This window comes from Diadema antillarum, unplaced genomic scaffold (genome assembly GCF_040938485.1).
Source record: "Diadema antillarum isolate AM-2024a unplaced genomic scaffold, OU_Dant_1.0 seq00000569_RagTag, whole genome shotgun sequence".
NCBI lineage: Eukaryota > Metazoa > Echinodermata > Echinoidea > Diadematoida > Diadematidae > Diadema > Diadema antillarum.
In genome coordinates, this window is record NW_027271507.1 from 675,813 (window position 1) to 797,507 (window position 121,695).

General features: G+C 37.8%; 3 protein-coding genes across 3 annotated transcripts; 1 reads left to right on the plus strand and 2 right to left on the minus strand.

Annotated features, from left to right (window-relative positions):
- Positions 1–13,736: 13,736 nt before the first annotated feature.
- On the minus strand, positions 13,737–36,186 carry LOC139735285 (uncharacterized). Its single transcript, XM_071646041.1, has 9 exons — positions 36,163–36,186; positions 35,494–35,526; positions 34,860–34,889; positions 32,361–32,390; positions 30,567–30,917; positions 26,577–26,591; positions 21,949–22,131; positions 19,212–19,433; positions 13,737–17,186 (listed from the first exon to the last, which is right to left on the minus strand). Exons 1-9 carry the CDS (start codon positions 36,176–36,178, stop codon positions 17,110–17,112), a joined length of 957 nt encoding a protein of 318 aa, XP_071502142.1. The 5' UTR covers positions 36,179–36,186; the 3' UTR covers positions 13,737–17,109.
- Positions 36,187–49,809: 13,623 nt separating this feature from the next.
- LOC139735263 (signal recognition particle subunit SRP72-like) lies at positions 49,810–89,583 on the minus strand. Its single transcript, XM_071646019.1, has 17 exons — positions 89,443–89,583; positions 87,737–87,854; positions 79,611–79,731; positions 78,798–78,863; positions 78,203–78,280; positions 77,430–77,570; positions 76,574–76,686; positions 76,053–76,110; positions 74,755–74,886; positions 73,640–73,768; positions 72,892–72,964; positions 72,221–72,381; positions 71,003–71,106; positions 70,596–70,673; positions 52,647–52,831; positions 51,751–51,907; positions 49,810–50,590 (listed from the first exon to the last, which is right to left on the minus strand). The coding sequence occupies exons 1-17, from the start codon at positions 89,555–89,557 to the stop codon at positions 50,425–50,427; spliced, it is 1,995 nt and encodes a 664-aa protein (XP_071502120.1). The 5' UTR covers positions 89,558–89,583; the 3' UTR covers positions 49,810–50,424.
- Positions 89,584–96,565: 6,982 nt separating this feature from the next.
- LOC139735305 (angiopoietin-4-like) lies at positions 96,566–97,483 on the plus strand. Its single transcript, XM_071646062.1, has 2 exons — positions 96,566–96,827; positions 97,152–97,483. Exons 1-2 carry the CDS (start codon positions 96,566–96,568, stop codon positions 97,481–97,483), a joined length of 594 nt encoding a protein of 197 aa, XP_071502163.1.
- Positions 97,484–121,695: the final 24,212 nt, after the last annotated feature.

Consider the following 121,695-nt stretch of genomic DNA (forward strand, 5'->3'; position numbering starts at 1 on the left):
AGTCCAAATTCGCCACATTTTTCTTTTCAACATGACTTTACTCAGGCTATTCCACATTTATTTTTTTTTTTCAGCTCTAACTTAGTGATGTCGGCATGCTGTCTCCTAATTCCCCGTCTGCCTGGAGAGGACATGCTGTATGTCTGTGACAAAGTAAGTGCTGCACTTTTATTTTTTTATGGGAGACGGGAATTCCATCTGCTTTGTGACTAGAAATATAAGAGGAATATTTCTTCGCAACATTATCATGTTTTACTTATATGACAAAGAGTGAACTAAATCTATCCGACCGGATTTGTTTAGAAACCAATATCAAAGCTTAAAGGGATGGTATAGTATTGGTGGAGGTGAGGATTTGGGCTTTTAACTTTTTGTGATATACCAAGAACCTACTTATGAAATAATAGAGAGTATGCCATTCTAAGAGGAATTCTAAAGATTATTTGATGAAAATTGGTTTTGAAATGGATGAGCCATCCAAAAACAAAATAAAACGCAGCGATCGTGATAAAAAGTGAGTCCTATATTATATTATTATTGCTCTGTTTTGGATATCGCAGCTATTTCAAAACCATTTCTCATTATTTCAGCAAAAGACGTTAGAAACCTGAAGTAGATCTATGCAATCAATTTAATTTTCCATTTTCTGGTCAATGGTCATAGTTGCAACCTGTTAGTTTATGTAAGCAACAAAACCGCCTATAGTGTAAACGACCTATTTCCTTCGAAATTTTATTCAGTCATTATTTATTCATGCCAAAATCTCTTTCAGAACCTGGCAGGACTAAATCCCACAATCTTCACTGTGAATGCTGCGCACTATTTGGCTGGATGGTTGTGAAATCTGCCCGAATTCCTGTATACAATCGTGTCTTCCTTCGCTACAATGTTTCCGGCCTGCTGTGCTCTGTGGCTTTCAGTATCCCAGACAAGGCAGAAACACCCGATGCATACTTCAGCAGTACATTGCAAGCCTTGATCTGAACAGGCAACTATCACGAAGAAAAACCTATGGCATTTCATTAACAATATTGTTCAATAATTGTCTTGATATAGTTTACCAGCCTAAAGTTTTCATGGTGTATACTTTTTCAACACTGCAAAAAGTCCGGTGTTAAATAGTGAACACCGAGCTGGTGTTAAATTTTCGGTGCTCATTTATGGTGTTAAATTAACACCTACGGGTGTCATTTCCAAATTTTAAACTGTTTTTTGAAGAGTTTCTTAGTAACTGCACTTCTTGTTGATTTTTAATTCAAACAAGACGATCAAGAATTTTACATTAAAATACTAGATTTTTGAAAAAATGTGAAAATAAATTTACACCAAAGTAACACCAGCTGGTGTGGTCCCTTATTGAAGCTGGACGGGTGTTAAACCATTGATATTAACACCAGCAAATATCAAATCAACACCATGTGGTGTCATTTTTGAATTAACACCAGTACAGTGTCAAAATAACACCAGGTACAGTGTCAAATTAACACCACGAAGTGTCAGGTGAACACTTTTCAACACCATCACAGTGCATTTTTAACACCTGTGGGTGTGGTCCTTTATTGAAGTTTGATCGGTTTTAGATTTAACACCCGTGGTGTTAAATCTAACACCGATGTTTTTACAGTGAAGGAATTGTCACCAGAGAAATGATGTTGTTCAGCTTGTCCCTCCGTTCGTACATCAGTCTGTTATCGATTATGGCAACGTTGTATCACGAAGGGAAATGAAACGAAAAGTACAAGTGGACAAGTTAATGCAGGGAGATTACTTTAGCAGTTGAACACATCGTCACAAATTGAGGAATATCGGAAAATCCGTTGAAGAGCTATATATACACATATATTTAGAGTTTCAGTGCCGCCATTACGAAATGAGAAAGCTACATCTTTGACGTCAACCATGGAAAATTATATAAAGAAATGTAAAGAAAATAGGCATAATTTCACATTTCTAGCATTACAAAAGGAGCACTTGATTTACTTCTTCCAGAAGGGGGTTGGGGTAATATTACCCTTAACATTATGGCAACGACAAATAAGTGGAGGCAATTTGTACTTTTCATTTAGAATCAGATTTTATGGAATTCCCTTGATATTTTCGTCATATACGTTTCCATACATGAAAGTGACACTGAAACTTTAAAAAATGCATAACTTCCACTGGATCATACGATTTTCCATGTTCACTTATGTGTTCTTATGATATTGCTCCAATCCACGGGTACATTTGGGTTTCATTCCCCTTTAAGTACTGTTTGAGGTATCCAAATGAAACTTTGCATATGTATGTACGATTGGATGAAGTTACTTCTACCACCTTGTGGGTGCCAGCGTTCAAGGTCAAATATTGTAGGTCATTGTCAAATTCTACAATGTCATTTTGTGCTCTTTCTTTGTATCTCACCTTGTAAGCACTGTCGACATAGTATTGTGGTGTTCTTTTAATAACTTTCCACACTTTTGAGCTATATGACCACCAAATTCACTCCCCAGAACATCTAAAGATGGCTGTCAAGTGTTGATATTGGTGAAGTCCGACTCCGTCAACAGTCAAAAAGTCAATGAGCTTACATTTGAAAATCAGTGCAATCACAAATTCGATATGTGGGCAAGACATCACTTCACTTTTACCTTGTTAGATGGTGAATATTTGTGAAGCTTCCGTTTCTAATTCGTACAGCATCAGCATACCTTATGTCTGAGAATAGTGGTAAAGAAGATTAGATACTTTGGCAACAGCGTGTAAAATTCGCAAAATTTTATTTGGTGCCTTATTTGCTGAACAAACGTCGTAGGAGGACTACAACCTGCCAGGCAGTATGGCGGAACAATTACTCTATTATTAGCGTCATAGAATAAATGACAATGATGTAGTTCTGAAGCATGCTATTCATTAGATACTTTTGCAATGACTCCATGTATACTTTTAATCGAACTAGGTATATAATCATCAATGTCTTGTACTTGAATAACTACAGAATGATTTCGGTGAGGAAAGTTTTCTGTCACGTCATTTAGGAATAAGGGAACGTGTCAATATTATGCCATTTGTTCCATAGTTATTTCTGAAGTGGTTAAATGTATTTTCCTTTTAAAAAAATCATTTTATATATACATTGTACCTACGTTGCATCCAGATGCTTATTCGCTGAAAAATATGGGCAATGTATTCAAAGGACAAAGATCATACACTAATGGGCCTAGGGTATACAACATTTCACTCGTTGTTGTTGTTTTGCTTTGTTTTGTTTTGTTTTTTTTTGGGGGGGGAGGGGGGAGGGGGGAGGGGGGGGGGGGACACGGTTCAAAGTGTCCTGAAACCTTGTATAATACATGCATTTAGTCATGTATGATGCCAAACTGTTCCCGCTCATACAAATGCAGCCGTTTCAAGGAAATAACATAAGATTATTCCTATACTCCATGATTTGGTAATGCTTAAGTGGTTCATAAGAGTCCAGTGAAACTGTGTACAGAACAAAAAGTGGATTTGACAATGGTATACGATATCCGCAATTTACTCTTTGACGGGGTCTATCATCCGATTAATATGTATAAGCACGGTAGTCCCCTATTCGGAAACTACAAGTTAGATGAGCTGCAATCATTTTGCACGCGACCATGGCCTTATAGCCAAAGGTGATCTGCAAATCCCTGTGTGCCTACAGAGGATTGGAAAACGTAACAACTTTCTATAGAACAACGAAACAGAAACTGGTGCATGTATTATTCTCAGTCACTTTGTTAGTCATTATGATGATTTGCTCATTGCAGTTCCGGAATCTCAGCTCGAGGGACTCGAATTGATCACCCAAAACAAAATCTGAATACATAACCATGATAACTGCGATTCTGCCTAGTCTCCATTGGTAGCCCATAAGGGCTAGTATCAAGTTCGATTTTCATATTATAATTATACCTTGTATTTAGATGTTTTCATCGAAATGCCCGTATACCTGAATATGGTATGCGTATGTCAGTTAAGTATCTAAACCATAATAAATTGTAGTCGTAATCTAAGTGCCAAGAATCTCATGATTTGAATAAGTGTGAACACCAAGACATGTCGTGATAAGGACTTTAAGACAATTGGCATCGTCATTATAAAACAAACTCCTAATTGTAAGACATGTTTTAAATTTTAGATAAATTCATGTCTATGCTGGAAACATATCTTTTTGATGATTCATGATGACGTCACTGTTACATGAATATTGTACGCATGGAAATATGTAGGCCTATTCGTTTAAATGCATACAAACAACTTGTTAAATCCTCTTACATTTTTTTTTTTAGATATGGTGCATACTTTAGAAATGTACGTAGCATGCTTTTGTTTTTTGAGGCTTTGTGTACTGGCAAAAAGCATATCTTATTCTTATAGATTATGTGAATAAGTACGTATTCAAGTACGTTTTGAATAAAACGTATCCAGACAAATGTATATCATATTTTTACCTCTTCCTTCATGCAGATGTATGCTCTTGCCTAGAGGGTTTGTTTGATAGATAGTGATAGTGCTCACCTCATTGGAAAGGTAATTGGGTAAATATTTGGTTTTAGTATGTCATTCAAACACAACTATAAGTTAACTTCTACATTAACATTTCAAAACTCACAAATTCCACGCACACATTTCATGATTCACAGGATCCAAATTACACCAATCTTATTTACTTTGCAGAGTGCAACAACAGCATAAGTTTGATATACTGAGCAAACAGGCTTGCATTAGTTCGCACTATTCAAGGTTTAAAGTAGTTAAGTAACCAAATTGTACCTTGTTATGTGATGCTAAGTATATTTACCTTATAGGTATAATGTTGCAAATATGTGGTGCTTATTTCATCCATAACTGCTGCAAAATTGCTTCTTTAAAGGAGCCAATCAGTGTCTCTTCCTGTTCCTCTAGAGACGCAATATTGCCCAGTAATCTCAAGGTTCACTTGAGGTTATACTGGGCAACATTGCGCCTCTAAAGGCGTAGACAGTGACACTGACTGGCTCCTTTAAAGAAGCAATTTTGCCGCAGTCATGGATCAAATAAGCACCACATAGGTGCAACATTATACCTATATATATGGCACAAAATCGCACCCTCAAAAGAGGCTACAATCTTGGAACTTAGGGTGCTTCTTTGCACCCTCACGAAAGGTGTAAAGTTGCACCAAAAGTAGAGGCAAGAGAGGGTGCAAAGTTGCGCCGAAAATTAAAGGGAGAAAGATCGCACCCTCAAGAGAGGTGCATCTCAGCACCAATTAGTGTGGGTGGAAAGATGCACCCTCAAGAAAAGGGTGCAACTTAGCACCACTTAGTGTGGGTGGAAATATGCACCCAAGGGAACCACTTCGCACCCTCAATAAAGGGTGCAATGTTGCACCTTCTTTGGCGGTGCAAAGGTGCACCCACAGGTTGCAAGGTTATACCTTTGCGCAAGGTACCACTTTTGCACCCATTTCTCGAAGGTGCAAGATAACACCCATAGGGAGCCACCAGTGTGACATCACTTTGCACCCTTAAAAGGTGCAAAAATGAATCATTTTTTCTTAGTGTGTAGACATACTCTGGTTGCTACTGACATAACTAACATTCGTGAAATTATGTGGAATTTCATAATTCCTGAAATATCTCATCGTATGTTGAATTTTGATGAAACCATTCTGTTTCTTTTGATTTCCCTTAATTCATTTGCGCCGACTTGGAACTTCATTTCAGTGGCAAATAGGTCACAAATAACCACAGATTCACAAACACTGGAAGTGGATCTAAAGGTGCAGAGAAAGTGTTCCCTATACAGGAACGCCATAGTGGATGGTGTTACAAAGTAGAGATTTTGAGCAGTGATACGGTGAAGCTGATATGTTGCTTTAACTCTGCTGTTTATCTTGCCCACATTTAGAGTTGGAGACTTTTGGAGTAGCTTCCCATTCAAGCGAGTGAAAGTAGTGCGACGGTATACGGAAGACCCATCGCAGGTTTGTGATGACAATTACATATCAAAACACCAATTCGGCTGCAAGAGCTGCAACAATTTTATAGCCGGAAGTGAACACCGGAAGTCTGAGGAGGAAATTGTCAGTACACGTGCGGGGCTGTGCGGTGAAACTTACCTGCTACAGAGCCGTCTCGAGTATATAGGCATGGAAAGTTCCATGGCAACAGAGTGTAAATAATCCAAACAACGCTTTATTGATGTACCAGTTCCTATCAAGTAGACAGGGCATCAAATGGCGAGTGGAGAGGGTAAAAATCAACCCCAAAACTCATCGAGGCATAACAAAGGTGTTCTTCCGACTCTTATAACATAAACTTACACAGAATCAAGACAGATATAAAGAAGAGTATAAGGTGCAAAAGTTTGAAAAAATAATAGACCCACAAAAACATAGTACGTATATTGTGTGTGTGTGTGTGTGTGTGTGTGTGTGTGTGTTTACAATGTTACCCAGCTTTTAGATTGAGGTCATTTCGCCCATGAGAAGAAACTATTCCTGTTTCGACAATTTTTAACGAGTGGAAAAAAAATATTGCTCGAATATCAAATGTAAATATTTCAATATGAAGAGTTTTGGGTGGGAAGAACACCATTTAATGCAAATTAAGGCCGATTTATTTCATAACAATGATACCACTACTTCTACTACTACTACTATTACTACTACGACTACTACTACTACTACTACTACGACGACGACGACGACTACTACTACTACTACTACTACTACTATTACTACTACTACTACTACTACTACTACTACTACTAATAATAATAATAATAATAATAAGTAATGATAATAATAATAATAAGGTCTTCTTTGTCCCTGGTAGCCCTTTCAGTGTTGCCATTGCTCTACCAGAGGGCCCTGCCATTATTACTATACCCTTGCATTGCCAGGTACCCATTTATAACCTGGGTCGAGAGGGACATGGTGCTATGGGTAAAAACATCTCGTCCAAGGAAGTAACCACTGCAAGGGAATCGAACTCGGGTCCTTCGATTGGGAATCGGGAGTCTTATCGACTATGCCACAACGCCCCCTCGATCGTCTCGTTCTCGTGTTATTTATCGCGTCCTTTCTTTTCTTCTTTCGGTCTTCTCTTTCCCTCACGTCTTCCCTTAATGTCTATTTTCATCTCCTTCGACTCCTTCTTCTTTCATTAGAAGAATATTTTCATGAGGAAACCGGGTGTCGGGGCGGGACAACAAACTTTCTACAAAGTCCCTCTTTATACCAAATAAGATGTATCGTCAACCATATAATATCGTCTATCTATACACATTACTCTTTTGCTTTAAAAAAAGAAGAAATATATTATGTTATGTTCTGTGAATGAAATGCAAAATGAAAGCAAATTTGAATTGAAACATTCAAAGTGCTCGCAACATTAAGTTTGAATCAAAAAGTTGCGAGTGAAGCGACTTATTAATTTAATCATATTCCTGCTCAGAGCACAATTCTACATGTATATCATGTTCATGTTGGCTTATATAAATAAGATCAGCTTTAACAGAGACTATAAGCTTCAATTACAACGTAAATCGAACCCCAAATAGGAATAGTTGTGCAACGTTGAACTTTCGCCAATTTTTCACTGACTATATAAGGCCTAAGTTACTTCAAAATATGTATTTTGGAGGTCACTTTGTTGTTAATACCATGGCAACTGTTATACATTTTTGGTCCTTGTTGTCTAGATTGGTTAATCTATGAAGAATAGACTGAAACATAGATATGGAATGGCAATCATGCACAGGTTCGAGAAGAGAAGTCATGTCCATGACTTGAGAATGACCTTTCACGTTCGTTTTTCGTCTTCGCTGCACACAACTATTCACGACTCTTTATAGACTACCCGCGGCGCTATTAATGTCATCGCAAAACTGCAGGCCACAATTCTTCCTTTGGAAATAACTTGAGTTTCAACGGAGTTGTGGTTTAACGTAGGTCCTATATAGCAGAGAGCAGACGACATCATCTCGAATAAACTTTGGTAGAACATCATAGTTCGCGCAGGCATCATTCTACAGTTTTTTTAGAAATTACATCTTTCCAAATCTATTTTGAAAATTATTATATGCCGCCTTCTATCAATTGTCCAGGAAGAGACCCATAAACATTCTTGTGAAATTCATCGTTTTAACTTGGTAGGATTAGAGCAAAACACCTAATTCTTCATTTTTACTTGCCAGGAAATCCAACATTCTCAGGAGCATAATAGATAGAATCAAACGCAAGTGGGTGAACTAAGTGCACCCTGAGGAAGACTTATCGAACACTATAGGCCTACACATGGACAGGAAAGCCACCTATCTTCTTGATACGAGGTAGTGCATTTTCTGCTCTTCAAACCTATCATCGTAAACGAAAGACAATTAGTATATCGTTTCAAACGCCCATGACGACAAAGCAATAGTCGTCATACACTGTACAGGAATTCCTCTTTTTGGGGTGTCTTGGTACTGCCTTTAGACACGATGACATGATTGTGACTTCTAGAATAGGGTCGATGACCCCCATCCACCTGCTCTTACCATACCAGGGGTACCTATCTCTTTCTCGATTTCCCTTCATATTACATAATGAGTTGACGATACTCACACCGACCCATGACATTGGATGGCAGTTTCCTATCATTATAGCATTAGACGACTGGCTTGGAAAGACTAGCCACCCTTATCGCATTAAATGGCATACCAATGTTATCATCACTATCACTGTTCAGATTCACATTGCATGGCTACTATGCCTTCATCTAATGTTATCAACGTGATTTATCAATCATAGTCGGGGCATGGTTGAGTCGAGTTCATTGTTTGGTGCAGGTGTAAGTGATATCACCATCGTGCATGGTGATATTAAATTGTGAAACTTTTTTTCCCCAATATGAGACGTTGCATAAGTGAAATAACGCTCAGGAAATGCATAGAAATGCCAAGGTTTTAATTACTTCCTATTGCAAATCGTGTACACAGTACGCCCTTAGACAATAAAACTGTATAACTGTATGTATACTGCGACAAAAAAAAAATACATGTATATCAATTGCTATAGATTAATACACCTGCTATTAACAGAGTAGCTGCATTACCCTCCGCAGAGAATCACACCCTCTAACCATCCCCATACGTTGTAGTGCAAGGAGGGAACTCTTTCAGATATAACATGACATTAAAAAAGATGCAAGTTCTCTTCCGCATGCACTGGCCCAGGGTACAAGAACGAGGATCTAACCATGACCATCGAAGCCCTCTTATCACAAAATGACACATCAGATAGATGAGATTATGTAGTACATCTGCAATAAACAGTAGCAAGGAGACTGTCGTAATCGACATAACACTCCGTAGGCCTACTACCAAACGTACCTGTTAGATAAGAAAAAGAGGTAAATATGATAATCCTCCCAGAATAATAGATTTAAATATAAACTTTATTTTTGGGTGCTGATATTCATCACCTATCATTTGATGCCCAGATCCATTTTACACCGTTATCAATATGGCAATCAATCCCAAGTATTTAAAGAAAAAAAAATTTACTATATAAGTGTCTTATTTGACTGGCTTGGCTTCCCGGATTTTAGGGCCAAGAATGAGTATTTGTCAATCTTCAGAGCTCGCCCAGCGTCAATTGACTAACATGCTTCCATCAGTTTAATTGGGCTATTACAACTACCCTATTCTCTCGGCGTCCGTCACACGGCGACAAATATTCACAGTTCAAATCGTGTAAATCCAAGGAGTTCATTTACCTTGGCAAATCTTGCATACTTATAAAAGATATCTTACATCGAGTGCAATCTATACCCGCATACGAACGGACAGATGAGGGTCGGTATATTCTGCTTACGTCTGCACTCGCTGTTTTAGTAGTGATATTGCGACAAACCCCACTGATGTACATGCGGTACGGTCTGTCAGCCCGGTGCTGCACCACATCGAGTTTGCTAAAACTGGGTCTTCCTTCTGTAAAATGTCACTAAAAGTTCATCGAAACAGCAAGCGGCTACAAGAGAGGGAGGGAGAGGCAGTATAAGCTATTCTCGACCCAAAAGCAAATGGTATACTTACTGGAGTGGTTCTCCTAGTTTAGCTCTCCGGTGCGGGCAGGTATACAGGTTATATAGCGAAACAAGCGTGGTACACTGGGTGCTCAGATATGCCAAGGTCCTACACAGCTCTATCCGTGCTTTCCGGACTGTCTTACCCGACGTGCTGCCGAAAAGTGACTACTTTTTATCTGAAACTAAATGAAAGTCAGCGAACACTGTCACGTAGCACTCGTGTACCGCAGTGGTACCTTGTAATTGCAGGAATTCGGCCAGCCCACACTTGTTTCGTAAATGGCCTCGTGGAAAAAGAGGGGAAAAAAACAACAAAAACGAGAAGAACGAAAAAGACCGAACGTTCAGTCCTTGCTGTATCTTTGCACGTTGCGCGACTTTACCCTACTTGCCAAAGATCTACCGCACTAATTATTGAACGTTATCAACAGCATGTCTTTGCAAGGGCAGATCATATATAAATTATTCCTAAACCAAGAGATGAAGCATTGCTTCAAAGTTCAAGCTTTTCCCAAAGCAAACTATGAGAGCCGTAAATGAATGAGCGAGTTTTCTTCCGGGGAATAGAACGTATGATTGTGAAAAGGAATCGTGTCCTTCTGCAAAGCTAAACGAATCTATAAAATGTCTTCCGTAACTCGTTGAAAGTTATATAAGAGAGTTCGTTCCTGCATGTGTGTAGACATGTGACTAAATAACTCACTGGCTTGTCTCAGGAGATTTGTATTTTTATAACAATTTGTCTAGAAAGGAGGGGCCAACGTCATCTACAGACACGATCTTATTTGTTTGGTCAGAGGTCATCATTTGCACTCAACCCCCCCCCCCTTTTTATAGAAATATACTATGTTCGGCGTTGCAAATGATATTCATAAGATATAATATATGTAATTTGCAAATTCCTAAATCTGCAAATTCCAAAGTAATAATCCTTCCTTTGATTGGTGGAAGTTACAACATATTGCAATTCAAATGGATATCGAATTGATACTTCTGCCTCTTCATCATCTTTTTTTAAGGGGGAGGGTGGGGTTTTTAAAAATCTTTTTCTTTGTTTTTATATACTAATCGTTAGTCAATAGTAACTACTACCTATAGTAGTAGTACATGTGTGTCAGGGTATTGTTTTAACAACCTGAAGTTAAAGGGATGGTAGAGCTTTGGTTGAGACCTAATTTTAGGTTTCTAACATTTTTTGGTGAGATAATGAGAAACCTCTTATGAAATATGAAAGAGCATGTAATTTCATGAGGAATTCAATGTTTATTTGATGAAAATTGGTTTTGAAATGGCTGAGATATCCAAAACAGAGCGATTCTAATAAGTGTGGGACCCACAATTTATTACGATCGCTTTGTTTTACTTTGTTTTTGGATGTTTCAGTCATTCCAAACCCGATTTTCTTCAAATAAACTTTGAATTCCTTTTAAATTGATATGCTCTGTACTATTTCAGAAGTGTTTTCTTGGTATCTCGCAAAAAGTTAAAAGCCCAATTCTCATCTCCACCAGTACTGTACCATCCCTTTAATCGTGACCAAGTTTGACAAACTTTTGGTTACCCATGTTCATGTTCTCTAAGATTATTCGATTTTTCATACTTACTTTTGTGATTTGTGGGTTTTTTAACCAATAAAAAGACTGGGATATGAATTTGATGCTGAGAGGAATGAGACAAAATTTGTCAGTTCTGGCTTTAAAAGTTTTAAAGAGACTTTGTTTGAATCCTCTTTTGATATAAAAAGGGGTCTGTACCACGGGGTAGAAACTCTTCTTAAACCATGTCAATGGATCTGATGTTAAATGTCAGAGGATGTAAACAGCTTATTTAGTATTACGTCACCATGAAAAATATGATCTCCATATTTCACATTCACGCACACACACACACACACACACACACACACACACACACACGGTGCAAACACAAAGACAAGCACACATACACATCTGACAAAAACAAACAAATAAACATACATAATGATAAACACAGAAATACGCTCACACAACGGATATACAATTTTGTACTAAATATTATTATCTGATTATAGGGACATCGAAATTGCGACATTGCTATATCTAACTTTCTTCTTCTCTTTTTTTTCTTGTGTTTTTTGGGGTGGAAGATGAGGCTCCTGGCAAGTCTTCGGAGACATAAAAGCAAGTGGATCAACCCGCACGTATTTCTCAATCCTCTGTCACCCCTAGGGATCCACCGGAAACTTTCGTCAATTGTCAACAAGCAAAGAGGTCAGCCGAACTTGACATTGTACAAATCCGTGTCGGTTTCCGTCAATTATCGCCATTGCCCTGCGACACACCGGTAGCCTGGCCCGTTGCTTCGCTCTCCCACCCCGTTCACTTCCCCTCAGCTGATAATATAGGAAATAGCTTTAGATAGATACGTATGCCCTACAGCTGCGTCTTACTTGACATAATTTTAGTTTTCGAGCAAGTTTATAGTGGCGCTGTTTGAATAAAATACTGGAGAGAAAGAAAAGAAAAAGAAGAGTAAGAAAAAGAATAAAAGAAATAATATGAAGCAACAGTTGAAAAAGCGAAAGGAAGAAGGATGAAGAGGAGGAGGAAGAAGAGGAGAAGGAGGAAAGACAATGCGGATTTGCGTGAAAGGAAGAAGATGAACCGATTGGAAGAAAAATTGATAGTTATACCAGGGCTCGACATTAGCGGTAAATTTGGTGGCCCGATCGGGCAACTAGGATTTATATTGGATTGTCACTTTTGCTTTTATTTCGGGAAACCAAAATGTCAGATTTAAGGATTTTAGTGCCCTGAACGAGCCACCAGACAAAAAAGTAAATGTCGAGCCCTGGGTACATATAAAGTCAGTAAACATTCGAATCATCTCTCTCTCTCTCCCTCCCTCCCTCCCTCCCTCCCTCCCTCCCTGTCTGTCTGTCTATCTAGATATCCATCTATATTGTATCTATCTATCTATCTTCTTTTCTATCTATATATATCATAGTTATATACATGTACGTAATCTTATTATGTATTCGTATATTGGGAAGTGTGTGAGCTTGTCTTTATGTTGGCAACTTCTGTAAAACAGCATTATATATAATAAAGTGTCATATTGTGCTCATTATGATAATTATCATGATTATGAATGTAAACGATGATGATAATCAAGACACCTATAATGATGTATATAATTATCTAAACGTAGTGCATTTGCTCTCTATTCTCGGTGCATTTAACCTGCCGGGAATTATGTATTCAAAGAATAGATCCCAAGTATAGTTACGAGACCCACAAATTGGTTTTCTTTCCCTATTTTATCAGTTGTTGTCGAACCGTAGATATAAGGCCATCGACTTTTAATCTTTGATACAGATGACATATAGCAACTGTATAATGTCTGTAAGCAATGCATCCTCACTTCCTGCGGCAGGGATTTTCAGCTCTTTGAATTTCAGTTTCTTGCATATAGACATTGCTATATCGTTTGAGGTTCACGAACAAAAATGTAAAACTCAACTCTCTTTTTTTTTTGTTTCTCGAATGATCGAATATTACATCAATACAATAAAGTGTGCATGCGGAACTTACAGCTCTTCATCTGCAATCGTGTTCTTTCATCCTTTCTTTCATTTTTTTCATTCCTCAGACTGAACAAAGATTCCACTCCAACACAATTATATGTTGATCATCAAAATATACCGATATTTAATCAAGAATGTACTGTAAAAATTCGATCAATCGCAAACACAACCAGGCAAATGTATAAGCAAGATGATATAACATTAATGAATGGAATTATTTCTTTTGATAGAGTTGCTTTATTGAAAGAAAGACAGAATTTTAATGAGTACTGATTTTTCGTCTGAATTTTCTACCACGAGAAAGTTATTTACAATGAAAGAGCTGTAATGAGAGTAGAGTTGAGACTCAAGAGTATCACTGAGTCGTATTGCTTGGAAGAAATAGAATAACAACAGCCAGTTCGTTATTAGCGCATGTGCACATTTCCCACTATCGTTTGAATATGTCCGTTGGGAGCTTCATGGTTTTTAAAGCAACATGATTGATAACTTTTCCGACTGAACAATGGATGGAGTTCATGTTCAAACAGAGAAAGAACTTGCGTAAAGCCAGGTGACCAGAATGGCCCGTCTATATTAACACTGTGAGAAGCATCCATTTCATTGTTTTGCGCTGAATACATTAACATTTTCTTCCCATAAAAACTGCATTCACAGTCACTAAGGTACTGTATACCGCGGGATTTCACGCGTTAAGTCGTAATCTGAATTCAAAATACATCACGAAATGCATCGAGAAACTGCGAACTGGCTTATCGTCTCTTTTGTGCCACAGTTACAATTAATACATGCACGAACGTTGAGGGCGGAGTATATATACCTGGACCAGACCTGGACCCAATGACCTGTGATGGGCCAATGGCATCCATAACGTAGATAACTCTGACCGAGCCAGTCATATTATTATTATAATACAGATGATCTGGCACTGACCTGGGCCCTGTTGCATAAAAAAGATGCAGTCAAACATAAGTCCGAAAATCAGAGGCAAGTCAGGTATCAGCCAATCAGAATTGAGAATTCAAAGATTTATGTCTGATTTTCTGGCTTATGACTATTTTCTGACTTATTTCTGACTCTGACTATTTTCTGACTTATGTCTGATCTCAAGTTTTATGCAACAGTGACCACTTATGGAGTAATTACACAAAGCGGATATGCCGGTGTACTCTAACCTACTGAATATTCACAATATACAACATAGTAGCGTGAAAAGAAGGAACACAAACTCACTCCCAAACATACAGCCGGAAAGAGAGAGAGAGAATCTCTCAAAGAGTAGAAAAAAAGCTTACGTAAGAAAACATTAATTTTCAACACTATGTATCGGTACTTATTCTCGTTAGAGTTTGCCTTTGATATGCACATTATTTACAATGCAGATGATTAAGCATGATATTGGACCACCGACTCGATAATTGACAAAATATTGCAGCTAAAACATTGAGGTGTGAATTGTCTTTAATTTGCTTCCCTATACAAATAAAATTTTAAAGATTCCAATTGCTCATCTATAATCAAAAAAAAAAAAAAAAATGTCGTAAAAATGGAACCACGGGACTCGGAACCTGTCATCTACTGCTTTTTTTCCCCGACATGTTTGTTAAATTATAGATCAGCTGCGATCTTACAAATTTCATTCGTAGAGGGAGACAACTGAAGAAAATTCACACCTCAACCTTCACCCCTCTATATTCTCTTGCTTTCATCTAAAATATTGTTTGTGACATAATAATTATTGAAAAAAGAGACAATCCTCAAAGTTACTACACACACTGCGGATTCTAAACCTGCTTACACTATTAAAAAAAAAAATTACCATAGGTATAGATACACCTTTCTTCATGAAGGAAATAGAGTTACATTCTTATATAGTATTCTAACAGCAAAGCCTAGTATTTCAGATCTAAAAAACGGCAAACGAATCAAGGAAAAGCAAATCATCATCTAAATTTAAAAGTGATTTTTTTTTTCAATCTTCGTTAGAGAAGAAGAGACAACTTCCAAGAAGCAGTTGGAAATAAATAATATCGGACGGACTGGATGAAAAAAAGGAAGGTAAATGAAAATACGAAGCAAGAAGAATAAAATCCTCCCGTCGGACAATAAGACCAAAAAAGATACATTTTCCACAATACAGATAGGGCAATTTCACTCTTTCGCAGAAGGAATTACCTTAAAGCTATTAGAAAGCAAATGATTTAATTCAAACTGCCGTATTTCACCGATGATGAATTTCTTTCTTTTCATGTATTTTAAAGAGACCAGACAAGATATCATACACACTAAAACGAAATCTCTCAATATTCCATCTCGCATGACCCATAATGATTTGATAATTCATATTGGCTAAACATTGCTCTTGCTCGTCATTCATTCATACATCTTTGATGAAAACGACCAATGATCGAGACCCAACCACATATACTAAAATATCAAGTACTAGTGATATCACTGTTCATAGTGTAATATTGACATAGACGTCAGAATTCTCAGTATAAGAGTTATATAACTCTTCCTAAGAATTACGGCGTCTTGTTGATATATTCTTCACTCAACTTGTTTCAATGTACTCAAAAAGTGATTCTAGAGTACTATAGAGTAGGTTTCTGTCAGCTTTGTTGAAGGATGATTAACCTAAAAAAGTTAGAACTAGTGAAATGACATTGTGTGTCGTATATGCAAATTAAGATAGGCACCAACAAAGTCACGTGATGCAGTATCTCGGTATGCCCACGTGACATTACATAATTTGTCACAGCGACATCCAAAAAATATCAGTCTTTACATACACATCCTATATTCGCTTTAATTTTTACTGGACAGCTGCTTCGTATTCCTTCTCTCTCTTTAGTTGTTGATGTTGAAAACATCCTTTTTCGGGGAAAATCATCCTTCAAAGCATCATTCGAAACACTCCCCGCCAAAATGGATACATTTTACGAGCTGCAACATTGAGATTAACTACGTATCCTCTCGGTAATCAACACACACTCAAACTGCACAAGCGATTGTCTGGATCTTGTCTAGTTGTGACCGTCAGTCTAGAAACAAGTGTAGTGCTATATGGTTCCAGTCTTAAGATGTTTATCGTCATAATATGTTTCGCAAAAGTCGGGTGAATTTGCGAATCAACCAAAACAGAAAATTACAAAAATAAACAAATATGGCCCAAACATTGCTAAAATACGATTAAAGTGAAAATTTTCAGTAGTTTGGAACACATCATTTCTTGGAAATTCCTTCATCGCCTTCATAAGCACATTTCGTTTTTGATTTCTGCTGTATATGTTTACCCCATTATCATAATGTAAAGAAACAGATTTCAAAGTCTGATGATTTGACAATTTCTCCAAAAACGCCCTTCGTATTTCTATTCATTATCATATTTTCATACGATTTCATCCCCCCCCCCCCCCATTACCTTTCTTATTCCGACCAAGTGCATTTTTGTTGAAGTACAGGTGAGGAAACACGTCATCAATAAACAGACCATCGCGAGATGAAAAGTGCGAGCGCCACCAAGAGGCAGGAGACAGACAGGGCGGAGGCAGCAGCTGTTCAAAGAGAGAGGCCATGATAATAAAGGAATAAAGATATTAGCATCGATTTTTAGAGTCATTTGACATACAGCAAACGAGACAATACCAATATATGAAGACAACACGAGCCAACTCAAACAGTCTCATGTAAGGTCCAATCTCCTCTATTGGCATGTTCCCATATAGAATATGATAGCTTCTCATTGTGCTATTATACAATCGTTTCAGGAATGAATTCGCCTTGTACCAGGATGTGATAATTACTATAGGAAATGCCATCCTCATAACATCTGACGAACCCCATTTACAATCAGTATATGCCTAACCCTAAATTCAGCATGTACATTTTTTTTGAATAGTATTGGAATAGGCTGTTGTTATCCTCCAACCGTAAAAGTGTTATGATACTGCAAACTTGTTGCAGTATATCATTTCATTTAATTTCATTTGCTTTACTTATCATTTCCAACAAAATCATTAATAGCCACAAAACGCAGTATAAGTATATGAATGCGATATATTTCAAATATTTACATCTGTAAGTGATTGTTTGATAAATCTAATAAAATTGAAACTAAATCGAATGGAATCAAGTTAGCTTGTATCATAAAGAGGAAGTTGGAAATGGAGGGAACTGAAAAAAAAAGCTTAGCTTGTACACAATTGCAGTCCTGTCAGAAAAAAAAAAAACCACTGTAAGCAAACACAATTCTATGGCAAGATATTACAAATTGGCTGGAAACATGCAGAAAATAATTATAGAGAAAGCAGTTGATTGGGTGCGCTATAATGATAATGATGACAGTAACACGGACTAGCTCTTGCATGATGGGCGCGTTACAATCCGTAATTTAAAGGGAATTCCAGACGATTTTCATAATTTCACATCATGTAGTACATATATCAACAGCTCCATGTATAGATTTGTGGAATTTGTGGCCCTTGAGCAGAGCAATCAATACTCTGAAAAACCCAAAACAAATTACACTGAATAAAGACGATGACATACCGCCTCACATATTTCAGAAATGTAGCAATGTAATTCTATTACAATACCAGTTGCTAAACAAGTTAACCTGTGTAGAATTTATGCATGCCTTCTCCTTTGTTCTGCTTCCTTGAGCCCAAACTCATGCATTCTTGTTGTGAGGCTGCCATGTCATCATCCTTGTTCATTGTGATTTGCTATAAACTTTGAAAACATTCCTTTTCGTCATCCCAATCACTACAATTTCTGAAACTCTGCACCCAGTGTAACCAATTTATTGTTGTTCATATGTAAAAGTCTGAAAATGATCCGGAGGTCTCCTTTAAGAACATGACGAATTGTCCTTCAGGTGTCAAATTTGTTTGCTTCTTTGCTTTTGAAATCATTGTGTCGTGTCGATCAGAAGTATTTAGATTACGTAGTGATGTAAACAAAATAACATTAATAACAACCACGTTTGTATACTATGAAAAGTAAAATAGTTATTGATTATACAAATGCATCCTTTATTGTGATTAACTTCCCACAAATTTTCCATCTCAATCCAAAGGCATCATGAAATAGCGCCGATAAAAAAAAATGCGGTCTAAAAAGAAATCAACAAAATAAAATATTAACTTGAAACTATAAAACAATAACAACAGAAATGTTACATACAACAGAAAACTTAAAACTGAAAAAAAAAATGATACGAATTATTCAGATTATAATTGCAACAGTATTAAAAAAAATAATGATAGCAACTGAAAACAGGAATAATGTGATGATGGTGACAATAATAATGATCAATACAACTGTGATAATGATGAAAACAGTAATGATTATGAAATAATAAAAAAAAATGACAATAATGATAACAACGACAATCATGACGATAACACAGAACAACACTAAAAAGTTAAGAGAAGAAGAGAAGAGAAATTATCACAACAATGATTGTAATAAAAAATGAATTCCGGAGGATAAAATAACAACAAACAAACAAACAAACAAATAGATAAACAAACAAAAACCACGAAAACGTGAAGATGGCGATAACGAAGTTGACTCACATTCGCATGTAATGGTGTCACACTGAGTGTCCGTGCTGCCTTCGGACGACAACATCCACTCTGCGTCGTCGTGTGGCTCGACCCGGACGCAAACCTTGGTGAATTCGTTGCAAGTGACGTCTTCCAGGTTAAGGGTCACGTTCAGCATCGCGAAGTTGAACGATTCTCCTGTACCGAGTCCCTCCGATACATAGGACTCGGGCACTTCTGCTTCGATGGGAGCTATATCACGTGACAGGAAAAAAAAGAGTACACACATACACAATAAAAAAGAAGCGATATAGAATAGTAGTGCTAGTGTGAAATTATTGGATGTCTCCTAAAGATTACTTTAGACAAAAAATAACTTTAGTGTTAATGTAACTATTGTAGGAATTGCCAATGATGTCCTATGTAATATAAGGTTTTGGGGACAGGCAAATTATCGTCATGATAATTATCTATACATTACACGTGAAATACGGTAATAAATATATACAGTATTTCAATATGTTCAATTGTAATTTTTCCTAATTTCTGATACCTTCTGCTTAACTTCATCCTTAGTTCATTTGCAATGTAAACGGTGAAATAACAAAAACACAGACTGTAACGAGTTCCCTGTAAAATTGTGCTTTTGCATAATCAACCGTCATTAATTTCGCTTTGTTGAAAATAGATGTCCTAGAGGTTTAAACTCCCTTTGCGACATGACTACATTTCTGTCACATAGAGAATTCATTACTCATGTCGTTATCATAATGGCTGATCATAATATACTACCCATCATTCATTATGAAATATAAATCAATACCCGTTTAGATAAGCGGGGAGCTTTACCTCTTTTGGCAAGCCGTATTATGGCAAGCCTTATTATGTTAATGGCCCTAAATACATTGATGTTTGCTAGATACCTTTGGTCAATTTGTCTCCATTGTTTCAACCTGACAAACGCGTTGCATTATGGATGACAGTCTAAAGTCTGCCCATTTATCCCCTCAGCGATGCTAGTGTGGCTCCAATTCAAAATAAGTCAAAGTTTAAAGGGGCACATGAAACATATTCCCTATTTTTTTTTTTTTTGCTCGTGAACAGACTAAATTGAACTTCACGAGTGATATAGGCAAACCAAATGGATATCAGAGTTTTTCTCTGACCAACACTAGTCTCCGAGTATGTACTCTCTTATCTTATCCTGAAGTAATAAAGCACATTTAATGTTGACAAAGTACTGTCTCGGGTCCAACGGATTTGTCGCATTTGTTCGCGTGTTTGCGTCTGTCGGTGTACTTGAATGTGTGCACTTGCGTGCGTGTGCGTTTGTCAACACGCAAAGATTGTTGAACTTCAACGCGAACCCCCTCTACAGCTGCCAGTTTTATGCGTCTCCTTGTTTAAACACACGTCTGTTTGAGCTAAATTAAAGACAGTGCTAGCTAGAATTCGATTGATATAAACTGACATTTTAATTTATTTCAATATCTAATAAGTTGCAATGCGCAGAACTCTTTGTCTCATTATAAGATATTGAAAAGTGGATAAACGCTTTTCTTGCGCAGAAGTCAAACGGTATCAGCTGAGATTAAATTTTTAAAGGCAATTGAAAGAATAACCTATCAAGGGAAGTCTGTGTTTGATCCTTGAAAAGCATGCAGAAAAAAAAAAACAACAACCTAGGTTTGCATTCGTAAATCATCTGTACATCAATTATAATGATTGATGTATAAACCTCGAATAAGTGTTATGTTATGGTCTCCCTATGACTGCGACAGATTTCTAATTTGCATGTGACATGATGATTGATGCGGCGCCCAGCGATTTGTTTAACCAATTATTTGTGTAGTACTTCTCTTTTTCCGGTAACCGAAGCCTCTTTGAAGGCATTTCTTCAACTGATTTAAATGACACTGTACATAGAACAATGGAGGTGTCGTGTTGCGGTATAGCTGGCGTATTTCCTCGCATCATAAACACAGATGAAAACATAGCACACTGACACGATAATCTATCACATCTATAAAAGAGAGACGGCAAAACTTTCCCGCCTGCCGTCATGACGCTTAAAAGTATACAGATGGAGCTCCTGCGAGAAATATCCCCCTTTTTATAGAGCTATAGCAAACTGTAACCTCTACCAGATTTCCTCCTTATTTTATCAGTCACAATGGTAATTACCGTTTTTGATTAGTGCAATGGGGGCCTGTTTCATAAATACTGGTCATAAGATTGATTTTACCGCTATAGGATTCAAAAATGTTACGCTTGGTCTGCTATTAAATCTGTGTTTTAAATCAAGTGTTATTGAATGGGCCAGTTTTTCTCTATCCGTCTCGGATCATCAAAATACCTTCATAGTGCTAGTAAGAACACGTCGAAAACATTTCTGGCCGTGATGATCATCTTAAGTTTTATTTGGGCTCTTCTTAAGGACCCTGTCATTATTAACCCGCCATTGAAACTAAAGGTATATTGTTTAATAACACCAAGTTTTCACTACGCATTCCAGACTATTTTTACGATGCAGAGAGCTACTTGACGCACCGATTATAATACATGGGGGTGCCATTTTATTTTTTATAGGTTGCGTCCTCGTTTAATCTAAAGCTGCTTTCCAACAGGGACGTTCTCCTCGGGGAGAGAGGAGAACGTCCCACGCAATCGTCGTCTCAAACGTCCGCGTCGCAAATCTAAACCTCCTTAATGTCAAGTATGACATGACTTTCCAGTCGTTTTAAAACCGACCTTTCGTCATACTTACTGGCCAGCTCTGTGACGTCATCGTCGGCTGCGAAGACGAGAAACTTCCAGTTGCTCTCCCCATCGACGATGGTTCCGTTCACTACCGATACTGTCACCGATGACGTCACAAGAGCCCCGCCTCCGACCGTTATTTTCTTGTCGTCAGGGTACGTCACAGTTGAGCCAGTTACTTCTAAGGTAACTGTATATTTGCGAAGAGAGAAATACTGAGTATATAGGTTAGGTTTTCCCATCCATTTTCGCACTTTTGTCATTCAATTTCAAAGAATTGTTATTCAATTTCGTCCCGAGAAGAACGTGGAACGCAAATCCTAACTCCAATTTCGTCAATTGTCACTGTAATTCGTTTTTCGTCAAACATTTTCGAAGACATAGCATTCAAAATCGTCAATTGTCATTCAAATTCATCCCTCCCATTGACGGATCGCAGAATGTGAAGATCAAATTCGTTTTTGCTAACACAATTTAATGAATTTTTCATTCCAATTAGCCAGATGGTGTCGTATGCGAAACTGTACGTCTGTTTGTATAGGTTTTCCCATCCATTTTCGCACTTTTGTCATTCAGTTTCAAAGATTCATTATTCAATTTCGTCCCCGAGAAGTACGTGGAACGCAAATCCTAACTTCAATTTCGTCAATTGTCATTATTGTCATACGCATCGGGCTGATGTGAAAACGCCTAATGTAATTCGTTTTTCGTCAAACGTTTTCGAAGACATAGCATTCAAAATCGTCAATTGTCATTCAAATGCACCCCTCCCGCGGACGGATCGCCGAATGTGAAGATCAAATTCGTTTTTGTTCACACAATTTCATGAATCTTTCATTCAAATTAGCCAGATGTTGTCGTATGCGAGACGGTACGTCTGTTTGTATCAGGACACTTGTGTGTATGTTAACCCTAAATGTAAAATGTGAACGGTTACAGAAAAAAATACATGAATGACTGGGAAATCACACCGGATAGAGATATGAGACGAATATGACTGAAAATTTAACGAAAATGATTGACAAAAGACGAAATCGATCCTGCTGTTTTGAGTGCTGCGAGTGAGACTGACGAATTTGAACTGTAAATGACGAAAATGTATGCTAAATGACTAAATTGAATGGACTTTATTTGAAATGAACGACGAAAGATGAATTTAAAAGTAAGATTGGCCTATTCCCGACATCCCTCGACGAAATTGAAGTAAAAATTTGTCAAATTGAATGAAAAAAGTTTGAAAATGAATGGTAAAACTTATATATTATTAATTTTAATGATTATAATCATGATTACAATAATTTTTATGATTTTATCATTATAAAAATAAAACTGTTAATAATTGTTTTTATTACTGTCAATCAATTGCAAAGAGAAACATTGTGTAATAAAGTGAGATTCATATGCATATTTTTTACATTCATACGAATAGATTATGTATACAGTATTTATACATATTATATATAATTTTCTTCTTCATCAGTGTTGTTTAAGTAAAGAACATTATGTGAGACTTGTTACGTAGATTAATTTTTGCTCGATGTGACATTATATATTCTTCTTGTCGTGCACTAAATTTAGCTGCATTAGTGAACGGGTGATAGGGAATTTTAAATGCTTTTGACTATAATTAATGAAACACGCGATGTATGGCATATATTCTTCCTAGATTAAGTGCAATTCTGTTTTATTGGAGCGGAAGGCCGAGGCAAAACGCCATCGGCCTTTGGGCTGATACTCATGCATTTTATGTGCACATAATGTAGTACCTACATGTTTTAGTGCATTCAGAATCATGCATTATTGATATCATGCCCAAATACACGTGCAGACATGCATACGACTAGAGTATGTATATATATATATATATATATATATATATATATATATATATATATGTGTGTGTGTGTGTGTGTGTGTATGTGTGTGTGTTTGTGTGTGTGTGTGTGTGTGTGTGTGCTTGTGCGTATTAATGTATTCACACATAGAGACACACAAATACACGCACATGATACAAACAGAATGGACACGTCCCATCTGAGTATATGTCAAGTTTGGGAGCGTTACAAGAAAGTTGCAATCAATGATTGCAAATCCCCCAAATCAATTGCAAATCTTGCAATTGATTGCAACTCGACTTTCTTGCAACACCCACTCAGCCCTTAGCCCTTAGACATCACCTTCGTTTGATTTATTTATTTTTGGTGGGGGAGGAGGGGGACCGACTGCCATCTTCCATAAGAAATATCAGATTTTCTCTGCAGGGTTAGTAAGACATAGGCCCTAACACGCATATATGCACCCATACCTACCCATACCTACATTATACATACATACATACATACATACATACATACAAACACATATAGCATACACACCCACACCCACACCCACACCCACACACACACCACACACACACACACATAGCATGCACACATAAACACACCCACAAGTGTGTGCACACACATTCACACACAAACACAAAGTACACAATGCCACATCAACGACGCCATTCCCCAAAATAGCCCGAGACCGAACCAGCTGTTTCCATTATTGATTGTTAAAGCTTGTTCTGCTGGGTATGAGGGTTGGCATATTAATCACACGTGACAGGTGAGAAAACATCAGACCTTCCATCATAATCTTCAATTTCTAAAGTTGTGAGGGACTAACATTTAATGGCAGTGAAGCTGTTTAAACGGCCATTGCTTTCCTTTAAACATCGCATCAAAAAGCGTCGTAGAAAACTAAACATTCTAGTATTTTTTGATACTATGCTGTCATTATTATCTTGCAGGAAACCTAGGGGTAAAAATATTTTCTTATATATTTGGAGAAATTGTTGATTTTTGCTCTACAAGGGACCCATATGCATACGAAATGTGTGACATGACGCTGTGATAACACGATTTCAGTTGGGTAACGATGAAAATGCGAAATATTAGCCAAAAGGTACACCGACAGCATTGCAATCTCAGAGTCTGATTGTGGTTGCTGGTTTATAATGTTTCATAATCTATTATGAATTGAGCCATAGTTGTAGTCATCGATCTTCCGTGCGAGAGTTCCTCTGTGGTTCGTTTGAATAATAAAATGATTCCAGTTGAAGGGAAATCAATTTATAATGAAAATGTGCTGTTGACAAAAAAAACAAAAATGTCTGGACTGGAGCATATAAGACTTGATATGAAAGGGGATTTAAAACCGGTGGCTTATTTTCATGTTAGAAATATGAACTATTGATAACACTTGAGTATTGAAAATGAAATGTGAAGCATGCACTGTCCCTATGGGCGGAAAAGGAAGACAGAGCGTTCAGAGTCAGATAAAGATATAAGTGATGATGAAGTGATTTTTATGGAAAATAGGAGGAAGACCTCTTTACATAAGACTACTTCCAAAGGCGTCTACTTTACATTAGTGAAGAAAATAAGTGTTCATTTACCAGCGAAAGCAAAAGTGAAAAAGCTATATTTTCGTGAGCTTTCCTGAAAAAAAATATCTTCAGTATAAGACATGAAAGAAGCACTTTGAGTTCCACTTTGAGAGATTTTCAATTCAGATTACTGCTTATAAAGCTTATAAATAATAATTTACCTTATGTCATAAAGAGGTAGAGACCAGCAACATATATTTTATACGTTTGAATTTGTTAGGGACGTACAGGAAAGGTGCGGTACTTTTTTATTATGTTAATTTACAAAATTTAAGCCAGGAAGATATTCAAGTTGGAATTGATTTAACCAGATTAAGGAAAGTTTCGATTAGCTTATCATTGTATTAATACTGGTGAAAATTCTTCTTCTTGTTTCTACCTTACATTCGATTAGAGGCCATAGATCAAGACAGGTCCGATGAAAAAAAAACACATTGGAATAATTCGTTGCTGCTTCACTAACAAAAAAAAAAGGAGAATTGAACAGCGATTTCTTTAAAAATGTTTTTCTAGTGTGTTGCGGTGAGTGATGTGACTGCTGGGTATGTAGAAATATGTGCATGAAAAAATATGCGTCTGTAAATGTGGAATATAATGTCTGGGCAGGTTTCGAAAGCTTATATGAGATTATTTTGTTTTACTTAGTATATATGAAATGATTTGTAACGCAAAGTAAACCATATTATGTATTTTCAGAGGCCGTCATAAAAATCAAGCTTCTGCTGATGACGGTGTCCTTCATAAGTTCCTAATAATTTGATTGAATAACTAACCATCCATTTGTCATGTTTATAACCACAATTTACGTATAATTAATATGTTTTATGATTGACATGTATGCATGATAATACATACATTGTCCAATATAACTATGATTAATTTTGTAAACTTGTTTGTCGAAATGATATTTTTTTGGCAGTTTGAAAAGCTATAGTAAAGTGTCCCTACTACTCACCCGTGCTGAAAAGTATAAGCTTGTGACATTTCTCTTTGGAAAACTTAAGTATCTGACTAGGTAGTTTACGTGAGTGAGTGTGTGTGTGTGTGTGGGGGGGGTAGGGAAAATGTAAGGCAAGTTCATAATGTGGGAGTGGAAGGTGGGATGAATATGTTTCTAATTTTTGAAATTTGATTGCAAATATGCAGAATGAATATGTGTTAACATGCATGCAGATTCCGAACATTAAAACAAAGGTACTTACCCTCATCCAAAACAACTATTATGTTTATTGGAAATAGAAAAAATAAACAAACAAAAAGGTATGAAGATACTCATTACCAAGCGCTAACATCACTGTACAGTTTATCATATATTTTTATGTCCTCCTTTTTCTTTCGTGTTCTCTCTCTCTCTCTCTCTCTCTATATATATATATATATATATACATATGTGTGTGTGAATATATATACATATATATATATATATATATATATATATATGTATGATTTGTAGGAAAACAAGACTATTTACAAAAGGATCGCTGCGAGTTATTTCATCGCAGTATATGCCTTACTTCAAAAGATTCAAAGGGATGATATAATTTTAGTTGAGCTGGAGCTTCAGGTTTCTAACTTTTTTGTGAGATAGTGAGAAATTTCTTTAGAAATATGAAAGAGGAAATAATTCTAGGAGGATTTCAAAGTTTATTCAATGAAAATCGGTTTTGAAATTGCTTAGATATCCCCAAACCAAGAGGTCCTAAAGAAAGGTGGGACCCACCTTTTATTAGGACCACTTTGTGTTAGTTTGTTTTCGTACATCTCAGGCATTTCGAAACAAATTTCCATCGATTAAACTTTGAAATCCCCTTAGCTCTTAGTATGCTTACCTCTTAGCCCCTTAGTATGCTCTTTGATATTTCAAATGTGGTTTCTATTTATCTCCCAAAAAGTAAAAATCTGAATCCCCATTTCTCAACCAAAATTATACCATTCCTTTAAGCTTTCATTTCTGTGACCGTTGTAATATGACTTGCCAACTTTGATAAAAACTAAAATTTTGTAATTTCTGGTTTTATCCTTTTTCATTGCTATCTTGATTTCTATCTTTTTGAACGAAGATAAAACTCTGTCACTTTCAAGTAAATTTTGTGCATCATTACAAATGCAATTCGCAGGTGCCAGAAAAAGGAAAGTACATAAGACATATCGCGGCGCTATCGTCTTTATGTTGATCTGATTACAGTGACTGCAATTGTTTGCATGAACTTTACCTGAGTTAAACACGTAGTATTTAATCTGATGTTTATGGGCGCTGGCAAACATGTTTCTCAGAGAAACCGAAGGCTGGCTAGCAAATATGTCTCTCGAGGAAACCAAGAGAAACGCGTTCGCTTCTCGTCGCCAGCGGATACGGACAACAAATCTTAAACCTCTCATCGAAAAATCAACATTGACATCATCTTATTATTTGACTGACCCCACCCCAGAAGTGGGTTATACTGATTGACAGTGACTTGAAAGAATTACACGTGTTGATTCCAAGTAAACTTAAGGAAGATCTCTCTCTCTCTCTCCCATATATATATATATATATATATATATATATATATATATATATATCCCTCTCTTTCTCCCTCTCATTCTCTTGTCCTTCCATCTACCTTTTTTATGTCACATTTTTCTACTCCGTCAAAGATAAACTATTTTTCAATACATAGACGATCAACAGACAGATGGATATATTCAGACAGATTGATCAATCTATTGACCAGTATGTCACTGTTTATATATAAACAAGAAAAGAGATGGATGGATGAATGAATATACGAAGGGATAGATGGAAAAAGAGAGTAGGATGTTAATGAGATATGAGTCCTTGCTCCGCTTCCCTCTGCAATCGTCAATCGCTTTTGGTGGTGTATGTCATGTCCAACTGATATCCGAACCTCTACGTCAGCAAATACATAATTGAATAACTGTGCCTTCAAAATATCGACTGGCGGTGGCTGAGGGATGATCGTTCTAGAGAGGAGATAACTGAACATAGGGGCCCTGAGGTGAAAATCTTTTCTAGATTCAGGGGAAGAGGGCTGAGACTGGCGGTGTTGACATCGGATATAAACGTGACAATTTAATTCGTTGGGGATTTACGTTGTATGTGTGTGCGCATCAGAGAACGTCGCAAAAAGGTTTCTTTTGATGATTTCTTCCTTTTTAAACAAAGTGTTAATGATTTTTCCCTTTTTGTATGGGGGGGGGGGGGTGGTGAGATTAAAGTGGTCAATGCCTACAATCATGATATGGTTTCTTCTTATCCTAAGCTGAATTATTCAAAAAGTTTTAGACAATGCTTGACACCTCCTTTGAGGACCCTTTTTGTTTTATCAAAATGATACACACATGTCTAGACAGATAGAGTAGATTTCCATTGATCAATTATTATTGTACAATACTAAATGTACAGTATAGTATGAGCAGTTGTGAGAACAAAAACAGACAGGTCTGCATTACATTAAGTGTATCAGGTAAGGGTGGCCTTTGGTAATTTTGGCTTGTTGATAGGCAAACCTGATCACCGTAGTAACACAACACTCTATACCAATTCTTTCACGACAAGAGTGCCGAGTAATTCCTATGCAAAATGAACCTGTGATATCAGGCTCGCCTTTGGACTAAAATATAGATACGTGTTTTCTCAGCCAAAAGAAATACAGTTTGCTGGAAATATCCTTATCTGTGACCAAACTGTCCGAACCCTTATTTTCATGCAAAATTGTCTTCACAATGGAAAAAATGCTGATGTTTTTCCTCTCGCACCTCGAACTTCTTGTTCTCATTTCCTGTTTCATTTTTCTTCTTTCCCTTCATGTCGTCTCATCATTCCTTATCTCTTTCCTTTTTCATTTTCCCTACCAAATTATCACAATCATCTTATTATGAAATATCACACTTTTCCATAGCTTAAACTCCTCAGAAGTAAACCCTTAAATTGGCGAATCTAATGCCCGACACCATTTGGGCAAACGACAGCACAAAGAGGTAAACCGCGAACTCTTGAGCAAGTACGAGGTTAAAACGCCCCGATATGAAATAAGGTGTAGACAAATAAAAAACATTCGCGTTATTGACCGTTGCTACGGCAACAACAGATGTCGATGCGACAAGGATATTTATTCTTTCCCCTCTTACAAGCATTGAGTGACGTTTTAGACCAGTCGGCAAACTCCTTCAGACACACAACACAGAAGCACTCCACCATGAGAAAAGGGCGGAAATAACTCTTACGGTAACCAAGAGAGCATTCGAATCGACGATTAGAAAGATTGGTGGAGAAGACGGAGAGGAAGAAGAGGAAGGAGGAGGAGAAGGAAATCAGGAAAAAGAAAGAGAAAAAGATAGAATGAGCAGAAGGAATAAGAGAAAAACAATGCCGACAATAAATGAAAAAAAATCTTTATTCCCTAGAGCCGATGGATTAACACAGAAGTAGGGCCTACATCCCAAACAGGTGTAACATTATACACAACCAGACTGTAGTAGCGTGGCTATAGCATTTATATGACTGAAATGGTAACGCTTAGTCAGAGGATCGTTCATTCAATCCAGTGCAGGATTAAATGAGACTTTAAGAACATGAAAATTACAAGGATAAGGGTCCATCTCGCCATTCAAAGGGGGAAAAAATCCAGCAACAATGGGAGTGTATGATATTCCTGAAAATTCGCATTTCTATTACATGTGGCGTCTAGTGTGTTGACGTCAATCTACCGAACCTTCCAGATTAGGAGATACTGAACATGCTGAGTGTTTATCATCTGCTTAATTCACTTTATCTTGTAGAATTGATGTTACAAGAAGAATATACCGAAAAGGTAGGTGTTTAAATTTGTATGACCCTATTTTGTGTAGTAGATAAGACTATGCTAAACAATATATATATATATATATATATATATATATATATATATATATATATATATATTGAGCACGTTAGCTATGTGGAATTGGCGCATTATAAGTACCCTGTATTGTTGTTATTATTATCATTATTATTATTATTATTATATACATATATATATATATATATATATATTTATTTATTTATATCGTTTTCATTTCCAAATGGATCTTTCAAATAACATCACACGACACTTGACGTTACTATTGTTTACTACCACTACTACTGCTGCTACCACTAAATTACTACTAAAACGGTTCTAGTTCCACTGCTACTACTACTCGCGACTTACCCTCTTCCGTTGTCATGACTACGGTTGGGATTTCCGTTCCCGGTGTTCCCGGTGTTTCTGTGGTTCCTGGCTCTTCCGTTGCTGCCGTTGCATCCGGGTCATTCGTTGCTCCCGGATCTTCCGTCGCTTCCGGATCTTCTGTTGCTCCTGGTGTTTCTGTCGCTTCCGCTGCTTCTGTAGTTGCTCCCGGTGTTCCCGGTGTACCCGTTGTTCCCGTCTCTCCACCACTGGTGGTAGCAGCATCCGTGATCCCTGCTCCTGGAGTCCCGGTAGTTCCCGTACCAGTTTCATCCGTTCCTGTGGTACCGTCGGCGTCAGTTGTTGACGTGGCAGGGTCGTCAGTGTTTGAGTCTGTCGTTATGTAAATGGTGTATAGAGGCAGTGACCAGTTTTATCATACAAAGTAAACTTTTTCAGTAGTTGATAGCTTATAAAATGTGATCAAATGACATGAAATGAAACAGCATTAATATGATCTCTCAATATCATTGTTTTACATGATGAGTAAATCTGACATTACAGCATGTTGAAGTTTAGGTAAACCTAATTGTGACATATTGTTTGGTTGACATGTATACGGTATAGAGAGATATTTTCAGTATTCCCGCAAAATGACCCGAGGTCCGAGCAGAGTTGTTCCGCCCTCTCTTTCGCCTCGTTGTAAAATAAAGTACGATCCTCACACGATCGTTTGTCAAAGTGTACTTTTTACTTATACACGTTAAAACTCATGTAGATCAACCATTGACCTACCACGTGCTACCTTCTCAATTTGATACTGGGTCAAATAGCAAGATAGGTAATTGGAGGTGAGGATTCTCTGTTTCATACATTTCCTTAAAGGACAAGTTCACCTTCATAAACATAAGGATTGAGAGAATGTAGCAATATTAGTAGAACACATCATTGAAAGTTTGAGGAAAATCAGACAATCCGTTCAAAAGTTATAAATTTTGAAGTTTTTGTGCAGTAACCGCTGGATGAGAAGACTACTCCAGTGTATGAATAACTTAGATGTCACATGCGTACAACAATATAAGGAAAATATAAAGAGAATTTCACAAAATGCCATCTTTTGAAAAAAGTACACATTTCCCTGACTCGTTACCGACAAATGTTATGGGTAATATTATTCCCCCTGCCTTTAGAAAGAGGCAAGTCAAGAGCTCTTTTATTATGCGAAAAAAGTGAAAATATGTTGAATTTTCTTTTACATTTTCTTTATACTGTTGTACGCATATGACTCACAAGCTGTAGTAGTCTCCTCATCCAGCGGTTCCAACACAAAAATTTTAAAAATTCATAACTTTTGCATCGATTGTCCAATTTTCCTCAAACTTTCACTGATGTGTTCTACTAATATTGTTGCATTTTCTCAATCCTTATGTTTATGAAGGTGAACTTGTCCTTTAAGCAGTTTCAAATTTGTTAACTACTATGATTATATTGGTCATGCAATATCAGATATTACTAGCTTATCATATCATATCATAATATCATATCATATCATAATTATATCATATCATGTCATGTCATGTCATGTCATGTCATATCATATCATATCATATCATATCATATCATATCATATCATATCATATCATATCATATCATATCATATCATATCATATCACATCATATCATATCATATCATATCATATCATATCATAATCATAATCGTATCATTAGAAAGCATATCATTTCATGCAATACGATACATTTTATCACAATGAAAAACAACGCGTGAAGGTAGACAACTAAAGAAAGTGGCAGGTGCGAGTAGGGAGTGATAAATACCTGGAGTAACTGTATTTGCAGGTGCAGTAGCTAGTAAGTGAGACACAAAAACAATCAATTAACGAAGCGAAAAACAGAAATGGTATAATCATCTTTTAATACCTTGCTGCTGTTTTTGCAAATAATCGCTGTTAAATCAAGAAAAAAAATACCGTCAACAAAAGACGCGAAACCAGCTTATGAATATAATAGACACAACATAAATGCACAAAACGCTGCCAACATTATGAGACAACTAATCTGATTAGAGAAATTAAAGCCTTCCAAACAAAAAACAATAATTGGGAATGCATCCTACTTAATAAATTCATTGTAAATAAGTTCGTTAGTAGTTATATCAACTGACTGCTTCGTCGGGGGTATCACATATTCTTTCGTGTGATATATCTTAAAGAGTTTAATAAAAGGGAGAATGTGGTAATTGGAGAGGAATTACATTAATATCACTTCCAAGAATTATATTTGGTGGAGTGATAAGTGACAAGGAATGGAGTGAATAACATGTTGAGGGATGAACAAGCTGGATTCAGAAGAGAGCGAAATATAAGTAAACAGAAAGTTACATTTCGTAACATGATGGAGGAAGCTGCAGAATGGCAGTTTACTTTACAGCATGTTACAATTTTGGACTTTGAGATGGCGTTTGACTAAGTGCATCAAGATGGAAAAGGGGCGCGACACCCACGAGTTATGCAGCCCACGAGTTTGACATTGGAAAAAAAAAAGGTCTATGAGTCATACAGCCCGAGCGCGTCACTTATACGCAGAAAGGCCCATCCCTCGACAGCAGCTACATAAGGCCCATGAGTCTGACCCTAGACAAACAAGGCTCACGAGTCCGAAACTAGGCCAAAAAGGCTCACGAGATCGACGCTGCGAACATAAGCCCATACAGTGATGTAATGTCGGACTCGTGAGCCTTCTTTGCCAAGTGTCGGACTCGTGAGTCTTGTTGACCTAGTGTCGGACGCATGGGTGGTCGTGGGCCTATTTTGCTTGATGTCGAGCTCATGGGCCTTGTTCATTAGTGTACAGCTGGTGGGCTGCATAACTCGTGGGCTGTACTATTACTCATGGGTTGTATAACCCGTGGCCCGTATGCCATGGTGAAGGATTCATGATTTGCACCTGTGGAATGTAATGGCCAGGTTTTGAATTCCATCAAAAATTATCCAAATGATACAGATTTTGTATGAAGACAGGGAATGAACTGTATTAGGAGAAGGAGAGGATTCTGTATGGCTCAAGGTAAAAATAGGAGTGACGCAAGGTGACGTCACCTCTGGTTTTATCTCTCCGATAGTAGTGAACAGGACTGTGGATACTACAAAGTTCAAAGTAAATAACACAGGGATCTGGTGGAAATTTGTTACAAAATAAGAAGATTTGGAATTTGCCGATGACATTGCATTTTTTCACCAAACATTCAACATATTATGCAGTTAAATGTATCGGAACTAAATGAGTTTGCAGGTAAAACTGGGCTCACATCGAGATACATACCGAGAAAATAGAAGTATACTGAGAGGAAAAAATGAATCCAACAGTAGACAGGCAGAATAGATACCAGTAGTCGATAATCATACGAAGACGATCATTTTACTTACTATGAAGCGCCAAAGTAAGCAAACAAGGCAGAGGAGATGATCTTTTACAAACAGCAGAATTCAAATAATAATGATGATGATGATGATAATAATAATAATGATAATAGTAATAAGAAGAAGAATATTGATAATAACAATAATTGTTAATGTAATAACAACATTAATGATAATAATAATTATAATCATAATAATGATGATGGTAACTAATAATAATGATAATAATGATAATAATAACAATAATAACAAAATGGGAAATTATAATGGCCTTTACTACTCAGTGTGAGTGCTCAAAGTCATGAAAAAAATTAAAGATCAATTATGTTTGTCATCAAACTCAAGAAACTGGATTTCCTTGAGATTCGCTCTAAAAACCAAGAAAAGACTATTGAAATCACTCGGGCCTACCAGTCTTACCATATGGATGAGAGAGATGGAGAATTTAATGAAACTGATAGCAAAAAGCTGGACATATTTGAATTTATATGTTTGTTATACATATATGTTATATGACATATCCAATGATGACACACTTTAGAAAACCTACATGTCAAGTATCAGTGATAAAGTCAAAGGCAGGACATAGAAATGGATGACTGACGGTCACTGCATGACAGCCCTCACATGGGTACCAGAAGGTAGAAGAAAAGTATAGGGCGCCCTATAGGACAACATGGAGACGAATGATAGAGAAGGAAAAGTAATGAAGTCAATGGGATGGACATTATGGAACGCAGCCAAGTCATTTTTCTGTTGTTGTTGTAAAGACAGGATACACTGAAGAGATAACTTTGTAGCCTTATCATGGGCCACATCAGGTCCAGAGAGGATCGATAGATATATATGAAATAATTATGTATGTGAATATATGAAATACAAAGAGTGGTAGGTATACCTCCTGCACCTGTGGTCATAAGTTCTGTGACTATAAGTAGTAATAAAAGCACAAACATGCACATACAAAAAAAAATGTATCAATAAAAGAAACGAAAATTGACGACCGTTGAATTATTTTCTGTAATAGCCTTTCTTCCCTAATGCTCTTTGACGAGCTGGAGCTAAGACTTCGTTCTGCTACTGTGAAGTATACTGCCTAGGGGAAAAATCACCCAACAACGATAAAGACTGCACAAAACAAATAAAAATGAACATTATAAAGTATAATAACATAAACAAAACAAAAGGAAACAAAACAAACACGCAAGAGTCTACGAGTATTTTGCACAGAATATCAACGATTTTCAAACCTTGCGCATATTTCAGGAAATACAAAACAAAACATGACACAAAGCCAACAAACCAGATCGACAACTACAAGACGAAAAAATGCATTTTTGTAAATTAGTACCCAAGATTGCATTCACGAGAAGAAACAAGAAAAACAAACGAAACATTAACACTTGCATTTTATTCCTTTTCATTGCGTTGCAATTTAAACGCATAGTATATGAGGGCAAGTGGAAAGATTTCATGGCAAAAATTTTAAAGAAACAGTTACTTTTAATTTAAAAAAAATTCATGAGATTTACCTGTCGAATCGTCTGTTGTACCTCCCATTGTGCCTATTGATATAAAGATATAAACATGATAAATAAATGAATGGCAAAACTCACGCAAATAATTACGTAAAGGAGCATTTTCTGAAATGGACTGTATTTCTCGTGGCGTTTTTGACCACTTTTTACATGCATAAATTCTTGCTTCTGAGTTACCATTAAGTTCCATGTTGGTAAATGACAAAAGCCAAACAACTTGGAATCGTTCGACAGAGGATATTGATCAACGTACAAATATCAGTTTACGTAACTTACGATTATAAATGCACTCCTATATAAACGGAGCAGAACATGCCAATAAGAAAATATCTTAAAGACGCCAGCAAGTATTAATAAATGTTGATTATTCTAATTCATAGGGTAGCTAAATTTGTTAAAATGAAGAAAATTAAGGGAAGAAAATAAAATGAAAAACTAATAAAGAAATGAACAGTCATCAATTATTATTTCGACAATTATGTTTATAGAATACACACAAAGTTGAACTTGTTTTATTATTGCCATTTTTAAGTAATTTTTTTTTCCATCGCCAATGTGGTCGTTGTGGTTTGTTCGAATTCTTGGTATAGTGGTCTTCAAAATGAAGTTATGTTTAAAGTTCTCCCTGGTAAAAAAAAAAGGAAAGAAAAGAAAAAGACTGACCAGTATTTGACGTCATTTGTGTTGTTGCGGTGCCGTCGGCTAGTCATCAAACACAGAAACAAATAGTCATCACAGGCAAACAAATAAATAAATAAAATTATACACTGCAACACACACATATACGTAAACGGAAGCAACGGACGTGAATGGAAAACAATAATACATAGCAGCATCAGAATAATCCTCTCGTACGATGGAGAAAAATAAGTATGGACCCTGAAAATCCTGGCAATTTCTCCTTTGTCGTGTTTGTGAAAAGTGTGAACACAAATCAATACAAATTGCGCTGATTTCATTGGAAGAGATATACCGAGCACATCATTTCATAGAAGTTTGCAGAATAAAGTTTCATTGAAATCTTTGTTTGGAAATACCAACTTATTCACAGTTTAGTCATACGTACTTGTCGCAGTGGCGGGAGTGCTGTCGGTAGCTAATGACAAAAAAACACAAAAATGAAGACGAATCAGGGGGACACACATACACAACAATATCATATGAAACACCAATGTAGATTGTAGAAGAACGCATATACTTTATGGAACAGAAATAGCTATCTTTTTTGACAAGTTTTTTTGGTTGTATGTTTTTTTATTGAGAGAGAATTGGAATCATTAAATTAAAATCTGCTTGGTGAAATGAAAAAAATGAAAATGAAAAGAAGCTGAATTACACATATATAAAAATAAAATTACAAAAAAGGTAAAACAACCCTTCGCAGCTGGGACAGATTTAGATGGAGTTTATAGTTTTATATTCCATACTGATAAGGATGATGATGATAATGATGATGATAATGATAACAAGCGTGAACCTGTAGTGCACAATTACTGCAGAAAAGATATGTGCATTGTCGCAACGTAAGAATATCATCAGCGAGAAAAATATTACGTAGAAGATTGCCGAAAGAAATTCGTTTTCAGAAATGTTTGAAACTGCTATTGAATAACTCTAGGCAATATCCATTCCGTCTGATGGCATTTCAGAGATTATTCCAAAGCGTTAAATTGTGCAGCAAACAACAATACTCGGGCAGTAAAGGCATAATTTACCATTGTTTTTTTTTGTAGACGAAATAAAAACCCATCATTAGTGCTTCAAAACAGTTCTAAAAAAGTGAGTTAGGGCTAGAAAAAAAAAAACAATATAAAATTTTGAATTAGTATAATCAATGATAAGTATTATATACAAAATGTGAACAATGGCTATAATAAAAATGTTTCCAAACTTAACCGTCTGCAGTTACGGTTTATTGAGAAAAGTAGTGATATCTCCTTATATTTTAGGTTTTATCGCAAAATTCTAATATGATTGGATGTTTTGTATTACAACTGACCTACACATATGCATCAAATGTGATTTCTTGAACATTTTTCAAATCACTGCTCCCAATAGTAAATAGGACCTTTAAGTATTTCACCTATTTCAGTTCAGCTGATAACGTTCTCATAATGGACACTACATTTGAAATGTTTATCTTTTTTATGGGTTTGCGTGTGTGTTTGTGTGTGTGTGTGTGTGTGTGTGTGTGTGTGTGTACTATATTCAAAATTCGCCACCACTTCTCCCAAATTTACCATGACGTTCAAAAAGTTTTGATGCATTAAACGCTTTCCATGGGAGAGTTTTTGTTACACAAGCGACAATCAGTACCTAAATATTTCATTTTTAAAGGACAAGTTCACCTTCATAAACATAAGGATTTAGAAAATGCAACAATATTAGTAGAACACATCAGTGAAAGTTTGAGGAAAATTGGACAATCGATGCAAAAGTTATGAATTTTTTAAATTTTTGTGTTGGAACCGCTGGATGAGGAGACTACTACATCTTGTGAGTCATATGCGTACAACAGTATAAAGAAAATGCAAAAGAAAATTCAACATATTTTCACTTTTTTCGCATAATAAAAGAGCACTTGACTTGCCTCTTTCTAAAGGCAGGGGGAATAATATTACCCATAACATTTGTCGGTAACGAGTCAGGGGAATATGTACTTTTTTCAAAAGATGGAATTTTGTGAAATTCTCTTTATATTTTCCTTATATTGTTGTACGCATGTGACATCTAAGTTATTTATACACTGCAGTAGTCTTCTGATCCAGCGGGTCCTGCACAAAAACTTCAAAAATTCATAACTTTTGAACGGATTGTCTGATTTTCCTCAAACTTTCAATGATGTGTTTTACTAATATTGCTACATTCTCTCAATCCTTATGTTTATGAAGGTGAACTTGTCCTTTAATAAAAATCAACCGTCTTCATGAATAGTGTATCGACGTCACTGAAACGGAGCACGACGGATGTCGTAGCCACGTATTTAGATTGATATTAGAATTTCGTACTTAATCCTTTCTGTGACACTGACTTTGGACAGTGTGTATAATACTATGGGGTTTTCTGTGCCAATCAGCACTCAGAGCACACTGAGGGTTAGTTCGGTCTGAGGCTAAATAAGTGAATGAGCAAGTCATATATGCAATTAATGCCATCAGCCAAAATCATACTTTATGAATAAGTATGAAGAGCGACGATTAAATATTTACTGCTACGTTCAATTTTCCCCCTGCATCATGGTCAGAAATTATCTTCAATTTCAAATACTCGCAAGTTACTGCAGTCCATGACTGAATTTAGTTCCAGAGCTATATATCTGCAGCGAAATTAAAGCAATGAGAGAGTGTGAGGGAGGGTGTGTGTGGGAGGGGGGCTATATCAAGTTCTTTGTTTCTAGATTCTATTGCTATAACTGCTGGAAATGACTGCAAATGCCTTGATGTGCTAGACTAATTTATCTTTCGACTATATAGATTAGGCCACCGGAGCCATCAGATTTCCACTGGAAGGCGTATCTACTGTATTCTGATGACATTTTTGGATAAAAGAGTTCCAAAACAGGTACAATTTTTACACCAAATACTAAATATACCTTTTTGTGTAGAGTCATCATAAGAATAATAACTTTTTTGAAGAGCCACTGAATAGAAAATATATAATTCGCTTAACCAAAATGTCAAACTTGACCACTTGTCATCTGCAACATCACGTTTGGTCAGAAGAAAACTAAACCAAGTACAAATCTTGAAATGCAGTTAAAATCGTATATTTAGCGAAGTGAGAAATTAATCGCTCTTCACAAACAAGACGAGTTAAGCTGCCTGACGGCGCCCCACATATGGGCATCCCTTGCCTGCAGCGATGGTAGCTAGCTCATGAAGGACTAATTCATTCCAGTTCCATCTACCGACTCACTAATACTCACTTTGGGACAAAACAACAGGCAGCACTGCAAATATCAGTAGCAATATTCTAAAGAGCTCCATTTCTCCGTTTTGTTTTAAAGTCCTCCCGCGTAGACCGTTCCTGATGAATATTAATCCAACTGAAAAACCCTTGTAGTTTCTTGCGTGGCAGCTTGGCGTGGTGGTTCTGAAGACCAGATAGGTACGATCAACCGATCACGATGATCGCTCTAGATGTTCAAGCGACAAAATATCGGATCGTGACACGAAATCAATGCGCCACATTAAGCGGGGTGTTCCCATAGTAACAATCATTGCGGAGCTGCATACATGACATTGGTTCGACGGGTGTCTCTCCCCCCACCCCCCCCCCCTTCTGATAAGCACTATTTTTTTCTAGATCGAGAGATATGTTGACTAAGCCCTGGCGTGCATATTCTATTTGTTGTTGTTTTTTCCTTCTTCGTCGACATTGGACTTGATCAAATTTGTTCAAATTCAGGCGGAGGGAGGCTGTCGGGGTAATTGGAACTGAGACAAGCGTGTAAGACAGCATATTTGAGCTGAGGTCCTCGCATCACCGTGGTGATAACGTGGCAACTACGAGGGATCTTACATGCTTGGTCCCCGTAATTAGGTTTGTTTCGATCAAAATACATAATTATCATGCAGCCAACTCTGACAGGTGATTTTAAGTTCTCAGCTATGCAAGATGAGATTCACATTAACATGAACTTCACTATTTAGCTTTGGCAGGTTTTTTTTTTCTTTCTGTCTGTCTTATTTTGTTTCTTTTTTTTTTGTAAATATGAAAACAATTAACGTAGGATTGCGAGGAATGCAGTAACAACTAGCAGGCATCGTCAAAACAAATGCGTTACTCTTTTTAGTATGCAGTATTTATAATATGAGAGACGAGTTTAGCTTGTGTATGATCATACATGTTTTCTTAAGTTGAAACTCGGGAAAGTGATTAGGTGGAATATTTGCAGGTTTTACCTAAAACACAGTGAATAAATGTGTAACTGAAAGTTTATCTACTGAACAAAATGCAATGAAAAACTGCAAAATCACGAAAATAGACGGGAGAGTATCTTGTCAAAAGGCGAGAAAGAGATAATCTCATTAAAAATGATACAGGGAGAAAAAGATGGCTAAGACTTATAGTTTACAGAGCGGATACAGTTCTGTTTTGCATTTCTCTTTTTCCACATCCTTTCATTATGTAATTAGAGAGCTGTACAAATGTGACATTGAGTCATGCTTTACCAATAAACATGTTCATGGATACTTCAGAAAAAAAAATCGAGCGATAACGATGCAGGGATGAATTAATTTGTGTGCTCGTGCATTACAGGCATTCCAATACAGGACATTCTTCAAATAGGATCTTTCAGATTCCTGCTTCCCAATCATTGGATATCACCTTGAATAAAATTAATGAGGTACGATGAACATAGAGATGCTATACGCAAAAGTCGACATTGATAATTAAAAAGGGAACGACAAGTTTTCCCTCATTTCTGATTACTCCCAACTTTACGGAAAGAAATCCATGCAAGGATGATGATGATGATGGGGAGGAGGAGGAGGAGGAGGAAGAGGAGGAGGAGGAGGAGGGGGAAGGAGGAGGACGAGGAGGAGGACGACGACGACGAGGAGGAGAAAGAAGAAGAAAAAAAAAGAAGAAGAAGAGGAGGAGGAAGAGGAGGAGGAATTACCCTGTTGTAATGTCCTGTGGTACTGTCCTGTGGTACTATCCTGTGGTAATGTCCCAAACTACCACAGGACAATTCCTGTTGTACTGTCCTGTGGTACTGTCCTAAAATACCACAGGTCAGTTCCTGTGGTACTGTCCTGTGGCACTGGTCATGTGTACTGTCCTGTGGTAATGCTGTGTGGTACTGCCCTGTGGTAATGATATGGGGTACTGTCCTGTGGTACTGGTCCTGTGGTACTGTCCTGTGGTAATGTCCCAAAATACCACAGGACAGTTCTTATGGTACTGTCCTGTAGTACTGGACCTGTGGTACTGTCCTGTGGTAATGTCCTGTGGTTATGTCCTGTGGTACTTTCCTGTGGTAATGTCCTGTGGTAATATCTTGTGGTACTGTCCTGTGGTCATGTCCCAAAATACTACAGGACAGTTCCTGTGGTAATGTCCTGTGGTACTGTCCTGTGGTACTATCCTGTGGTACTGTCCTGTGGTACTGTCCTGTACCACACATCAGTGCCTGTGCTGACATATGTTTGTGTTGTACATGTGTGGTACTGAAAAGTACCACAGGGAGTACCACACGAGCCTGTGACACAGTACCACACAGTTCCTGTGGTAACATATATTTGTGTGGTACATTGTGTGGTACCGACAAGTACTACAGGGAGTACCCTACAAGCCTATGGTACAGTACCACACAGTTCCTGTGGTAACATTGTTTGTGTGTGGTACATTGTGTGGTATCGACAAGTACCACAGGGAGTACCACAGGACTTTTTTTTTTTGTTAGGGAAGGGAAAGGGGGAAAGGGAAAGAGGTGACGAATAAAATAGGAATTGAGAGAAGGGAGGGAATGTTTAAGGGGCCAGGAAATAGGGCATGAGGAATGGAGGATGAGAAAAAGAAAGGTGAGGTTATTGGATGAGAAGAGGATGGGGGGGGGGGGGGGGAGGGGGAGAGAGAATGGGAGGAAAAGTGACATCGGGAATCAGACTTTCTACGCACGGGAAAGGAAAGGGGTGTAAGAGAATAGGGAAAAGGGCAAAAACAAAGTGAAAAGAAGGAGGGAGGGAAAAGAGAACGAGAATGGCAAGGACGACGGGAAGAGATGCGGGAACGGGAAAGGGAAAACAATTGAGGAGGGAAAAATAAAACAAAAGGGGAGAGCTGAAGACCGTGACGCCACGGGAGTGGAAAAGTCATTTCAGCCTATGCGTTTCAGACACGTGCATGAATAAATCGCACGACATAACAGGCACCAGAAGACAGGCGGGTTTATGTCTCTAGTGGGTTAGTGATATTAAGATACTCTATATACTGAATCACTTTTTACAACCTTGCTGTTGCATAGATACAGTGTTTATTTACCATCACAATTCGTGGTGGTATGTTGATTCATTCAGTGACGTAAAAGTGGTTCAGGTGCCTAGGCTATAAAGGCCACACAACTGGGCTTTGTAGGATCATAAACAGCTGATATTGATTTTGAAGCGTTACGTTTACGGTCTCCCTTTTGGTAAACAATGGATTCAAATTTTTGCAATCTTGCGATCTATTGTCGTTAATTCGTGTATATTATCAAATTGTTATTATGTTTTTTCTATAAAGCTATAGATCGGGAACCGCTAGCTGTTAATCTAGCTCTGATATGATGTTGTAAACGATTTGGCGATGCCTGGTATTCCTGTTTTACTGAGTCCTAACACATCACTATATACCGAGACCCCCACCCCCAGCGTTTTCAAAGATTCCAAAGGGTGAAAAGTACGTGAGTGTGAGTCACGTGTGTGTGTGTGTGTGTGTGTGTGTGTGTGTGTGTGTCTGTGTGTGTGTATCACGTTTGTATACATGGAATGAATTTGCATAAGGTATTTCTCTGTATGCTAAAGGTATACTGTTTACCATCGCGAGCAGTGATTAAACAAGAATGTTTGAGTAATCACATTTAATGCATAATATAGTGAGTAGGTCAGTTGTATAAAAAAAAAATCCTACCATATAAAAAATTCGCAATAAATCCTAAAAAATAAAGATATATCACTAATTTTCTTAATAAAAATAATGATAGATAGTTTATTCTAGAAGCAATTTTATTATAACTATTGTTCACATTTTGTATATTTTACAATACTTAAATTGATTATACACGTACTGATTAAAATTTTTGCAATGATTGTTTCTATCCCTAACTTGCATTTAAGAACTATTTTGAAACACTAAAGCCGGGTTTTTGCCTAATCTGCAAATGGTAAATAATGCCGTTAAAGTGATTTAGCAAACAAGTGCGAATATAGCTGCAAAATTATGTTTATATTCGTTTCATTGTAAACATGACGCAGATATCTAACGTAATTGAAATAAAAAATATCATAAAATAAAAAGAAAGAAATACAATGTATGTGTGTTTTTAGTAAAAAGATTTCATTCATATTTGTTTCGCGTGCTCCTCGACAGGAGATATGGTATGTTTGCATATTTATTTTGTTTAGTAGAATATTTGCACATGTTCATCTGAACATTCAAGCAGAATGTTCAAGTGTAGGCCTACTCCTTGACAGGATATTTATTCCGTATGTTTATTTTGTCAATTTGAACATTCAAGTGGAATGTATAGCAAATGGATAATATCGAAATAAAATAAGGATAGTGAAAAATGTGTGCTCTTTGTGTGTATGTGTGTGAAAAAGTGCGTGTCGGAAACGCATGAGTATATGATAGGCGAAATAGACAGATATAATCATAATGTATCATGAATCTGCGAGTGACGCAAATCAAATATATATAATCGTCACCATGGGCACGATGAGTAATCTCAATACACGGATGTCTTTGCCAAGCATAGCTTACTTTCGGTATGCACGATTTTATTAGGGTACATTAAAATCGTGGATGGATGCTCGCACTGCAATATCCACTCAACAATGGGAGAATTACAGGACGCGTAGATGGGTTTGTGCCCCCCTTCAATCTTTGATAGATTTCGTCCTGTTCTTTTATTACTGCTTTTGTTGTTGTTGTTTTTTCTTTGTTTGGTCTTATCCAGTGAAAATCCCAATTAATTGATTTTTCCCAGTTTCAGTTTGGACCACAAATGAATTGGAGTGATGAATTGGCGATATCTCTGCGCCAGAGCGTCCAAGCTTAATAATATATGATTTTTTTTCTCTATCTCCTTTCTCCCTCTCCCTCTCCCCCCCCCCCCCCCCTCTCTCTCTCCCTCTCTGGCATTTTCTATCCCCTCCCCCTCCTCTCTGTTTGTTTCTGAGTTTTGCTGATTTGCACTACCAGCAGGTGTGACGAAATCAGAGTATGTGGACACCGTGCCAGCAATTCGATGTTGTTCTTCGCAACAACAAAAACACGAAACAAAGCAAAACGAATGATATCTATCCCAGGTAGCAACGGCAAGGCGGAACTAGCGACATAATGTATGCACCATCAGCCACAATGGCACGACATTGAAAACATGATAAATTCATGATAGGTGCAGCTGTTTTTTTTTTCTCTCGCAATTTATCCCCTTTCCGTAATCATGCTTTTTCTTTCATGTCCGGACGCGCACGACCGCCATTTCGTTGCTACCCAAACATTCTCTACGAATGATTGTAATGCAGTATATGATTGTAATGCAGTATACATAATTATATAGGTCTACTTCCTACTTCACAAGACATCAGCAATAACGTGGCCGAAGTCATGCGGGTTTGATAGGCACCGTCCTGTGTTTTTTCCTCCTTCGACCTCTAAATGAATCCGTCAGTCTTTTGTGTTGCGAAAAAAAAGAGAAGATTGACATTAACTTTTCAGTTCATGGACAAAATGTGCAAACACAGCTGTTGTAGCAGTGTGGATTTCATGCCATGTCATACCAGGAGGAATTTCAACAACGGAAAAGTAGTTCCTCTCTCATGTACTATAGATATATACCTGTTAATTACATCGGCTGTGATATCAGATTGTTTTGATAAGCTTCAAATTAATAATGTCACACATACATTCACAGTTATAATAATGTTACTACCTACATGTACATACCTATCTATCTATTTATCTATCTATCTATCTATCTATCTATCTATCTATCTATCTATCTATCTATCAGTGTGTCTGTCTATCTATACGTATGTATGCATGTATTCATGTATGTATGTATGAATGCATGTTTGTAAAGTTGCATGTATGTATGTATGTATGTATGTATGTATGTATGTATGTATGTACAGCTGTATGCATGCATGAAGATAGACGCGAAGCATACGCATTGCGAATCACGTACCTCACGATTAGAGGTTGAGCATAGTCTGTTCGCTTTTGTCCTTGTTGTTTGTATGTTCTCACTGAAGTTACAGTGGCTGTAATGACTCGTAACGTATGGTGAATTAATTTATGAGAAATGCTTTCACTGACAAGTTCTTTCATCAACATGCAGGCAGTATGTAATTCATCAAGGTTCGAATTCACTGCAAGCACTGATCAGGTCTATATAGGCTAACATGCTGGAGGTGTTCCATGCATTCCGCTGTTTTTCTTCTATTTCCAGTGGTCCATTTCATGAAATCATCACATAAAAGTCTTTACATAAATCTCAGAATGGCCGACGTCGCTCATATGTAGCTATGAGAGACTTTCAACGTAGACAAAAAAAAAGAGTAAAATCCATTTCAGGAAGTCTGTCGTAAGGCTAACATGTTGGAGGTGTTCCATGCATTCCGCTGTTTTTCTTCTATTTCCAGGGGTCCATTTCATTAAATCATCACATAAAAGTCTTTACATAAATCTCAGAATGGCCTCACTCATAATTCTGTAGTCACTCATAATTATGTAGCTAAGAGAAACTTTCAAAGAGAAGAAAAAATAATTTCATGAAGACTCTCATTATAGTGTTTTATGGGCAAAAACTGACCCCAGTTTAATTTGACACATTGGAAGCTAACATGTATACTCACTTCTCTTCGAATCAGCTCATTTTTTTTTTTTTATAGAAAAAATCTTTTCCAAGTATAGACATTTTTTTATTTACTTTCTCAGGAGTTGAATTTTTGCTCTGCTCACCTCACATTTTGTCAACACGTTGCAGATTCCATTTAGGGTCTTGCCATCGGGCTCTCTGAATTCATCATTAGCAATTCCACATTCTACTTCGTTTCCCTCTCTTCCTCTTTCCCTCTACCCCTCTCTAACCTTCTATGCAGAGCTTGACGGCAGGCACCAAATGGCTTAATAGTTGTACATGTTACTTTTTGTGTCTTACTGATCATATCCTGGTGAAAGTTTTAATGCAACAATAGTTCATAGTATATATACCAAAGTAGGCTGTATAATAATGATGGCTCGGTCACAGTAAGTTCATATTAATGTATAGTTTGTTTGTTTTTCTTCTTCTTCTTTTTCTTCTTCTTTTTTATTACATAAAATTTGGCAACCTTACATCATCATTCTGGTCTTATCTTCTATCCGTTCTCTGTTTCTTTTTCACAAACACTGATTACTCGGGGCTTACAGCCAAACAAGCTAGCTTTCATGTAGGTCCCGTTATACTTCTCCTTGATCAACCCCATTTCGATTTCGATTTTGACCAGTTATCATTACATGTAATTACTGTGTTATCACCATGTATATTGTTTGTTTTCTGCACATTGTTCACAAGGTAAAAGAACTTGTCTGGTTTCTGTTGTAATGTTCATAAATGAGAAGTATGAAAATAAATGAATTGAATTGAAATTCTGCTGGCCTCGAGAAATGAAGTGGCTTTAATGACATTAAGCCGACTTTATCAACCATTTCATTGCTGCACTATGTTGACAAACCATGGTTATTATTCTACTAAGTGACGTACGTTTGCTGCTGATTAATTTTCTGAGATTAAACAGCATGCTTACACAACCATACACACACACACCATGTTCTTAAATGTGCAGGTAGTATAATATAGTCACATACTACATGACACGCTCACGGTCATAAAGTTTACGGTGCGAGTATTCTCGTCCTGTTTTTAGAATAGCAGCACGTTGCCGTTGACACATTAAACCGAGGCGGTAGTACGCGAGTTCCATGTTTCAACTAGATTCGAGTCCAGAACAAAGCACAAACAAAGTGCAGGACTTATACTACATACAGCAGAAAGCAATAAAACGTGTATAAAGAGATCTCACCCGGCAAATATTTGATGTATCCAACATAAACAACATTTTTTTTTTCTGCTATCCAAGGGATTTTTCTTTTTCTTTTTCTAACAAAGACGACCTACATTATAACAAAGTCCTCAGACCCGGCAGTTTTCGTTCATTATGTCAGAATTTTGTTAAAGCTGAACAAACAATGCATACATGTATAAAATGTATAAAGATATAAACGCTGTATACACTGTATATAATCATGTTGGGATCTGAATCTTCATTTCCTTGCAATGAAATTTCGTTACAACCGTATTCTTTTTAATTGATATGCACTGTACATGCATGATAAAATACCAGTCATGACAAAAAAATTCCTGGATCATGTCATGGACTGTTGCATACAGTATGTCCACAGAAAAATTACAATCATTTCTGCATTGATAACTTTCCAAATGATGAAACAATCTGAATGCTATTTCAGGACATGAAACTACAATGTATAACTTCTTACCTACATCTTGCAGAAAACCCTATTCGATTTGGTGGAGTGGTCACAGAGAAATAGGGATCGTTGCAAAGCATGTCATGTGTCCGTTCTTCCAAGTTTAGGACTTGGATGTTCTTGCCATTTTGAAAGGTTTGAGAACAATAGACAACATTTAGAGGGCAGAGATTCCTGACATGCTCTACAAAGATCCCAATTTCTCTGTGACGATTGAAGCAAATTGAATGGGGTTTTCTGGAAGATGTACAGAATAAGTTATACATGTAGATTCACACGTTGAAATTGCATTTTTATTGATTCACCATTTTTGAAGTTATTATTGTAGAAAGTCTGATTGTAATTTTTTTTTTTTTTTTTTTTTTTTTTGGGGGGGGGGGGGGAGATATACGGTAGATCGCAAGTTTAAATACTGATAGCGGTTGTTCTGAGCAAATAACAAGAGACAGTGCTCCTATATACTGTGGTTTGTCATCATGTCTGGGACTGACGCTATTAGCTCGAGGGTCATTTCCGGATCCTGGAGCGTCAGTGACACTTGCACACACCAAAATTCGGTCTTCTCCAACATCAGGACTCAAATAACGCATAAACATAACAAACAAAATATCTTCATTTCCTGGAAACATTTGCCGTCATTTTATTGACTTATGACTACGACCAATTTTTTTTTTTAATTTCCCCCAACAGTGCATAATGATCTGACTGTGTGGTTTAACAAGTCACACTGAGTGGAGCGAGTGTAAACACAAATTACTTGAACGTATGATACTCTCTTTGGGGCAATGTAAATTGCACTACAGTTACACCTGACTTAGCAGGCACCCCTGTGTAGTAGCCACCTGCTATAAGACACCACCACAAACTTTGCAAGAGCTAGTGTTAAGCACCTGGTGGCAACCTTGTGTATTGCAACCACCTGTCTACAACGGCCACCTGCTATATGCAGCCAATGCAAACTCCCAAAAGAGAGAGAGTATGTGTAAAAGGCCTTGCATATAATGTTTACCATCTCACAATTCCAGTGGCCACCTACCAATTCTTGCATAGGCATTAAGTCCTCATGTACATGTTTGGTGGCTGCACACTGCAGGTTTGGACCTGTTTGAGCCACTGTGCTAATCACTATTTTTCCTGCCACAGCTTGTGTGTCTCAATTAACACCCATTTGGGATGAACCAACTCTCTACACTAACAAACACAAATGATATAGGTGACTCCTGTTGCGACAAAGTCCACGGGACCGGCAGAGTTTTTGTTATATAGAAATATCATTATAGCCAATCGGTTAAGTATATGAGATAATATATAGATGATAACTTTAGGACCTGAATTTTTACTTTGTTGTAATGAGGATTTTGTTACAACCATGTTCGTTTTATCTGACAAACGGGAGTTCACTGCACTCTTATGCACTTATTCATTTCTGAGATATGACAGGTTGTAACATCTTTACTGTGTCCTTTTTGCATTCATAAAACATACAGCAGAGACATGTGCTTGGTGTATATCATGGATTTCATTTGATCACATTAAATTGATCAGCCAGCTTGTCTGTTATAGTCACCTGTGTATAAAAGCCACAATTTATGTGTCCACTGATTGCAGTACACAGGCTGGACTATACTTGAATTTTATGCAGTTGGGCATTTTAACACTTGAAAATGCAAACATTTGCAAGACAGTTTTCCACCAAGATGACTCCGAATGTATGCTTGAATGGACGATAATGAGTTTAGTTTTACCGATGACATTCATACTATGTATTAAAATGAAAGCAAAAGCACAGCATAAAGAAACCCCCTTTTGCATATGTTTAAATAAAGCATCTTTCATGAGGCTTTTCATATGTATGAATTTAGTCAGTGGTTCCATGTTTTCTACATTTGATGCTGGCTGCTATGGGCTTTTTGGTGACTTGTGGTTTTTTACCATAAAATTAAACAGCACACAGATATTTCAGTGAATGATGTAAACCAGCTAAAGAAAGAGAACCCTGTAGTAATATGGATTTGACAGTTTGGCTTTTATAAACCCTGAAATATAATGGCAAAAAAAACAAAAAAAATGAGGCAAACAAATCGGATAAATCTCTCCACACCTATGCAACATTTGCAATTTTGTTGTGGCGCTATTAATTCATTAGACTCAGAAGTCACTGCCAAAAAAAGTGAGCTTAGTGTACCATATCATGATGACATGCAGTAAAACAGTTTGTATTGACACATAGGAAGGATACCAAAATATCTTTAAACAGGATATCCTTGCAGGGAAAAAGTCAGTTTCAAACTGTTTTAATCACTTGACATAACATGATTGACAATAACTTCTCTTCCAGTTTCTCCATGTCCCTAAATTAAAATATATTGGGAAAAGTCAAAACAAATAAAACAAATAAGACCAAGACCTGAAAGTCAAAAAGTGACCTCTTCCTTTATCCATAAATGATGTATCTTTATCAGTCAACATCTGCCTAAAATTTTGGACACTTGAAGAAAGTACAATAAAATCTCAGGAGAGGTACGGCTGTCATTAATCTCCAACAATTACTTTATGATGGCAATTTTCTGCTAATATTGAGAAATGGGAAAGAGTAAGTGAAGAGTAGACTTTAAAGATAAGAATATATTGATGGAATATATATCTGTAAGACCAGGATATGATGTGAGGAAAAAGGGATGACTACCACTTTCCTCCTTTCTTCTTTGGTTTCCTCTTCTTAGCACCAGAGGAGGAAGGCTTCTGTTGGCGAGGCGGTATGGCCGCTGAGGGTGACGCGGTTGTGCTGCTGTTGGCCTGGGAGCCAGGCCGGGGAGAATTGGGTACGCTGCTCGGTTTGCTGGCATCCCTAGTGGAGAGAAGTTGGAGGAAGCCATTAAAGAGATAAAGTGCACTCTCGTTATAACGAACACGATTATAACAAAATTCTTATTAAACAAGGTTAAAATTCGAGTCACAAAATCATAACTGATAAAAATCTTTGAATACTTCACTGCTTGGCTAATAAGAAATTTTGATATAACAAACGAAAAGTAGTGGTCTCCAGGACTTAATTTTTACTGGACTTGCCTGTATTTCAATGGAGCAACTATCCGTCATACTTTGATATGGAATCTACTAGTGACACATACATTTCTCCCCTTTCTGTTTTCATGAGTCACATGAATTAATGGCGTAAATCCTATCATTTAACTCAGCATGTGCCGGAGGAAAGATATATATATATTTTTTTTTTCTTTTTTCTTTCATAACATGTCCCCACCAATTTCACAAATACAAAGGATCAATCGTTTCAATTTCAACAGATGAAAATTTTGAATTAGGTAGCACTCATGTGCAAAAATACATAGATAGCCTACACTTGAATGCATTCTTTTTTCAGAAAAATTAAAATCATCTCTCATGACCATTACTTTAAGAGACTTATGTTTATGAGATTGTTTGAATCAATCTTCCTAAAAACAAATGCAAATACAAATCATGCTCTTCAGCTACTTGCAACATAACTTTTAGTTCGTTTCTGAAATGAATGAGACTCTGCAAATATGGTCCGAATCTTCAGTTTTTTATTCAACAATCACACTATAAAATAATATAACCAACAAATTGTTCCAATCCACCATATATATAATCTATATTTCGTTCCTGATTCCACCGAAAAAAAACCCTTAAACCATGTTGTACCTTTCTTAACTTCATTAACTTACTGTAAAACCCCAAATTTTTGCATGTATCAAACATATGCAAATCTTGCTAGGAGCAAAAGTTTGCAAAAGTAAAATGCACGCAACAGATTTTTGTGAAAGTATAACGCACACAAAGGATCGCATCAAAAGCCATTGGCAATGTGCAAAGTTTTTGTATCATGAAAAAGGTTGTCTGCTTAGACTTGTAAAAGATTTACGCCACTAATGTATCTGGTTTGACAGTATTGTCCACATGCAAAGAGCAAATCTCATGGGGGTCTGATGCAACCCATTGAAAGGGACAGTGAAATATGGGACTCACATCTCTCCTGCTCCTCCTGTGGCTCCCTGCGTGCCCTTCCCCACACCACCCTTCTTGTCTCGACGTCGCTTCCCCTTGAAGTACGACCTCTCCCTTATGGGCAGCCACCGCTCGGGGTCGGGGGTCACTGAAGGGTCAAAGTTCTTCGGCAAGTGGGCTGGAAAGAGCAGCAACATGAAAGTAGTGAAAAAAAAATGAAATGGCAAAAAAAATAGTTTGCTAATAGGAGCTGTCCACTGTAATTTCACGTGATGCAATAATCACAGCTCTACTTTCAAAGGTGCAAAACAAGGTAATTTTGGGGTAAAAATACTGCACGAAACGAGCAGTGATAAAAATGTCCTACTCACAGACTTACGAACACCATTGCCCAAATAATACATATGATTTATTAAAAAACTTGGAACTTTGCAGATTTCATTCTGTTCATGATACATTGGACGCCTAAGGAGTCCTTATAAAACTTTCACAAATGCAGCTTCCAATTATGTGCATGAATGTAATATGGACAAATCTTGAAAATTGCTTTTACAAACTCTGAAAATAATGCACACCTTTTTTTCACGAGCACCTTGCAAAAAATAAGCTTAGAGGAAAAAAGGACAATCGTCATGGTTACTACACATGCCCCTCAAATGATGCGAGCTTCCCCCCCCAAAAAAAAACAAACAAAAAAACTGACTGTTTGAGCCCACCCTGGAAACGATCTCAATTATTTTGAATTGTGTTCATAATCTTGGTTGCAATGCAGATATTATTTGGACAATAGCAACATCAAAATGGTGTGGATTAACCTGGTCTTGCTCCAATTCCATGTCAAAGTAATGCGAATGTCATCCGCACAATTGATTTTATGAAAGGGGCATCAATGATTGAAGGACACATTTCAAACTCACGCTTTCTCTTTCTTTTCCTCTTCTTGGTCACCTCCTGGAGTGAGGCTGCGGTCCCCGCCTTCTCTGCCTCCCCTTTCCCAGCCTTGCGGAGCTGCCGGGCGCTGAGAGAGAGGGGCGTACTCTCCAACACATCTACATCAACGTCTCCAGACAGCTGGGCTACTGATGGGAGCTCCAGGCTAAGTCTGATTAACGGCAAGTCTTGGGTTAAGGAAAAATCCCTTACAGCACTGCATCACTATTTTGTAAAGAAATTCAGAGTAGACCCTGAGTGTGTTGCACTGCAAACACTGAATGTTTTGCTGCATGGAAATGTTTGCAAATTCCATGCTATGCAGATTAATCACAAAAACAAATCTGATTACCGGGTATTTAGGAAATATTTACACATATCAACAAATGCTTTTGTCCGCAAAATTATAACCAAATGTACATGCAATCAACGAAATTGGCCTGGCATGGAAAGTCAGTCGAGTGGAATGTTTCCACTTTTACAGTGAAGAATTCAGAGTGTTGCATGGATGCCAACCTTGAAAATAGCTCTAGAGTATTCTGTATTTTCTATGCACTGTTCTGTAAATTGAAAGGGTATATAGAGATACTGAAAATAAAAGGGTACTGCCATATGAAAGGGTCTACAAAAGGGCTGGGAACGAAAGGGTTATAGAAACTGTTCTGCAATTTGAAAGGGTATACAGAGATACTGAGAATTAAAGGGTTATTGAAAGGGTACTGCCAAATGAAAGGGTCTACAAAAGGGCTGGGAACGAAAGGCTTATAGAAACTGTTCTGTAAAATGAAAGGGTAGAGAGAGGTACTGAGAATAAGAGGGTTAGTACAAGGGTACTGCCGAATGAAAGGGTCTACAAAAGAGCTGGGAATGAGAGGGTTATATAAACTGTTCTGCATATTGAAAAGGTGTACAGAGATACTGAGAATAAAAGGGTTATTGAAAGGGTACTGCCAAATGAAAGGGTCTACAAAAGAGCTGGGAATGAAAGGGTTATAGAAACTGTTCTGTAATTTGAATGGGTATACAGAGATAATGAGAATAAAAGGGTTATTGAAAGGGTACTGCCAAATGAAAGGGTTTACAAAAAAGCTGGGAACGAAAGGGTTATAGAAACTGTTCTGTAATTTGAAAGGGTATACAGAGATACTGAGAATTAAAGGATTATTGAAAGGGTACTGCCAAATGAAAGGGTTTACAAAAAAGCTGGGAACGTAAGGGTTATAGAAACTGTTCTGTAATTTGAAAGGGTATACAGAGATACTGAGAATAAAAGGGTTATTGAAAGGGTATTGCCAAATGAAAGGGTTTACAAAAAAGCTGGGAACGAAAGGGTTACAGAAACTGTTCTGTAATTTGAAAGGGTATACAGAGATACTGAGAATAAAAGGGCTATTGAAAGGGTACTGCCAAATGAAAGGGTCTATAAAAAAGCTGGGAACGAAAGGGTTATAGAAACTGCTCTGTAATTTGAATGGGTATACAGAAATAATGAGAATAAAAGGGTTATTGAAAGGGTACTGCCAAATAAAAGGGTCTGCAAAAGAGCTGGGAACGAAAAGGATATATAGAAAATGTTCAGCAAAATGAAAGGGTAGAGGAAGGTACTGAGAATAAGAGGGTTAGTACAAGGGTACTGCCAAATGAAAGGGTCTGCTAAAGAGCTGGGAATGAAAGGATTATAGAAGCTGTTCTGCATATTGAAAGGGTGTACATAGATACTGAGAATAAAAGGGATATTGAAAGGGTATTGCCAAATGAAAGGGTCTACAAAAGAGCTGGGAATGAAAGGGCAATAGAAAATGTCCAGGAAAATGAAAGGGTAGAGAAAGGTACTGAGAATAAGAGGGTTAATACAAGGGTACTGCCGAATGAAAGGGTCTACAAAAGAGCTGGGAATGAGAGGGATATATAAACTGTTCTGCATATTGAAAAGGTGTACAGAGATACTGAGAATAAAAGGGTTATTGAAAGGGTACTGTCAAATGAAAGGGTCTACAAAATAGCTGGGAATGAAAGGGTTATAGAAACTGTTCTGTAATTTGAATGGGTATAGAGAGATAATGAGAATAAAAGGGTTATTGAAAGGGTACTGCCAAATGAAAGGGTTTACAAAAAAGCTGGGAACGAAAGGGTTATAGAAACTGTTCTGCAATTTGAAAGGGTATACAGAGATACTGAGAATAAAAGGGTTATTGAAAGGGTACTGCCAAATGAAAGGGTTTACAAAAGAGCTGAAAATGAAAGGGTTATAGAAACTGTTCTTCAATTTGAAAGGGTATACAGAGATACTGAGAATAAAAGGGTTATTGAAAGGATACTGCCAAATGAAAGGGTCTACAAAAGAGCTGGGAATAACATGATTACACAAACTGTACTGCAAAATGTAAGGGTGTACAGAGGCACTGAGAATAAAAGGGTTAGTACAAGGGTACTGCCAAATCAAAGGGTCTGCAAAAGAGCTGGAAACGAAAAGGATATAGAAAATGTTCAGCAAAATGAAAGGGTAGAGAAAGGTACTGAGAATAAGAGGGTTAATACACGGGTACTGCCAAATGAAAGGGTGTGCTAAAGAGCTGGGAATGAAAGGATTATAGAAGCTGTTCTGCATATTGAAAGGGTGTACATAGATACTGAGAATGAAAGGGTTATTGAAAGGGTACTGCCAAATCAAAGGGTCTACAAAGAGCTGGGATTGAAAGGGCATTAGAAAATGTTCAGGAAAATGAAAGGGTAGAGAAAGGTACTGAGAATAAGAGGGTTAGTACAAGGGTACTGCCGAATGAAAGAGTTTACAAAAGAGCTGGGAATGAAAGGTATATAAAACTGTTCTGCATATTGAATGGTTGTACAGAGACACTGAGAATAAAGGGGTTATTGAAATGGTGCTGCCAAATGAAAGAGTCTACAAAAGAGCTGGGAATGAAAGGGTTATAGAAACTGGTTTAGAAATTGAAAGGGTGTACAGAGATACTGAGAATTAAAGGGTTATTGAAAGGGTACTGCCAAATAAAAGGGTCTATAAAAGAGCTGGGAATGAGAGGGTTATAGAAACTGTTCTGCAAAATGAAACGGTCTACAAAAGAGCTGGGAATGAGAGGATTATAGAAACTGTTCAGCAAAATGAAAGGGTGTACAGAGATACTGAGAATAAAAGCGCTATTGAAAGGGTACTGCCAAATGAAAGGGTCTACAAAAGTGCTGGGAATGAAAGGGTAATAGAAACTGTTCTGCAATTTGAAAGGGTATAAAAGGTGTAGAGAGGTACTGAGAATGAGACACTTATGAAACGGTACTGCAGATTGAACGGGTTTACAAAGGAGCTGGGAATGAAAGGGTTATCAAAGCTGGGTTATTGAAAGGGTACTGCCAAATGAAAGGGTCTACAAAAGAGCTGGGAACGAAAGGGTTATAGAAACTGTTCTGCAATTTGAATGGGTATAAAGAGATACTGAGAATTAAAGGGTTATTGAAAAGGTACTGCCTAATGAAAGGGTCTACAAAAGAGCTGGGAACGAAAGGGTTATAGAAACTGTTCTGTAATTCGAAAGGGTATACAGAGATACTGAGAATAAAAGGGTTATTGAAAGGGTACTGCCAAATGAAAGGGTTTACAAAAGAGCTGAAAATGAAAGGGTTATAGAAACTGTTCTTCAATTTGAAAGGGTATACAGAGATACTGAGAATAAAAGGGTTATTAAAAGGGTACTGCCAAATGAAAGGGTCTACAAAATAGCTGGGAATGAAAGGGTTATAGAAACTGTTCTGTAATTTGAATGGGTATAGAGAGATAATGAGAATAAAAGGGTTATTGAAAGGGTACTGCCAAATGAAAGGGTTTACAAAAAAGCTGGGAACGAAAGGGTTATAGAAACTGTTCTGCAATTTGAAAGGGTATACAGAGATACTGAGAATAAAAGGGTTATTGAAAGGGTACTGCCAAATGAAAGGGTTTACAAAAGAGCTGAAAATGAAAGGGTTATAGAAACTGTTCTTCAATTTGAAAGGGTATACAGAGATACTGAGAATAAAAGGGTTATTGAAAGGATACTGCCAAATGAAAGGGTCTACAAAAGAGCTGGGAATAACATGATTACACAAACTGTACTGCAAAATGTAAGGGTGTACAGAGGCACTGAGAATAAAAGGGTTAGTACAAGGGTACTGCCAAATCAAAGGGTCTGCAAAAGAGCTGGAAACGAAAAGGATATAGAAAATGTTCAGCAAAATGAAAGGGTAGAGAAAGGTACTGAGAATAAGAGGGTTAATACACGGGTACTGCCAAATGAAAGGGTGTGCTAAAGAGCTGGGAATGAAAGGATTATAGAAGCTGTTCTGCATATTGAAAGGGTGTACATAGATACTGAGAATGAAAGGGTTATTGAAAGGGTACTGCCAAATCAAAGGGTCTACAAAGAGCTGGGATTGAAAGGGCATTAGAAAATGTTCAGGAAAATGAAAGGGTAGAGAAAGGTACTGAGAATAAGAGGGTTAGTACAAGGGTACTGCCGAATGAAAGAGTTTACAAAAGAGCTGGGAATGAAAGGTATATAAAACTGTTCTGCATATTGAATGGTTGTACAGAGACACTGAGAATAAAGGGGTTATTGAAATGGTGCTGCCAAATGAAAGAGTCTACAAAAGAGCTGGGAATGAAAGGGTTATAGAAACTGGTTTAGAAATTGAAAGGGTGTACAGAGATACTGAGAATTAAAGGGTTATTGAAAGGGTACTGCCAAATAAAAGGGTCTATAAAAGAGCTGGGAATGAGAGGGTTATAGAAACTGTTCTGCAAAATGAAACGGTCTACAAAAGAGCTGGGAATGAGAGGATTATAGAAACTGTTCAGCAAAATGAAAGGGTGTACAGAGATACTGAGAATAAAAGGGCTATTGAAAGGGTACTGCCAAATGAAAGGGTCTACAAAAGTGCTGGGAATGAAAGGGTAATAGAAACTGTTCTGCAATTTGAAAGGGTATAAAAGGTGTAGAGAGGTACTGAGAATGAGACACTTATGAAACGGTACTGCAGATTGAACGGGTTTACAAAGGAGCTGGGAATGAAAGGGTTATCAAAGCTGGGTTATTGAAAGGGTACTGCCAAATGAAAGGGTCTACAAAAGAGCTGGGAACGAAAGGGTTATAGAAACTGTTCTGCAATTTGAATGGGTATAAAGAGATACTGAGAATTAAAGGGATATTGAAAAGGTACTGCCTAATGAAAGGGTCTACAAAAGAGCTGGGAACGAAAGGGTTATAGAAACTGTTCTGTAATTCGAAAGGGTATACAGAGATACTGAGAATAAAAGGGTTATTGAAAGGGTACTGCCAAATGAAAGGGTTTACAAAAGAGCTGAAAATGAAAGGGTTATAGAAACTGTTCTTCAATTTGAAAGGGTAAACAGAGATACTGAGAATAAAAGGGTTATTAAAAGGGTACTGCCTCATGAAAGGGTCTCCAAAAGAGCTGGGAATTAAAGGGTTATAGAAACTCTTCTGCCATTTGAAAGGGTATACAGAGATACTGAGAATAAAAGGGATATTGGAAGGGTACTGCCAAATGAAATGGTCCACAAAAGAGCTGGGTAAGAAAGGGTTATAGAAACTGTTCTGTAATTTGAAAGGGTGTACACAGATTATGAGAATAAAAGGGTTATTGGAAGGGTACTGCCAAATGAAAGGGTTTACAAAAGAGCTGGGAATGAAAGGGTTATAGAAACTGTTCTTCAATTTGAAAGGGTATAAAGAGATACTGAGAATGAAAGGGTTATAGAAACTGTTCTTCAATTTGAAAGGGTATACAGAGATACTGAGAGTAAAAGGGTTATTGAAAGGGTACTGCCTCATGAAAGGGTCTCCAAAAGAGCTGGGAATTAAAGGGTTATAGAAACTCTTCTGCCATTTGAAAGGGTATACAGAGATACTGAGAATAAAAGGGTTATTGGAAGGGTACTGCCAAATGAAAGGGTTTACAAAAGAGCTGAAAATGAAAGGGTTATAGAAACTGTTCTTCACTTTGAAAGGGTATACAGAGATACTGAGAATAAAAGGGTTATTGAAAGGGTACTGCCTAATGAAAGGGTCTAGAAAAGAGCTGGGAATAAAAGGGTATTGGAAACTCTTCTGCCATTTGAAAGGGTATACAGATATACTGAGAATGAAAGGGTTATTGCAAGGGTCCTGCCAAATGAAATGGTCCACAAAAGAGCTGGGTAAGAAAGGGTTATAGAAACTGTTCTGTAATTTGAAAGGGTGTACACAGATAATGAGAATAAAAGGGTTATTGGAAGGGTACTGCCAAATGAAAGGGTTTACAAAAGAGCTGAAAATGAAAGGGTTATAGAAACTGTTCTTCAATTTGAAAGGGTATACAGAGATACTGAGAATAAAAGGGTTATTGAAAGGGTACTGCCTCATGAAAGGGTCTCCAAAAGAGCTGGGAATTAAAGGGTTATAGAAACTCTTCTGCCATTTGAAAGGGTATACAGAGATACTGAGAATAAAAGGGATATTGGAAGGGTACTGCCAAATGAAAGGGTTTACAAAAGAGCTGAAAATGAAAGGGTTATAGAAGCTGTTCTTCAATTTGAAAGGGTATACAGAGATACTGAGAATAAAAGGGTTATTGAAAGGGTACTGCCTAATGAAAGGGTCTAGAAAAGAGCTGGGAATAAAAGGGTATTGGAAACTCTTCTGCCATTTGAAAGGGTATACAGATATACTGAGAATGAAAGGGTTATTGCAAGGGTCCTGCCAAATGAAATGGTCCACAAAAGAGCTGGGTAAGAAAGGGTTATAGAAACTGTTCTGTAATTTGAAAGGGTGTACTCAGATAATGAGAATAAAAGGGTTATTGGAAGGGTACTGCCAAATGAAAGGGTTTACAAAAGAGCTGGGAATGAAAGGGTTATAGAAACTGTTCTTCAATTTGAAAGGGTATAGATACTGAGAATGAAAGGGTTATAGAAACTGTTCTTCAATTTGAAAGGGTATACAGAGATACTGAGAATAAAAGGGTTATTGAAAGGGTACTGCCTCATGAAAGGGTCTCCAAAAGAGCTGGGAATTAAAGGGTTATAGAAACTCTTCTGCCATTTGAAAGGGTATACAGAGATACTGAGAATAAAAGGGTTATTGGAAGGGTACTGCCAAATGAAAGGGTTTACAAAAGAGCTGAAAATGAAAGGGTTATAGAAACTGTTCTTCACGTTGAAAGGGTATACAGAGATACTGAGAATAAAAGGGTTATTGAAAGGGTACTGCCTAATGAAAGGGTCTAGAAAAGAGCTGGGAATAAAAGGGTATTGGAAACTCTTCTGCCATTTGAAAGGGTATACAGATATACTGAGAATGAAAGGGTTATTGAAAGGGTCCTGCCAAATGAAATGGTCCACAAAAGAGCTGGGTAAGAAAGGGTTATAGAAACTGTTCTGTAATTTGAAAGGGTGTACACAGATAATGAGAATAAAAGGGTTATTGGAAGGGTACTGCCAAATGAAAGGGTTTACAAAAGAGCTTGGAATGAAAGGGTTATAGAAACTGTTCTTCAATTTGAAAGGGTATAAAGAGATACTGAGAATAAAAGGGTTATTGAAAGGGTACTGCCAAATGAAAGGGTTTACAAAAGAGCTGAAAATGAAAGGGTTATAGAAACTGTTCTTCAATTTGAAAGGGTATACAGAGATACTGAGAATAAAAGGGTTATTGAAAGGGTACTGCCTCATGAAAGGGTCTCCAAAAGAGCTGGGAATTAAAGGGTTATAGAAACTCTTCTGCCATTTGAAAGGGTATACAGAGATACTGAGAATAAAAGGGATATTGGAAGGGTACTGCCAAATGAAAGGGTTTACAAAAGAGCTGAAAATGAAAGGGTTATAGAAGCTGTTCTTCAATTTGAAAGGGTATACAGAGATACTGAGAATAAAAGGGTTATTGAAAGGGTACTGCCTAATGAAAGGGTCTAGAAAAGAGCTGGGAATAAAAGGGTATTGGAAACTCTTCTGCCATTTGAAACGGTATACAGATATACTGAGAATGAAAGGGTTATTGCAAGGGTCCTGCCAAATGAAATGGTCCACAAAAGAGCTGGGTAAGAAAGGGTTATAGAAACTGTTCTGTAATTTGAAAGGGTGTACACAGATGATGAGAATAAAAGGGTTATTGGAAGGGTACTGCCAAATGAAAGGGTTTACAAAAGAGCTGGGAATGAAAGGGTTATAGAAACTGTTCTTCAATTTGAAAGGGTATAGATACTGAGAATGAAAGGGTTATAGAAACTGTTCTTCAATTTGAAAGGGTATAGATACTGAGAATGAAAGGGTTATAGAAACTGTTCTTCAATTTGAAAGGGTATACAGAGATACTGAGAATAAAAGGGTTATTGAAAGGGTACTGCCTCATGAAAGGGTCTCCAAAAGAGCTGGGAATTAAAGGGTTATAGAAACTCTTCTGCCATTTGAAAGGGTATACAGAGATACTGAGAATAAAAGGGTTATTGGAAGGGTACTGCCAAATGAAAGGGTTTACAAAAGAGCTGAAAATGAAAGGGTTATAGAAACTGTTCTTCACTTTGAAAGGGTATAAAGAGATACTGAGAATAAAAGGGTTATTGAAAGGGTACTGCCTAATGAAAGGGTCTAGAAAAGAGCTGGGAATAAAAGGGTATTGGAAACTCTTCTGCCATTTGAAAGGGTATACAGATATACTGAGAATGAAAGGGTTATTGCAAGAGTCCTGCCAAATGAAATGGTCCACAAAAGAGCTGGGTAAGAAAGGGTTATAGAAACTGTTCTGTAATTTGAAAGGGTGTACACAGATAATGAGAATAAAAGGGTTATTGGAAGGGTACTGCCAAATGAAAGGGTTTACAAAAGAGCTTGGAATGAAAGGGTTATAGAAACTGTTCTTCAATTTGAAAGGGTATAAAGAGATACTGAGAATGAAAGGGTTATAGAAACTGTTCTTCAATTTGAAAGGGTATAAAGAGATACTGAGAATAAAAGGGTTATTGAAAGGGTACTGCCAAATGAAAGGGTCTACAAAAGAGCTGGGAATGAAAGGGTTATAGAAACTGTTCTTCAATTTGAAAGGGTATACAGAGATACTGAGAATAAAAGGGTTATTGAAAGGGTACTGCCAAATGAAAGGGTCTACAAAAGAGCTGGGAATGAAAGGGTTATAGAAACTGGTTTGGAAATTGAAAGGGTGTACAGAGATACTGAGAATTAAAGGGTTATTGAAAGGGTACTGCCAAATAAAAGGGTCTATAAAAGAGCTGGGAATGAGAGGGTTATAGAAACTGTTCTGCAAAATGAAACGGTCTACAAAAGAGCTGGGAATGAGAGGATTATAGAAACTCTTCAGCAAAATGAAAGGGTGTACAGAGATACTGAGAATAAAAGGGTTATTGAAAGGGTACTGCCTCATGAAAGGGTCTCCAAAAGAGCTGGGAATTAAAGGGTTATAGAGGGTTATAGAAACTCTTCTGCCATTTGAAAGGGTATACAGAGATACTGAGAATAAAAGGGATATTGGAAGGGTACTGCCAAATGAAAGGGTTTACAAAAGAGCTGAAAATGAAAGGGTTATAGAAGCTGTTCTTCAATTTGAAAGGGTATACAGAGATACTGAGAATAAAAGGTTATTGAAAGGGTACTGCCTAATGAAATGGTCCACAAAAGAGCTGGGTAAGAAAGGGTTATAGAAACTGTTCTGTAATTTGAAAGGGTGTACACAGATAATGAGAATAAAAGGGTTATTGGAAGGGTACTGCCAAATGAAAGGGTTTACAAAAGAGCTGGGAATGAAAGGGTTATAGAAACTGTTCTTCAATTTGAAAGGGTATAGATACTGAGAATGAAAGGGTTATAGAAACTGTTCTTCAATTTGAAAGGGTATACAGAGATACTGAGAATAAAAGGGTTATTGAAAGGGTACTGCCAAATGAAAGGGTCTCCAAAAGAGCTGGGAATTAAAGGGTTATAGAAACTCTTCTGCCATTTGAAAGGGTATACAGAGATACTGAGAATAAAAGGGTTATTGGAAGGGTACTGCCAAATGAAAGGGTTTACAAAAGAGCTGAAAATGAAAGGGTTATAGAAACTGTTCTTCACTTTGAAAGGGTATACAGAGATACTGAGAATAAAAGGGTTATTGAAAGGGTACTGCCTAATGAAAGGGTCTAGAAAAGAGCTGGGAATAAAAGGGTATTGGAAACTCTTCTGCCATTTGAAAGGGTATACAGATATACTGAGAATGAAAGGGTTATTGCAAGGGTCCTGCCAAATGAAATGGTCCACAAAAGAGCTGGGTAAGAAAGGGTTATAGAAACTGTTCTGTAATTTGAAAGGGTGTACACAGATAATGAGAATAAAAGGGTTATTGGAAGGGTACTGCCAAATGAAAGGGTTTACAAAAGAGCTTGGAATGAAAGGGTTATAGAAACTGTTCTTCAATTTGAAAGGGTATAAAGAGATACTGAGAATAAAAGGGTTATTGAAAGGGTACTGCCAAATGAAAGGGTTTACAAAAGAGCTGAAAATGAAAGGGTTATAGAAACTGTTCTTCAATTTGAAAGGGTATACAGGGATACTGAGAATAAAAGGGTTATTGAAAGGGTACTGCCTCATGAAAGGGTCTCCAAAAGAGCTGGGAATTAAAGGGTTATAGAAACTCTTCTGCCATTTGAAAGGGTATACAGAGATACTGAGAATAAAAGGGATATTGGAAGGGTACTGCCAAATGAAAGGGTTTACAAAAGAGCTGAAAATGAAAGGGTTATAGAAGCTGTTCTTCAATTTGAAAGGGTATACAGAGATACTGAGAATAAAAGGGTTATTGAAAGGGTACTGCCTAATGAAAGGGTCTAGAAAAGAGCTGGGAATAAAAGGGTATTGGAAACTCTTCTGCCATTTGAAAGGGTATACAGATATACTGAGAATGAAAGGGTTATTGCAAGGGTCCTGCCAAATGAAATGGTCCACAAAAGAGCTGGGTAAGAAAGGGTTATAGAAACTGTTCTGTAATTTGAAAGGGTGTACACAGATGATGAGAATAAAAGGGTTATTGGAAGGGTACTGCCAAATGAAAGGGTTTACAAAAGAGCTGGGAATGAAAGGGTTATAGAAACTGTTCTTCAATTTGAAAGGGTATAGATACTGAGAATGAAAGGGTTATAGAAACTGTTCTTCAATTTGAAAGGGTATAGATACTGAGAATGAAAGGGTTATAGAAACTGTTCTTCAATTTGAAAGGGTATACAGAGATACTGAGAATAAAAGGGTTATTGAAAGGGTACTGCCTCATGAAAGGGTCTCCAAAAGAGCTGGGAATTAAAGGGTTATAGAAACTCTTCTGCCATTTGAAAGGGTATACAGAGATACTGAGAATAAAAGGGCTATTGGAAGGGTACTGCCAAATGAAAGGGTTTACAAAAGAGCTGAAAATGAAAGGGTTATAGAAACTGTTCTTCACTTTGAAAGGGTATACAGAGATACTGAGAATAAAAGGGTTATTGAAAGGGTACTGCCTAATGAAAGGGTCTAGAAAAGAGCTGGGAATAAAAGGGTATTGGAAACTCTTCTGCCATTTGAAAGGGTATACAGATATACTGAGAATGAAAGGGTTATTGCAAGAGTCCTGCCAAATGAAATGGTCCACAAAAGAGCTGGGTAAGAAAGGGTTATAGAAACTGTTCTGTAATTTGAAAGGGTGTACACAGATAATGAGAATAAAAGGGTTATTGGAAGGGTACTGCCAAATGAAAGGGTTTACAAAAGAGCTTGGAATGAAAGGGTTATAGAAACTGTTCTTCAATTTGAAAGGGTATAAAGAGATACTGAGAATGAAAGGGTTATAGAAACTGTTCTTCAATTTGAAAGGGTATAAAGAGATACTGAGAATAAAAGGGTTATTGAAAGGGTACTGCCAAATGAAAGGGTCTACAAAAGAGCTGGGAATGAAAGGGTTATAGAAACTGTTCTTCAATTTGAAAGGGTATACAGAGATACTGAGAATAAAAGGGTTATTGAAAGGGTACTGCCAAATGAAAGGGTCTACAAAAGAGCTGGGAATGAAAGGGTTATAGAAACTGGTTTGGAAATTGAAAGGGTGTACAGAGATACTGAGAATTAAAGGGTTATTGAAAGGGTACTGCCAAATAAAAGGGTCTATAAAAGAGCTGGGAATGAGAGGGTTATAGAAACTGTTCTGCAAAATGAAACGGTCTACAAAAGAGCTGGGAATGAGAGGATTATAGAAACTCTTCAGCAAAATGAAAGGGTGTACAGAGATACTGAGAATAAAAGGGTTATTGAAAGGGTACTGCCTCATGAAAGGGTCTCCAAAAGAGCTGGGAATTAAAGGGTTATAGAAACTCTTCTGCCATTTGAAAGGGTATACAGAGATACTGAGAATAAAAGGGATATTGGAAGGGTACTGCCAAATGAAAGGGTTTACAAAAGAGCTGAAAATGAAAGGGTTATAGAAGCTGTTCTTCAATTTGAAAGGGTATACAGAGATACTGAGAATAAAAGGTTATTGAAAGGGTACTGCCTAATGAAATGGTCCACAAAAGAGCTGGGTAAGAAAGGGTTATAGAAACTGTTCTGTAATTTGAAAGGGTGTACACAGATAATGAGAATAAAAGGGTTATTGGAAGGGTACTGCCAAATGAAAGGGTTTACAAAAGAGCTGGGAATGAAAGGGTTATAGAAACTGTTCTTCAATTTGAAAGGGTATAGATACTGAGAATGAAAGGGTTATAGAAACTGTTCTTCAATTTGAAAGGGTATGCAGAGATACTGAGAATAAAAGGGTTATTGAAAGGGTATTGCCTCATGAAAGGGTCTCCAAAAGAGCTGGGAATTAAAGGGTTATAGAAACTCTTCTGCCATTTGAAAGGGTATACAGAGATACTGAGAATAAAAGGGTTATTGGAAGGGTACTGCCAAATGAAAGGGTTTACAAAAGAGCTGAAAATGAAAGGGTTATAGAAACTGTTCTTCACTTTGAAAGGGTATACAGAGATACTGAGAATAAAAGGGTTATTGAAAGGGTACTGCCTAATGAAAGGGTCTAGAAAAGAGCTGGGAATAAAAGGGTATTGGAAACTCTTCTGCCATTTGAAAGGGTATACAGATATACTGAGAATGAAAGGGTTATTGCAAGGGTCCTGCCAAATGAAATGGTCCACAAAAGAGCTGGGTAAGAAAGGGTTGTAGAAACTGTTCTGTAATTTGAAAGGGTGTACACAGATAATGAGAATAAAAGGGTTATTGCAAGGGTACTGCCAAATGAAAGGGTTGACAAAAGAGCTTGGAATGAAAGGGTTATAGAAACTGTTCTTCAATTTGAAAGGGTATAAAGAGATACTGAGAATGAAAGGGTTATAGAAACTGTTCTTCAATTTGAAAGGGTATAAAGAGATACTGAGAATAAAAGGGTTATTGAAAGGGTACTGCCAAATGAAAGGGTCTACAAAAGAGCTGGGAATGAAAGGGTTATAGAAACTGTTCTTCAATTTGAAATGGTATAAAGAGATACTGAGAATGAAAGGGTTATAGAAACTGTTCTTCAATTTGAAAGGGTATAAAGAGATACTGAGAATAAAAGGGTTATTGAAAGGGTACTGCCAAATGAAAGGGTCTACAAAAGAGCTGGGAATGAAAGGATTATAGAAACTGTTCTTCAATTTGAAAGGGTATACAGAGATACTGAGAATAAAAGGGTAATTGAAAGGGTACTGCCAAATGAAAGGGTCTACAAAAGAGCTGGGAATGAAAGGGTTATAGAAACTGGTTTGGAAATTGAAAGGGTGTACAGAGATACTGAGAATTAAAGGGTTATTGAAAGGGTACTGCCAAATAAAATGGTCTATAAAAGAGCTGGGAATGAGAGGGTTATAGAAACTGTTCTGCAAAATGAAACGGTCTACAAAAGAGCTGGGAATGAGAGGATTATAGAAACTCTTCAGCAAAATGAAAGGGTGTACACAGATACTGAGAATAAAAGGGTTATTGAAAGGGTACTGCCAAATGAAAGGGTCTACAAAAGGGCTGGGAACGAAAGGCTTATAGAAACTGTTCTGTAAAATGAAAGGGTAGAGAGAGGTACTGAGAATAAGAGGGTTAGTACAAGGGTACTGCCGAATGAAAGGGTCTACAAAAGAGCTGGGAATGAGAGGGTTATATAAACTGTTCTGCATATTGAAAAGGTGTACAGAGATACTGAGAATAAAAGGGTTATTGAAAGGGTACTGCCAAATGAAAGGGTCTACAAAAGAGCTGGGAATGGAGGGTTATAGAAACTGTTCTGTAATTTGAATGGGTATACAGAGATAATGAGAATAAAAGGGTTATTGAAAGGGTACTGCCAAATGAAAGGGTTTACAAAAAAGCTGGGAACGAAAGGGTTATAGAAACTGTTCTGTAATTTGAAAGGGTATACAGAGATACTGAGAATTAAAGGATTATTGAAAGGGTACTGCCAAATGAAAGGGTTTACAAAAAAGCTGGGAACGTAAGGGTTATAGAAACTGTTCTGTAATTTGAAAGGGTATACAGAGATACTGAGAATAAAAGGGTTATTGCAAGGGTATTGCCAAATGAAAGGGTTTACAAAAAAGCTGGGAACGAAAGGGTTACAGAAACTGTTCTGTAATTTGAAAGGGTATACAGAGATACTGAGAATAAAAGGGCTATTGAAAGGGTACTGCCAAATGAAAGGGTCTATAAAAAAGCTGGGAACGAAAGGGTTATAGAAACTGTTCTGTAATTTGAATGGGTATACAGAAATAATGAGAATAAAAGGGTTATTGAAAGGGTACTGCCAAATAAAAGGGTGTGCAAAAGAGCTGGGAACGAAAAGGATATATAGAAAATGTTCAGCAAAATGAAAGGGTAGAGAAAGGTACTGAGAATAAGAGGGTTAGTACAAGGGTACTGCCAAATGAAAGGGTCTGCTAAAGAGCTGGGAATGAAAGGATTATAGAAGCTGTTCTGCATATTGAAAGGGTGTACATAGATACTGAGAATAAAAGGGATATTGAAAGGGTATTGCCAATTGAAAGGGTCTACAAAAGAGCTGGGAATGAAAGGGTAATAGAAAATGTCCAGGAAAATGAAAGGGTAGAGAAAGGTACTGAGAATAAGAGGGTTAATACAAGGGTACTGCCGAATGAAAGGGTCTACAAAAGAGCTGGGAATGAGAGGGATATATAAACTGTTCTGCATATTGAAAAGGTGTACAGAGATACTGAGAATAAAAGGGTTATTGAAAGGGTACTGCCAAATGAAAGGGTCTACAAAATAGCTGGGAATGAAAGGGTTATAGAAACTGTTCTGTAATTTGAATGGGTATACAGAGATAATGAGAATAAAAGGGTTATTGAAAGGGTACTGCCAAATGAAAGGGTCTACAAAAGAGCTGGGAATGAAAGGGGTATAGAAACTGTTCTGTAATTTAAATGGGTATAGAGAGATAATGAGAATAAAAGGGTTATTGAAAGGGTACTGCTAAATGAAAGGGTTTAAAAAAAAGCTGGGAACGAAAGGGTTATAGAAACTGTTCTGCAATTTGAAAGGGTATACAGAGATACTGAGAATAAAAGGGTTATTGAAAGGGTACTGCCAAATGAAAGGGTTTACAAAAGAGCTGAAAATGAAAGGGTTATAGAAACTGTTCTTCAATTTGAAAGGGTATACAGAGATACTGAGAATAAAAGGGTTATTGAAAGGGTACTGCCAAATGAAAGGGTCTACAAAAGAGCTGGGAATAACATGATTACACAAACTGTACTGCAAAATGTAAGGGTGTACAGAGGCACTGAGAATAAAAGGGTTAGTACAAGGGTACTGCGAAATCAAAGGGTCTGCAAAAGAGCTGGAAACGAAAAGGATATAGAAAATGTTCAGCAAAATGAAAGGGTAGAGAAAGGTACTGAGAATAAGAGGGTTAATACACGGGTACTGCCAAATGAAAGGGTGTGCTAAAGAGCTGGGAATGAAAGGATTATAGAAGCTGTTCTGCATATTGAAAGGGTGTACATAGATACTGAGAATGAAAGGGTTATTGAAAGGGTACTGCCAAATCAAAGGGTCTACAAAGAGCTGGGATTGAAAGGGCAACAGAAAATGTTCAGGAAAATGAAAGGGTAGAGAAAGGTACTGAGAATAAAAGGGTTATTGAAAGGGTACTGCCAAATGAAAGGGTCTACAAAAGAGCTGGGAATGAAAGGGTTATAGAAACTGTTCTTCAATTTGAAAGGGTATACAGAGATACTGAGAATAAAAGGGTTATTGAAAGGGTACTGCCAAATGAAAGGGTCTACAAAAGAGCTGGGAATGAAAGGGTTATAGAAACTGTTCTGCAAAATGAAACGGTCTACAAAAGAGCTGGGAATGAGAGGATTATAGAAACTCTTCAGCAAAATGAAAGGGTGTACAGAGATACTGAGAATAAAAGGGTTATTGAAAGGGTACTGCCAAATGAAAGGGTCTACAAAAGTGCTGGGAATGAAAGGGTTATAGAAACTGTTCTGCAATTTGAAAGGGTATAAAAGGTGTAGAGAGGTACTGAGAATGAGACACCTATGAAACGGTACTGCAGATCGAACGGGTTTACAAAGGAACTGGGAATGAAAGGGTTATTAAAGCTGGGTTATTGAAAGGGTACTGCCAAATGAAAGGGTCTACAAAAGAGCTGGGAACGAAAGGGTTATAGAAACTGTTCTGCAATTTGAATGGGTATACAGAGATACTGAGAATTAAAGGGATATTGAAAAGGTACTGCCTAATGAAAGGGTCTACAAAAGAGCTGGGAACGAAAGGGTTATAGAAACTGTTCTGTAATTCGAAAGGGTACACAGAGATACTGAGAATAAAAGGGTTATTGAAAGGGTACTGCCAAATGAAAGGGTTTACAAAAGAGCTGAAAATGAAAGGGTTATAGAAACTGTTCTTCAATTTGAAAGGGTATACAGAGATACTGAGAATAAAAGGGTTATTGAAAGGGTACTGCCTCATGACAGAGATACTGAGAATAAAAGGGTTATTGGAAGGGTACTGCCAAATGAAAGGGTTTACAAAAGAGCTGAAAATGAAAGGGTTATAGAAACTGTTCTTGAATTTGAAAGGGTATACAGAGATACTGAGAATAAAAGGGTTATTGAAGGGGTACTGCCTAATGAAAGGGTCTAGAAAAGAGCTGGGAATAAAAGGGTTTTGGAAACTCTTCTGCCATTTGAAAGGGTATACAGATATACTGAGAATGAAAGGGTTATTGCAAGGGTCCTGCCAAATGAAATGGTCCACAAAAGAGCTGGGAATGAAAGGGTTATAGAAACTGTTCTGTAATTTGAAAGGGTGTACACAGATAATGAGAATAAAAGGGTTATTGGAAGGGTACTGCCAAATGAAAGGGTTTACAAAAGAGCTTGGAATGAAAGGGTTATAGAAACTGTTCTTCAATTTGAAAGGGTATAAAGAGATACTGAGAATGAAAGGGTTATAGAAACTGTTCTTCAATTTGAAAGGGTATAAAGAGATACTGAGAATAAAAGGGTTATTGAAAGGGTACTGCCAAATGAAAGGGTCTACAAAAGAGCTGGGAATAACATGATTATACAAACTGTTCTGCAAAATGTAAGGGTGTACAGAGGTACTGAGAATAAAAGGGTTAGTACATGGGTACTGCCAAATGAAAGGGTCTACAAAAGAGCTGGAAATGAAAGGGTTATAGAAACTGTTCTGCCATTTGGTAAAAAATCTAACCATGTGTTTTCAAGAAAGCGAAAAGGTTTTGAAATGTGAAGAAACATGCCTAATTTGATGACTGCTATTTCTCTTAGTTCTTGGACTCCTTAGGATATTCCCCAAGATGCAAAAGGTTTTTAATGTACATGTTTTCCTTTACGTGGAGAAAACATGGCCAGTTCAAGGATACTCTTGCGCTCGCTTGGGGTCAAACTTGGAGTAGGCTGAGATGAGTTGGGCTAGTGTCTTGATGTCTCCTGGGTTTGATCTGCACAGAAATGAACGAAATATAGATATTGTCCAAATTAATCCACAGTAATTTCATAATCTATTGAACAAATCTGCCAAGTATATGCTTGCCAGTATAAGTTTTTCAATGAAATGACGTGAGGAATTCTGAGTGGGATATAAGATATTTCAATTCAGAAATTCCATCATTAAGAATTAAATCAATTTCGATGCGACACAACTGAGCTTTTTCTTCATAATTATCACAGCCAGCTTCTATGTTATCATCATCTTGCCTAGGCAGGAGTTGAGGTATTTTCTAAAAGAGACAAGAATGAAGGCAACTCAAGGGGAACTTTTGTCACTCACTTTCTGAGGTCTTCCAGCATGGAAGTAGCTGCCTGGGACTGACCGGTCCTCAACTTGAAAGCTGTGTTCTCTCGTAAGAGAGTGTTTAGCTCACTCTGTGGACCCTGTGGGTGCAAAGACATGAGGAAAGAAATAACATATCATCTAAACATGAGCAGTGCAATTTGTTTCAGCACAGTTCTTTCAACATCATTAAAACACAAGCTAAGATGGTGAAAACTATGGCCTGTAGCTAATTACAGGGCAGCCAATTCATAACTTGCCTGATTTCACCCTAATTTACCATTTGCAGATGAAACAAAAACTGAGCATTTGTGCTTCAAAATAGTTCTGAAATGTCAGTTAGGGATAGAAACAACCAATGTAAAAATTTGAACCAGCATAATCGATGTTAAGTATTGTTAAAATGGGAATAATAGTTAAATGAAAAAAAAAAAGAAAATACAATAAAAATGTTTCCAGACTAAACCGTATACAGTTACGATTTAATAAGAAGAATAGTGATATCTCTGTATATTTTAGGCTTTATTGCAAATATTTCATATGGCAGGATGTTTTGTGATACAGCTGACCTACACATATGCATCACATGTGATATCTTGAACATTTTTTGCATCACTGCTCCCAAAGGTAAACAGGACCTTTAACAGCCAGTGAATGGAGCACAAAACAATCACAAGCAGAAACTACCGACAGGGATTATAACTTGGTTGAAGTTAATTTCCCGTGAAGCAGTACATTTGTATGGTATCTCTGCAAAACAATCATAAAAGCAAAGCGGACAAGGTAATTACACCACCTGGGGGCTGTTTCATATAGACTGAACGTAAGTTGCAATCAATCGCAAATTGCATTTCATACACAACTTTGCCATTGATCGTAAGTAACACTCAATCTACTGAAAGTTCCGCTTGATTTTTCTTGAAATCAAGCGTACATGTCTTTATGAAACAGGACTTAACGCTCAATACTGAACTTATGCTTGATTCAACAAGTAACGCTCTATAAATTGAGTGTAAAATCAAACGCAACTCTTTATGAAACAGGCCCCAGAAGTACTGACCACCAGTACTAGTCATGCTCACAAGTGTACAATGAGAAAATTACTACCAAGTTAGCAAAACTTTTTAAAGATCTGTATTGATCTGTGGATCTAATGTTAGCATGATATGAATGAGCAGGTGGGGGGGGGGGGGGGGGGGGGGGGGAGCAGCTTACCCCCTGAGACTTGTACCACTCCACCGCCTCATCTAGCACACCAATGGCTGCCTCACTGTCCTCCATGCCAGTGTAGAGCGCCACCAGCATTGAGACGATGCCAGGTTTGTACCGGGTGCCGTTCAGTGACTTCAGCATGTCACAGGCCCTGCCAATGTTACCTGCATAACATGAGGGTAAAAAAAAAAAAATTTAGTTGAGATAAAAAGAAACATATTTCTGAGGATGTTTAAAAAAAAAAAGAATCAAGAACAGCAGAATATATGAAAGGAAAGAAGTTCTTTGTATTCCTGCCATCTGAAAAAGTTTGAATGCATAAGCAGACATCAATGTATCACACTACAATGAAATGATATGAGATTGCCAATTAAACACAAATGACTCTGACGTTTCAAGATACATAACAAGCTTGTTTAGACTTGCATCTTTCCATTTACTTTTTTTTTTAATTGAAATTCTACATCCTTGGCAAAAGAGAACACTTTCTTTGAATTATATCACTGAACTCACAGCAAATGCTTTGTAAAACTTCAAGAAAAAATAGAGAAGTACTAAGTGTGTGATCATGGAGTTATTGAATATGAATTCCCAGGAAGATTACAAAACAGGTGCCTTGGTCAACTGACCATCATTTGTGTAAATCACGAGGCTAGAATGTCATGAACTCTCACCTTGCAGCAAGAAGAGTTGTACAGCAGTGAGCTGGAGGGGTAGGCTGGCATCATCATGTGAGTCTACGTAATCCTGAGCAAATGAACCAAACGGGAGAAAACATTTTAAGTATGTCAGCGTTTGCCTGTCCAGCAGGAACATGCACAAAAGTGTCCCACTTGATCAAAACTCAAAAGGGACAGGATGAAGAGTTCATCCACAAGACATAGATAATCTTTCAGCATTGTTGTCACTGTCTAGAGGAAGGCCAGTCATAGAGGCTTCTGTTTTTAGGCAATCTGGCTTAGTTTTGTAAGTAATTGTTCATGAGGGGACTGCAAATTACAAGCCATTTTTCAGCAGTCCCCTTCATTTCCTACAACTTTGTTTTGGCAAAGTCATAACGGTCACAGCACAGGATTTATTTTCAGTCACAGTATTTTCGTTACAATGTTGTGCTATTTTTTCCCTCAACTATGTAGATGGAAATGTTTTACTGAATTTGCAAAATTTCCTAGAAAAAAAAAGAAAAGAATTAATCAATCAATGAAATCACAAATAGACTTTGCTGTTATATACAGACAATCTTGAACGTAAGGAGCTCATGGATTCTTGGAGCTAGATATTTCTTCTCAATATGCACAGTAACATCTATCAGTAATGGCCAGCGAGTATGATACAATAATCACTGGCTGAACAGAGCACATAAAAGCTCTAGAGTAAAATGACCAGGCAGGTTTGTTGCCTCCTGCATAGTGGCATCCCTACCTGAATCAACTGGATGGCCTTGGGGATGTCTTTCTGTCTGGACAGGAGACTAGCCTGGAGTAGACACAGGATCTCGTCTCCAAAGTCCTCCTCCTTCAGGGTGGCTAGTAGCTTGCGGCACTGCTCAAACTGTGATTCGGAGAGAATGGGATTGCAAATCATGGTTATAATGACAATGACTCTTACTACCATCATCATCACCACCATCAGCTCCAATCAATTCTCCCATCATCATCACCATAATCCTCCTCATCATCATCACTGTCATTATCATCACTTTCATGTCATCATCATCATCATCATCACCACCATCACCATCACCATCACCATCACCATCATCATAATCATAATCATCACCATCATCATCATCACCATCACCACCATCATAATCATCACCATCACCATCACCACCATCATAATCATCACCATCACCATCACCATCATCATCACCACCATCATAATCATCACCATCACCATCATCATCACCATCACCATCATCATCACCATCACCATCATCACGACTGTCACAATCACACTAGCATTGCTATCATTACCACCAGTATCCACTAGCAACAGTATTATCTTCATCAGAATGGTAACTTCTACCATTAAATTTACAAATTAGCCTCATCAACATTACATGCTATTCCCCAATCATATCTCAGAATAATCATGACACTACTGGGGAAAAAAAAATCATCATTATTACTGTCAGCATTCTCTTCACCTTCTTAATCATTATCATTATAATAACTGTCTTCATTTTACAATCAATATTGTACTCATCCTCATAACTATCATCTCTCTGTGTCTTTACAATTATACAAACTAATTCATGGATGATTCCAATATAAAATTTCAAGGAACATTTATTGTAACTAAGAGTATTACAGAATACCACCAGGACAGTGCCATTTTTGATGTGACCTAATTTTTGTGAAGGATCATTTATGTAAACATTTTAAGTTAAGAAACATAATCAACATAATTCAGACATGTGTTAAATGGAAACAGTGACACTGTGCCTGCATCAGTCTCTTTGCACATGGACCTGAGGTCTGGTAACCACATGTGTCATGAACTTCTGAGAATCTGCGCACTTTTGTTGGCATTACCTGGTTGGTGTACAGCAAGAGAAGGAATCGGTTGAAGGCGATGGCATTTCTCTGGGCCTTGGCGAGCTTGAACTCCACCCCTGGGGCGGTGGTCGCCTTGACTTTCTTCTTGGAATCAAACACATTTTGGTCCTGCACAGGTACAAACATAATTATTCTCATAAGCCTCAAAAAGAACAGTGGTCATTCTCTGTTAGGCACTGTGGCAGAAGTATCATACGCGAATTTTGTTTCTTACTATGTTTTTTCATCAAACTGAACATGCATGCGCAGTATTTTAAAGCATGCATATCACGAGAATTGAGAATCAGCTAGAGCCCTTATTGGGCAAATAAATACAAATCAGTTTAAAATAATACCTAACAATAACTAAGTGTTTGATCAATTGAGTTGCTTCCATAAAGATGCATTCATGACATTGCTTTAAAGATAATACTGAAATGTGCCCCTTACAATAGTCACACGGTAAAGCTGGCATTGTATGATACGCAATAATCCACCAGCTGAGCAGTCATTCATACCTTAGTGGCAGCCATGTAATGATAATACAGTGGATCCTCATTTTAACTTGGTCATATATACTGAGATGCCTGTTTTAGCGATGTAACTTTGCAGGGCCCATGCTTTCATATTCTTATGTTTTTATCCCTGATAAATGAGATACCCAATATAATGAGAAAATTTCAATGGTCCCAAGCCATATAACCTACTTGACTAGTATGTAGTATGCCAAATCATCTTGATACATTGACAATGCTAAAGAAATATATTAAATGGGTTAGTCAAATACCGGTTAGTGATTGGCTAGACACAGTCACGTGATGGAGGTACATTTGTTATGTTCGCCCATGGGCGAACATTCTTGTAATGTTCTCCCATGGGAAAACATTTTCACGTTACAAATGACAGAAGGCCTAGGACCGCGTGCGCACAGTGAATTTGGCTCTGCACGTGGCGCGAGTGAGCGATCGAGGGCGTTGTGCTGGTGGTTGTCGTTGACGTATTTGACTAACCCATATAACAGATGATAACTTTTGTTGTCAAGAACATGTACCAAACGTTCCACCCTCAGGGTTTGACATGCTATTTCGGGAGGCTATAAGTCCCTCAATAGCATTTCAAACCCTTCGGGTGGAACATTAGGTATGTTCCCTCCCTCGGCAGTCATCATCTACATAATGTAGACCCCCCCCCCAAAAAAAAAAAAAAAAAAAAAAAAAAAGTTAGATGTCTGTGGGCATAGCCCATGCCAACAGTAACGATGGGATAGTATCAAACATCACAAAGTTTTCTCTTACCTTATTCAAAGAGATGATATTGGCAGATGCTACAGCCACCACGCCAATGTCAGATGGTCTGAAATATTGACAATTCAACAAAACGTTTCATTACATTTTGTACCCTTTCCCCCCAGTTAAGTATGGCTCACATTCTTTATTCATGTAAAATACACTCCATACCACCATACACATTGTATTTGAGGAAGAATTCCGTCCATCATTGGTGCTTACGTCACCTCTTTCATGATTTTGAACACCAATTTGATCTGAAGTTCATTGACCTGATCTTGGTACTCTAGCTCTATTCCACACACAGCCAAAAAATACCCAATACTTATCAATAAAAGAAGAAGAAGAACAAACATACTGACTAAACGCATCTTCTGTGTGGGCATGGACAATCATACACATTATCATCTCATCATCTAACAAACAGAAATTAGTGCGACTGATGCTGACATAACATTTGTATCCACTTTTGACCTATTCCAGTTTTGGCAGGTAAGAAATGTATGAAATTCCTTTGGTTTTAAACTCACCTGGCCTTGACAAACTGGTTGTAGAGTTTCAGTGCCTCCTCATTCTTTCCCTGCATCTGCAGACAGAAAGCCTTCTGAACACTGATCACTCCAAGCTCCCCCTCAATGTCATCCTGGAGGGGTCAAGTAAAGGTCAAAGGTCAACAATCTATATCAGACCATGGAATTAAAGGTACCTGATTTTGAGTAAAATTGGTTAGTGTGACTGAGAACTAATGTATGTTACTTTATAAAATGCTTTCAGGGTTGCCATTAAAAATTTGACTCGATAATCCCATAAGCTCAGCAATTTACAGGCTATTTGTAACTTATGAATGACATTACGAACATTTTTCTTTTCTATAGCTCATGACACTGGCTGCACAAATGTGTATGCCTGCTATCTATCAGAGTTATTTCTTTATTACTTAAAAATTAACAAGATTCTACCTGTTCATAATGACTGAGTACAGACAACTATGGGCTATAAAAGGTAAGACTCATCTGGTTGTGAACCAACATATTGTTCCTCCCTATTATCTTGTTTTTTAATGAAGGATTCTCTCTCTTTTTTTTTTTAGTCTGACTCTCTTAATCAAATTATAATGTTGATGAATAATCAATTTGGGGTAGTTTCTCATGCCAGAGACTCCATGAAATCGCACAAAATGCTCCTCCTAGTGATAACTCCAGAATGGATTGATGTATGACCATCAATTTTGCAGTAGAAATCTCCTTGGTCACAATTAAATGCCAGGTTCATACAGAAATTGCCAAAGAGCTAGAGTTTGTCTGACACAGAAGTGTTTGGCCAGTATACAATGTCCAAAAAACACACAAACAAACAACAAACACTTGTTGATTTCCTCACACCTACCCCTTCCTCCTCCATCTCCCTGCACAGCTCCTCGGCACTGTCAAGCTGCTTTAGGGCCTCCTGGTAGCGGCCCTGGCCAATCAGGAGGCAGGCGCGGTTGTAGCTCAGCTCATATGTGTCCTCCTTCAAGCCGAGGTCATCCTACAAAAGAATACACATGGCAATGCATTTTTGTAAGTGGGCAAAGAGATTTCATTGAGATCTACTCTGGCTTGTAGTGGGCAGGGGAGCGGTGCCACCAGATTTGGGGTTGGTGAACATGGTTCCAAAATGAGGCGGATTATTTCAAAGGTGTGATTCAACGGTCACCTTTCCTCCCACCCCCCTCCCCTTTTGTTTGCCCTGACTCTCTCTGTGAATTACCAGGGTCATTGACTCTAATTCTCTCACTAATGTTGCTCTCCAACCCCTAATGCTGTTTTTCTCATTTACAGCTTCCTCAATCTGTCCCTTGCATGGAACATCTTTTTGTTTTGGCGAAGGCCTGTGGAGAAGAAAATGTGTCCATACCACTTCAATTTTTCATTTCCTGACAATTGTGAGGTCATGGTGTTCTGGTTGTTATAGTTCTATGTTACTGCCTCATACACCTCATACATGACTCATACATCATTTGCCATGTGAGCCTGGTTGTGCATACAGCATATAGTTTGTGCATGAGCTACATCCATGGTTTGAGACATGATATCGACAACACTATGTGCAATTTTTAAAAAAAAGCTCTCAGAGTCTCCAAATCCATTAATGATGACCAGAGGAAATAAAAGACTTACCACATCAGTGTCATTCCACAGTTTCAGGGCCGCAATGACAGCTGACAGATTGGTTTGTCTCTCCTCTTCATAATCATCCTGAAATATTGACATAACAGTGGAAAGTGATTTGAATAATAATACAGTATCATAAAAATATAATTTCAACACGAAGGGAGGAAAGCTTGTAACAAAACAGGTAAAACGGTGAAGGAATTTTCTTCATTACAGAAGAACGCGCAGCAAAGATTCTGAAACTTACGCATTTTCATGCACAAAATACGGTGATTCTTCTGTTTGGAACTCTGAACACACATACATAAAGTGAAAAAAATAAGTAACCTTAAGAAAGTACAACATAAATAAATGTGCAAAAACTTAAATTTCTCTATTTGCATGTCTTTCTGCACAGGTTAAAATAGCATAACACTTTGATAGTTTTAATTGAGCATTTACACGTGACACATTACTAGTCTATTCATTTTTTTTTTCACTGACATTTTCTGAACATAATCACATCATTCATCATCTACTTCCGTTCAAATTTGCTTTAACAAGGTATGTAGAATTCATATTTCACAAAGCAAATGAGCTGGCGTGTCACTTTATAACCTACCGAAGTGTTTTTGATAAGTTTCTTGTAGACATCCAAACATTCATCGAATTGATCCAACCGGTACAGCTGTGGAAGAAAGAAAAATAAGTACAAATATTAAATGATATCTACAAATACACACAATATCATCTGAAAAACAAACTTGGAATATATAGCCTGTTCGAACCCACTAACCTAACAGTTTCTTGTTTTCTTCCTCCTTTCTTTTTCTTCTGGTTAAGGTCTGCCTCCTCCAATAAGCTGAAGATTTTTGCAGACTGTTTGAAGTACTTTGGACAGTATGTAACACTCTAGAAGAGAATGACGGGTATTCTATACATGATTAACTGACCCATTAAAGAGTGAAATGTCTTAATTTACTCATATCCAAAACAGGTTGTGTAATGTCAGACTCTACCCCAAGCAACAGACTTTTTCTTTTTTCTTTTTAACTAGACAGGTGAAAAGGGTGGACTTGAAGATCCGAAATTACATTTAGCATCTCTTGGACAAAGAATGCTTCTCAACACTCTATGAAAGTTCTTTTCTCCCCCCCTTTTTTTTTCTAAAGACAAGATGGACACATTTGTGCAAAGTTACATTCGTATTATGACATAAACACAGGCTGCCTGTCGGGTACAGAAACACACACAAAAAAAAATTACACAGAAAAACTATAAAACGTTTTTATAGTCTGAAACCTTTAAAATCATATATGCAGTTTTTACATCATGCTAAATCTGTATTGACCTGAAATTCTGTAACCAGGCCCAACTCTTTACATATGACACATACCTCATAAATTACATTGAGATTGGGTAAGAAAGTACATACCACTTGTCCAAGCAATTCTTGCAGTTTGGGACTCGGGTCCGACACATTCCTGATGGTGGCCAAGGCTTCCGGGATTTTGTTCTGACGATACTGGCAGTAGGCCTTCTCAAATGATAAACCACTGTTGGTATAAAAAGCGGTTGAAGAATCAGTGTAAATTACCTTGCCATGACAAATCTCCACATAATCTAGGTAATGGTAATGTCTTTTTAGTTCTTAAACTGTCCATGTGTTGTACATCAAGCTGCTGGAGTGTTTGAAACAGCATGACAGTCTTATGGTAGTTTGTACTGAAATGTCTTATTTCACTCATATTTTTATAGATAAGCATCATGCATTATCATCATCCCAGCATATGTAAAGGTGAAAGAAGAGATCTCACACATGACTATTAGATCTTCGCTTTGCAAAGGCGGCAAAATCTGATTACATACGGAGCTCAACAATCTTTATTCTGAGGATACATGTAGTTATGAGTACATGTTGTATGAGCACAGTTTGTATGAGTAGGTATGAGCACAGTGGGTATGAGCACAGTTTGCTACGAAGTATTAGCTCAACACTCTAACCTGTCATGGACGTGCTGCAGCTGTGGGTTACCACACTTCGCATCAAGTCTTTTTTCTTCACATTCGGATAATAGTGGTAGTTTTATTTCACAAAGTGATGTAAAACCTTCAAACAGTAATAGCAGAACAAAGAATACAACTGAGGGAGCTGATAATACCGACCACCTGGTACATACATCATCGCTTGCCACATCCTCACCCCAGAGTCAACCTCCGCAAGGAGATGTAAAGGTACATGTAGGTGGACGTACATTGTAGTTCAGTGAATCTGAACAGAACATACAAACCTATGAAGGTATTGGTTGTGAATTTTCAGTCTATAAGAAACAAAACAGCAGAGTTTAATATATGTCTAGAATTTGACAATCCCAATATTTTATTGGGGACAGAAACGTAGCTGGATGAATTAGTAAGAAATAGTGAAATTTTCCCAAATGGTTATTTGGTTTTTAGGAAGGACAGGAAACCAAACAAGAAGGGACAGACACATGGAGGGGTGCTGATTGCAGTAAAAAACAGCATAAACTGCACACAGAGATTTGATTTTGAGGTAGAAAATGAGAGTGTACGGATAGAGGTAGAGGTGGATGGGTCCAAACTATTGTTGATAGGCTGTTTTTACAGGCCACCCAACACAGACAGAGAATATCTGGCAAGTATCAAGAACTCGCTGGACAAGGTAAAGTTTGATCATTACAGTAATGTTTGTCTAGGAGGGGATTTTAACCCGGGAGACATCGTCTGGGACACACAGACACTCAGACCAGGTACGCAGAAGGCATCAATGTGTAGAGATCTAATTGATATTGCCAACGACTACGGCCTGGAGCAAATAGTCACGGAACCCACTTGTGGTGAGAATACACTTGATTTACTGTTTGTGATGAATTCCTCTCTGGTTATTAGGTCCTCCACAGTACCTGGACTGAGCGACCACGATGGAATACCCATGATTTTGGTAAACACAAAGCCATCACTCAGTAAGTGTAAACCTAGGAGAGTGTTTCTTGATAAAGCAGACAAGGAAGAGGTGAAGAATATTAGTAGAGACATACAGAATGAAGCAGATGCCCAGAAAACATCAGGTAAAAGTTCAGTTGAAGTTTTGTGGAACAATCTCAAGCAGAGATTACACAAGGCAATAGATGTGACTGTTCCATCCAGGATGGTAAGTAAGAAAGATTCCCATGGATAAATAAGTCAAAGTACAAAGTAAATGCCTAGCATCAGTTAAACAATTTTGGTCATTTGCTAAATCCCTCAGGAAAGATTCAATGGGAATACCAACACTGAACGACAAACTTACAGGTGAACTGGTTATGGAAAGTAAACAAAAAGCTGAATTGTTGAGTAGACAATATCAAGAACAATTCACTCAGGAGAGACTGGATGACATGCCTACGGCCCAGGAAAACAATGTACACCACGTGTACCCCTATGCCTGAAATTGAAATAAATGCTACTGGTGTGACTAACTTGCTTAAAAAAAATTAGATCCCCATAAAACAGCAGGTCCAGACGAAATCTCACCATGGGTCCTACGTGAAACAGCAGAAGAGATAACTACAGCATTAACCATGATTTTTCAATTATCTCTTGAAACAGGGGAGATCCCGGAGGACTGGCGACAAGCAAACGTAACACCCATCTTTAAGAATGGGGACAAAGCCGACTCAGCCAATTATCGTTCAGTTAGTCTCACTTCTGTTTGCAGCAAAATAATGGAACACATCATCCACACTAACATCATGCATCATCTGGATACACACCACTTCTTCTTCCAGTCTGGTACAGTCCGCCTCTGGCGTATTATCGTACCTTGTGCTTGTCAAGTGCTGGGTGTACAGTGTGCAGGTAAAAATCCTCTACAAAAATTTCTATGTGCAGCTAAAAAACAAGATGAGAGCTCATCGGAGCTTTACAAGTTGCACCTCCTTCTTGAAGCTCTCCAAGGAGGTGCAGCTAATGGTGGAAGGTGGTAGGGAATTCCACAGACGAATAGCATCTGGATAGAACGTGGACTGAAACAAGTGAGTTCTGGCAAATGGAACTTGAAGCTTATATGGGTTTCCGCGTGTTGACGGTCCTGCAACTGGTATGAAGTAGGTGACTGGAAGATCTACCAGACCATTAAGAATGCTATACATCATGTAGACTCTTTGCTGTGCTCTCCTTTCTTGAAGAGTGCCCCACTGTAGTTTATTGAGCATGGCAGTAACACTACTTTCTCTGTGGTAGTCACCTAGGACGAAACGTGCACATCGGCGTTGCACCATCTCCAGTTTCCTGATGTTCTCTTGTGAGGATGGGTCCCAGACTGCCGAGGCATATTCCAACACAGGGCGAACTAGGGTCTTGTATAGTAATGCCTTTGTCTTTGGTGGGCAGGCTCTCACATTTCTCTGCAAGAAGCCCCGTATTGAGTTGGCTTTCTTGGTGGTGGCATTTACATGGTGATTCCATTTCATGTTGTTTTGGATGTTAACCCCCAAGTACTTTACAGTTTCCGAGACTTGTAGACGGTCTCCATGAATGAAGTATGGAAAGGAGGTTCTGGATGATGCTCTTTTATTGGAGACATGCATGACCTGGCACTTTTGCGGGTGAAGTAGCATTAGCCAGTCTGCCTCCCATTCTTGAATTGCCTCTAAATCCTTTTGCAAGCAATCCGCGTCCTCCTTACTTGCCACCTTCCTGTACAAGATGCAGTCATCAGCAAATAATCTTACCGTTGACCCAGATGATATACAATCAGGAAGATCATTGATGTACAGTAGGAAGAGGAGGGGTCCAATGACACTCCCTTGCGGGACGCCTGATGGCACAGAAGAGGTATGGGATGTGCATCCATCTAGCACTACCCTTTGTGATCGGCCAGTAAGGAATTCCTTAATCCAGTTGTGGGTGTTACCCCGGATTCCATAGAACTGGATCTTGTGTAGGAGTCTTCCATGCGGGACCATGTCAAAAGCCTTCGAGAGATCCAACAGGATCACGTCTATCTGGTTCCTTGAATCAATGCCACTGGAGAGGTCATGAATGGTGAGAAGCAGCTGAGATGTGCAAGATCGCCTCTTCCGGAAACCATGTTGAGTTTCAGAAAGAATCTGGTGGCTGTCAAGGTGATCTAAAATACTGCTGCAGACAATGTGTTCCAAAGTTTTGCAGACAATAGAGGTAAGTGACACTGGTCGGTAATTGACTGCTTTGCACCTCTCACCCTTTTTGAATATTGGAACGACATCAGCTTTCTTCCAGTCCTCAGGAACGTCTCCCTGAGTTAGAGATGCCTGGAATAACAAACACAAAACCGGTGTTACTTCCGAAGATAGCTCCTTCAGCAGTTGAGCAGGGAGTCTGTCTGGTCCAGGAGCCTTATGTATCTGGAGGGTAGAAAGTAGCTTGAAGACACCAGCTTGAGATATCTGAATGTTGTTCATGTCTGGAAATGGACTTGGTCCCTTGTCTTTCATGGTTGACAAATCCTCATGATTGTTGAACACTGATGTGAATTGTTGATTGAGAATGTTGGCCCTCTTGGTGCTATCTGAGTGTATCTTCCCTTGGATGTCTTTCAGAGAAGCTACTCCAGCGGTGTCATTCCTTTTACTATTGACGAAACTCCAAAATCTTTTAGGGTTTGCAGAGGAGTCAGGACTTATAATGTTACTGATGTACTCATTGTAAGCCTGTCTGCAAACAGCACGGGACGATTTCTTGATTTCCCGGTATTTGCAGAAGTCCTGCTGTCTGCCAGTTGCTTTAGCACGATTGAAAGCCTTCTGTTTTCTTCTAGACAAACGTTTAACTGCTCTCGTAACCCAGGGCTGCCCAAATCGACCAGATGTTGTTTTTGCAGGTACATGGGTATCCAACATGTTCAGCAGGCTGGTCTTGAAAGAAATCCACATCTCATGTACTGAGCTCTGTTCACAATATTTGCTCAGGAAATCTTGCTGAAACTGTCGGCAGTCCCTTTTCATGTCAGAAAGATTGGCCTTTTTCCACAGGTATATCTTCCTCTTCAGTGGCTTGCATCGTTTTGCAGATACGTCAGAATCAATGCTGACAATGTCATGATCTCCAAGTCCTGGTAGCAGAGTGCATTTGTTGATAAGCGACGGCCTGTTGGTTAGGAAGAGATCAAGTATGCTGTCCCCACGTGTTGGCGAGGAAACCATCTGCTGCATGTTGCAGTTCTCGATCATGTCCAGAAACCTGTTGTTGAGAGGAACTGGATTGCTGTGGCCACTGACACTCAGGTCTTCCCAATTAATGTCGGGCAGATTAAAGTCGCCCCCTATCCACAAGACAGCCTTCTTGTTCTGGAGAGATAGTTCCTCGATCGTAGAGCATATGTTATCTAAATACTGTACATCACTGCTTGGTGGGCGATACACTGCACCTACCACTAGACTCATGCCTTTACCAAATGACAGTTTGATGTAGACCTGTTCTCCTTCATCACATACTTTGATGATGTTATACACAAGGTCACGTTGTACAGCAATCAGGACGCCACCATACCCATCCTGCCGATCTTTTCGAACAACATTGTAATTTGGAGGGAAGATCTCAGATGTGTAAACCGAGCTGTTCAGCCAAGTTTCGGTCCCAATGATGATACTGGGTTCAGTTGATTCAATCAGTACTGCTAATTCCTCCTTCTTGTTCCGTAAACTCTGGAAGTTCACATTGAGTATTTTCATGTTGCACAGCTGTTGACCTTGCTTGGGTGCCTGCTTCCTGCAGTGCATAGGGGAAGATGAATGCTGCGGAGAACCAAGACTAGTAGTAGCTGAAGAGGAAGAGCTATTGCGTGAATCACTCATGTCTGTCTTATCATTCAGCAGATCCAGTCCTTCAAAACTGTTACATGTATCGATATGTGTGTGCTCAAAAAGGCTACTGGAAAACTGTGGCAGGCCGCATTTGACACAATGCCAAGACACTTGTGACCCATGGAGGGCATCATACACCTGTGTTGACATGCCCATGCATTCTGCATGATACCATCCATCACAGTCATCACAGGCTACCCCGCGTTGCTTCCATGTAACTGCTCGAGAACAAATCTGGCAAGGATATTTGGGCATCCTTGGGCCAGGATTTAGTTCGACATCCGAGGCAATGGAGAGGAGAAGGAAAGTAAGATACAGGAGGCTGTGTTTCTTACCATGTTCAGAAGCAGAAATAATGCATCCTCTTACCTTACAGCCTGGAGCACAAGCTGACAAGTGGAGACTTTCCTGGAGCCAACTGTTGGTGGCAGATGAAGGATGAGAAGTATGGTGTAGCTGTACCAGTCTTGCAGTGATGGAGTCCTGCTTCTCTCCTGCACTATCACTAGTTTTAAGTATTACATGGTTGTAATGGATGTTGACAATTGTAGATGCCAAATAGAGCCAAAAGAGATAAACTACAAGGCCTGACATGATGATGTCCTGTAGTTTGAAGCTGTATACCAGTGGGACTATGTAGCTCTGGTGTAAGGTCTCATCCAACTCTCAGTCTCATGTCACACCATGGCAAAGTCAAATGAGATGGTAAATACCAACAACATCGAAATAAAAATCACTTCAAATCACTTCAAATGAGCTAATCAAATGATACAAAACCTGAATCTCTTTTCCAACAAGGAGCTGCAGTATGTATCCATGCACCCGCACAAATAGAACACAAAGGCAGGATTAGCTGACTTCCCGCCAAAATCACAGGCTCAAAAGGGCAGTATCCCAATGTGTGGTAGCTGGCCTCTTGATTCAAACTGACGCGAGGGTGTATGTATGGGACCAGTGTTGAAGCTCTGCTTGCTAAAAACCATGCCCAGGTGAAAAATACAATCCTTGAAAATCTACAAAATCCTACTGAAATGATCCATAAAATACCATCCTTGTGTTTCTTCAAAAGCTATCCAACAAGGTATGAGGATTATATCCCTCAATATACTCCATAAAAACGCAAAAAGTGAGATTTATTCCAACAAATACCAAAGCCACTGCACACTCAGCACTGACGTAACCTCTTACTGGACGAAAATCAACACGGGCTCAGGAAAAAACACTCATGTGAAACTCAACTAATTTCTGCTATACAGGACATAGCTGAAGAAGTAGACCACAGAAAACAATTTGATTTGATTGTGTTAGATTTTCAGAAGGCATTCGACAAGGTCCCACATCACAGACTGCTAACAAAACTGCATTTGTATGGTATAACAGGAAAGACTCACAGATGTTGAGATGGATTAAGGAATTTTTTAACCCACAGGAAACAAAGGGTGGTGGTGGAAGGAGAAAGATCAGAATGGGTCACCGTAGACTCAGGAGTCCCGCAAGGTACGGTCACAGGTCCACTCTACTTTCTGTTATACATCAACGATTTGCCAAATGACTTAAACTCCACCTGTCGATTATTCGTTGATGACTGCATCATCTACAAACAAGTCTCGAGAGTAGAAGATGCACAAAACCTACAGAGAGACCTAGATACTCTGACCGAGTGGCAAGATAAGTGGCAGATGGACTTCAATGCCCAAAAAAGTCATGTCTTACACATCACACATGCAAAAAAAAACGGTCAAATACCAGTACTCACTAAACCACAGCACATTGACAGAGACAAAGTGTCACAGACACCTGGGGGTTGATATATCATCAGATTTGTCATGGAATGCGCACGTCGACAGACCATGTGCTAAAGCCAACAGAGTTGTAGGATTTTTATTTAAGATGAAACCTTTACGATTGTATCAATAGAATTAAAGATTCAACATATAAGACTCTTGTTAGACCATTAATGGATTACTGTTCTACAGTCTGGGACCCCCACACTCAGACTCTGGTAGACAGACTGGAAGCAGTGCAGAGCAGAGCAGCGCGTTTTGTTAGAGGTGATTACTCTAGACACAGTAGCGTTACAAAAATGAAGCGTGAGCTGGGCTGGGAGCTGTTGAAACAATCGACGCAGAGTAGGCCACATTACCACATTCCGCGAAGCACTTGCGGGTCGCCTATCCATCCCAGTTCGAAAAGCCCTGCGTCCGGTCTGAAGGGTTCTCCGGAAATCATCACTACAAGCCTCATCCCAATCGCCACAAACAAAAAACTGTTATACAATGTGTAAATACTTGTTTATTCCAAGAACAACCATAGACTGGAACTCACTCCTATCAACAGTTTCTAACATCACAAACAAGGACTCTTTTAAAGCAGCTACTCTACAAAACATTCAGGAGCAAAGCAACTAGACCCCACACTTCTCTCTCCGCGCAATTTAACACCAGCGCACCCCCTGTCCAGTTGGCCCCTACTAAGGGTGTTGGACAGTACAACATGTACATACGAAGAAGTTAAACAAGCAATACCACATCAAAACATTTGAGAATAACCTATCAATACATGACTCTGAACAAGAATCTATATCCCAAATAGAAGACATATAAATGACCACTATAAAAGAGAAAGGACAGAATACTGTATGTGAAGAGCAAACTGTTTATGCACAGACTGGCAGATTTTAAAATATTTTAGCAACTAGTTGAGGGGCATTACAGACCTTGCTAAGGCTGGGTTGTTGACAATCTCCTTGAGGGCAATCTGGAACTGTCCCTGGTGTATGAGACAGACTACTTTGCAGTGAAAGGCTGTTTCATCTTGCCTGGATGCTTTCAAGACTAGGAAAAAAAGGAAAGAAAAGAAAGGAAGACGAGACATAAAGTTTGTTGCATGTCGAAGCACATTCCCAAATCATGATTTGGCCATGGTACATGAGACAGTTAGACGATACACTGATTCACTTCATTGTTGGTTTGTGTATTGCTAACATACAAAACCTATACCAAGGTTCGACCTCCCATGCCTGGATTCAACTGTACGCAAAAGCATAGGTTTCTACATGTAGCAGGTGGTCAAATTTTGAACGGTGTTATGGTCGAATCATGGGCGGATTGCTTTAATCATTTAATGTGCATTATAATAATACTGAATTATGGTCCGTTGGATTGGGACTAGTATGAATGATGTATCATTATTGAAAGTAGAAGTAAAATAAAAAACCAAGCAAACAAACAAATAAAAAAACACAACAAAGTTCAAACCTCCCGTGCCGAAATTCGACAGCCTACAAAAGCATAAAAGGTTGGTAAAGACATAAAAATCTGTCTGTCTGGAGGTTTTTTACTTTTTTTTTTACATTCATAGCTCTCATTGTAAAGGAGAGCATTCCGTGGAGCAAGAGGTACAAACTTGTAGATAGTTTCTACAAGAAGATTATTGTTTCCCCGACTACAGCTGACCATGAAGCTATAAGTTTAATATAACACATTCATGATGAGCTGACCTTGTTGTAAATAGAATAGATCCCAGGATTCCTAGATCTAGTCATTCATTCATACTAAAATCTCAGCAAAGAACATCTCATTTCACAAAATCTGAGTTGTCTAGGACTAGAGTCTATATTATTAGTTGCCTCCTACCCGATATTAAATCACTGGGACCTCCATGCTGCAGCATTGCAGGTTTGGGATATTTCGCCTGACCAGACGCTGTTAGTACGCTGTGCGAATACGCAACTTAATTACAGCGACTATGGGCTGTGTATAGTTAGGATATTATTGTCTTCTAAAAACTATGGTGATCGAGGTTGACATTTGCCATGACTGTTTGATAATCAGATTCATATTGGCTGAAGTTGTAAAGATAACAACTGAACTGAATGCATAATTTACACAAATGTATGCTAGACTGGTAGACGACTAGTGTGAGCTGAGCTGTGCTTTTACATTTTACAATGATCATGATGATGGCCCCAGATGCGTCAAGCAATGTCGAGGACACAGTTCATAAAACACACAAGCATCACCGAACCACTTCATCATCACCACTATTGCACTAACCGCAGCAGCGACCCCATATGGACAAATACGTACCGTAAAGGTTTCACTGTGTTACAGCGCCCTGCGACGGGGTTACATCACCACCAACCACACACAGGGGGGGGGGGGGGGGGGGGGGGGTCTAGATGGGTGGGGGGTCTGGGTATTCCGCACTACTGAGACTGAGTGTAGACTGTAGGCCCGATCGAGCTTTCCTTTATGCTATACTAACTACGACCAGCAGCCGCAGCTCTAGCCCCATACAAATTGTATTAGGCCATACGCATAGCGTGCGAGTGGGGCTGCCGGTACAGACAATACACAGACTACAGTCACAGACAGACACAGATGGTAAATTTAGCATGAGCCACATATCGCCTCTACTTACTCTTATTTGCAACGTTGAGGGCCCTTGGATTGCTATATTCGCCATTTTGAGCGAATTTTTGCAATTCGTGGTATAGATTCGTCAAATTCACTTCAGAACTCTTCTGCTTTGACATTGTCCTCCAGTTTTACACCAGCTACACTTTGTACAGTCTAGTCGTGAGCTACGAAGTGGATTCCCGACATATGAAAATGCACGCACACGTACAGCATGCATAGCTAGCTAGTGAGTATGGTGTCTGTCGACATCAAACAAGTGCAGAAAATCATACTGGACGCCGCTTGACCTAATATACTGTGTATAGGGGTGTGTTCGGGGTGGGGGATGTACGACCCCGCTGGTATATATGCAGGATCCATTTGAATAAACGGTAATGTTTTGTTTCATTTTGTTTTGATTTGTTCATCACCCTACAATGAAACAATTTACTTTAATTTTTCTTTTTGTTTGAAACTTGAATAGATACCGACGAATCATTATTCTCTTCCTCTCTTTTTTTTTAATAGATTAAAAGCAGTCCATGATCATATTACGCCCAAAGTGCGCACAAGCTTTCAATTTAAAAAAATCCCTGCCTGGTTGCATGGCTTAGATGTTAGATTTTCAGATAGTAAAACTCTACCCGGCATTCCAGTTGACTTTGAGGACAATGATAATAGTCATGGTAGGTAATATATTCTGTGTATATATACATATATATATATATATATATATATATATATATATATATATATACATTTATAACATATAGGTTTTCCCCGGCCAATTTCGCACTTTTGTCAGTCCATTTGATAGATGGTCCATTCAATTTAGCAAAAACCCCGGTACTCTACGTTCATTCAAATTCGCCATCACTCGCCGAAAAAAAGGTTTTTGAGTCATTCATTTTCACGAATGGGCAGTCAAATTCCGAACATTATTTTTCATTCAAATTTAGGTCATATAATTTCTTTTTTTGTTGTTGAAAAGGTGAGAACATTTAAACATGTACACGTGTATTTCTATATGTGACTTTTTGTTTCATCCACATAGGCTACTCTTAATAGCTCGAGTTTGTTGTTCTGTAAAGCCCCTTTCTTTCATACACATGACAGCGCAAATTAGATACAGACGTGAAACAGAGAAAGTATTATAGAAACATTTTGAAGATCATAACCTTGACTTCCAGGTTGAACTGGTCGACACACTCGGGGATAAAGCGCTCAACGGTCAGATAAGTTGTGGCCACCTGCACTATCTTCGGACCGGGAGACTCAATAAGCACATTGAAAAAAAAAACTGTTGCCAAAATCTCTAAAATGAATACGAAGATATGAAATGTAATGATGGTTAAAAAACTATGATAAAAGAAACTAAAGAAAGAACCAAATTAAAGCATAAACATGTGTGCTAAATTGACTGCAGAGGATATTAAATTAGATGCCCAAATATCAATTCGAATGAACGAGCGCAAGCAGATACGTGATCACGTGACTCTATCATTCTAAATTGAATGAACAAATAACGAAATGGTGCTTGTCTTACGAATTTCAGTCGAAAAAGTGTAAATTAGAATGAGGTTAAAGGTAATCGAATGCTCCAAAATGAATTTGAATGAAGAGATCTTAAAATTGAAATACCGAGCATGACATCTACGCCAAATTTTGCTAAATTGAATGCAGCAGTAAGAAATTTGACTGACAACAAATTAGCCGGGAAAATCTATATTATATGCAATAAAATCAGAGGAACACAATAGTACTAAATTCATTACAAATCATATACAACCATGCGTTATCATGATACATAAATGGACAAAAAGTCGTTACTCATACACAGATACACAGACACACACACACACACACACACACACACACACACACACACACACACACACACACACACACACACAGAGGCCTACATGATATATATATATGAGCGTATATAAATTATGCTTGTACATACTGTTAACTTCTAATGTGCAGTTTCCACTACAATGTTCGAAGTCATTTCGTTATACTATAGTGCTCATCAGACCATAAAATGACATAATAAATGGAGAAATTATTGGAGCATGTGAACCATTTCCACATTGATTCAAATTTCACCCCATTATTACAGTGTGGGAGCACGCTCGGTGTGCTCCTGAGTTTATATCATTGATGGGCGTCATGTGTGGTCACTGTTAATAAGTTTACTCTGAACATTTGATTCTTTGTCCACGGAAGTCCTCACGTTTTCGAATATTTGAAAGTTATCTTGAAAGCCCTCATGAGCAGAAGACGACAAACAATGACAAACGCATTCATCTTCAGTACTATTTTGAGGATTTCATTTTATATCCGTTTACTTATCCAATACATGTATATGTACATATACATTATGTTTATGTGTGTTTGTTTGTTTTATGTGTGTGTGTGTGTGTGTGTGTGTGAAACAGAGTGACATATAGGTTGATATAACGTCAGAACTTTTCATAGAATTGGAACATGGGGAGTCCCTTCCTGAACTCGGAGCCCTCGGATGCCAATATTGTTTTGACATAATGTTTATCCCTCCCTATAAGTCTTTTACCCCCTCCCCCCCCCCCCCCCCGGTTTAATGCCAACCGCGTCGTTGGTATACGAGTATACTAATGTGCTTAACCTCTGTAACTAGAGCCGGGCGTGTATCAGTATCGTTTTCTTCTCACCCTTTGCACTTTAAAATGACCTTAGTTTTGAATTAGACACCGGGGATTCACTGATTAACTCGTGTATGTGTAATAAACATCGTAGAAACTCTGGTTTCTCTTAACCTCCACGTCCTCGCGTCATCATCGACCAATCGGTGTGTCCATGGCAACCGTAACCCGGACAATGTTGGACGTGCCGACTCATTCCCCTGTGCCGTCCTGTGAGATGTGGGGCGGATCACCCGACGAATCGAGAGGAAACGATGACTTATTTGCGTCTGTCTAAATAACCTATCACACACAATTCAATAAATTTGCGAGAATAGACCATGTCACCGACTGACATGAGATCTGAGTTGGAGTTAATTCCATCTGCATGGATTAGTGTGTAATAAGGGACATTGAGTTGTAAGGATGTGATTGTACAAACGGAGTTTCAGTGGTATTAGTGGTCAAGTTGGATGTATTTTTTAAAGTTAGTAGATTACCAAAAGCGACAAAGTAAGGGCGATGGGAACCCTGCTTTGGAACATTGTCGCAAATAGAGGGACTACGAAATTCTTATGGTGCGTCTTCATTATGGTTATTGGGTCCCAGATCGTGGCTGGAGATGTGGAAAACTTTGCGTTTATCGCCCTCGGAGCGGGATATACACTTCGAAATCATTTGATGGAGAGAGTACCCGAAACTTCTCGGATGAGGTGTGTGATGATGTGCTCTGTACGACCAGATTGTCTGTCGATCAACTATTATTCAGCCGATGAGATTTGTGACATCAACTCAGCCACCTTCGACCAATACCCTTCGGACTTTGTGAGAGATGACGAGGTCCCCGGACAATATTTCTACTCTCCGGACAAAAATGTCACAGTAAGTCATCGGTCACTGTTTGTACAATTAAGTTTTTAAAAGTTAGATAAGGGTGCCATCCTTTTAAACAATAGCTCCTCGTATTCATTTACAAGTGACCCCATTTAAACGAAAACACATCATTTTCTTCCACATACCAAACAGCACTAATTAATCATGTCCTTCACCCATCTTGTTTATACTGGTAGAGACTGTGCCCAAAATTGAATGATACCAATATCATATGAATTATATAGAACGAAATTATGTAGAATGATAATTTGTACTTGATGAGCATTTTGGACGCTTATACACCGTTCTGTATTCCCATAAAAAGTGTCACCGAATTGAGCGGTGATTTTCTCGTGTAAACCTTTCAATGTTCATTCTTGCCATATGAATTCCACATCAAGTTTTATATCGAACGGCTTTGGTTCACGAATTTGCCTCCAGAAAAAAAAAATCTTTTCAAAATCTTATTCATTTATTAGCTTAAAGGGACGCACGATGCTTTTCAAACTCTTATGTGGCTTGGTGCAGTATACAAAAGTCGATTTTTGTTTTTTAATGTAGCAGGGATCTCTGATGTAATCAGATCATTATCGAAAATAATTTTGTTATGAGAATAATTGAAATGTGAAATATAAATGACTGTTGTTATGTTTGTATGCTTATTGCATATGCGTGGGATGCCCCCCTTATATGTATAAGGTATTTCGGGTTTTGTATAATTTTGATCATTAATGATATATAATATTGTTAAAAAGATAGTAATGTTAAAAGATTATATGGATTGAAATGATGATTTGAATAGAAATATATGATGAAAAAGAAATGGATTTATTATTTTACATTTCTTTGTACATCTCATTCCAGGTATCTCTTCTGTCTCTTTCTATCTCTCTTGCTATCGCCTTCCTACCCCTTCTGTGTTTCTCTTTCTCTCCGCCTCTGTACGCAAGTGTTTAATATCTCTTATATGTCATCACTGCAATTTTATTTTTTTCAGTACATGTATAAACAAAATTTGAAAGTTATTGGAGAAGTATAATGATTTGTGTATATTTGATTTATTTTAGTCTATAAGTTTGTGTATTCAAATTATGATGATGACATGAAGATTATGTTTAATTTTTTCACAGCTTTTTCAATGTGTATGTACAAGTGTATTTGATTAATTTTGATAATTTGGTCATCAGATGCTTAAAATTTTGTGTAGATTATTTCAATCGAAGAATGATTGTATGACTATGTATGTGTTTATAAAATGAAATGATATTGTACAAAATTATGCAATTCAGCCATCTCCATGGCTGAAAATGAATTTTTAAATAAACCATTATTATCATTATAAACTGACAATTAGATATCATAAGGTTAAAATTGCAACCATCTGGTTTGTGAAAACTGACGACTGACGAGAAATAGGCACCCCTTATACCGCAGCGAATAAGAAAATCGGCTTCACTTACATGAGAAGGGTAAATGGGGGAAAATCAAGAAATACTTCTCTCTTTCCTTTCCCAGCACAAGTTAGTCGAAATATAACGCTGTGTTTGTATAGTGTTTTTTTTTCTCCTTCATCTCTCTTTCCTCGTTATCATACTCTTCCCTCGTCCTCCTATTGTCTCCCTGGGTAAGGTGGAAATACGTTTTAGCGAGGTTCACTTGAATTGCGACAACAAAATCCATCTTGAAATCATGAGTATTATCATTTCTGTGTGCAGAGCATTACACCAATCCCGACACCTTCGCAACCAGTTGCTGAAACCACATATTCCACAACTTCTGGGATGTCATCTCAGGTAACATCAGGGTCCTCCTCGACAATTCCGACAACTTCGCAACCAGCTGCTGTAACCACATATTCCACAACTTCTGGGATGTCATCTCAGGTAACATCAGGGTCCTCCTCGACAATTCCGACAACTTCGCAACCAGCTGCTGTAACCACATATTCCACAACTTCTGGGATGTCATCTCAGGTAACATCAGGGTCCTCCTCGACAATTCCGACAACTTCGCAACCAGCTGCTGTAACCACATATCCCAAAACTTCCGAGATGTCATCTCAGGTAACAACAGGGTCCTTATCAACTAGCAATACTTACATGATGTCTTCGGGTGCAACCCCATCAATAGCAACAACAACAACTGTTCCTACGACAAGTCCTACAACTGTAGCAACACAATCTATCACATCAGAAGCAACATCAAAGGCAACAACCAACCAACAATTAACAACAGTTCTGGCAACCACAAATTCAGCAACAACGTCAACTTCTGTGATGCTCGCACGATCGACCGCCAGGACAACAACCGACTCATTTCCTACTACAGTACTTACCTCAACACAATCTCCGTCGTCTGCGGCAACCACCACACAGCCAATGATTACCACACCATCTACTACAACTTCTAAGTTGCCTACAACCGCAATGACAACGTCATACCTTTCAACGAGTGGTACCTCATCGCCGCCTTCTACGCGACAAGCAACTACAACAGCTTCTCCTACTACGATTTTACCCACAACATTGTCCGCAACTACAACTGTAGGAATAACAACACAGGCAACGTTTACCACGGATTCTTCTTCTCAGCCACCTTCGACATCGGCTACATCTAGCGCGGGGTCAACAACGCCGCCATCTTATGACTCTGACGTGGCAAGTTTTGATATTTTTTTTATTCATTTATGATGAAACAATTATGTTATAGCCTTCAATATGAATTTTGAATAAGAAACATAAAGATGCTACACTTTAAACTTGCCAAACTATATAGTGTCTTTAAACAAAACTCTTCTCCTTGGCAACGGGAAATGTTCGTTATTCTGAAGGTTCCTTAATCTGTTGATCCGGAAATAAAATAAGGTTCATTATCCGAAGGTTCGATATTTCGAAATGCACGCGCACAATCCCCTATACCAAAGAGTGCCTAGAGGTTAAGGGAAAGGGATTCATTAATCTGAATATTTATGTCGTGTTTCCGAAAATTTGTAATTCCAAAGTTTCATTAATCCGAAAATGATAAGGTTCGTTATGACGAAGGTTCGTTTGTCCGAAAAAGAGATAGGGCTTGTTATTCCATAGGTTTGTTCACCCGGAAATGAAATAGGGGTACAGTAATGTACTTAAAATATTAAGGTTCGTTTATCCGAAAATGAAAGAGGGTTCTTCATTTCGAAAAATTTAATAATCTGTGGCAAAGAATTGCTTTTCCTGATGATGATGATGATGATGATGATGATGATGATGTTAAAGAGGGGGAAGGGTGACATACGAAGGAGGAAGAGAAAATATTTTCCCCTGTCAATAACACAATTGCAAATTACGATTGCATTCCAGTCCGTCAATGAGTATGTAGGCAGCTTGTTTGTCTTTGTCTGTGTATCGCGTCTTTGTCAAGTTTGTCACTTAATAAAATCTATTTCATTTTCAGAATTACGAATAGCTGGGCTTTTGAATTAGCTAATCTCCGGAACAACTAGCCTTTGCAATAAAGAAGCAGTGTCATTGTGACCAATCACGAATCTTGTTAAAAAATACACGATTCATATATTTATATCATATTCAATTATTGTGTTCATCTATACATATCAAAACATTTTGCTAGATAATGCAAAGGCGGTCAAACGGAAAAGTGTCGTTCTACCGAGACTGGGACGACTACGCAAAGGGATTTGTCGACAACGACGCTGGCGAAATGTGGATCGGACTGGACTTTGTGAACAAGATGACGACCGCGGTCAGCTGTGGCCTGCTCGTCGAGCTGATGGACTTCAATGGAAGGTCGTTTGTCGCCGAGTACACGAACTTTCAGGTCGGCAGTGAGGCGGCGTCGTTTCCGCTGACCGTCAGCGGTTACTCGGGCACGGCCGGTAACTAATCCTATAGGGGTACCTTAGGTCGCACATCACTAAACTAGTGAAATATCTAAACCTGTATTCACAATACCTCCTTTTTTCAGCCTAGTTTTTTTTTTAACCCTGAAGCACTTCAAGTGCTAAGCAAGTGTTCAAGTAATATTGGGATGTATGAGTCCCACCGATTCTGTATGGAGAGTGTCAGTATATCAATGGACGAAACATAAATGCCAACCAAAGCCTATAAATAGCACACTTAGTATGGACTGTATCTCTCTCCCCCTCTCAGTAACACTCTCTTCCTCCTTTTCCTTTCCATCCTGTCGTCATTGGAAACAGGCGATTCATTAGGTCCTCTCTCTGGCAACCTCTTCTCCACGAGGGACAGGGACAACAACCCAACCTCTGACACTAATGATGCTGTCACTCTGGAAGGAGCTTGGTGGTTCGACGGCAACCCCATCTCCAACCTCAACGGCGTGTACCAGGATTCGGGCAGTCCTCCCGAGGAAGGCGCAGGTCTCTATTGGCAGACCGCAGGAGACAAGTCGTCGATGCGGTCCACGCGAATGACCATAAAACGCCTATCTGCATCCACCGAGGCACCGGCCGCGGCCGTGCCGCAGCAGGCGAGGGAGGTTGAGCAGGCGAGGGAGGTTGAGGAGGAGTAGTGAAACCGCGACATAGCGGCCTTTACATAGCAAGCTTCATCCTCTTTGAACGCTCAACATGGTCCTGTAGACGTCATTTTTCTTGTCATTATCTGCTGAACAAACCTGACTTTTTCCACTCCAAGCCATCAATCGATCTCTATGGGCATCAGGCCCCTGATGATAATAGTTTAGTACGGCTTATAATTGCAAAGAGCAGTACCGTACTTCATGTATACGGGAAGCCATTTGCCGTTAAGGTAATATTACATGTAATTGATTCATTGGGCGAATCGTCTCAAGCTTTTTGCTGTAGGTACAATAAGTCGGCAGGTGCCATTATTCATTTAGAACAAAATCGAAGGCAAGATTATTGCATAATCACTCGACAAGACTGATATACCACTAAATGCAAAGAGTTTCAGCCATTTCAATGCAATGTACTAAATATTTGAGTAGTACGTTCTTTTGAAGAATAACCGAGGGGAATATTGCAGAACATCTATACTATCATGATCACGAAGACGTAATATACGGCATTATAGATTTCTAGAATAAATTCTAGCCTGTTCTTGTTGGACGACGTCTTATTCTTGTTTCATTCACGATGCATTAGTATGAAGCGGCAACCACAACCACCACACATTTCTTGCTGCAATATGTTGCTTTTGAAGTAATTACAAGATGTTAATTTTATGCAATCATTGTATATCAATACTTGTTGTTGTCATCAAATCTCCACATATGAAGTTGAATTCTTTGACTTTAAAGACACTCAACAACGGACGCGAGCTGATATTATTATGACGTAATTCAAAGCAGTTTTATCTCTCTCGCCAATGAGGAGGTATATTTCATGATTGTGTTAGTTTCATGCTATTTCTGTGTATTTTGTCATGTACAAGAAACCCTCATGTCTATTTAGTAATAATGTCTTGGAAAAGACGGGGTGATCACTCTTGTTGCTTTAATCCGTGTGATAATTAACAAGCGTTATTGCGATGACTTTGTTTTCGTGCATGGATACATGTGTATAATAATTTTTCTATTAAATCCAGACATTAAAAAATCGATGAATTCTCTTCTGCAGTTCTGGACAATGTCGAAAGCGTAATTAATGGTAGGCATGACTATAAACACACCCACACGTAAATCTCATTATGTATGTATACTATATGTATATATTCAAAACTGTGTTTACATGTAATTAAAAACCTGCCTCTTTGGGGGAAAAAAGTTCAAATGATCGCTTCTTGCTATTGATGAATATTCACAGGCACTGAGTGTTCTGATGATACTCAAATGAGTTCTGTCTTTCATCTCTTCAACCTTGCGTTATCTGGTCCCCTCGACCTTGCTCCAGTGGACACTGTATTGACCTTCAACGATTCTTGCTATTGTGTGCGAACGCCGATCAGAATTTTTTATCATTATTATTATTATTTTTTTGTTTTTGTTTTTGGGTACGGTTGACTGGCAGTTGAGTGGGAGGTCTATATAACTTAGACGTGATAACACTAATTCAAAGCGACTGTTTGATTGTGGACGGAAGGACGGGAAAATATCATTAGCATCATAGTTTTATTGACTGGTTCTTCAAGGTCAATAGGCGATCGAATTTCCTGTCTGCGCCAGACCATACGGTTCGATAGGCATTTCTAGCTGGCATCGGAACACTATATTCACGACACCAAGTGTCTTCAAGTCATTTTTTATCTTTTTTTTTTCAAGAACGCCGCATCCATGAACCAGCAGTTAACGTATGCAGATATTTCGATCATCCTAAGTTCTAAATCTAGTGGTTGCTGTCGTATTATGTGCCTCGCATGACGGAATATTTTAAGAAGCAAAATGAATTTATGTAGGGAACACATCTTGTGGCTAAACATTATGAAGTACATTGTACTTTCAAAATATATCCGCTTTCAGAAAAATCGTGCATTTATATCCTTATAACAGTTATCTTTAGTGAGACAGACACACACAACACACACACACACACACACACACTCAAACACACAGTTCACGCACACACCAGTAGACATATTACCTTGTCCATCTGGCAGACACCATTCTCTATCTTTGCATGATAGTTGAATTAATGGATATACTGAAAACAAACAAAGTATTTATGGAGTAAAAGACATAATTTTCGCGTAAAGAAAAAAATTCATTTAATGATTACCTAGTGCATGTATATGATTATGTAAATTGAAAGGTTAATGATGGCATCGACCAACAAGTCTCCCATTGACTTGAAAACAAATCTTGATTAAAGTTTAATGCAGAGTCGTCGTGATTTATAATGGTACCCACTGACGATGCATTGGTTTAATTCATTTATACCTTATGCCCACCCAAAAACTGGATAACACATAAAACAACGCATACATTTCACGAATCATATTTTGGATTTGTAAGAAATACGTTTAACACTGTCCACAAGTTGAGCAGGTCGTTCATTGGGGTGGGGTGTCGGAGGTTCAAACCTGCTTGCACAAACATTTGACAAAAACAAAATTAAAAAAAAAGAAGGTGAAAACTTCTTCCCAAATCTTCAAATGCAACAGAACAGTGCAGTGACAGTGAGTGTAGATTTCAAACTGAAATTGTGGGTTTCAACCTTCCTATCCCTTATGGAACAAAAACACGGTCACACAGTGTGGTTTATGTGATAATGTCTCAATTTCACAAAGTAACTGGATATGTGAAATTGGAACATTGCTACATAAACCACACTGTGTGACCATGTGTTTGTTCCATAGGGTTTCTCTATAATCAGATGATTGATTTTCAAATAATTCTACCAATACCAGTAAATAAGGAACAATTGCATAATCTAGTTTGGTTTTTCCTTTACTTGCTAATTGATATTATAACGAGAATGCAAATGGCATAACGGTGACATATTATGTCACTAATCCAATACTGCCGTTTATTTTGTTGTTGCAATTGAGCGCTATATACAACTGCTACACAGCGAAGACGTACTAGCGGGATGAAAAGATGACAGATATACTACAATTTTTGTCGTTGACATTCATCCTGAATATTTACCTTCCTTACTTGTTTGATCAAGGGAAGAAGACGAAAGCGATTATAATTGGACATATTTCTCCTTAAATACTGTTTGACGATTTCCTACTTTTCTAGATTTTTTTTAATATTTCTAATGCCAGCCATGTTGACCTTTACAGAGTTTGAACAAAAGGAACTTGTTTTTTTATTCTGTTTTGAACGTAGTGCTCTCCGTTGAAAATGCCAATGATATTGCTTTGGCATATTTATTATATTTTTTTACTATATCTGCTAATCGGTTTTGCACATATTTCTTGTTTCTATTGTTTTTGATACCGATAGTGTCGTTACAGATGCAGTCATGTACTTCTCCTTTGTAATAGTGACATGACATATCCGTATCGTTATCTCTCTCTGCTTAAACTGTAAGATATAAAACAACTATAACTGACATTGTTTTAAGTTGAACTTGTGTTTTCCGGAAAATTAACTCGAACCTGATCAGGATGATGTTGTAATACATATAATCGTGGAAACTCTGTTTTCTCCTTTTATACCTCCACGTCCTCGCACCCTTATTGACCAGCGTGACTTAGAGTGTCCAGGGCAAACCGTAACTCGGGCTGACCCAATCGGTCAGCGATGCCATCCGGGGAGATGGGTGACCTTATATATGCAAATGTAATGGACAGATAATTTCTAGTCAGGAGGCAATAATCGTCTAAATTACCTCTCCCGCACAATTCAATAAGTTTGCGAGAAAAGACCAATGTCACCAGTCGTTATGAGATCTGAGTTGGGGCTACCTTCTATCTCATTTCATTTCATTCATTTCATTTTTTATTTCATTTCCGGCCAAACCATATGATATGACATTGCATATACACAAAGTCAGTACAAAGTAACTTTTACATGTCCAAATGAAATTTAAATACACGTCATTTGTTTACATGAAACAAAAAACATATTTTGGTAGAAGAAGTACAAGGACAAAATGTGACTGAATCATAACAAAGAAAAGGTCGGAAATGGAGGGGACTGCTAAAAAGCCAAGCTTGTAGAATGCAGTCCCCTCGGAGTCGCTTTATAATAGTAATACACGAGACATTTTAACATAATTCACGGGAACCAGAACACAAAACGAGTACGCACTCAAACGCACACACATATAACACAGTAACAAAGCAGCTCTCTTACATACACGTGGAAAGGATAAAAAGGAGATAGAAAGGGACAGGAAGACAGAGGGAAGGGCAAAGGAGAAGAGTATTGGGGGTCGATGCAGGACACAGGAAGTTGTTTTCATATGAATGATATAACATAATGGTTATGAAATAAAGTAAACAAAATAAAGGCGTTAGCAGCAAGAGAAATCAGTTAGGAGCTTTCAGAATGCAAATCCCCAGTAATATAAGAATTAATAAGCATTTTCTTTAATTTTAAAGTAAAAGTGTTGAAACTTAGAGATTCTTTTATACTGCTGTCAAGGGAATTCCAGAGTTTAGGTCCAGCGAAGGAGAATATAGACTTTGCAAAAATTGTCCTGAACAGTGGTAAATGGAATTCATTGGTTTGTCTAGTGGGGTATGAATGTACAGTTTTATTTTGGATAAACATAGAGTCAAACACCAAAGGAAGGGAGTGATTCATTAATTTGTACATAAACTGACCTAAATTCAAACAATATAAATCCTTAATTTTTAAAATATTATTTTGATGAAACAAGTCATTAGTATGACATCTCCACGATTCTCTACAAATGATACGAAGAGCTTTTTTCTGCAATAATAATATTCTTTCTAAATATGAGGAGTAAGTGTTGCCCCAGGCGAGAATGCCATAGTTCAGATAGGGTAAGATCAAAGATGAATATAACATTAACAAAACATTTTTCGGAAAATAGAATTTAACTTTATTGACAACACCCACATTTCTAGAAATTGTGCGGCAAATTGAATCGATATGCAAATTCCAGGTTTGTTTGTTTTGTTTGTTTATTTTATTTATTCACGGTTAAAAACACATACAGAGTGTGCCCGCATTCAGCTAATAGCTGTTTTTCAGCGAGGCCGTGATATACATTAAAACAATAGATAAAAACAATGAAATACAATTAAACAAAACATAAACAAGATTGAACACATTTACAGTATTGAAAGGAAGAAAAATACAAGGAAAAAAAAACCAAGAAAAAGAAACCGTAGTAACCATGTAGTGACATAAGAGGACATAGGTTAATATTCAATATCTACATGATGAAAGAAGAGAGCCGATATTTTCAATTTTACAGATCTCTTTACCAAAAAATTTCAAATCTGTTATAAGTCTGAGATTATTGGGCAATGTATTAAAAAGCTTTGATGCATGATATAATGGGCTAAGTTGAAGAAAATTTGTGTGAGGTCTTGGAAGAGCAATTTGTGAGTTAGCATGACGAAGGGCATAGCCAACATCACTATTGAATTCGATCAATGAAGATAAAACAGGTGGGCCGAGATTATGAAGTAAGTTAAACAGATTAACCAAAGCCTGTTTGACCCAGTATTCTTTCAGCTGATCAATCTTGAGGGTTTCAAAGAGAGCTTCAGTGTGAAATCTACTATTCACTCCAAGTACAGATCTTAAACATCTATTTTGTAAAGTCTGCAGCTGTTTTAACCGAGTTTGTCGACCATTCATCCAAATAGTGCTGCAGTAAGTGAAGTGAGGCTGGATTAAGGTTTTGTAAAGTATTAACGCTATCTTTTCATCAGTGAACTGTCTTATTCGCTTTAAAGCAAAATACATCTTTAAAACCTTTTTCTTCACATTGTTAATTTGTGGAATCCATGAGAGATTACAATCCAGCAAGACCCCAAGATATTTGCATTCCATGACTCTAAATAATTTTTTATTATTTAGACGAATATCAACATTACAGAAACGACTCAAGTTTGACTTTGAACCGATTAACATAAACTGACATTTGTCAACATTGAGCAGCAATTCATTATTTGAAAACCATGTCATAGCGGATTTCAGATCCTCATTGATTACTTTCTCTAAAATTTTTGGATCTTTAGCAGCAAAGTACATACAAGTGTCATCTGCATACAGAGAAAGGGAACATTTTTTTACTGACTTACATAAATCATTCAAAGTGATAATGAACAGCAATGGCCCAAGGATACTTCCTTGGGGCACCCCGCTTGTTACTTGTCTGCTCTGTGACATGGTACCGTTAACTGAAGTGCATTGTTCCCTATCATGAAAATAATCCTGAAACCAGCATAGTGAATTCTGATCAAAGCCATAGTATCGTAGTTTTTTCAGCAAAATCTCAAATGATATCAGATCAAACGCTTTTTCTAAGTCCAGCGTTACAATACCAACTACTTTCCTATTGTCTAAATCTCTACAGACATCTTCAGTGAGAGATAAAAGTGCAGTCAAAGTGGAATGTTTTGGACGGAATCCATGTTGGTTATGACATAATAGGTCATTCTCAGAGAGGTAGTCATACACTTGATTAAACACAAGTTTTTCTAACACTTTAGATAGGACAGGTAAGACCGATATTGGTCTGTAGTTGCAGGGATTTGCTCTATCGCCACTTTTGTGAATAGGCGTTACCCGTGCTCTTTTCCACGCACCAGGTGAGCTTATTATCAAGAGTCAAACCTAAAAATTTAATTGAGGAAACTTCTTCAATGGCTATATTGTCTAAATAAATATTCTGAGATAACTTTTCTAAAGAATTACTGAAAAGCATACATTTAGTTTTTTGAAGATTAATTGACAATTTGTTAGCTCTAGTCCAATAAAGTAACTTTTTTATCTCGATGTTCATAGTATCGATCAAATACACTGGATCAGAGCTAGAAAGGAACACATTTGTATCATCAGCAAATAATAAAAAGGAAAGAATACTTGATGAATTTATGATATCATTGATGTAAACCACAAATAAAAGTGGTCCAAGTAAACTTCCTTGCGGTACACCACAAGTGATATCATGCATAGCAGATTTGTGACCATTAATATAAACAAATTGTTTGCGATTGGTAAGGTAACTCCTGAACCACTCCAAGGCCATGCCACGAATACCATAATGAGATAGTTTGTAAAGGAGTATTTTGTGGTCAATGGTATCGAAGGCCTTGGAGAAGTCCAGGAACACACCTATAGTATGATGATAATTATCAATGGCTTTGGAGACTTTGTCTAGGAAAGTGAGAACTACATGGGATGTGTTGTGTTGTTGCCGGAAACCAAATTGATTATTTGAAATAATCTTGTGCTTATTGAGAAAATCCAAGAGTCTAAAATGTACAACTTTTTCTAATAATTTAGAGATAATGGATAACAAAGATATTGGTCTATAATTACTGATGTCTTCCCTATCCCCTTTCTTAAAAATTGGAATAACCTTAGATACTTTCATTTCCTCGGGGACAACACCATTACTTAAAGACAAATTAAACACATGAACCAAACACATGAACCACAATGCAGTTTATAATGTGTTTTAAAAGAACATTATCAATATTATCATAACCAACACTTTTTTAACTCTTTAAATTCTGAACTATATCAATTAGTTCATTCCGGTGAGTGGGAGCAAAAAAACAGGGGCTAGAATTGGGCGTATGTAAAAAATCGACAAATAACTTTTGGGACTTGGGAATCTTTCTAGCAAAACTATTTCCTATTTGTGAAAAATATTGATTGAAAACATCAGCTATAGACCTGGGGTCAACAATAATAAGATCATTATGTTTGATTGTAGTAATACGGGATGTTGGTTTGTTTCTATTAATGGCAGAATCAATAACTTTCCAAGTATTTTGGATATCATGTTTAAAATAATATATCTGGTCACTGAAATATTTTCGCTTTGCACAACGCAAAATTTGAGTGAGAACATTCTTATATGAAATATATTTATGACGAGATTCCTCAGTGTGTTTAATTTTGTCGGCATAATACAAATTATTTTTTCGGTTAATTGACCGCAGCAAAGACTTCGATATCCACGGAAGTCTCGGGGATCTTTTATAATTGCTATTATTTTTCTTAACTAAAGGAACATGCTCGTCTAAAAGTGAATTCAATTTTCTCATGAATAAATCATAAGCATTATTTGGGTCCTCAGCATCATATACCTCAGACCAATCTACTTCATTAAGGCCATTTTGCAACCTAGCTACATTATCGGGGGTAATCTTTCGAAAATACATTGCAGAGGAATTCAGATTACGTTTGCGATTATAAGGAATATGGGTAAATATGGGGTAATGGTCGGACAAATCTGATAAAACAATGCCAGAAAAGGGTAAGGGGTTAATATTGCAAAATATGTTGTCAATTAGAGTTGCTGAGTGATCAGTTACTCGAGTTGGCTTTGTTATAAGGGGTAAAAAGGATGAGGACATCATAATATCTAATAAATTCTGAACTGAGTTTAATGTCTGAAACTTAGATAAATCTATGTTAAAATCTCCCATGATATAACAATCTTTATTGTTGAAAAGTGGACTTTGCAGTAATGATTGCAAATAACTAAGAAAACCTTGCATCTCAGAATTAGGGGGTCGATAAATGACTACTACAAGTATATTCCTAGAACAAGGCACGTTAACTTCAATAAAGAGTGATTCTACAGCTTCACTCATGCAGTTCAATCCACTGTGAATAATGTAATCAAGGTCTTTCTTTACGTATAGGGCAACTCCTCCGCCTTTCTTGTGCTGACGACTGTTTTCTATGAAGTCATAACCGGGAAGAGAGAACGTAGGGATAGAAGTCGGACTGATCCATGTTTCGCTCAGTCCAATTACAGAGAAAGATGATTTATGAATGTCATTCATAAAACAGCAAAAATTATCGAAATTACGATTCAAACTCCTTATATTGAGTTGCATCAAGGAAAAACTTTGAGATAATTCAGTTAGAGCTTTGAATTGATTAATTGTAAAATATTCAGAACTAAGATATTGTTCATTATTATCTCCACCAAAAGCTACACTTCTAATATGAGAATTAAAATCATAATTTGCGTGGAAACATTTACTGTCGGATTCATTCATTGCATGAGATACCGAGCCATGATTAAACATATCAAAAAAATCTTCATTGTTTAGAGAGTGAAAAGGAAAATTCACAACCTGTGACGTACTATCCATCATAAATAAATGGAATTACAACATCCGCTGGTGGTAAGAACAAAGGTACATTCAAGTGTACGAGGCAAAGACCCAGAGAGAAGTGCAGAAGAAGCAGGGGCAGAAATGTAAGTGATATACGGAATGCAAGAGAGCGGCGCATCGACATTTTGAACTCACAATACAATACTAGACAAACACACGAAAAAAATAAGCGAAACAAGGAATACATGTTACATAATGGTAGGAGTAGAAGCTATGAATATAAACTATATACACACTCGACATACAAGGAACTGCCGCCACTCGCTAAAATTGATGAATGTCTGGAGGGTACAAATGCAGTGGAATACACTGGAATGTAATGCAAGCACTGCACACAGAGAAATTAGGGTTCTATTAGGGTTCTTATTTTCACCCTACGAGCAAATCTAACTAAGTGGCACCTTAAAGGGTTCGGGATGGATGTAGGGGTGCAAATCCGAACCCTAAAGGGAGCCGAGTCTTAAGGGTTCGAATTTGGAACCATTCCATAGTCTTTCCCGAAAGCTGACATGCGGGTGTTGAATGGTGTTTGCTTGAAATGCCACACTATTTTTGGATATTATCGTATATCATATGGAAAACTTTCGCACGATTTCGCGCATTTAGGGTTGACAGACCAGAGTGCACGTAGTCGCCGAGAGCCAACAGCCGAGTGCACTCGAGCATAACATGGGAAGGAGCGGACTCGTCCATTGTACGGGAATCGGGAGAACCGTGCGTGTGCTTACTGGAGGGACAGAATACGCCTTAGAAGAAATGCATGCATGAACATGGAAGCCATTTTTTTTTTTTTTTATCTGACAGCTAATAATGAAATGATATTAGTATTTTTAGTACCGGGAATCTAGCTTTCCTACAACGGCATTTCCATTTCACCACACAAGTTGATCATTCACGAGCACACACACCAACGCGTACAGTATCTACATAATGGGTTCACTAACCCCAGTTGATTTAATGGGACTGAACCACGGTCTGTTCTAACCCCGGGACGCTCCGTATACACAGTTACACACTGTGGGAGCGTCCTGAGTCAATAGAGTGCTATATCGGTAAGCTTGAAAAACATACACAGTCTGTCACAGATTTTCGCACCTCCGTAGGTTTCGAATATCACGAGGAAAAAACGTACTTTTATAGTATACATAAGATTCTTATCTAATTAATACCCTTCGTTCACCTTGTTCTTGTTCACATTGGTCCAATGATCTTGAAAAAACGTTTTTTTCACGGCCATATACGGGTCCGTAGTCCTAGCTCCCCATCCCATTCACCATTTTCGAAATCAGTATGCAGTACACTGCGCACGTAAATATTCATGTGCTGGCGGAGTCGCAATGCGTTTAGCCTTCTGACAAGGCGTGCGCGCGCGCACCCACCCAGAAAGCAACGCAATATACAGCGAGAGGGTTTGCCAACAGTATGATAAGGCCTTGCCACAAAGCTACACGACTTGATGGCCAGCGCATGCGCACAAATCTCAAATCCATTTACTGTATAAGATGTAGTTCTCCCGAGTTCCTCTCGACCGAGTCGCATTTAACTCATCAAACCGAGCAGAAAGGGACTATTACCAGAACCAAAAGTTGAACGCAGTCAGTCTTCAACATTACATCTTCACCTGTAAGTCTTCATATTGCGGAATTTTTGCGATTTCATATTGATTTTTAGGCGCTATACTTCGCCTGTCATGATCATGTCTGCTACAATGCGCAGCCCCAACACTGCGTGTTGGGGCTGGTCGCAGTTAGGTCTGTTCAAGCACGGCTTGTTGCAACCTCAAGTCATCTCTGCTGAGCAAAATACGCATGATGATCCTTGAATTTGGCAATATTTAGCTCTGAAAGAAGTGGTAATACACTCTGCAGGATTGTCAGTATATTGATAAAGACTAATCTGTTATAATGTGGACGAAAGACGATTCCAAAGGCATGATATCCAGCGAAAATTGTGAATAACTTGAACTCTCCCGCCTTCGTTTCACAGCACAAACACAATTGTTTGTTTACGCACACTCGTCCGTTGTCCGTAAGCATTAGGGGAATTGTGTACAATGGACAGCACAAAAGCTCGCACGCTTTAGCAAAGTCACAAGCAGTTTTGTAAAACATTCTTTGATTTGACAAGAAAAGTGCCCTAATTTCTCTCTGACCAATCAAAACAAGTTATACATCACTGAAGAGCCCAAACATTCTACTTCATTTTGAAGTGCGAGGGTAAACAATTCCACTAAGCTTCCGTGGTACAGCCTGTGATTTATATGGGCATGTCCGAAAATTATGGCTTATTTTGGGTACGCCGCCATAGACAAACTCAAGATTTGGTGATTTGAAGCAGAATTTCAGGGGAAAAGTGCCCTAATTTCCCCAAACCTATTTTTGCGGAAATACACAGAGTAGAAAGAGGGTACATTCTAGTTTCATTTGGAGTGCGAGGGTTTTGAATTCATAGCCATGTTTTTTGTGCAGAGCTATTTTTGTCCCAAAGGAGGGGGATATGACGCGTCTTTTCACGTGTTATAAGCACCGGTGCTCTCGCTCCGGAGCAAATGCGCGCAAGTTTTCCATATGTTTTATTTGAAAATATAACTACACGTTGTTAAAGAGTAACAGTGTCATCAGTAATACTGTAATAAAAAAAAAATTACTACTTGAATTAAACAATTGTTTTTTCTTCTGGCACCGGGATCAAGAATATCATTTCAATGACGTTATCATAGAGTACACGTATTATGCGTGCACGCGTGGACCGTTGAGCACTTGGTCAATGGCAAAGCTAAAATCGCATGCGCACGCCACGCCGTTGGTCGCGCGGTATACGTACGTACCGTACGTGCATACTACTGACGTTCCTCGTTTGAAATGGACAGACGACCGTGAGGTTGGGATGATGAATTAATCTTTTTGATGAGCCAAACGTTGTGAGTAGATAATTGTACTGTAATTCCGTTGAAAATATTTCACAGTAATCGATGATGATATGTGTGAATTATGCTCATAGAATGCTGAGTGGTGAAAACTGATGCGAAAGAGTTGTATCGAGGTACATGTGTACTTACATGTCAGAAGTGCCATCATACATACAGTAAAGCATAGCGAATAAGTCAATGAAAGTGCACGGTAATACGGAAAGCCTCAACCAAGGTACTAATTACGACCAACAGCCCCATACGCATAGCGTAATTACGCTATGCGTATGGGGCTGCTGGACGCAGTTACCAAGGTACGTACGTAAATAGGTGACCGGATATAGTCGCATCATTTTCGTTAATGGGAATTATTACGTTTGAGCCGAGTTGAGGCTCAGTTGGATATTGGTTTCTGTGAAGTTGACAGAAAGAACGATGTAGGCATGTATGATGTGCCTAATGAAGAAAAATAGTGTTCCTGGTTCATTTAGGAGAATTTAAGACATGTATGAAGATTGAAGTCAGAAAATTTAGGTTGGCCTTGGACTCCTTGTTGTCTATCAATGAAAATAGAATGTGTGTTATAAATTAGCAATGCCATAGTCACAGAGCATAAGCAATGATACACGATATGTGAATGTAGATAATATCTACTGGAGAAGTTGCATGTGCTAGACATGACATAAATAAAAAAAATAATAAATACAAAAATAAGTCACACAAACAAGGTATGTAAACGGTAAATCACTTCAGAAGTACAACTACTTGTCTTGATCCCATACTTTAGCAGGTAGATATTCCAATATTGATTGTATGTTGAACTTTGTTTTATTCAATTACAGGTTGAACCTTGCTGATCCATGCTGATGCATGGTGTTAGCTTGGTCTCATACTGGGCCAAAGGGACCTGTGTTTGATTGATTATTTATCATCGAGTTCACTATGCATCAAGTTCAATAATGGTCTTCAGGATGAGTGATCCAGGTCAACATCGAGAGATTGGTGAGCCATATAGGATGCCAGAGCTGGAGATGGAAGATGTTCAGGATGTCAATCCTGGTTCATGTTGAGTCAGTGTGGAAGCCATGCCAGTTCTTCTGAGAGTGATGGCCAGAAGGGCATACTATTTGGCAGCTGAAGCAGCTGCTATAGAAACGCATCAAAAACTAGAGCTCGAGGAGTTTCGACTTATGCAGCGTAAGATGAGATTAGCTATGAAGACCAAGCTGCAGGTTGCTGAAGCAGAGGAGCAGATATACCTTGACTACGAGAACAAGAAGTTGGGAGTCGGCTTTCCTGTGAAAGCAGAGGATGAAACCTTGCTGTACCCAACTGAATGCGCCAACCAACCAGTACACACGAGTACACCGATTTCCCTGACAAGAGAAGTAGCAAAAAAGTTATTTTTAAATTTTCTTTGACTTTTAGCAGATATAGTCCTAAAGCCAATAAGATCATCAGCATCATGTAGTATCCCTGAACCAGGTTTGATGAAAGCCCATCAATTTTTCCGTAGATAATCCGCACAGACCGGGAGACAGACAGGCAACCTGAAAACATATGCCTCCGGCACCATTCAGGGCGGAGGCATAATAATGAGACTCCTATATCATATGTCATGTATGTTTAAACCATATACAATTTGAGACGGGTCACATTGAATCCCTCCCCCCCCCCCCCCCCATTAGAATTGCTTAACACCACGGCTCTAGAAACATCTTTCCATTTTAATCCAGAAAGTAATCACCTCCCTGTTTTTAGCCGAGGGTGAGCATGAAGCCACTCCATGAAATGAAGGTTAGCATTTTTTTTTTTGCAAAATATATGTGAAAATTTCTCATTTCATAGATAACGATAACTATTTATTCTGTCTTCTAAACTGTTGTCAGGTTATTCCCTTTCTTAGAATGCACTGGCCTTGAATATTTACAAGAATACTCTAAAGAAATATATAATAGAAAAATACAAGAGAACGAACTTGCAAATTACAAATTTAAACACAACCTAAAGAGAACTTGACTTCTATTCACTTTTATCTCTTTTTTTTTGGGGGGGGGGGGAGGGGGGATTATGGATGAAAATATGAATCTGCTAATGGATATGAAATACTGAAATTATGCTTTCCATTATAATCATTTCATACTAGATGGGGTTAGCTTGTATTGTTCACATTTTAGATATTTCTTCACCATCGATAGCCTCAGTGCTTCAACAACACATGCACACTTTGAATTGATTGTTTAAGTAGTGAACAAAAAAAAAAATAAGTCGCCTGCTGTTTTATGTAGTAGACAGCCACACAATGTATGTCAATTTTGGGCAATCTCTGGCAATGCAATGTCATAAGTGGAGTAGCTTTGTGACACTTGACAAAAGCATGATTTTCTCACAAACCCTTTATGTATATAAGGATTGAAAAATAGAGTTTGTTCCAAAACCTGAGAAAACTCAACATATCATATCTACCTTTTTTTTGCATATAAAAGAACACTGGACTTCACTCTTTAAGAAGGCAGAAACTATTATCATTGCCCTTACATACGTCAATGACTTGTTGAGGAAATGTGCATGTTTTTCCTAAAAGAAAAAAATGTGAAATTCTCTTTAGGTTTTCCTTGAATTGTTCTACGCATGTGACATCATAAACTCTTCTCACTCTGCTGCGACTGCACAAATGATTTAAAGATTATTAACTTTTGAACTGAATGTCCACTTTTCACTTTTTTTACTGATGTGTTCTAATAGTATAAGCCAGTTCGGGGTACCAGTGTGAGCATGTGCTGAAAAAGGTTATTTGTACCGAGAGACAGGTTGTGTTTTTAATTTCACTGAGATAAGCATCTGTAATGCTAGGATTATTCATGAATCCTTATAAATGGTGCCTGCCAGTACATCCACTTGACAGCAAGCCTGGTATTTGGCAATGTTAACACACACAAAAAGTTTGTTAACATATTCAAAACAGCACTTAATAAGATAGATGATTCCCTAAGTGTTGATTGACGAACCATACTGGTCACTTCATCTACACTGGTTAGGTTCATTCTTTGTTTGAATATGAGTTCCATAAATGGCTATGGTGGGCAAGCTGCTGCATTATGTCACTTTGAATTGAATGAAGTGCCTAGCCAACTGAGAAAAATGAAAGGTCAGTTGTACCTATGTGCACATGAGCTATCTCCGGACTGGCTTATTGCTGCGCATTCACTCAATCCACATGTAGGTCTATATGAAGGTGGACTTGCCCTCTAACTCTGATTATAATTTTAAGCTTTGTATAAAGTGCTGATATATTTGTGCAAGGTTTGGTGAAAATTAAGTGTTGAAATGATTGGAAGAGTTGTGAGACTGTAACATCAACTTTTGAGGTATTTCTCATGCATGATCATAAATCTCTGTAAAATATTGATGGTAATAGTAATAATGATAATAATGATGATAATAATAATAGTAATAGTACCTGGTAATAATAATGATGATAATAGTAATAATAATATATTTTGCTTCTGATCATTATGCTTGTGATGGTGCCAATACCAATACCTGCTTTATGATTGTGACAAATCAACTGCTCTTTACAATATTTTGAATGTTGGGGCTAAACTGCATACATTGTGTAATTATATTTATGGTCTACTGAGTACAATGTGCTTCTTGTTTCCATCGCTTGAAAAAAAAATATATAAAAAAAAATTGTTTTTAAACTTGTCTCACAAGACATATTCCTTCCTCTTTATGTCCAGTTTGTCATACCACTGATTGGTTAACCTTATTTTCCCTTTCTGAGGTAACATTTTCTGTGGAATTGTTAATGTTAATTTGATGCAATGAAAAGTGTTTTCAGATGTGCTATTCTGCCCAAGATTTATAACTGGGACATATCTTTAGCTGTGTGCATAAAAAAGTAACCAAATTTAGATGTGCATTCTTCATTTTTGATTCTTTTTTTTTCACCTTTCTTATAGTTGGTGTAATTGTATATGAAAAACAAAATGTGAAGTATACTAATTGTATAATGAGGCACATTCGCAAGCTCTCAAGCTTGGAATTGGATGGAATATGTCAGTACAAGTAGTGAGTTTCAAATATATATGACAGAACTTTGCCATACCCTTCATTGTTTTGGCAATAACTTGTGTACGAGAAATCAGAGTTGACATATCGCTGTTAATGTCTAAAAGCGTCATAAAGGTGCTTTTGATTACCTTAAGATGTACCGGTAAATTCAAGGTACATATCTATGATCCATTCTAGAAGTAGAAGGACAATGTGAAAGATGTTTGTCACATAGTTCACTATTACTCTGCACAAGCTTCAGGGATTTTTTAAATAAAAAGAATTAGTGCTTTTTGTCAATGTGGTAACTTCCTTTAAAAGAAGAAAAAGTAATCATTTGATGGAAAGAACGAATATTTTTTGTTCTTATTCAACGTACTGACCAAATTTCATACATTTTTGATTTACATTGCCCTTTTTATGACAAAATATGCATCTCGTATTAGAATTTGTAGAAATACAATGTATATTTGATGTTCACTTTAAAGTAAACCATGAAAAAGAAAATCGCTGTTAACTTGTCCCTCTTCCATGAAACATATATTAAAATGTTAATAATTTATATCGTCGGTCGCATTACGAACCGGCGAATGTTCGAATTTGGGTCGATTTTTCAAAATTCACTTTTTTCCATTTTTTGAATGTCCATACCAAACTCTATCTATCCCCAAAATATCAAATCGCAAAATTCACTAAAACACGTATTTTTGGTAATGACGAATTTCCAAAATGTCCAAATGCTGCAATTTGTGACATTACGAACCGGCAAATGTTCGTATACGCCGGTTCGTAAAATCCCTGTTCAGACGGTAACACACGTGAGGTATGTGGGGCGAATCGAGGAGCTTGCGAGGCCGCGAGCGAGGGCTCGTCATCACCATCAGTCCCATGCACTCGGAATTGTGCTGGTATGTAACTACTAGGTGCATTTTGTTGCTCGTTTGTTATTTAATCTTCTGTTTAAAAACAAAAGTAATGATAATCGGTGCAGGTTAATGTGTAATCATAAAATATTACATCAGAGAAGTAGAATTGCTCGACAATATCATGTAAAATAGCTTGCCTGTGTATTTCATTTCAAGTAGGATCCTACACCTAGCCACCACCCACAGGGGTCCTTGATTATTCTTGGTCAGAGATAAAGCAATCCTCCCATACAACCCTTATGCATTTTTTTTTTAAACTAAAGCATGGTAGAATTTATAAACTGAAAAAATATCGTGTAGCTATTGCAAATACCCAGGTACAACTGTCAATAGGCCCTAAGTAATAAATGATTATCATTGTTTTCAATAAAGATTCATGTTGTCGCATTAAAAAAAAATAGTATTTAGGCCCTACGTAAGAATGAGATTGCATGATGAGACTGTTTCATAGCGTTAGTGTTAAGTGTTATAGATACATAGCTTCCTTAAGCATGCAAGAAAAGCTACTGTGGTCTTTGTCTAACTATAAATCCATAAAATCATAAACAGTAAATTTATAGGCTCTAGATCGAGGTTAAATGTACATTGTATTCACCGGTACGGTACTGCATCTGGTACTTATTTTGATTACCGGTACAGATATCAATGAAATTTCAGAAAAATTAAACAAAGTTGATTACCGGTACCGGTACTCACAGTTTTTTTTTAACACTCATGTACAAGTATACGCCTATATCCAGGGAGTTTTATTCTATGTAAGTTATCCTATTTGTGCCCTGATAACACAGACATGATTTTCCTTATTCTTGGGGATAATTCTAGGAGCAGCAGGCCACTACAAGCAGGAGCCGAGTCCCCACAAACAAAGGCAGCACCGCTATCATTACAACTGTAGCAGCTAGCATCCAAGGAACGTCAGCAGCACCTCTCGGCGCAGCAGCAGTATTAGCAGAGCCTGTAAAGTGCAACTGTAGCAGCTGAACTTCTCCATACAATTGTAGTCGCGAAGCCTCTACGTACTACAGTAGGCCTACTGACAGTACTATTGCAACAGAGCGTCTACGTATGCTACCGTAAAACTGTACATTTGTAGCAGCATGATCCTAACTTACAACTGTAGCAGCTGAGCCTTTCAGACTGTAGCAGCAGAGCCTCTACGTACAGCCGCAGAGAGTAGGCCTAGTGGTGATGAGGATGTTTTTCCTTCTGCCTATATAATGGTAAGTTTGATTCATAACAAGTGATTATGATACCAGTACTTGTGGACCATAAAGTGTACTGGGAACCAGGTATTCACAAACATTTCTCTGTCTACATAGTAGGTGAATGCAATAGGTCATTTATTACTTTCAGTGGAACAGATGATTGGACAATACCATGTCATTTGACAGAAATCTCTGTTTTGATATCTGGAATGTAATGTACCTTTACTGTAATGTTGATCTTATCTAACTCTACTGTCAAGTATCTTATGTAGATATTAACCTGGTGAGGACAGGCTGATGTTGATATTACAAGCTCTTCCCTAGACACCTGCTTGAGCATACTTGGGGCAAGTTTCTAATGGCCTTACTGTGATTATTTCATACATGTATATCAATGTTGACTGCTACTCAATGTAGTAAAAGAGAAAAAAAGCAAGCACTTCTGTGTATAAGATTGTTAGGTTTTTATGTGAAAGACATCACATTTTTAATCAAAGAATGTGTAGCAGTTATCATTATTTACCTTTGCCAACCCCAAGGTGTAAAAGCTCGACCAATAGCACCTGAATTACTATGCCCTTCAGAGATCAGCAGACTTTGATGACAATTTGCATTTCAAATAGGTATGCTGGCTGTAGCTATTTTCATTTTGTCTCACAAAATGTCGTAATTGATTGCCTGTAAAGAATTTCCTTATGAATTGTTATTTGTTTTTTCTTCTGAAATTGTGCTTTAGCTCTAAGAATACTCTTCTTCCCATTTTTCAAACTTGCAGGTACTTGTAATGTTTTATCACATAGTGTATGAAACAACTGTCAAATTTCTCACTGAAATTGTCCATACAATTTTTTTGTGTGTTTTTCGACCACTGTAGGCATAGATGTTCTTGTCAAGTGGAAGAGGGATGGTTCTATGACTCCTGTCAGCTCAAGTGACCTCTATCATGCTCAATGGACCAAACCGAAACAAGGTTCCTGCGTACATATGAGAAGTGAAAATGGCTGGTGGAAAGGGAGGGTGCTTCAAGTCTTCAACATGCCCATGGATGGACGTAGGATGTCAGATGACGAGGGCATTCCTCTTTCTGCCTGAGGTAATTTGACTACATAGTTACTGATTTGTTCTACATCAATAAGTTTACCAAGATATATTCTTATGTCTTTTTTCAATTTGAAATATGTAGAGATTTTTATGCATAGTATCATGTAGATACAATGTACTTTCATTGCATTACCATTTCAATATAAATGTTCAATTCTGTGTAATGAATAAAACGAATGTTGTAATCATATTGCAGTTTGTAATGACTGTAGGATGCTGAAGACTGTTAGCTTTCCACTTCCTTTCTTTAAAAGTGTGATATTGATTATTACTTACAATGTATTATGTCAACGTCTCTTCTCAGTCCCAAAACAAAATCAATTACTGATTATTTTGCTTTATGTGCATGTAATACACTGTAGATTCTAGTGTCCATGATAGATGTTTGCAAGTACATGTATATCTAGTATAAATCTTGTTGATTCTACCCTCAGGATGGTCACATAATTTATTCATTGATGCATTGCTTAAAACTTCCCCAGCAGTATCGTTACTTGCAACAGCAGTAGCAGAGCCTCAACGTCGATTTGTAACAGCTGAATCCCCAGAAACAGCAGCACCGCTTGAAGCAGCAGCAGCAGCAGCGGAGCCTGTACATACAGCCCTAGCAGCTGAGCCTCTAAGTACGACAGCAGTTGTAGAGCCTCTACTTACAACTGTAGCAACTGAGCCTCTACTTGCCACTGTAGCAGCAGAGCCTCTACTTGCAACTTTAGCATCTACACTTCCAGGAACATCAGCAACACTGCTAGAAGCAGCAGCAGCAACAGAAGCAGAGCCTCTACAAATGACTGTGGTGTCGACATACTAAGAAACAATGCAGCAATGTTACCTTTGAAACTGAAGGTAATTCAACTGGAGTTGAGAAGTTCAGGGCATTGTATAACTGCTGTTTGTATTTCTTGCATTATCTGTCTGTGTGGTGTAAATTCCTAGAAAAGCAAATATGAGCCAAAACTTAATTTTCCAATAACAAATGTAAAATAATCTAAACATGTGATAAATACTTTGATTATCTTTTTTTTTTTCTTTTATCCTTCACTCTTGTAAAAAAAGTTTGTGGCAGGCAACCTGTAAAATTTAAAGAAAATAGTTTGTCTTCTGCAAACAATAGTTTTAAAAAAAAGTAAATGAAGTAACAATTATTCAACCAGACTTGGCAGTTTCATCAAATTATGTATTTGTTTTCCTTGCATTAGGTGTACCTGATTTCAATTTGAAAGCAGACTAAGTCCTCCACTCCTTTAATTTTCTTATTTCAGATTACAAAGAATACTGAACCTTGCTGGATGATGGAAAACTGTTAAATCTCGAGAAAGCAATGTCCCTGTCAGACATTGAAGAACCAATTTTGATGGTAACCGGACACAGGAAAGCAATAGAAAAATGTTTGTGAAGTGTAATGGAAGTACAGCATATTCATATGCCGTGTGTATTTTATACTGCCCTCTATCTAGTTTTGTGGGTATACATCTGGTTGTATTTACATTATTATATCTAGTGCACTAACTGTTGACCAACTTTCCTAAAATAAAGACCATTTAGGCAAACTACATGTTTCTTGTAAGGAAAGGAAAGGGAATTATTGGTGAATGTCTTGCTCATAATGCCTTGTACAAATATAGACTTGTTGCATGATCAAGTTTGTAATACTTTCTGGTAATTGTTTTATCTTCAGTGTTACATATTTTCTACATGCTTTCAATAATTTCACCACAGTTTCACATAAATTGACCAATTTTGATCACTTCGGGAGGACCTTATTCAAATATAAAAGAAACAATAGAAGTAAAGTGTAGTGTTCCAGTATGTACTCCATTTATTGTCTCTTCATTGCATATTTGGAAACTACTGCCATTCAGGCTTTTGAGGGAGTGGAAGATAGATGTCAGTGCAAAGCCAGAAGATTTTCATGTGGAAGAATCTGTAGGTACTGATATCAGTTCTATTCCTGATAGATCTTCAGTTGTCATGAAAAAATTCATGGAATCTAAAACAGAATTGTCAAAGAAAAGCTGAACAGTGGGGAAGCCTACAAAAAGTCAGAAATATTTGTAGATGGTAGAACACATTTTAACTATCAAAGATGTGATTCAACACGTAAACATAAATCTTTCGGCTATGATTGCCTCAGTGAAAATGACAGAATGTCTATCAGACAATATTATCATGCCTTGAAAATTCTGGTCCTAGAAAGAGAATGGCTAGCCAGAAATGTTATTAACACTTTGTCATGTTGTCCCCCATCCTAAGGACAGCAAAAAGAGACAAATGACGTACACTACTCTCCTCCCATCAGTCCAGTAGTTGGCAGACTGTTAAAGTTTGTAGACTCGTGTTTATAAACACATTGGGTATCACTTTCATTAATTCAACCCTGGGCAAAATTACCTTGTGAAGTGTGAGGAGAATGGTACACTTGATCATGTTATTGCACTATTTGTGACTAACACGCGTACTACTGTAATACATTTTTGAAGTCGAAGAAATGCAGAACTTCTCACCAATTTACAGGTCAGATTACCTCGTGAAGTGTTGGGAGAATTTTGTATTTTGTACATGTTATTGCACCACTTTTATAGTGGTCAGAACACAATTCTGAAATGCAATGAATGCCTAACTTCTCATCGATTTCCAAGTGAGATTACATTGTGAAGTGTCATGGAGAATGTCACATTTATTTTGTATTAATTGTAATATAATGTATTGTAATAATAGTGTACAATGTGATTATTGTGAGCTGTCAAAAATGCAAAAAAAAATCACTAATTTACAGGTTATATCTGGAAGTTTGAGGAGAATGCTTTTTTGTTGTTGTAGATACTGTATGTAATTATGAACACACATGTGGTATGGTGCATTTTGAATTAATAAAATGCAGAATTCTTCACAAACTTGGGGACTGGTGAATAGAAAACAAAAAAAAAAGAACAAAAGAATAGAAAAAAGAGGAGTTAGAGAGACACAGTTGTACCTAGAATTGGGAGAACGAGGTGATTATGACTGCTTTGTAAGAGGGTATGTGTGTGTGTGTTCGAGTGTGTGTCCTAGTACTAGTATGTGCGTGTATAGTGTGTGTTTGTGTATGTTTGTGTTTACATGGGTGTAATTATATTCTCTCAATACCGGTACTGATAATGAATTTACACTTTTTTACAGACAGTGACTACCAGGCACACTTTTAGTACTCATCCAGTAATCAATAAAAACCCATTGCACAGTTTGATAACATTACTGGCATCAACAATTAATGTGTAAAGAAAGTAGGTTGTGTGTGTGGGTTCGAGTGTGTTTACTGGTTTTGGTATGTGCGTGTATAGTGTGTGTTTGTGTATGTTTGTGTTTGTATGGGTGTAATTATATTCTCTCAATACTGATACTGGTAATGAATCTAACACCTTATTTATAGATAGTGACAGGGCTGCCGACATTTGAAACTAGTTGAGAGTGAGACCCCATAGGCCAATGCTATGATTTAGGAGGCAAAATGAGTGAGATCAATAGAAATGCATGCAAATGAAATAAAGTTTTAGAGTGAGAAATGACCAAAATGAGTGAGTCTCACTCTCAATGACGGTGAGAGTTGGCAGCCCTGCAGTGACTACCGTACCAGGCACACTTTAGAACGGTACTCATCCAATCAAAAACCCATTGCACAGTTTGATAACATTACTCGCATCAACAATTAATGTGTAAAAGTACAGGTAGGTTGTATAGTTTGAGAAAATAACTGTGGTGTTTGTTACACTTTCCTAATATCCATGATTATGATACAACTAACATGAATGAACATGAATGAACATGAATGAATCACAATCCCACTACCTAGAGCGGCGAATGTATACATTACACTGTGCGCGTACCACCTAAGCGTGTGGAATGTGTTATGATACGCGCCATTTTATGTTACATTTGCCGGTTCGTAATGCGCACTCGCTGATTCCACACGTATTGAGCATGGGCTTTACGAACCGGCAAATGTATACATTTGCCGGTTCGTAATGTCCGCTCTTTAGTACACGATGTACGTAAAACGCTGAAATGGGGGGTTTTACGAACCGGCAAACGCACTTTGCATCACTACCACAGAGCCCCAGGTGCGGCTACAAAGTAATATTTAGTATCAAACAAAGCAGAAAATTCCGCTTTCATCACTCTCTTAATATTATCATCAATGTGTGGTTATAAGACACGTTTTTATACGTTTAAAGAAGTCCCGATTCTTTAAACGCGATTATCTCGTAATCGTGTTTCCGCGCAAATTCGAACATTCGCCGGTTCGTAATGCGACCGACGATATGTAAGTATGCACTGTATTCATCATGTTTATGCTCTATTTGTTGTTGAATTGAAGTCTCTGACTTCAGTTTTCGAAAGAATGTGGATTTAATTGACTGAGAAACTGTGTGTAAATCTATGCATGCTATTTTGCGTCATGTCTGGAGTGTTACCTTAGGTAATTGTTTGTGAAGTCAGTGAAGGCATCCAGTAGACCTTAGGTAATTGTTTGTGAAGTTAGTGAAGGCATTCAGTATATAATTATTTTGGTTTTAACGAAAAGGTTATAATTTTCACCATATGGGGTGCAGAAAGGTAACCCTATATAGAGACGTGTGCAAATTGTATTGCATCCTATATTGCGGTGACTTTATCACCCCATAGGGTGCAAAATTACAACAATAACAATATGAACCATAATGGGTGCAGGTATGAGGTGCAGAAGAGGAACCCTGTATAGAGGTCTATATTTGCACCTTTTTGGGTGTTGAATATAGGGTGCTAAATAAGAACCCCCAAAAATAGAACCCTAAATGGAGCCGCTGGTGTTACA

Coding starts and splice junctions, on each gene's coding strand:
- LOC139735285 (XM_071646041.1), bottom strand. Junction 19,434..21,948: donor TGACGTCACAGAGCTGGCCA/GTAAGTATGACG, acceptor CACGTGATATAG/CTCCCATCGAAGCAGAAGTG. Junction 17,187..19,211: donor TGACACCATTACATGCGAAT/GTGAGTCAACTT, acceptor CTCTTTGAACAG/CTGCTGCCTCCGCCCTGTCT.
- LOC139735263 (XM_071646019.1), bottom strand. CDS start 89,557: ATGTCAAAGCAGAAGAGTTCTGAAGTGAATTTGACGAATCTATACCAC. Junction 78,864..79,610: donor AAGAATTGCTTGGACAAGTG/GTATGTACTTTC, acceptor TTTCTTCCACAG/CTGTACCGGTTGGATCAATT. Junction 74,887..76,052: donor ATATCATCTCTTTGAATAAG/GTAAGAGAAAAC, acceptor GTACCTGTGCAG/GACCAAAATGTGTTTGATTC.
- LOC139735305 (XM_071646062.1), top strand. CDS start 96,566: ATGCAAAGGCGGTCAAACGGAAAAGTGTCGTTCTACCGAGACTGGGAC. Junction 96,828..97,151: donor CGGTTACTCGGGCACGGCCG/GTAACTAATCCT, acceptor CATTGGAAACAG/GCGATTCATTAGGTCCTCTC.